The 122,652-nt window shown below is 47.1% G+C and overlaps 6 protein-coding genes, 1 long non-coding RNA gene and 1 other non-coding gene across 16 annotated transcripts; 4 read left to right on the top strand and 4 right to left on the bottom strand.

Annotated features, from left to right (window-relative positions):
• The first annotated feature begins 10,061 nt into the window (after positions 1-10,061).
• LOC133758011 (uncharacterized) lies at positions 10,062-20,401 on the top strand. The gene is made up of 7 exons (XR_009865751.1): positions 10,062-10,145; positions 13,026-13,105; positions 14,024-14,095; positions 15,088-15,248; positions 17,334-17,422; positions 17,526-17,593; positions 20,117-20,401. It is a non-coding gene; the product is annotated as an uncharacterized LOC133758011 (long non-coding RNA).
• Positions 13,750-13,951, top strand: LOC133758951 (small nucleolar RNA SNORA74). Its single transcript, XR_009865848.1, has one exon. It is a non-coding gene; the product is annotated as a small nucleolar RNA SNORA74 (small nucleolar RNA).
• A 2,224-nt stretch (positions 20,402-22,625) lies between the features above and the next one.
• On the top strand, positions 22,626-57,981 carry MATR3 (matrin 3). 5 transcript variants are annotated; one of them, XM_062189057.1, is made up of 16 exons: positions 22,655-22,716; positions 31,358-31,433; positions 35,376-36,461; positions 41,775-41,836; positions 42,793-42,834; positions 43,172-43,284; positions 43,533-43,585; positions 44,328-44,453; positions 44,891-45,016; positions 45,219-45,386; positions 47,274-47,405; positions 48,652-48,695; positions 48,786-49,155; positions 51,630-51,852; positions 52,298-52,419; positions 54,385-57,981. In XM_062189057.1, exons 3-16 carry the CDS (start codon positions 35,550-35,552, stop codon positions 54,433-54,435), a joined length of 2,544 nt encoding a protein of 847 aa, XP_062045041.1. In that variant the 5' UTR covers positions 22,655-22,716; positions 31,358-31,433; positions 35,376-35,549; the 3' UTR covers positions 54,436-57,981. The 5 variants fall into 5 exon arrangements, with proteins under 5 accessions (XP_062045042.1, XP_062045041.1, XP_062045043.1 ...); XM_062189058.1 differs by lacking the exon at positions 31,358-31,433 and having other exon boundaries at positions 22,626-22,716; XM_062189059.1 differs by lacking the exon at positions 31,358-31,433 and having other exon boundaries at positions 22,658-22,731.
• A 5,441-nt stretch (positions 57,982-63,422) lies between these two features.
• On the top strand, positions 63,423-86,738 carry PAIP2 (poly(A) binding protein interacting protein 2). Of its 3 annotated transcripts, none has more exons than XM_062189053.1 (4): positions 63,423-63,547; positions 81,016-81,179; positions 83,403-83,582; positions 85,756-86,738. In XM_062189053.1, exons 2-4 carry the CDS (start codon positions 81,042-81,044, stop codon positions 85,810-85,812), a joined length of 375 nt encoding a protein of 124 aa, XP_062045037.1. In that variant the 5' UTR covers positions 63,423-63,547; positions 81,016-81,041; the 3' UTR covers positions 85,813-86,738. The 3 variants fall into 3 exon arrangements, with proteins under 3 accessions (XP_062045037.1, XP_062045039.1, XP_062045040.1); XM_062189055.1 differs by lacking the exon at positions 63,423-63,547 and adding an exon at positions 63,619-63,714; XM_062189056.1 differs by lacking the exon at positions 63,423-63,547 and adding an exon at positions 77,792-77,867.
• A 1,990-nt stretch (positions 86,739-88,728) lies between these two features.
• SLC23A1 (solute carrier family 23 member 1) lies at positions 88,729-97,545 on the bottom strand. Its single transcript, XM_062189052.1, has 15 exons — positions 97,472-97,545; positions 96,762-96,896; positions 96,197-96,354; positions 95,469-95,557; positions 95,244-95,311; positions 94,900-95,081; positions 94,647-94,767; positions 94,251-94,407; positions 93,906-94,053; positions 93,424-93,529; positions 93,105-93,234; positions 92,869-93,012; positions 92,330-92,425; positions 89,254-89,520; positions 88,729-88,990 (listed from the first exon to the last, which is right to left on the bottom strand). The coding sequence occupies exons 1-14, from the start codon at positions 97,505-97,507 to the stop codon at positions 89,273-89,275; spliced, it is 1,818 nt and encodes a 605-aa protein (XP_062045036.1). The 5' UTR covers positions 97,508-97,545; the 3' UTR covers positions 88,729-88,990; positions 89,254-89,272.
• A 2,677-nt stretch (positions 97,546-100,222) lies between these two features.
• MZB1 (marginal zone B and B1 cell specific protein) lies at positions 100,223-102,492 on the bottom strand. Its single transcript, XM_062189754.1, has 4 exons — positions 102,309-102,492; positions 101,041-101,165; positions 100,611-100,721; positions 100,223-100,494 (listed from the first exon to the last, which is right to left on the bottom strand). Exons 1-4 carry the CDS (start codon positions 102,474-102,476, stop codon positions 100,338-100,340), a joined length of 561 nt encoding a protein of 186 aa, XP_062045738.1. The 5' UTR covers positions 102,477-102,492; the 3' UTR covers positions 100,223-100,337.
• A 663-nt stretch (positions 102,493-103,155) lies between these two features.
• PROB1 (proline rich basic protein 1) lies at positions 103,156-107,400 on the bottom strand. Its single transcript, XM_062189051.1, has one exon. It carries the CDS (start codon positions 107,398-107,400, stop codon positions 104,374-104,376), a length of 3,027 nt encoding a protein of 1,008 aa, XP_062045035.1. The 3' UTR covers positions 103,156-104,373.
• Positions 107,401-108,906: 1,506 nt separating this feature from the next.
• On the bottom strand, positions 108,907-116,137 carry SPATA24 (spermatogenesis associated 24). 3 transcript variants are annotated; one of them, XM_062189047.1, is made up of 6 exons: positions 115,999-116,137; positions 114,540-114,605; positions 114,247-114,377; positions 114,088-114,158; positions 109,263-109,365; positions 108,917-109,184 (listed from the first exon to the last, which is right to left on the bottom strand). In XM_062189047.1, the coding sequence occupies exons 1-6, from the start codon at positions 116,113-116,115 to the stop codon at positions 109,055-109,057; spliced, it is 618 nt and encodes a 205-aa protein (XP_062045031.1). In that variant the 5' UTR covers positions 116,116-116,137; the 3' UTR covers positions 108,917-109,054. The 3 variants fall into 3 exon arrangements, with proteins under 3 accessions (XP_062045032.1, XP_062045034.1, XP_062045031.1); XM_062189048.1 differs by lacking the exon at positions 114,540-114,605 and having other exon boundaries at positions 108,907-109,184; XM_062189050.1 differs by lacking the exon at positions 109,263-109,365 and having other exon boundaries at positions 108,913-109,184.
• Between the last annotated feature and the right edge of the window lie 6,515 nt (positions 116,138-122,652).

The raw sequence follows: 122,652 nt of genomic DNA, 5'->3' as shown, positions 1-122,652 counted from the left end.
AGGGCCCAAGAACTTGGGCCATCCTCCACCAGGCCACAGCAGAGAGCTGGCCTGGAAGAGGAGCAACCGGGACAGAATCCGGCGCCCTGACTGGGACTAGAACCCGGGGTGCCGGCGCCACAGGTGGAGGATTAGCCTATTGAGCCGTGGCGCTGGCCAATACTCAGTATTTATTAAATGAACAAATGACAAAGTCACAAACAGACTCTTAAAAGCAAAATAAGAGAACCTGGGATGATGACTTAAAAAGCCAGCATTTAGTTTAAAGAAGCAAGGAAGAAGAGAAAAGAATGAAAGACAGCAAGATAAGAAAACTCAGCACAAACAAGCAAGATAAAAATAACCTCTCACCACTGTCCTTTTAAAATTACTTTCTATATTTGAGCCTAAGTGACAAGTGAAATCTCCTCTGTAATTTCCCATGTGTTCAGTTTAATGAATTTCCGGCAAATGGTTTCAGTATTGGAGGGCCAAATTGGCCATTGTGGGGGTGGGGTTGGTGGGAAAATGAGGGGCATGAAAATAGACTAACAAATTGAGTCTAGCAAGAAAATGAGGGGGTGATTGGAGGCATGTGAGGAGGGAGCCAAATCCTGGAACTTGCCCAACTCCAAGGACTGAGAATTGGTCTTGCTTTAGCTGATGTCACCATGATCTTCCCTATATGCTAAGTAGAGAGCTCAGAATCCCAGGCTGCCTTGCCACTATTCTTTATTCCAAATTGCCTATTATCTAAAGAGCTTTATTTATTTACATTAGTGGGCATTACATTAATAATTTAATTGTGAACATCTGGAAGGGGACTACCATTGTGGTGCAGGCAGGTTAAGCCACTGCTTGGGACAACCATACTGGTGGGCTGGTTCAAGTCCTGGCTGCTCTGCTTCTGATCCAGGTCTCTGTTAATATGGCTGGAAAACAGCAGATTAGGGCTCAAGTGCTTGAGTCTCTGCCCCCGACATGTGAGATCCGGATCAAGTTCCCAGCTCCTGGCTTCAGCTTGGCCCAGCCCTGGCTGTTGCATCCATGGGGGGGGGGGGGGGGGAGTGGGGGGGGGGACAACAGATGAAAGATCTCTTTCCCTCTCTTTCCCTCTCTTTCTGCCTTTCAAATGATTAAACCTTAAAAAAAAATAAAAATAAAAAACATCAAGAGAGAATAAAGATACTCTGGCTCTTTGAGGTCTCACCTGCCTTCTACCTAGTAGGTGCGCTGTACAAGTCGCGGGGGAGGCATCTGGGAAGGGAAAGCATGGGTTGCACTCTGGCCCTTTCCAGTGGCATGTGCTGCTCACTCACAGACATGAAGTGTTTCAGAGACCTATGAAAGGGCTCTGAAAGGCACAGGACCCAGAATAAATCCTTTCTAGTGCTTAAAACTGGCTATGACCATGCAGCCTGCAATTATGAGCAGTGCAGATTTTTCAGATTCCCAAGGACGCTTTCCATTGTTGCTGCTTTAACAGCTTTATTGAAGGACAATTCACGTTTTCATTCCATATAACTCACCCATTTATGATTCAATGGTTTTTAGTATTTTCACAGATGTGCATAACTATCACCATAGTGAATTTTAGAACATTTTCATCACCTCTAAAAGAAACTCCAGGGGACAAGTTAAGCTGCCACCTGCAATGCCGGCATCCCACGTGGGCTCTGGTTCGTATCCTGGCTGCCCCACTTCCAACCCAGCTTCCCGCTCATGGCCTGGGAAAAACAGAGGAAGATGGCCCAAGTCCTTGCCTCCCATGTGGGAGACCCAAATGAACCTCCTGGCTCCTGGCTTGGGCCTAGTTCAGCCCTGGCCATTGTGACCATCTAGCGAAAGAACCAGTGGATGGAAGACTTCTCTCTGTCACACGATGACTTTTAAAATAAAAAAAGATTAAAAAAATATTTATTTGTTTGTTTAAAAGTCAGAGTTGCAGAGAGAGAGAGAGAGAGAGAGAGAGAGAGAGAGATCTTTTATCCATTGGTTAACTCTCCAGGTGGCTGCAATGGCTAAGGCTGGGCCAGGCCAAAGCTAGGAGCCAAGAGACTCATCTGGGTCTCCCACATGGGTGGCAGGGGCCCAGACACCTGGGCCATCTTCCCCTGCTTTTCCCAGGCCATTAGCAGGGAGCTGGATCAGAAGTAGAGCAGCCAGGACTCGAACCAGCGCCCATACAGGATGCCACTGGTATCACAGACAGTGGCTTTACCTGTTGCACCACAAGGCCAGCCCCAATAAATGAATCTTAAAAAAAAAAAACAAAAACAAAAACCTCCAGGGGTGGGAGTTAGGCATAGCAGCTGACACTGCTTGGCACATCTATCCCAGCGCTGCTTTTGATTCCAGCTTCCTTCTAATGTGCACCCCTGGAAGGTAACAGATGATAGCTCTAACACTTGGGTCCTTACCACCCATATGGGAGACCCAGATTGAATATCTGGCTCATGGCTTCATCCTGGCTGAGCTCTGTCTGTTGCAGGCTCTCAGGAAAGAATCAGTGAGTGAAAGATCTCTTTTTCTCTTTCAAGTAAATAAATAAATAACATCTAAAAATAAATCATAAAAAATAACTACATACTCTTTGACTAGCCTTGTACCCCTCCCCATCCAGCCCTCAGCGACCCTGATCTACTTTCTCTACTTTCTGTCTCTATACATTTTCCTACTCTGGATTTTCATATTGTCTTAGTCCATTTTCTGTTGCTATGACAACAACCTGAGGCTAAGTGCTTTACAAAGAAAAGAAGTTTATTTAGGTCACAATTCTGGTGATTTAAGAACATGGTGTTATGAAGAAAAACAATAATAAAAATAAAAGAATATGGTCCCAATATTGCTGGGCTGTGGGGATTCCCTGGCAGATGACATTGTGGTGGATACACATGCAAGAAGGAGAAAATGCATGGCAGGATTCTTTTTATAAAACCCACTCTTTGGGGCCGGTGCTGTGGCTCACTTGGTTAATCTTCTACCTGCCTGCGGTGCCGGCATCCCATATGGGCACCGGGTTCTAGTCCCAGTTGCTCCTCTTCCAGTACAGCTCTCTACTGTGGCCCAGGAGGGCAGTGGAGGATGGCCCGAGTGCTTGGGCCCCTGCACCCGCATGGGAGACCAGGAGGAAGCACCTGGTTGCTGGCTTCAGACTGGTGTAGCTCTGGCTGTAGCAGCCATTTGGGGGGTGAACCACCGGAAGGAAGACTTTTCTCTCTGTCTCTCTCTCACTGTCTAACTCTGTATGTCAAATAAATTAAAAAAAAAAAATCTTTGTCAATTGTTAAATCAACAATGGGAGTCACTGTGCACTTGCTCCCCATATAGGACCTCTGTCCTTAATGTGTTGTACTATGAGAATTAATGGTAAAACTAATCTTCAAACAGTACTTTATACTTTGTATATCTGTGTGGGTGCAAACTGTTGAAGTCTTTACTCAGTATAGAGTTGATCTTCTGTATAAAAAGATAATTAAAAAAGAATCTTAATGAAGAATGGGATGGGAGAGGGAGTAGAAGATGGGATGGTTTGTGGGTGGGAGGGTGGGTATGGGGGGAAGAATGGCTATAATCCAAAAATTGTACTTTTGAAATTTATTTTTATTAAATAAAAGTTTTTTATTAAAAAAAAACACTCTTGAGGGAACTAACCGGAGACCTGAAAAAAGTATATTAGTCTCTTATCTTTAAAAAAGAAAAAAAAGGAGATTCATTTATCTTTTTACTTGAAAGGCAGAGTGACAGAAAGAGGGAGAGACAAAGACAAAGATCTCTCATCTGCAGGTTCACTCTCAAATGTTTATAATAGCCAGGAGCGAGTCAGGCTGAAGTCAGGAGCCTGGAACTTCATCCAGTCTTCCCTGTGGGTGACATGGACCCCAGTACTTGGGCCACTACCTCCTGCATTTCCAGGCACATTAGCAGGTAGTTGGATTAAAAGTGGAGGAGCTGAAGCCGGCGCCGCAGCTCAATAGGCTAATCCTCCACCTTGCAGCGCCGGCACACCGGGTTCTAGTCCTGGTTGCCCCTCTTCCAGGCCAGCTCTCTGCTGTGGCCAGGGAGTGCAGTGGAGGATGGCCCAAGTGCTTGGGCCCTGCACCCATATGGGAGACCAGGAGAAGTACCTGGCTCCTGGCTTCTGATCAGCGCAGTGCGCCAGCCGCAGTGCACCAGCCACAGTGCACTGGCCGCAGCAGCCTTTAGAGGGTGAACCAACGGCAAAAAGGAAGACCTTTCTCTCTGTCTCTCTCTTTCTCACTGTCCACTCTGCCTGTCAAAAATAAACAAAATTAGGCCGGCGCCGTGGCTCAACAGGCTAATCCTCCACCTTGCGGCGCCGGCACACCGGGTTCTAGTCCCGGTCGGGGCACCGATCCTGTCCCGGTTGCCCCTCTTCCAGGCCAGCTCTCTGCTGTGGCTAGGGAGTGCAGTGGAGGATGGCCCAAGTCCTTGGGTCCTGCACCCCATGGGAGACCAGGAGAAGCACCTGGCTCCTGCCATCGGAACAGCGCGGTGAGCCGGCCGCAGCGCGCTACCGCGGCGGCCATTGGAGGGTGAACCAACGGCAAAAGGAAGACCTTTCTCTCTGTCTCTCTCTCACTGTCCACTCTGCCTGTCAAAAAAAAAAAATAAAATAAAATAAAATAAACAAAATTAAAAAAAAAAAAAAGTGGAGGAGCTGAGACTCAAACAAGCACTTTAAGACAGGATGTGGGTGGGGTCGGCGCTGTGGCACAGCAGGTTAATGCCCTGGTCTGAAGCATGGGAATCCCATATGGGCGCTGGTTTGAGACCTGGCTGCTCCACTTCCGATCCAGCTCTCTGCTATGGCCTGGGAAAGCAGTAGAAGATGGCCCAAGTCCTTGGGCCCCTGCACCCATGTGGGAGACCCAGAAGAAGCTCTTGGCTCCTGGCGCAGCTCCGGCCATTATGGCCAATTGGGGAATGAACTAGCAGATGGAAGACCTCTATCTCTCTCTCTGTGTGTAACTCTGCCTTTGAAATAAATAAACCTTTTAAAAAAAATTAGGATGTGGGCATCTGAATTGGTGGCTTAGCTCACTGCACCACAACACCTGCCCCTACATTAATACCTTCTGAGGGTAGCACCAATGACCTAACCATCTCTTTTAAAAAAAATATTTATTTATTTGAGAGGCAAAGTTACAGAAAGAGAGAGGAAGAGACAGAGAGAAAGGTCTTCTATCCGCTGGTTCACTCTGCAAATGGCCACAATGGCTGAGATGGGCAATCCAAGGCCAGGAGCCAAGAGCTTCTTCTGGTTCTCCCATGTGGGTGCAGGAGTCCAGGCACTTGGGCCATCTTCTACTGCTGCTTCCCCAGGCCATTAGCAGGTAGATGGATCAGAAGTAGAGCAGCTGGGGCTCGAATTGGTGCCCATATGGGATACTGGCACCACAGGCTTAACCTATTGCACCACAGTGCCAACCCTGACCTAACCATCTTTAACTAGGCTCCATCTCTTAAAGATTTTACCACCTCATTGCTACCACACTGGAGACCAAACATGGAACTTTGGGAACAAACCACGTGCCAACCTTTGCACATTCAAATGGAATCAAGCAATATGTGATCCTCTGTGGCTGGCTGCTTTAACTTAGTTTTTTTTTTTTAATTTTTTAATTTTTTATTTTTGACAGGCAGAGTGGACAGTGAGAGAGGTCTTCCTTTTTGCCGTTGGTTCACCCTCCAATGGCCGCCACGGTAGGCGCACTGCAGCCGGCGCACCATGCTGATCCAATGGCAGGAGCCAGGTACTTATCCTGGTCTCCCATGGGGTGCAGGGCCCAAGGACTTTGGCCATCCTCCACTGCACTCCCTGGCCACAGCAGAGAGCTGGCCTGGAAGAGGGGCAACCGGGACAGAATCCGGTGCCCCTACCGGGACTAGAACCTGGTGTGCCGGCACCGCAAGGCGGAGGATTAGCCTAGTGAGCCACGGCGCCGGCCTTAACTTAGTATTTTTAAGTTTCATTCATGTTGTAGCATGAATCAGCACTTCATTCCTTTTTGTGGTCAAATAATATTCCATTCCATGGATATATCACATTTTGTTTCATCAGTTAAAGGACATTTGGATTTTTTTGTTTTGGTTTGGTTTGATTTATTTTATTTTATTTTTTGGCCTTTTCGTTGTTCTGAATCATGCTGCTCTGAACACTCATGTACAGTTTCTATGTGGATGTGTTTTCACTTCTCTTGGGTGTGGGCTAGGAGTGGAACTGCTGGGTCATAAAAGAGCTCAATGTTTAATCCTTTGAGAGACTGCCACACTGCTTTCCAAAGCAAGTGCACCATTTTACATTCCCTGCAGGGTTCCAGTGTCTCTATATCCTTGCCAACCCAGCTATGCTTGAGAAATAAGGACAACTTCAAAGCCCCATCTAAGGGGGATAGCTATTACATCGACCAAGAGGAGCACTGAGTGGAGCAGGAGTCTCTCCTATACTCTAAGCCTTTGGGATGGGCCTAGAATTATAGCCTGACTGCAGGCTAGGTTTCTGCCCCCTGCCCCCTGTCCCCTGCCTCCTGCCCAAGGATACTTAAAGTATTTGTCATTTTTTCCCACTAGATGTCAGCTGTAGGCAGACAGGACTCTCTGATGCTCTGACTTTAGCTGCAGCACCTGAACAGTCTGGCACGTGACGGATACTCAGGAAATGTTGATTGACTGATTGGCTAACTGAACAATTGATTAAATATTTTGCTACTGGTAACTCCTACCCAGGAAGAAGAAAAGAGCATTTTCAAGGGGAACAGACAGATGGAGGATAAAGTCAAAGGCAGGCAAGAAGCCTGGGACTAAGTGATATCTGGGGACAGACTTTGAGTTATGACGTCAAAATCAGAGCTAATGGATCTGCCATAATCCTTTGCCTTCCATATGGTTGCATTTTCCCCACAGAAATGTCCCCTTTTATTTTTTTGTTCTAATTCCCATCAATTTTGTCTTTGCTTGAATTAGAAACAAAAAAGTAGAAAAAGTAGTTGATATTACACATTAGAAACCATAGAAATTGGGGCTGGCACTGTGGTGCAATGGGTTAAACTGCTGCCTATAGTGCCCCCACCCTAATGGGTACTGGTTCAAGTCACAGGTGCTCAACAACCAATCAGGCTCCCTTGCTAATGCATCTGGGAAAGCAGCGGAAGACGGCCCAAGTGCTTGGGCCCTGCACCCAGGTGGGAGACCAAGATGAAACTCCTGGCTTCAGCCAGGCTCAGCCCCAGCCAATGCGGCCATTTGGGGGAGTGAACCACAGAATGGAAGATCTCTCTCTCTGTCTCTCCCTCTCTCCATCTGTAACTTTGCCTTCCAAATAAATAAATAAATAGAAACCATACAAATCAAACCATCAAATTAAACTTCTTAAAGAAGTTAAATTTTTCTTTCTTTTCCCTTTATTTGAAAAGCAGAAAGACAGAGACACACAGAGACCTTCCATCAGCTGATTCACTCCCCAAATGCCTGCAATAGACAGTGATGAGGAAGGCCAAAGCCAGGAGTCCAGGATTCAGTTTGAGTCTCTCATGTGGGTGGCAGGGACCAAAGTATTTAATCATTATCTGTTGCCTTCCAGTGTGTCCATTAGTAGGAAGCTGGATTGCAAGGGGATGAACAGGGACTCAAACCAGGCACTATGATATGGGATGTGGGTGTTGAGCAGGTCTTAACTGCTGGGTCAAATAACTATCCTCAAAATGAATTCAAAATTTAAAAGGTTAGAGGTCAAGAAATTTGGCCATAAAGAATTTATTTATTTATTTTTAAACATTTATTTATGTATTTGAAAGGCAGAGTATAAGAGAGGACTGAGAAATCTTCCATTTGCTGGTTCACCCCCCAAATGGCTGGCACTGGGCCAGGCTGAAGCCAGGAGCTTCACCAAGGTCTCCCAATGGGTGCTGGGGCAAAATAACTTGAGCCCGCTTCTGCTGTTTTCCCAGGCACATTGGCAGAGAGTTGGATTGGATGTGGAACAGCTGGGATTCAAATCAGTGCCCATAAGGAGTGCTAGCACTACTAGCAGCAGCTTAAACCGCTGCACCACAATGCTGGTCGCTAATTTTTTTTAACTAAGGAAATAAGAAATAATAATGGAGGTTTTCTTCCACGTGCAGGACACTGAATAGCCTATACCTAAAAAAGGCAACCACGTTTTCTTTTCTTTTTTTTTTTTTTTTTTTTTGACAGGCAGAGTGGACAGTGAGAGAGAGAGAGACAGAGAGAAAGATCTTCCTTTGCTGTTGGTTCACCCTCCAAGTGCGTTGAAGGCAGGAGCCAGGTGCTTCTCCTGGTCTCCCATGAGGTGTAGGGCCCAAGGACTTGGGCCATCCTCCACTGCACTCCCTGGCCACAGCTGGCCTGGAAGAGGGGCAACCGGGACAGGATCGGTGCCCCGACCGGGACTAGAACCCAGTGTGCCGGCGCCGCAAGGCGGAGGATTAGCCTAGTGAGCCACGGCGCCGGCCGGCAACCACATTTTCAACATGACATGAGACCATGGCTCACCTCACCACCTTCCTCATGATGGTGACCTGTGTTCCACACAGGGCCTGCCTTGTACCTGGACTAATCTGAGAATCCAGTCATCACCAGGTTATTGGTCTCTCTCTCCCCAGGCCTTCCTATCTCCCAGTGCGCAATTATTTCCTGTCTCTTCTCTGACGGCCCACATGCACACATGCTCACAGGCACATCCCTCATCTTCCCTTCTCATGAATCCTTAGGGTAGTACCGCCTTCTCCACTTTGTATGTCTGGAAAAAATATATATGAGATACTAATACTCTCCTTTAGCAGAGCTCTGCAGGACAATTACCCACCCAATCTGCTCGGTTTTATAGCTCTCATCACCCTCCTTTAGGTACACACTGTGACAGCCAGATGGGGCACTGACTACAGCAGCAGTCTTCCGCCACAGTCCTGTTCCACTGCAAAGCAGAGCTCCTGCCTACCAGCCCAGCACGGTCATGTGACTCTAAATTACTGTGTTTATGTAAGCCTTTTCTCAACCAGGGACTGTGCCCAACTCCATCAAAATTGGGACGGTTTGTGCTTGCCATTCTCCTCCGGTGGCTCTTTGGCCCTATAGTCTAGGGTCTCTCCCTGGAATCAATTTGGGGATTCTGAGCTTCCCAGGAGAGGTCGGCAAGGGTCGGTGTGCACAGGAAGTAGTTTTTTCCCCCATTATTAAAGGCTTGAGGAAATAGATAATACAACAGGTTGGCAGATGGGAAGGGCAACGGTCGATTCCCCGGAGCTTGCCTGGAAATGGTGCCAGGTACAACACATCAAAAGAGCCGGCAGACTCTGGGGAAGGATTTAGGGAATTACAAACTGCATTTATAAATTGCTGCTGGGGGGGCCCTTGCCCCTGTGGGCCTCTGTTTCACGATCTAATTAGCGAGGCAGAATTATATGTCTCAGCTAAGGGAAGAAATGTTAATTCTGGTAACCTGGCACTTGGTCTCTCCAGACCTAAGACATGGCCTCTTGAGCTGACGGTGCCCCCTGAGGAGAAAGCCAGAGTTCTTCATCTGCTGCAGCTCAGCTAAGGATTCAGGGAGGCAGTGCCACACTGACCGCCTCACCTACTGGAAAACCTTCTGGGGCGATCGAGGGCCCAACCAAGGCAACCTGTGTGGGTGGGCGATCCGCGAGGCACGTGGCAACGCCACCGCAGAAAGCCACGAAAAGCGCCTTCTGTGCATGAAGTGCGAAAGCCTGGGTCGGGCCTGCAGGGAAAGGTGCGGCCTGTGAGGGTCCGGCGCCCAGGGGCCCTGGCAAGGGCAGGCAGGAGGCCTGGCCCCGCTCGGCCCCAAGAGGCTCGCCCCGTACGGCTCCAACCCCAGCACCCGTTCTACGGCTAAGAAATGCCAAGGGGCACGCGCAACTGCAGCCACTGTCGGGAGCTGGGCCTTTTCTCTCGCCGTGTCTAGCTCCCACATGGCGAACGCTTACCTCTCCCCGCTCGCTCGCCCCTTCCGAACTCGGCCTTTCCTGGGCGGGGCTCAGGGCTCCGCCCACCTAGGCCCCGCCCACCAACCGCCCCGGGGCGGGGCCCTCTGGGCTCCCGGCTGCCCTTTCCCCTGCGGCCTCTGCCGAGGATGGCTCGCCCCGCGGAGCTGCGGACACGTGTGGGTGAGTAAGGGCCTCGTGCGGGGAGGCCTTGGGGACCCAAGCGTCCGGGACGAGAAGCAGGGCGGGGAGGGCGGATTCTGTCAGGGCCCGGGACAAAACTGGGGGTCGTGACCTCGGGCCTGGGGGGCCTGTGGAAGAGACGGCGGGAAGTCGTGACCCCGGAGCGCCCCGTTCTTCACCGCGGGTCCCTGCCCCGGGTGGGTAAGTACCTGGAGCCGGACGCCACGAGCGCGCTCTCCGGGTGCCGGGGCAGGGACTCGGCGAGGTCGTGGAGAGCACGTGTCCGGGCAGAACCGAGTGAGCCCTTCACCCCGCCTCTGAGAGCGGCAGTCTATTTTTAGACCCGAGCGGGACCTCTTCCTTCAATTTCCTGCTGCTCTGACTTATTTGGATGCCATTAGGAGTGAAATTCGAGGGTGGCTGGAAAATAGTAGGGTCTCATTTAACCTAAGCATATATAAATAAGGTAGCTTGTGAAGGCGAGGCTGCAGGAAACATACTGGCTATTGCTTTTCAATCAGTAGTTGAGGTTCCTGGCAGCAACGACATCCAGATCCCCTCACACCCCCGACTGACCCCCTTAAATGCTGCTTTTGTTGTCCTTTAAGAGGACAACATATTCCAGGCCTTCCTCTATCTGGTTTTAACCAGTCTTTCCGGTTTTACTGCACCCTTTTTATTTCTCAGTGTTTTACTGAGTGCTCCTTCTATCCCAGATACTATGCTTCGGCTTTCACTTCCATTCCATGTAAGTCTCCCTGTGTATAAATTATGATTGATAGTATCTTCAGGGGCGGTTTTGTTGGGGAGCAGGTTGAGCCCTAGGTGGGACTCAGACATCTCACATTTGATGGTCTGGTCTGAGTTCCCCCAACTCCACAGCTAACTCCATGCTTCAGGCCAGCTTCCTGCTAATGCCTCAGGGAGGCAGCAGATGTGTGTCCCTGCTGTCCGTGTGCTAGAGGCTGCTGGAGTTCTGGCTTCCACGTGGCCTAGCCCTGGCTGTTGTGAGCATCTGGGGAGTGGACCGGCAGAAGAAGGAATTCTCTCATTCTGCCTTTCAAATCTTCTTCTAAAAAAAAAATCTTCATTGTGCGAATGAGAACACTGGAGTAGAGAGAGGCTAGGTTACCATCCAGTGTCATTTAGACAATTTGGTATGTGAGTAACAAAGCTAACCAAACCTGAGGTGTTTATTTTGTTACCTGCTGCTGTTCCTGTGGCTCAGGCCTCACAGGATGAGGGGGTTTTGAGGGGGCTACTCACCTGGAGTGCTTTGATTGCAGAGTGACTGGCTGTGGACTTAAGGTCCAGAAGCCGCAGGTACGTGCAATGGCTCTAGCTCCCTTTGGCCCCAGCTGTAGGCAGCTGCCTAGGTTGCCTTGTACCTAGGCAAGTGTTACACTGCTGGGAGAAAAGCAGCCAAAGGCTGGCCGGCATTCTGGGCTTAGTTCATGCCAACTTTGTGTTAACTATACCAGTGTGCCAGCATAATTGCTTATTCTTTTACAATAAATCTGCAAGAGCTTCACTTTTGCAGGCAGAGATCTAAGAACTCAGACTTTCCTTAATGATTCTGGTCCAGCAGGTTTGGCTGGTATGATGTTACTTGAATCACACTCCTTAGAAACAGAGCAAAGTAATCAAGGTAGGGAGGCTTGTATGCATAGACGGGGAAAGTCACATTTTTTATTTAATGTCTACGAAGTTTGCAAAAGGGGCCTGGTACAGGGAAGAAGTTGGGAGGTTTTTACTCATTTCACTAAACTCAAAGTACCTGGTTCCTACTTCTACCCCCAAAAGTTAGTCTTAATCCCCCATGTGGAGGAATTTTATAGTTAACATAAAGATGCTCTACTAGGGGAATATTCATGTCAATTTGCTTTCAAATTATGGGCCTTCTTTATAGTAACATGTAAAAGTATCCATTGGTTGGGGGCCTCTGGGAACAGGCCTGCCTGCCTACTTTGGGCTGATGGTGTGTCTGTTGCTTGCTTACTTACTCCTTCAGAGGAGTAAGTACTGAGTCCGCTTTGCAGTGGTTGTGTCTCGAATGCTAATTTTCTGAGAAGAGATGCCTCTCAGTTCTAGACAAACACTCATCACTGTGGGGACTGTCCAGGAGCGCTGACTTTGGTGAAGAGTCCTGGTTTTCACAGGGGGAACCAGTGGGGATGTTAGGGGGCAGGGAAGTTATTTCTGAAAGCTTTTTTTGTTCCATCAGTTGGCTTTCCCTTAAAAAATTCAGCTAGATGTTGAGTGCTTTGTGTGACTGCCTCAGATGTGAGCCGTGACTCGTTTTACATATGGAGCCTCAACACTGATATCAACAGGGCATGGGGGTTGGTTAGCTTTATGGCACTCATGCGCAGGAACAAGATTGTAAGAAATAAATAATTCCTGAAGGTATAGAAACCGTAGTGCCATTTTCTGTCTCTGCAGTTCAGGGCCTGAGGAGCTGCTGTTTTAGTCTAGGGGTGCTACACAGTGAAAATCCATGGAAAACCCATTATGCTTTCCATCTTGGTGGTTTGTTTTTGTTTTTTTTTTTTTTTAAGATTTATTATTTGAAAAGCAGAGTGGCAAAAATCTTTCTGTTGGTTCACTCCCTAAATGTCCACAACAGTCAGGGATAGGCCAAAGCCAAGAGTCAAGTAACTCCCATCTAGTTCTCCCACGTGGGTTGCAGGTGCCTAGGTACTTGGCCCATCATCTGCAGTTTTCCTGGGTTCATTAATTCACATTGATTAACATCATACATTCCAGTTTTTGTGGTGAAAACTACTTTGTAGCAATGTGGAAGTATAGGATGCTTTATTATTTAGTACTATCACTGTTCTGTGTAATAGATCACGGAAGCTCATTTGCTGCTCTTTCTAGGATGACTTGAAGGTAGTGCATGCTAAATCCTGCAGAGAGGAAATAATGACCAGGGTACAGTCTGCACGTGAAGTTCACAGGTAAGTGTCCCTCCCTGTTCATTCCAGCATGGACTGCTTCCTCCTGCTGGCTGGTCAGTATCCATCAGGAATATTCACCCATGTTTATTTGCCTCAACAAATGCAGGCTCTCACAGTGATAGGTTGGGTAGAACTTTGATGGTTTGTATAAAAGTATGTAGTATCTTTTTTTTTTTTTTTTTTTTGGACAGGCAGAGTTAGATAGTGAGAGACAGAGAGAAAGGTCTTCCTTTTTCCGTTGGTTCACCCCTCAAATGGCCGCTGCGGCAGGGAGCTAGGTACTTCCTCCTGGTCTCCCATGCGGGTGCAGGGCCCAAGCACTTGGGCCATCCTCCACTACACTCCCGGGCCACAGCAGAGAGCTGTCCTGCAAGAGGGGCAACCGGGACAGAACCGGATCCGCAGACGGAGGATTAGCCTAGTGAGCCGCAGCGCCGGCCGGTATGTAGTATCTTTGACACTAGTGACACTATCTCCCTAAAAATCCCTGGAAGCATGGGAATTCCTGTCTTGCTGCCAGCCATCTCCCTTAAGCCATCATTGCGTCTGTGTATGTTTTTCAGTCAGCATCCAGCTGGTAATGATGCCTTCCACCTGGGCTGCCCTTGTGTCTAAAACAAATGAGAAAGCTGTTTCAGGAATAACCCAGCAGTTGTCAGCTGTCCAGGCTTGTATAATGCCTAGGATGGTGTTACACTGTTGGGAGAGCAAGCACCGTCTACACTGGGTTTGGCTCCGAGCACTGTTCTGGTGTGTTGTGGGCAAGAACCCTTAGGCAGTGTTTTGTGCCTCTGAGAGTGGAATGACTCCTCCTGTGGGGTTGGTCCTAGTCTGGGTACAAACAATTTATTTCTGTTAGAACAGGACCCTGTCTTTGGGACAGGGCAGCCTGTCACTCCTTACCTTCTCCATTCCTAGATGCCATCTCCTGTGTGAGAACCCTGGCCCTGTTGGCACCTCAGCTGCCTGACAATACTTGGTGAGACCCAGGTAAGTAATGTATTTTTGTACATTGTCCTTTTGTCATGAAGATCCCAGTTGAATTACATAAAATAATGTAAAATTCTACATTGCTGTTCCACAGCAGAGGTCAGCTGACTTCCTGTCACACTTGTGCAGCCACATGGTTGCAGCACCTTTGCAGTGCTGCTACACCAGTAGCCGTAGATAATACACCAACAAATGAGCATGGCTGTGTTCTAGTAAAACTCCTTCAGCCATTTACAAGTTTCAAAACCATTCTCATTGGGGGCCATTATACAAGTAGCAGGCTGGAACTGGTCTGTAGGATATGGTTGGCCGAACCGTGTTCTAGAAATTCAGGCCTTGAGGTGATAGGTTAAAGCACTAAACATGCCTCCCTGAAAAATTCCGTGCTCTCAGTGCCTTTGCTTTATGTCGTTCACTCTAGAGAACTATGGTGACTGCGCTAAGTCCTCCAGCAGTAAAATACTGTGGGGTGTACAGGTACTTTCTGCTTCTCCACTTGGAATGTGTGTTGAGAGGTTTGAAGAAAGAACAGCAGCCTTCAGTTTGCTGTAGAGCCTTGGCTTACAACCTCAGCACTATTGAGATAGGAATGTTCCCTGAGCATAGAGGGAATTTTGGCGTGTCATCAACAGTCCCATAGGGTTTTTAATCTGGAGTCTTAAGTTCTTCAGAGGATACAGGTTGGCTTCCTCACCACTGAAGGTGTGTCTGAGCAGAGGTTGCTATGTTGCTAGTTGAAGAGGGATAATTCATTTGGTGTTTGTGTGTCTGTTTTCAGTATCCCAGGAGGCTTCAATGGCATAATCATGCACATTAAAGTAATTTAATGGGATTTCCTATGTGATAAGTGAAGTTAATTAGTAACATACTTATTCCTGTTGACTTTTTTTTTATAAGCAAATTTATTTCCTGGTGAGTTTAAGCAGATGAAGTAAAACATTGCAAAGTAACTTAATTTATTCCTTCTCTATCACTCTTTTCCCATGCTGCAGAGGAAACTGGAATTAGATGGTCAAGATGACTGATCTAGAAATATCAAAGCTGTCAACTGCCATAGGTAGCAATTAATAAACACAAGTGCCTGTCCTGGTTGCACCAGACAAGTCTCAAGTCCCAGGCCTATAACGCATGAACAGGAAAAAAAATTTTTAAGGTAAGTAGGGAACCAAAATTAAAAACTGCTAACCCTGGCACCTGTGTGCATTTTTGTGTGCATTGTACGTTGTCCTTTTGTCATGAAGATCCCAGTTGAATTACGTAAAATAATGTAAAATTCTACATTGCTATTCCACAGTAGAGGTCAGCTGACTTCCTGTCACACTTGTGCAGCCACATAGTTACAGCACCTTTGCAGTGCTGCTACACCAGTAGCCGTAGATAATACTTTTTGCAGATTCAAAGAAATTAGTGTCAGTGATGGTGGGTGTGGGGTTTTTTTATGTCTCAGATTTCAATTAGGAAAACAAAACCCTGAGGGAAAAATTCTGGAAACCCCAAAGGTACACAAAAAGGTGGTTAAGCTTCTAGGAAATCACCCAAAGGAAAACAACCTGCCAAGAGAACTAATTGAGAACTTTGAAAGAGTGACAGTGAATCTTGTTGCTTCATTAGAGCTGTATGCACAGCTACAGTTAATGGACCTGTCAGCATACTCTTGAAAAACAATTTCACTGAATTAACAAATTAACTGTAATACTTGCAAAACCTCTGCTTAGCAGCATTTTTCTTCTACCTGCTATTTAGGAGTCCTTTCAGTGAACCAACTTGATGTGTCATACATTTGTCAACTTAGTGGCCAGAAGTATCATTTAAAAGAGTCCCCGTTTTGCCTTTGGCCTTCCTGTGTCCTCTAGTAAAAGTCCTTTGGATGCCATCTGTTAATAAGGGTGACTTAGCTACCCTTAGGAAATAGTTTATAAAATGGACCTTGTAGGAAGTCACTTTTTTTTTTTTTTAATAAAGTTTTGAAATCTTTTTATTTGACAGGCAGAGTTAGACAGAGAGAGAGAGAGACAAAGGTCTTTCCACTGGTTCACTCCCCAAATGGCTGCTGTGGTTGGTGCGCTGCACTGATCTGAAGCCAGGAGCCAAGTGCTTCCTCCAGGTCTCCCATGTGGGTGCAGGGGCCCAAGCACCTGGGCCATCCTCCACTGCCTTCCAGGGCCACAGCAGAGAGCTGGACTGGAAGAGGAGCAATTGGGACTAGAACCCGGCACCCACATGGGATACAGGATACCGGAGGAGGAGGATTAACCAAGTAAGCCACGGTGCCAGCCCGGAGGTCATTTTCAATAAGTTTTATTTGAAAGACACAGCTCTTTATCCACTGCTTTGTTCCTCTGGGTGCCTGTGACAGACCTAGAACTCAATGAGCCAAGTACTTCAGCCAGCATCCATTGCCTCCTGGGTTACTCATCAGCAGGAAGTGAATCAGAAGCAGAACTGGGACATGAACCAGACAGTACCATAGTAGATATGGGACTCCCAAACAGTGTCCTAACTGCTGTGCCAAATGCCTGTCCTCAATTTTTGTTTGAGTATACTTTTTGATACAGAGAAAAGTTGGCAAGATGGTAGAGTTCCCATTTGTAAAGAGTATTGTAGCTTTAGCCATTGAGGTTTCTTTGCATTGGCTCTTTGTAGTGTCCTCATAAATATATTCCTTTGGAATGCTCCCATAATCATAGGTTTCTTTAAAAAAAAAAAAAAAAAGTCTAGTAACAGAAAAGACAGAAACAAACCTTTCATCTGTTGGTTTACCCCTCAAATGCTTATTACAGCCCAGACTGTGCCAGGTTGAAACCAGGAATCTGAAACTAGGCCTCCTCTGTTGGTGACAGTGATCCAACTACTTGAGCTATTAGCAGGAAGCTGTAATCAGAAGCAGGACTTCAGCCCATGTAGTACAATAGAAGATGTAGGTATTCTAAATACTTGGTTGAGTCTGTTGTCTTTTATAGTGAATGCTGTAGTCTTAACACCGCTGACGTTTTTTCCCCAAGAGCTTATAGAGGGTGTGGATTAGGAATCAGCTGCTGGAGTAAGCCAAGCCTAGGACCTCTGTTTTTCATGAGTTGAAGGAGAGTGGAGATGCTCCTCAAGATACAGCCTCTGTGTTAGAATCTGGGCTTCACCAGAGCTGCATACTTAGTTACAGTTCTGGGGGGTGGCCGGGGGGAACAAGAGGAGACTGTTTAGGGGTAAACTTGAAATACAGACTGTCCTTTTTTTTCCCCAGTTTTACAATGGTGTGAAAGCAATGTGCAAATCTATTTGAGAGAAACGACAGGCTCACATTGATTGCTTCACTCCCCAAGCCAAATCCAGGTATTCTGATATGGGGTGTGGGTATCCCAACCACAGGCCTGAACTGCTAGGCAAGATATTTACCCATTAAATTAATCTTTGTCTTAATCTTTTCCTTTGACAGGGATGTAACCTCATCGTGAGTCAAGGAGCATCTGTAGTTAAGTTTTGTATGATGAAAATAGTTAACGGGTAAGTCATACCATGTCCAGAAAATGTCAACATAAGATATCTTATGTTCTGTCTACAACAATCCCAATAAAAACATTTATTTCAGCAACTAAACAAGTTGATTTTAACATTCATGCAGGAAAATAACTATAATCTACTAAATTAGAATGATAAAGGAATATAAATCTCCACATATGCTGAAACATTACAAAAAGAAGACAAGGTAGAACTTGACGCTTGAGTTGGTAGCTCATGAATGGAACAGACAAGGCATTCCAAATTGTACTTGAGACATTGGGAAATTTGATAAAGAGGCAGCATTCTAAATAAATGCAAGATGTTCATGCTAGTATTGGTACAGGTTGTAGCCATACAGAAAGAAGTGGGTGCTTATTTGACCTTTCCAGGAAGACAACTTGCATATGAGCCAAAGATGTACATATGAGAAATCAAGTCTAGAAAACAAAAGATTGATAAATATGACTTATAAAATCTGTGTAGAAAAGTACCATAAGTACATAAAAAGGTATAAATGCCATTTTGTGACCTTTTATGCCTTATGCCACTGTCAAATGTAATGCCATCAAAAAAAATAAAAGGGATATTAGTGATATGTCTTCCCATATTCACCTAGTGAGTCTTTCAATGGACTCTTTAAAAAGATATTTTTACTGCTGAAAACTGGCAAAGATCCTTATATCTAGTTTCCCATGATTGTATTCCCAATTTTCTATAATGTCTTTTATAAGGATTTGGTGAATGAAATCTAATATTAATTTTTGGTTTCTTGTACTTTTTTCTGATCCTCTGAGCTCTGTGTCTCCTATAACAAAAGTTTGACTTTTCTTCTCTGCACAGTCACCAGATGGCATTAGAGCCTTATGCAAACATGAGTATTTGCATATCTGAACTGAGATTTGAGAGGCAGTCATGTTGCTGTCTGCCAGAGCACCAGAGTCCAATTCATTAAAGAGATGAGGACAACTCCCTGCCAGTGCTGTGCATGTCCAGTAAAGCCACCACCTGCAATGCTAGTATCCCATATGGGCACTGGTCAAGAGTCCCTCCTAATATATCCAGGAAAGCAGTGGAGATGGCCCAAATGCTTGAGCCCTTGCATCCACAGAGACCTAGATAAAGCTGGCTTAGCTCCAGCTGTTCTGGTCATCTGAGGAGTGGATGGGGGAATCTCTAAATCTACCTTTCAAATAATCTTAAATGGGAGCCGGCGCCGTGGCACAGTAGGTTAATCTTCCTCCTGCGGCGCCGGCATCCCGCATGGGCACCGGTTCTAGTCCTGGTGCTCCTCTTCCAATCTAGCTCTCTGCTATGGCCTGGGGAAGCAGAAGATGGCCCAAGTCCTTGAGCCGCTGCACCCACATGGGAGACCGGGAAAGAAGGACCTAGCTCCTGGCTTCGGGTCAGCGCAGCTCTGGCCATGGCAGCCATTTGGGGAGTGAACAAATGGAAGGAAGGCCTTTCTGTCTCTCACTTACTGTAACTCTACCTGTCAAATAAAATCTTTTTTAAAAAAAAAAAAGAAGGCCAGCGCCGCGGCTCACTAGGCTAATCCTCCGCCTTGCGGCGCTGGCACACCAGGTTCTAGTCCTGGTCGGGGCGCCGGATTCTGTCCCGGTTGCCTCTCTTCCAGGCCAGCTCTCTGGGAGTGCAGTGGAGGATGGCCCAGGTGCTTGGGCCCTGCACCCCATAGGAGACCAGGAGAAGCACCTGGCTCCTGCCATCGGATCAGCGTGGTGCGCCGGCCGCAGAGCGCTGGCCGCGGCGGCCATTGGAGGGTGAACCAACGGCAAAAAGGAAGACCTTTCTCTCTGTCTCTCTCTCACTGTCCACTCTGCCTGTCCAAAAAAAAAAAAAGAAAAGAAAAAAGAAAAAAAAAAAGAGAAGGGATGAGGACAAGTCAAGGGGAAGGCTTAGCCAAGATCAGTTGGAATCACTTTAAGAGTATAAAGCAGATCAGGTTTTTCGTGGGAAAGAGCCAAGATTTAGATCTCCAAAAAATTGTTTTTGTTGTTGTGGTTTTTTTTTGTTTGTTTTTGTTTTTTTTGACAGTGGACAGTGAGAGACAGAGAGAAAGGTCTTCCTTTTGCTGTTGGTTCACCCTCCAATGGCCACCGCGGCCGGCACGCTGCGGCCGTCGCATGGCGCTGATTTTGATCCAAAGCCAGGAGCCAGGTGCTTCTGGTCTCCCATGCAGGTGCAGGGCCCAAGCACCTGGGCCATCCTCCACTGCACTCCCAGGCCACAGCAGAGAGCTGGCCTGGAAGAGGGGCAACTGGGACTAGAACCCAGTGTGCCGGCGCCACAGGCAGAGGATTAGCCTATTGAGCTGCGGCACCAGCCCAAAAAATTGTTTTCAAAAGCTAGCATAGAGTAAGCTTAAACATGGCTTCTACAGGAGTACAGGGGAGCATCAGCCTTTGATGAATCCTACTAAATGCCATCTCTGAGTCTAGAAAAATGTTAGGATATAAGTTTAAGGTTGTAAAAGTTCTAATCTTGATTTTATTTTAATTTTTTTTTTAGATTTATTTGTGGCTGTGTTGTGGAGTAGTAGGCGAATCCTCCATCTGTGGTACATGGGCACTGGTTCGTATCCCAACTGCTGCTCTACCGATCCAGCTCTGCTTGCGGCCTGGGAAAGCAGTAGGAGATGGCCCAAGTCCTTGGGCCCCTGCACACACGTGGGAGACCCAGAAGAAGATCCTGGCTTCAGATTAGCTCAGCTCAAACTGTACTGGCCATTTGGTGGGGGTGACTTTCTGTCTCTCCTCTCTGTAACTTGCCTCTCAAATAAATAAATCTTTAAAAAGCAAACAAAAAGATTCATTTGTTTACTTGAAAGACAGAGGGAGACCACCTCCTTTTTGTTTCCTGATTGTGTTGTGAAATGCTAAAATGTTCCTTCCACCACTCACTGAAGTTTGGGATTCTGGCTTCTGCCAGATGTGGCTCTTTGTCATCAATCTCCAGGTTCTGCCCCACCCCCTGACATTCCCACTCACCTCTTTGGGAAAGCCAAGAAATCACCTTGTGTATTGTAGCTCATTTGTTTCAAGAGACAATCAAGAGATCATATTTAGTGTCTTGAATAAATTGCTCTACAATATTGGGGGGGAAGGGACAGAAAGATCTTTGATCCAATGGTCTATTTCCTAAGTGGCCAAATGTCCAGGGCCAAGCCAAGCAGAAGCCAGTTGGGCTAGGTTATGCTGCCTTTCTCAGGTGCATTATCAGGGAGCTGGATTGGAAGTGGGATGCCATTATCACAGGCAGTGGCTTTGCCATATCACCAGCCCAAATATTATGCATATATTTTGAATGCTATTAACTAGGGCACATATTCACCAGTTTATCCCAGGTTTCAAGAGGCTGTTTGTCCTGCATTTGAATTTGTAACCACACGGAAATTGCCCTTTCTTACCTTTCCAGCTTTATCTGCAGTTTCCCAAAGTCTACCTGTGTCAAAGTGTGGGTTTTCACACATGGTGTCCCTTCTGCCCATAAATTGCTTCATTCCCTTCACCTAGTTAATGGGCTGCTGGTCAGATAATAGACTAGCTCACACTTGTACTGAGGACAGTTGCCATCCCTCAGTTACTCCCCGCTACCTGTTTATACTGATACTAATTGTTATTGGTTCACTGTCTTCACAGGATGTAAATTCCATGAGGGCAAAGAAGATGGCTTTTGTCTAGTTTATTGCTGTTTCCCTGAGGCCTAACATGCTAACAATATGCGTCCTCCCTAAATCCTTTCTCACAAGATTAGCTTGAGGTAAAGTATAATTGTGAATCATGGTCTTGCTGCACATTTCATAGACATAGCAAATGGCCATCATATGTGAGGTTAATAGCTACGCTGTTTCTGTCTGATTAAGAGGCTCCAAGACGTGACCACCTTTGTCATCTTTGATCAATTACATATATATATATATATATGTATGTACGTATGCATTTTAAGGCAATGTGAAAGATCCAATCACTGTTTCACTCTCCAAATGCCCTCAACACTTGGGACTGGGCCAGGCAGAAACCTGGAGCCCAGAACTTGATGTGGATCTTCCATCAGGGTGGCAGGAACTCAAGTCTTTGAACATCATCTGCTTCCAAGGTGCACATTAGCAAGAAGCTGGCATGGACAGAACTGGAACTGCAACCCAGACAGTCTGATATTGGATGCTCTGTCTTAACCTACTCTGACCCCGATTATATAAACTTTTCCTGTCAGTTTTCCTATCTATGAAATGGCAAAATAAGTAGCCACCTTTTAAGGTTACTGTAAGGTTGCATGTGAATTGCATTGCCAAATCCCTACTAATCATTCCATAATTAGTTAATCATCATTAATTTGCTCGAAATATTTCTGCCTTCCAGACGCTGAGTTCTGTGAAGGTGGTTTGGTAAGCTTGCAGCTAAATTGGATCTCCTTTATCAACTGAAAAAGGGAATCCAAGTCCCACACAGTGAACTGGAACCAGTATCTCAATGCCAAGGGTGTTTTGCGTTCAGTGAAGTTCAACAAATGGCAGCAGCAGTCTTTCGGGGAAACGTGCTTGATGTCTTCCCCCTCAACGACTGTGTTCTACTGAGTCCCTGGGATTTAAAAGCCAGTTACAATGGTACCAGTTGCCTCTGTACCCATATTATTTGGCTCTTCCTACCCATTTCTGGACAACTAATTAGAATTAAGTTGTCTTTGGGCCAGCGATACATGCGAATCGCTTCTACAGCTCACTGCACTTAAAATTTGCAGGTATTATTTAGGGATAAAAAAAAAAAAACTTTTTTGGGAAATGGGACTCGAACTTGAAAACTATGGCTCTCCCCTCATTTCCCGCCTCAGCGGCAGGGAGGAAGGCGCCGGCCGGATTGACCAGGGAACAACGCCGCGGGCGAGTGCGCCTACGAGGTGCGCGCGCCGAGTAGGGGGCGGGGCCGGGCGCGCGCCGAACCGAGCCCGGCGCGGGTGGGGGCGAGCTCTCTCGCGAGAGTGGGTTTGTTCTTGGGCTGCAGCCGCCACCACCACCTCTTGCCAGCGCCGTTGCTGCGGGGAATTGTGGGAGCCTCTGCGTCCCGCTCGCTGGGAGAGAGGTAGCTCTCCTTTTCCCTCTCCCTTTCCCTGAGGTAGGCGTGAAGCGGGTAAGAGTCGGGGTGGGGTGGCCGGGGGCTGTCCGCGTCCGCCGGGAGGGGGCAGCGACGGCGAGAGGGGCCGCGGGGAGCCGGCGGCGCGCCTTTCTTGCTCGCTCCCGCTCGCCTGCTCTGCCTCCCTCCGCGCTGCGTATGTGAGCCGCCTGATCGGCGGCCGCCATGTTAGGAGCGCAGTGGCGGCGCAGGCAGTCTCCTCGGGCGGCGGAGGTGAGCGGTCCCGGAGGGAGGCACCGAGTCAGTCAGGGGCCCGGGGTGCGGCCGGAGAGTCGAGGGGTGCCGAGAGCCGCTCGTCTGCCGAGCTTCCCGCGTCCCAGGCTCGCTGTGGGCGGGGGCGGGACGACGAGCCCGTTACACGCGGGCCGTGTCGCTGAGGGGGAGGGAGGAGCGCTCGAAGCCTGAGGGACCGACTGCCCACTGGGGGCCTGGCGTTTGGGGACAGGAGTCAGGATAGGGAAGTCTTGGGTAGTGCCGGCCCCAAGGAACGCGCGTGCCTTCTCACTTCGGGAAATGTGCCCCAAAATGGAGGATTCCGCAGGCTGGGAGAAGCTTAGCTGTAGCTGTTTGTGTAACGTTTCTTTGCTGGTGTCGCGGCCCTCACGCCCTCCACTCCCATCGCTTCGTGGCGCCCCCTCGCCGCCCCGTTCCCCGCCCACACGCGCGCGCTATTTTGGCCGGACATCTGGAGCAATTCCTCCCCACCCCCCATCGCGTAAAAATGGCCGAAAAATGAAACGTTAACGCTTGTTTTCCGTATTGCGTCGGGGATTAAGCTTTTTGCGGTACACAGCGAGGCAGGAGATTTGGTCTTAAGTCGGTCACCTTACTTTCTTTTTATCAAAATAATGTATTAGTCCAGGTTCCTCTAGAGAGGATCCTGTGATGTGGGACCTTCCGGTTTCCAGACAAAGGGTTTGGAGTCCCACGGCGTTGTCGAGGCATCGTTGTTCTTTTCACAGCCAGCGCTGTGCTGTGTTCTGTGCTCCACATTGACCGTGGATGAATATTCCCTAGGTGTTTATCCCGCGCTGTGGCCCTGTTCTGTGGAATATTCCTATTGGATCAGTTACAGTTACTCAGCCAGGCCTTTCTAGAACGGTTGTACTGGTTCTGAAATTTCTGGTCTTTCTAGCGCGTTGGAATAACCTCGGAGTCGTTGATTTCGCAGATGGTCATGAGATTTTCTATTGCGTTGTGTTAAAGCTTGGTTTAAGAATAGTTGGCAAAATACGTTTTTCTCCCGGGGAAAGTAACACAGTTGAGTATGCGGGCAAAGATTATACTTCAGGCTATTTTCGTTAATGTTAAGAGGAAAATGTACCTTTTAAAAACTATTTTAGTAATGGCTCATTGATTTACATTTTGCACATTGCTAATGTTTTTGAAATCAAGAAGGGCTGGGGAGGTTGATTTTTGGTTGTGAAAACGCTCTGAATGCCTTTTACTCTTGGGTGGAATGTTTTCGCAAACTCCAAATTAAACACCACCTTGAAGTACTATATGAAGATTATTCTGGTTGGTTATGTAAGATTTGAAAAAATTTAACCAGATGTTTGTGTTGAAGTTCTTAAAATTTACATTAACTCCTTGGCAGTTAACATTATAGCTCAGCTTTTGCTTTCATTTTATGTTTAGATATATCCCTTTTTTGCCTGTGTCCAGCGTTTATGTAGCATTTGAACTAATTTGAAAGGATTAAACCACTCCATATCTGAGCATCTATGTTGAAGGGAGTCTGTCTGCTAATTCTCCTAGGGAAATGTAAATGTGAAGTAATAGCACAAGTCATTTAATTACAATACTCAACAGTTTAACTGAAAAACCTGTTATGTTCAAATCCCTAATTGTGTAGAAGGGAAGTTTGAGCCCAGAGAAATGGTGGCTGTGTAGTGGTTATACAATTGACATGCTGCCAGTGTTGATTCCAACCTTGATTCAGACTCCATGGTATAAGCCTTCATAAATAGGTTTAAAATGGAAAGAATATTCTTAGAGGATAAAGATTTGTGCCTAAATGTTAATACTTGTTATTAAATGTGATAAAAATCTGAAGATTCAGCTTTTGGGAATCTGCTAATTTTATTCTAAGAGAAATTGCTACTTAATGTTTTAGGAGAATAATAATGGGAAAATGATTATGGTATACGGTATTGACTGGAAGGGAAAATATAATAAAACTAAGATGCTGTCAAATTTGATTGTCTTGACTTTTAAAGGAATGTGTAAGGTAAAAATAGAGATGCACCAAGAACTTTTACTTTTAGATGTCAGTGTTATGGATTATTTGTATTTCCTTCCTGATGTATTACAGAAGAAATTACATTTACTATTCTAATTTTTTAAAAATGGCAGAACTACTTAAAATCAGAATCTCATGCTTATTTTTTAGAATTGCATATATTTTTAAAAGGAATTGGAATAGAGGTGGACCAGTTTATTGAGGTTTAGAGAGCAGAATATACAGGAATGACAAAAATAGCACTTGAGTAAGATATTCAAGAATTGGATAATGGTTTGTTAGATGGTTCTTAGCACAACTTTTAGTATTTTGTTATTTTTTTGTTTTCATAATCCACCTTGAGTTAAAATTACTGTGAAACTATCGTGCCCTTCTGCCCACAGGTTCTTTTTTCTTTTCTTTTCTTTTTTTTTTTTTTTTTTTTTTTTGACAGGCAGAGTGGATAGTGAGAGACAGAGAGAGAGACAGAGAGAAAGGTCTTCCTTTTTGCGGTTGGTTCACCCTCTGATGGCCGCTGCGGCCAGTGCATCGTGCTGCTCCGAAGCCAGGAGCCAGGTGCTTCTCCTGGTCTCCCATGGGGTGCAGGGCCCAAGCACTTGGGCCATCCTCCACTGCCCTCCCAGGCCACAGCAGAGAGCTGGCCTGGAAATGGGGCAACCGGGACAGAATGGCGCCCTGACCGGGACTAGAACCCGGTGTGCCGGCGCCACAAGGCGGAGGATTAGCCTGTTAAGCCACGGCGCCGGCCCTCTTTTTTATTTTTTTAAAAAATTTATTTATTTATTAGAAAAGCAGAGTTAGAGAGAGCTAGAGGCTGAAAGGGAAAGAGAAAGAATCTTCCATCCACTGGTTCACTACCCAAATGGCCGCAACGACCAGAGCTGAGAGCTGGGCAATCTGAAGCCAGGAGCTTCTTCCAGGTCTCCCATGCAGGTGCAGGGACCCAGGCACCTAGGCCATCTTCTGCTTTCCCAGGCCATGGCAGAGAGCTGAATCAAATGTGGAGCAGCTAGTACTTGAACGGTGCCCACATGGGATGCCGGCACTACATGAGACAGTTTTACCCGCCATGCCACAGACCACCTCCCCCACCCACAGGTTCTAAAAGTGAATGACTAATGACATTTGGGATGGACAATTCAAGCAAGATTCATTGAGTGGGTGGAGGGGTTGCAGGATGGAGTGTAGTGTAGTAAAGTGCTATAATTTTTAAATTTATATATTTGAAAGTTAATGTTAAACAGAGGAGAGACAGAGAAGAGAGGTCATCCATCCACTGATTCACTCCCCAATTGGCCACAATGGCTAGAGCTGTGCTGATGTGAGGCCAGGAGCTTCTTCTGGGTCTCCCACGCACATAGTTGCAAGGACCCAAGGACTTGGGCCATCATCTTCTAGTGCTTTCCCAGGCCATAGCAGAGAGCTGGATTGGAAGTGGAGCAGCCAGGACTTGAACCAGCGCTCGTGTGGGATGCTGGCACTGCAGGTGGTGGCTTTACCCACTATGCCACAGCGCCAGCCCTTATCGTTTTTAACTATAGTGAGCCTTTCTCATTAAATGACTAGAATCACCAACTTTAAATTCTTGATTACAAACCTTTACCTGTGGCAAAGGTCACTGGATAACTGAAAGAAGAGATAACCGTATGACTGGAGAAACTTAGATAAATAGCCTTAAAGGATTTTTACATGTGATTTCAAAATTTGGGTACAACTTTAGTTTTTTGCTTAGTCACTGCTGTTAGTAAGATGGCTTGCTATCTCTACTGACTTGGATATTTATACTGGCAGGGCTGTGTGGATGGATTGCTCAGTGTCTTTGATGCAATGTGGCTGTGGTACCATTATCCAGTTCTCTATGTAGATAGAATTCAAGGCTCTTTGAAAATAAATGCAGTTTACATGTTACATGAAGTAGTAATGGGAACTTAACATTTAAGACATTTTTTTAAGCTATTCCAAAATTTAAAAGGTAGTTGGTATAAAACAGTTGTCTTTGTTTTCTGAAAATAAAAAATGCTGTATTTGGCCTTTTCATTGATATAGTATCTCAGTGACCTGTGGTTATTCCTCTTATTCTTAGGCAGAAGAGGTTAATAGGAGAATGGGGTGTTCATTGAGAGGTGGGAGAAGTAGTGCTTACCAGCGAGTGTAGAGAAAACATAAAACTGCCTGTTGTAGGTGTCCTGGGCTGGCAGTAAATGCAGCAAATATAGAATATAATTAATACTGTGGTCCAAATAGCCTCTTTGATTTCCAGGATTATCTGTTGCTTTCAATTTATAGACAAATAATTTTTAAAAATTTTCAAGATGGTTTCTGAGCTTATTTTTCTCCTTTATGGGGATTATTAAGATATTAAACACCTTCTTTTGATATAGTGAGTCACAGAATAGGAATCTGAGCCATATGTAGGAACTTAAAGTCAAATTATTTGGGCAGCTAACTCATGAAGTAGTTGGGAAGAATGATAACATCAAAGAAATACAAGCATTTGTGCATAAAATATTTCTGAGAAGATGTTATCTAGACGACTTTTTAAATTTATTACTTGAAAGGCAAAGCAACAAGAAAAGGTGGGGGGAGAAGTTCCATTTGTTGGTTCACTCCCCAAACGGCCGCAACAGCCAGGGCTATGTCAGAGCCTGAACTGGCTGATCTACCACGTGAGTAGCAGGGTCCCAATTAAGCCATCTCATGCTGCCTTCTCATCTGTGTTAGCAAGAAGCTGGATCAGAAACAGGTTAACTAGGACTTGAACTAGCACTTCGATAAATTCTGTTTTCCTGTGAGGAGAAAAGATCTCCCATTTGCTGCCTGAGTTCATGCAACAGCTAGGGCTGGGGTAGGCCAAAACTAGGAACCTGGAACTCATTCTTGGTCTCCTAAGTGCGTGGCAGGGACTTGAGCCATCATCTGTGGCCTCACCAGGGTGTACATTAGCATTAATCAGGACCAGAGCTGGGGCCCAAACCCAGGCATTCAGGATGAGTGGAGTATGGATGTCTCAAGCAGGGTCTTATCTGTTGCGCCATATACCCACTCCAGCAAATGATTGTGGGTTTTTTGTTTAAGATTTATTAATTTGAAAGTGGAGAATTAGGGGGAGGGAGAGAAATCTTCCATCTGCTGGCTCACACCCCAGATGGCCAGAATGGCCAGAGCTGAACCAAGCTGAAACCAGGAGCTTCTTCCAGGTCTCCCATCTGATGGCAGGGGCCCAAACACTTAGTACATCTTCAGCTGCTTTTCCCAGGCCATTAGCAAGGAATTAGATCAGAAGTGGAGCAGCTGGGACACAAACTGGCACCCATAAGGGATTCTGGCATTGCAGGTGGTGTTTTTACTCACTAAACCACAGTGCTGGCCCATAGCAGACTGGTTTTAATACTTGGATCTGTATGTGTAGTATTCTGTAATAGCACCACAGAGAAGTAAAATTTGTGCTTAAGCACTCGGAGACAAATGCAAGATTTTAAAGATTCATTTGCTGGTGCCAGCACTGTGGTGTAGCAGGTGAAGCCGCTGCCTGCAGTGCCAGCATCCCACATGGGCACTGGTTCGAGTCCTGGCTGTTCCACTTCCGATACAACTCTCTGCTTTGGCCTGGGAAAGCACTAGAAGATGATGGCCCAAGTCCTTGGGTCCTTGCAACTACGTGCGTGGGAGACCCAGAAGTTGTTCCTGGCTTCAGATCAGCGCAGCTCTAGCCATTGTGGCCAATTGGGGAGTGAACCAGCAGATGGAAGACTTCTGTCTCTCTATCTGCCTCTCCTCCTCTCTCTGTGTAACTTTCAAATAAATAAATAAAATCTTTAAAAAGGATTTATTTCTCTATTTGAAAGGCAGAGTTAGAGATCTTCCATCTGCTGGTTCACTCCCCAAGTGGCCGCAAAAGCCAGGGCTGTGCCAGGCCAAAGTTGGGAGTCAGGAGCCTCTTAGGGGTCTCCTATGTGGATGCAGAGGCCCAAGAACTTAGGTAATCTTCTGATGCTTTCCCAGGCACATACTCAGGGAACTGAAATCAGAAGTGGAGCAGCAAGAACCCTTATTGGTGCCTACTCCCCAGCACCAGCCCTTGTTTGTTTATTTCAAAGACAGTTAAGAGAAAAGGAGAAACAAATCTTCCATCTGCTGTTACATTCCTCCAAGTAGCTACTTTGGTCAGGCTAAAGCCAGGATCTTCATCCAGGTCTAGGTTTCCCACTTGGTTGCAGGGGCCCAAACACTTGTGCCATCTTCCACTGCTATCCCAGGCACAGTATCAGAAGTGGAGCAGCCTGCACTTGAACCGGTGCTGACATGGGATGTTGGTGTTGCAAGTGGCTTAACCCGCTGCTTTACCTTGTTGACCCCAGAGATAGCTTTGATGTCAATCATCTGCGGAATAGATAAGTGTATATATAATGGTATCACAGTGAAAAGGTAGGCTTAAGTCCTGTATATGTGTGGTTGAGTTGGTTTTTGAAAACAAATACTGTCAATTCCTGAAAAATTTATTAATGAAACTTTTCAAAGGTGTACAGTCAATTGTAAAACTTAAAAGCAAGGGACTGTAGAGGGTGTACATTGACAATTAGCTGCTAAGTTTTTGAGGTCTTTGCAAGTTTTCTGTTTCTTATAATTGTGTGCTTGCATACATTGTTCGATGTATGATACAGTGCATGATTAAGGAGGATGCCCTGGACCTTAAGGAAGTTACTTAGTGTTATTTGAAGGAGAGAAGGGCACATTTCAGCTAATTTTATTTACACAAATGCTATATATGGAATAACCAGTAGATCTTTCTATGATACGTTAGGTTGTGACGGGAAAGAGAAGTAGGATGGAAGCAATATATGAAAAGCAGTGAAAACTGTAATGCAGACTTCATGTGCTAAGTGGTAGGTTCTTGAACAGGATGGTGAACTGTGGGTATAGAAGCAAGGAAGCCAGCTGAAAAGTAGGACTAAGGATTTCCATCCAGTATGCATTTAAAGACAGGTTGCAGTGGACAATGAAAGAGGAAGATTTTTTATTGACTGGAATCCACTTCTTTAATTGTCAAAATTACTACCAGTCTTTAAATCTGAATTTTTATTTTTTTTTATTTTTTTTAAGATTTTATTTATTTGAAAGACATAGTTACAGAGAGAGAGTTCCATTTACTGGTTCACTCCCCAAAGGCTACAACAGCCAGGGCTGGGCCAGGCCAAAGCCAGGAGCTTCATCCCGGTCTCCCAGAGAAGTGACATGGGTCTAAGCGCTTGGGCCATCCTCTGCTGCTTACCCAGGTGCATTAGCAAGGAGCTGGATCAGAAGTGGAGCAGCTGGGACCTGTGCCCATATGGGATGCTGGCTCTGTAGATGGCGGCTTAATCTGCTATGCTACAGCACCAGCACCTAACACTGTTTCCTAAAGCTGATTTCTTGGTGAAATTTGACAAAGCTCAAGTTTAAATTCTAACTATGAATAGAAGTGGTTGGACATTAAAGTTGGTAAGTTACACAGGGAGTACAGTACAAATGAAGTCTGTAAACTCTACTCATGTGTCCTTGGGTCAGTATTTTTAACCTTTGGAGTTTTCTGACCTAAAACAAAAAGTTTATTTCTCAAGTCTTGCATCACATTATATAAGGTGATTACCACAGCACTTACTGTATGCCAGACACTGTTCTAAGTGTTTTATGTGGACTAACATTGAATCTTTATAGCTTTATGAAATTGATATTATTTTTATTTCTGTTTTAACATATGAGAGGGAAAATGCAGATGTTAAGTAATTTGTTCAAAGTCACACAGCTATTCTGTAGTAGAACCAGGATTTACATGAAGGTAGTTCAGCTCCAGAAATCCAGTTATGTGAAATCAGAATTGTACAAATGCTTGTGGAAATGAAAACTAGACCTGCGCCGCGGCTCAATAAGCTAATCCTCTGCCTACGGTGCTGGCACCCCGTGTTCTAGTCCCGGTCGGGGCGCCGGATTCTGTACTGGTTGCTCCTCTTCCACTCCAGCTCTCTGCTGTGGCCTGGGAAGGCAGTGGAGGATGGCCCAGGTGCTTGGGCCCTGCACCCACATGGGAGACCAGGAGAAGCACCTGGCTCCTGGCTTCAGATCAGCGCGGTGCGCCGGCTACAGCGGCCATTGGGGGGATGAACCAACGGAAAAAGGAAGACCTTTCTCTATGTCTCACTCTCTCTCACTGTCCACTCTGCCTGTTTAAAAAAAAAAAAAAAAAGGAAATGAAAAGGAAACCATTATTTTATTAGAGAAAAGTAAAGCCAGATTTTTTCAGATCATTGTGTAGGAAAAGTTTTTAAATTTAAGAAATTAAATATTATTCCACGTTTAAATAGGAATTCCTTGTACTGATTAACATGAAGTTTTCTATCTTCTCAGCAGCTGAAGGCACTGTGCAACACTCTTGTCTATCCTTAGACTAAGGATCAAGAAGTGGAATAGAAGTTGAATCCAGGTCTGTTAGATTTAAGAGTAGTATTAAAGCACTTCAAACAAATTAATAATTGTTTTTCAGTCTTTGTGGTACTACTTATACTGCTTTATACAAAACTGAAATTAATCAAGTTTTGATGTTCTTTATATCCTGTGGGGTTTACTACTTAAGTTATTTCCTAGATTGTTAAACTCGAAGATATATGTCATACTGAGATGAGATAGCACCCAAGAACACAGTATAAAATTCTAAAGTGACTCAAACTCTTAAAAAAAAATCGAGCATTCTTCAGATAATACATTTAAGAAGTAAACCCTTAAATAATTGTTAAAGACCTTGAGAAAACATTTAGTGATGTCAGCTGAATAGCATTAAAATATATCTAATAAGTCATTTAAAATAAGTTAAATAAGAGTTAAAGAACAGTTAACTCTACAGTGTAGTTCAGTTGAAAAGGGTAAGGTGTTTGGTTTAAAAGTCCTGATCACTAGAATCACTATTTTTGTGATTGATGACAAAAGTGAAGCAGCTACCTTTCCAAATAATACTGCTTTGATAGTCAGCTCTCTCCCTGTCATCTATTATGATGACATGGTTAGTGCCTTTTTACTTTATTGATGGTTGCTACTCTAAACATTTGCTATATTTTCATATGACTAAGTTAACTTGCAAAATGTTTGACCTTAATAGAACATTTAGAAAATAGGAAAATTTTATAATTCATAGGGGGGAGAAAATGCTAGAAGACAATATAGTCTTACTGTTTATAGAAGTTTTTATATAAGATTTTAGAAGGCTAAAATGTCAACAAGAAGAGGTGTTTTCCTGATTACCTCATTCTGTGATTAAATTATTTAAAATTAGTCGTTTTTAAGAAGTGATTCTTTTACACAGTTGTTAATATAGCTAAAAGTTCAAATGGCAGTAGTGAGTACCTTTAAAAACAGCATTTTTATTTTAGATTTAGAAACCAAAGTTCTCAATTTTCTGTAAAGAACTAAAGTTGGCTTGTTCTCTTACTATTCCTGCTGACTATATTAGCCCTTTGAAAGACTAAGAAGACTAGTAAGTATTTTACATAGGAAATCTAAATCTGGAGTAACCATTTGCTTCTATTCTCCATCAGCTTCCAGGATAGGTCAGATTTTCACCGTTTTCTGAAATATTCCACTTTGCAGTTGGAAAGGAAAATCCAATAAAGAACATACTCATGGAGTGAGGGTAGAATATTGACTGAAGTGTTTTTTAACCATTCTTGGGATAATATTGTTCCAATGATGAATGTGAAGCTTACATTTTTAAGTCAGTTTAAAATTTTATCATGAAATAGATTTAAGTTATAAGCTAATTATTTGGAATTGTCAGTAGAGACAAGTTTTGTTAGAAATTTGATTATTGGGTTAAGTAAATGACAGTTAAGAAGTGAAATTATGGATAATGTTGTTAATGTTTCCTGGTTTGAGGTAGATTCTCTTTTTGGAAATAAAAGGTTTTACACTGATTAGAATCCATTATGTAGTGATCTTAAATGGGTAAATTGAGTTCTGACATAACCTAAGCAGTATCAGTTTCACTGTCTTACTAACTTTACTCGTAGGCAGCAGGTCCTCTGTGAATGAGCCCTTAAAAATGGTTTATACATCTTATGGCTAACGTTGTCCCAAAGATACTAAAGGAATTGTTTCCATAAATGCTTTCTAAACAGTGCTGTCATGTCTGGTTTCTTTCATTTTCTTTCTTCTAATAGAAATATTTTTAAGAGTTTGGTTTGCTTGCTTTAATAAAAAATCTGACTTTCATTAATATTACTCTAATGTCCTTGTATAACACTATTTTCAGAGTATCATAAAAATTTTAATATTATTGTTCTCATGGAATTACGTTGTGTTGAGATTTACATTGTTCTACACCTTTTAGAGTTTTTCTGACATCCATTTTATGTTTTGTCTTAAGGTCATCATCTTTTGCCTTTTCTTAACTTTTCCTTTTGCAGATCCACTGTTTTCAGACAAGGTATCAAAAAATTGAGATTTCTGACAACCAAGTTTCGTTAAAATATGGTTATTTAAAATTTTTGAACATAATGCATTTTGATTTTATGAGGTAGAGAGTAATTTGAAAAGACTGTCTTCACTAAATTAAAAGAATTGGCTGCAAGCATCAAGGTCAGAACTGCAATTATCAATAACCTTGATACTTAAAATTTTCGATTCTGAAAACCCCTCTAAAGGCTTTGAATTATTTTAAAAAATAAGCACATGAAAATTTAGAGGGTCATATCAGTGTTAGTATTTGTACCACTGTTCTATATAACATTTATAAGACAAAACACTTTCATCCAATGAAGTCCATTTAACTCTTTTGTTCAGTGATCTTAAAGCTTAAGTAGTTGGCTAGTGGATCTCATGTAGAATTAGTTTCTTTTGGTGTCTTCTCTCAAATTCATCTTTCTTGGTTGTGCAAAAACATCTTCTGTAACTCTCCAGCCACCTCTAGTAGCATTTCTATGTCTTTTTAACATCTGGTTTTTTTTTGTTTTGTTTTTTAAATCTAGTCTAAATCTTTCTTGCCTGTAACTTTTTTCCTCTGCCACTGTATCCGTCCAACGTATCCTTGCTTTAATCTGTAGTTGGTAGGATTGGTCCCACAGTAGACTGGTAACTTGAATATTGCTGTTTTTTAGTTTAATAAAAGTTTAACATAGGTGTATGAATGATCAGATATATAAAACTTAACTAAGCAACCCCACAATAGAATTCTGTAGCATACAACTTCAGCTTTGCCTCTGTTTGTGGTTGTAATTATAAAATTGTTTTACCTAGGACATTTGTTATGTACGTGTTTTAACTAAATGTTTGGTGGGAATCCTATGCAAGTGTTCTGTAAAACTCTTACGTAAGTTTGTGGGGTGCAGTGACAACGATTTAAGAAAGAAAATGAAAATAATGTCATCCAGATACATCTTGAGGGATTGAAATTAGATATAAATTTTTTTAGGTGATTGCTAATCTTAAGAAAAGCTTACAGGAGTCTGTTTAAAAATCTCAATTTTACTTGAACCTGTTTTGGCTTTGGCTTTTAGAGGTTCTTTAGCCCTGAGTGTTAAATGAATACTGATGGATGCTGACGGGAGATTTCCCTTCTTTAAATCACCTATATTTCCTGTACCTGGGGTTTTTGGGTTTTTTTTTGTTTTTTTGTTTTTTTTTTTTTTTTTTTCTTAGATGGTCTACTATTTCTGTACTGACCAGAGTTAGTGGTCCTTAACCTCATAAAATTAGATTTGAAATAAGCACTGCCTAATATAGGATGGTGGTCAGTCAAAAAGGCAGTTAGTTATTACATTAGCAGAAATCCTTAAAACTATAGGTAATGACTTGTTTTTCTTACTCACATCTGTCTTCGCCTCAAATTGGTTTTGCTGCATGAAGGTCTCAACTATTATGTTTGGTCTTAGATCTTACACTAGGTACTTTACACCTAAGCTTCATTTACTTGTGATTTTACTTGGTTCTTTCTGATAGTGGTAAAAGATCTTATTTTCCAAAGCTGATTCATCTTTTGACTTGCTGTCGTTGATTTTTTGTTTTTGTTTTTAGTCTTCTCCTGGAACTTAAGCATCATACCATAGGGTGTATTTTTATTCTTCTAAAAGAAGAAACCCATCTTGAGTTTTTACTGAAGTTTTGATGTACTCAGACATCTAACCCTTCAATTTAAATGTTTTTAAACTCAGTATGAAATTCCCTTTAGTAGTTAAACTTCAGTGTGAAAGATTACTTTTTAAGTATCTATATGCAGGCTCTGCATACATCTGAAATCTGTTTAAGATATGTAATAAATTCCTAGTAAGTTTGAGATCTTAATTGTTTTTTTAATCAACATGATGCATAAGTTTTTTTTTTTTCTTAAACGGCATCCACTTAAAGGGATTTATGACTAAAATTGCTTATTTTTCTACAGAGTTGTCTGCTGGTTCTCAGCTTGAAGAAGATTCTACAGTCCTTATTGATCCTTTTTCTTGGCGTTACCATTTTTTGAAGCAAAGTTAACCTAGCTTTCTAGCTTGAGCTTTCTTTTTGGCCGTCTTTAAAAAATATTTTTTAATCTATAAAGTAGACAAGAGATAGTTCTACAATGTCCAAGTCATTCCAGCAGTCATCTCTCGGTAGGGACTCACAGGGTCATGGGCGTGACCTGTCTGCAGCAGGAATAGGCCTTCTTGCTGCTGCTACCCAGTCTTTAAGTATGCCAGCATCTCTTGGAAGGATGAACCAGGGTACTGCACGCCTTGCTAGTTTAATGAATCTTGGAATGAGTTCTTCATTGAATCAACAAGGAGCTCATAGTGCACTGTCTTCTGCTAGTACTTCTTCCCATAATTTGCAGTCTATATTTAACATTGGAAGTAGAGGTCCACTCCCTTTGTCTTCTCAACACCGTGGAGATGCAGACCAGGCCAGTAACATTTTGGCCAGCTTTGGTCTGTCTGCTAGAGATTTAGATGAACTGAGTCGTTATCCAGAGGACAAGATAACTCCTGAGAATTTGCCCCAGATCCTTCTACAGCTTAAAAGGAGGAGAACTGAAGAAGGCCCTACATTGAGTTATGGTAGAGATGGCAGATCTGCTACACGGGAACCACCATACAGAGTACCTAGGGATGATTGGGAAGAAAAAAGGCACTTTAGAAGAGATAGTTTTGATGATCGTGGTCCTAGTCTCAACCCAGTGCTTGATTATGACCATGGAAGTCGTTCTCAAGAATCTGGTTATTATGACAGAATGGATTATGAAGATGACAGATTAAGAGATGGAGAAAGGTGTAGGGATGATTCTTTTTTTGGTGAGACCTCGCATAACTATCATAAATTTGACAGTGAGTATGAGAGAATGGGACGTGGTCCTGGTCCCTTACAAGAGAGATCTCTCTTTGAGAAAAAGAGGGGCGCTCCTCCAAGTAGCAATATTGAAGACTTCCATGGACTCTTACCGAAGGGTTATCCCCATCTGTGCTCTATATGTGATTTGCCAGTTCATTCTAATAAGGTGAGTTGATGCAACAGATACTTCTAATTTCTTTTACATTGTAGTGCCAATTCTGTATTTGCCTATATCTTTTACTCTAATTCTGTAGTCTGATGACACTGAGTGATCAAGAATTTTTATACTTTTGAGAACACTTTATTTGGAAGTAACTGTTTTTGAGCATTTTAAACCAGGGCTTTACATTAATACAATCTGCCTAGATTACTTCTGGCCACAAAGCTGTCATCACTGGGATTATCTTGCTGGTTTTTGGCATCAATATGTTCTTCTTAATCATATATTTAAGCAGGTTTATTTATTTTTTTGTCTGCTACTTGTTGAATCGTTTTAAATATTTTTTTGCAGTCAATGTGCTCTGCCATCCAGGATGCTAGATTTCAGCTCTCCATCTGTCTTGGTTGCTGATTTGTATGTAGTAAAGATGTATTCTTGAACAATTCTCTTTTTTTCTTTATCTGTGGCTACAGGGAAAAGTTAATGTAGAGCCCTGGTGTTTGTTTCAGTATGTTTCATATTTTAGATTAGTTCATTCTTCCTTTTTTAATTTCCCTTTAACACAAACTCTCATACTGTGACTGAAATTTTTCATCATTTTTTTTCTCCTTTTCCACAACTTCCTTAAACATACTTCAAAACTCACTTTTTATTATCCCATATTGCATCCTATCCCTTCAGAAACTTGAACAAATCAACTACTACAGTATCCTGCTCTGTGTTCGTCATAAGCAAATTCTTTTCTGACTTAGGTTTAGACTTCTGATATAGTCATTTAAAAAAAAAAAAAATCTAGTTCTCCTTTCCTTTAATTATCACATCTACCAAGATGGGAACTTTTTCAAAATGCCCTTTAAAATACATTGTCCTTTCTCTTTCAACTTATTCAGTGTTACTCATTCTCACTTTTTTTTTTGCAAATATATAGTGCAGTTGACTTTAAGTCAACATTAGACCCCATTAGCTTGATCTATAAACTGTGAACATCCATTTTTCCTGATGTGCTGTATTAGTTATTCTACTTAACTAGAACAAGTTGCTGCCATTAAATTGATGGTTACTGTTACAGGGTTTTTCTTTACAGTAACATCTGAAAGGATCATTTTCTTTTCATATCTATTCCTTTGAAATGCATTTTTAGTGAGTATTGATTTTTTTAGTAGACTAAATTACTACAGGTTACGTTTTTAAGATTCCACTAAAGAGGGTTATCAGTCACTACTTTTCCTGTTTGGACCTCAGCATTTTTTCCTTTTAGCCTTTAAATTATACCAAAATTGATTAACATGCTAAATTTAGTTACTTATTTTCATTTGCGAAGTAGAACCCCATACTCATAGAGTCAGCAAATTTTATTTGGTAAGTGTTTTTGGTGTTACCTTTTTGCATATTTCTTGGCTATGCTTAATATGGCATGAAATTTATTTTAGTTTTTGTTCAGTACCAATTTCAAGTTTTAGGTCTGGTATGAACTAATATAATGAAAACATTCATTAAATTTCAGTGACTCCAGTTTCTCTTATTTCTTGCCTGTTTATAAAGAAATAACAGAAGTGGCAGTATGAACAGTGTTCTTGGAATCTAAATTCCAAGAAAAATACTTAACATGACTAAAGTTTGTTACTGAAGTCATCATAAAAAGAACACAGAAAGGAACCAGGAGGAGATTTATCAGAGAAGGGTTGTTTTTAATGTATGATTTTTATTTTCTTTCCAAATTTTGCTGCCCTCTAGTTTCTCAAGAAGGCTAATAAGTTAATGTAAATTAACCAAAGCATTTTAAAATATTTGATGGGATAAGATTCTAGAGTAACATGCCTTACCCTAGTTTAAGAGATGCTTTTAGCTGGTAAAAATATCAGTTCCTAGCTAGTTTTGGAAGTATGTCAAAATACTGAGTACATTTAAGAACTATTTAAGAGGCCTTTGTACGTTGGCCCAATTGTAAGAAGTTTAAATAAATGGGTTCTCTTAATTTTAGTTGCCTTGATATACCTGATGTTTGTCTGTATCTGCATTATTGAAAAGTAATCATTTTAGCATTAAACCCCTCTCATTTTATAACTAATATAGAAATTACTTCAGACAAAATTCTTGTGTTGAAGTAGATAATGAAAATTTTTTGAACATTTAATCCTGCTCTCTGGTACTGCTGCATAACTTGGAAAATCTGTTCTTTTCACTTAGTGGTAATGTTAAGTAGGCTACATGATCAGAAGTTCCTCTTACTATGAAATTAGATGAAAAACACGATCTAATTTGTCATCATGAAATGCCTTTTAATTTTGATATTTTTAGGTGACTTGGTATTGCTTTTATCTCTCTCTTGGTCATGTTGGAATGTCACATTACTTTTCTACACAATCTCAAACTTCCCTCAAGTTCCTTCTACTTAAAAGAAAATTGCCCACTACAGCCCTTTTGCTGTCTTGTCACTTGAGTTCATATTTTTCCTTTTAGAGTTTCTAGAAGCCCTTAAATTATTCTTTATTCTACCGTTCTGGAAGTATTTCCCAAATTATTCTCTGTTTATGTAACATCTCAAAGACATCAAGGTGAATGTAGTTTTCCTACAGAAACTTCTGAATTCAAAAGAGAGTCCTTATTCTTTATCAGTTTCATGTAATAAGTTGCCTCAGTGTAAAAATCCCAGGATAATGGGTTTTGTTTTTAATCTTTGTTATTCCTCACCTTAAACCAAACCAAACAGTAAGAGATCAGGTATGGTGGTACATATTAGTAATGGTCGGTTTGGGAGGTACATAACTGATTTCCTCATCTTGGCCTTCTTTCCAGCACTTGGAAAGACCAGCCACACTTTTACTCTAAGTTTGAACCTTTAAAGAACATGGGGGATTGGAAACAGTTCTATTTAGCTACATACCCTTTCAAGCTCCTGTGAATTAGGAGCATCCCTAATAGTTAATATGTATTCCTGACCTAAAATATTACTTCTTAAGGCTACTTTTAATAAAATCTGAAAAATTTTAGTTCAGAAACTTTCTAAGTCATTGTGTTTAATTCCTCTTTTAGATTTTGTGAACTTAACCCATGGTGACTCTTGCTTATGGCTGTTTTTAAAATGGCCTCCAACAAGTCAAATATGGTTGCTTTACAAATAGAAACTGTGTGTGTTTCCAAATATCTAATTTTAGAGCCAGCCGGGGAGATCTGTTTGAATTCCTTTTAGCCATTACTTTTAGAAGTTAGCCATTACTTTTAGAAGATAATCTTATCTTTGAGATACATGGGAATAGTAGTTGAAAGCTCCCCAATTGTAAGGAAGTACCATTTTGTTTGGCTGTATTCCATATAGTTGTGTGTGTGTTTTTTTGTTTTTTTTTTTTTTCCCCCACAGAGCTTTAGTTAATTTTAATAGGGCATAGGAGTATATGGAGACTGCAGTAATACAAATTATTTTTGAAAAATCAAGATAGTATTTATAAAATACCATTCTGAAGATTTTCCGAAAGGTTTATCTTATAATTTGGTATCCTATTGTAGTTTAGTTGTGAGACCAACCCTCTCCCCTTAAAAAAATACAGTGCCTGACCTTTTTTTAAATATATATATTTATTTATTTAAGAGACAGAATACTCATCCAATGGTTCACTCTCAAATGTTTACAACAGCCAGAGAGGGGCCAAGCCAAATCCACAAACTGGGAACTCAGACTGCATCTCCCACATGAATAACTGAAACCCAGAGCTACTTGAGACATCACTGCTGCCTACATTAGCAGGAAGCTGGAACCAGGAGCAAGAGCTGGGAATCTAGCCCCAGACACTCTGCTATGGGATACAGGCATCCCAAGTGGCATCTTAACTGGTCAGATGCTTACCTTGCCCGATCGTATTTTATATCCCAATAATTATAATAGTATTACAGGTAGTATAGGTATACTGGCTCAGTTTTTGAAAAATCAGTAGTGATTGTAAAGCAGAAATTGTTGGTGTTTTTTTCCCTTGAACACTTTCCATGTGCCTGACAATATTCTGAGAAGCAGTTTGCCTTTATTAACTTACTTGATTTTCTACAACAATTCTCTGAGAATATTGTCACAGTGAACATAGAATCTTTACAAACCAAAGATTCATATGTAGTATTTGCAATTTGAGGATGGAACCTAGACATTCTGGTAGCAGAGCTTGTTTTCCCTAACTCCTTTTTCTTATATTGGCTATATTTGAAAATTTGTTCCTAAAGAAAGGAAAATATTTAAGTGAATTAAGAAAATCCCTTCAGACTAAAACTACAAGGAAGCAAATATTGATAGAATGCAGTATTTTCCTCCTTAACATTTGGAAACAGACATTCCTTAGTGTTTGCTTCTCTATATTGGGAAAATATAATAGAGACTTAAGTTTTTGATAAATGAGTAGCATTTTTTAGACAAACCATTCCTGTTAACATTCATTTTTTCTTTTTAAAGGTTTTGTTTATTGATTTATTTGAAAGATACAGTTACAGAAAGAGGAGGGGGAGAGAGAGAGAGAGATCTGTCTTCCATCTGCTGGTTCACTTCATAAATGACTGCAACGGCCAAGGCTGAGCTAAGTCGAAGCCAGGAGCTTCAACCAGGTCTCCCTCATGGATGGCAGAGTCCCAAACACTTAGCCACTTTGTGCTGCTTTCCCAGGCACATTAGCAGGGAGCTGAATTGAAAGTGGAGCAGCCATAACAGGAACTAGTGCACGGTTTCGGCATGCTGACCTCAGAGGCAGTGGCTTTACCTGCTGTGCCTCAGTGCTCCTGGGCAACCCCCTTCCCCTCCCAATGCCCCAATATATTAGCATTTTTTGGTAATCCTAATATTTTTTACTACATATTTAGTAAGTAGTATACTTGGAACACTCCTCAAAGGATGGATGAAGGATTTTAATTTTATCTGATTACTCACATGGATAGCATACATTTTCTAGGAAAGCAGTATAAACATTTTTATGATTTAGAGTGATACAAATACACAGTGAATGCTTCAGTTTGGTCAACCACAGAAATTAACATGCCTGGCTGAACTCAAGGTCAGTTACTGCTCTTGACCTTTATTAACTCTGTCATCTTTTCCCTGTTAGGCTTCTAATTATGTTGACCAAATTAACCAGTTTTTCCAAGAATGTGCATAGCGTATTTGAGGGCAGGATCAAGCTTCAAGAACTCAGATATGGTCTTAAATTAAATCAGTTTGATTTGATGAATGAGCAAGTGTATGTATATCCTATGATAGTGCACAGACAGTAACGTCCTATAGTTTGAATGGTTCACATGAAAATATTTTAGCTTTATTTTTGTTAATTCTACTAATTTACTTTGCTGCAGGAGTGGAGTCAACATATCAATGGAGCAAGTCACAGTCGTCGATGCCAGCTTCTTCTTGAAATGTAGGAGTTTGAAATACCTTTAAAGCATCCTTGTCGTGAATCAGAAACAGCCATTTGGTTTTTGGGATTTCATCATTGACTTGTAATATCCACAGTGCTATTGTCACATAGTTGATAATGTCTAGGCAATACAAATTACAATTGTTTAGATCTGGAATCCTACATTGAGTCTTAGATGCAGTGATAGTGATGCTTTGCTGTTTAATATTATTCTAAGAGTCATATTGGCCCTTTTGATACGAACTGAAATTTTTTTAATAGACTTAAGGCATTTGGAAAGAATCATTGATGGTGCTCTTAATAGTTAATATGTGGTATAAAAATGTAGAAGATTGGTGGGTGGTCATTCATAGTTACTAATTAGTTATCAAGCGAAAATCCTTTATGATCTGTGTTGGGTTTGTTTTATTTGTTTTTGCTTTTGAGATAACTGGTTCTAAGTTAGACTGCTACAATGTAATGGAATTCCTAAAGAAACAGCCTGTTTAAGTAGCACATGAAGTCCATTGTCATTAGAATTGTAGTTTTCACATATGTTTAGCTCTCTTGGGGCTTTTCCTGTCTTTCTAGTGCCACATTCCAACTCTGCTCTTGGTATTTAATATAGGAGAAGAAAAACCTGTAGTCTGATCTTGTTTCTCTATGTAATCTACATTTCTAATTCCTTGTACAGCATTTTTCTTCCTTGTCATTTAACAAATATAGGGAAAATTTTCATTTCAACCTACATTTACAAACAATGTAGAATAAGTTCATTCTCATTCATTTGAATTATTTTGAAGTTCTGCAATTTTTCTTTTGAAATACCTATATTACATATTTTAAAACTGATATGTCTAACACCTAGACTCTCAGATAACTTTACTAATAAATGCTCTCTATTTTAGAGGTCAAACAAGGCTACTTTGTGAAAGGGAAAGTTTTATTTTAAAGTTAATTTTCTGGTCTTTTTAAAGCTATCCAGAATGGAATCCTGACAATGATACAGGACACACAATGTAAGTTGAAAAAATTTTAAGCTTTTGTTTGTAAAGGAGATCAATGTAAGGAGTTTGTTTAGCTTTCAACATTTCATAAACAAGTATTTCCAGAGTTTTCTTTTCTGATTGTGATTGTGAGCATTGATAAAAAATCATAGTGAAAGAATTTTTAGAAAATTCTGTTGTTTTTATTTTAACTGTTGTTACAGGACTCTTCACCCCCCCACACCCACCCCAGTTACTTCACATACAAATTCTCTCAAATGTTGAACTGCTCATAGTCATACAAGGGGTGTTTTAACAGTGAACCTTAATTATTTCTTTATATTTATATTATATCTGTTCATATTACCAGGGGTGATCCATTCATGTTGCAGCAGTCTACAAATCCAGCACCAGGAATTCTGGGACCTCCACCTCCCTCATTTCATCTTGGGGGACCAGCAGTTGGCCCAAGAGGAAATCTGGGTGATTATGTGAAATTCATATTACCTCTCCTTTAATAGTTTTACCATGAAAATTAAATGTAGTGACTAGGCATAAGAAGGCTTACTCAAATATTACTTAAAATTCACTGCATGAAAAGACAAAGTAATCATATATAATTGTAATATCCTCTCATTTGTCTTTGAAATTTGTCTTTTTTCAACTTAAAAGAATTATTAACAACAAGTGTTGTTTCTTAAAAGCTTAAGCATACTTTTTCCTCCGTAAAGGTGCTGGAAATGGGAATCTGCAAGGACCAAGACACATGCAGAAAGGCAGAGTGGTCAGTATACAGAAATTGCTTTTACTGCATTTACTGTTTTGGGAGTGTGATATAAAAAATAACTGCATCTGTGTCATGCTACCTATTATAGAAAGACTGGTATAGTTTGCATGGCATTGATAATAGTGAAAACTTCAAGTTGTGCCAGCTTGAGCCAAGAGGCTGGGACTCAGGATGGTGTGATGATATGGGTTGCTGATGTCATAACTTATGATTTTTACCCACTATGCTACAATGCTGACCCATATATAATTTTTTTTAGGGCTCTCTAAACTTGATTGAGCATCCTAGGAACCTTGATATCTAGTATGTACCAGTATTCAGTATAAAAATGACAGGCTAGTGTTTTGCACAGTAGGTGGTACTTGACAACTGCATCCTGTATTTGGAGTACCTAGGTTCAAGTTCTCACTCTGCTTCTGATCTAACTTCTGTAAGCATTAGGACAGTGACCTAGCAAATAAAAGATACCTTTCCTTCCTTGTTCTGCCTTTTAAATAAATAAAACTTTTGCCAATATCTTTTCAAAGTTTGAGATAATATAACCTAACCATTTGGTGGTAGTTAGAATTTACCCAAATGACATTCACATTGCCTCTGTAGTATTTTAAATTCTCTAGAATGTTCAGCTTTATTTTCATTACTTTTCTAGTTAATTATAGGTTATATAAATTCTGATGTGTAAGCTGTTTTAAACTGTTTTTAAAGACATTTTTACTTACATGGTATTTTCCTGATATAGGAAACAAGCCGAGTTGTTCACATCATGGATTTTCAACGAGGGAAAAACTTGAGATACCAACTGCTACAGCTGGTGGAACCATTTGGAGTCATTTCAAATCATCTGATTCTAAATAAAATTAATGAGGTATGAATGAAAATAAACATATTTATTCATACCCCTAATATATTTCCTAAAGGAACTAAATGATGTTCAATAACAAAAGGAACCCAATGTAATTTTTAAATAATCTATTTTGCATATAATAGAGGTAAACTTCAAATATGTCTATTCTAGTATTAATAGATTATTGTGAATTTATAAATTATCCTTAAGTAGTAGTAGTCATTATTATTAAACTACTATTAGGGCTGTGAAAGGAAAATTCTTTGTACAGCTGTTTCAGACCTGTATCAAAAAGGTGCCAGCGACAAATGAGTTTACTCTTGTGAATAGCAAATTGACAAAATTGTTTTTTCTCAGTTCTTCAAAATGTTTTCTTTTTGGTGATTAGATAGACTGTCTGGAAACATTTTGAGCATTTTGTTTTTAGAAATAAATATATTTTTTGGGTACAATTTCAGGCATTTATTGAAATGGCAACCACAGAAGATGCTCAGGCTGCAGTGGATTATTATACAACCACACCAGCATTAGTATTTGGCAAGCCAGTTAGAGTTCATTTGTCCCAGAAGTATAAAAGAATAAAGGTAATATATGACTATCCTTTTAGTTTGTGTATAACCACACGGTTTAATACTTGTTTCACAATATATTATTAGCTCTGGCTATGTGGAATTGTTGCTAAGAATTAGGATATTCTTAAATTATTTAATAATGATTATAGCATGCCTGTCAGCATTGACTTGCCCTTTTCTCTTTCTCATCCCCCCCCCCTTTCATTTATTGAAGAAACCTGAGGGAAAGCCAGATCAGAAATTTGACCAAAAGCAAGAGCTTGGACGTGTGATACATCTCAGCAATTTGCCCCATTCTGGCTATTCTGATAGTGCTGTGCTCAAGCTTGCTGAACCTTATGGGAAAATAAAGAATTACATACTGATGAGGATGAAAAGTCAGGTAATATACACGCACATCATATATGTACACATATAAATGGAGGATTTGAAAAAGTTGTTTTGGTTTTTTGTTTGTTTGTTTGTTTTGACAGGCAGAGTGGACAGTGAGAGAGAGAGACAGAGAGAAAGGTCTTCCTTTGCCGTTGGTTCACCCTCCAATGGCCACTGCGGCCGGCGCACCGCGCTGAACCGAAGGCAGGAGCCAGGTGCTTCTCCTGGTCTCCCATGGGGTGCAGGGCCCAAGCACTTGGGCCATCCTCCACTGCACTCCCGGGCCACAGCAGAGAGCTGGCCTGGAAGAGGGGCAACTGGGACAGAATCTGGCGCCCCGACCTGGACTAGAACCTGGTGTGCCGGCGCTGTTAGGTGGAGAATTAGCCTATTGAGCCACGGCACTGGCCCTGAAAAAGATTTTTAAAAAATGCTCTAAGGTACCAATATAGCTTCATATTTAGTAATGAAAGTAGTTATCATCATCATCATGTATTTAACTTAGCTATATGGTGATGAACTATTCATGGTAAACAGTGAATGAATACTGAAAAGTATGACCTAGAAAGTAAATATATATATATATATATGTGTGTGTGTGTGTGTGTGTGTATATATATATATAAAAGTACATACAAAAGTCAAATTAAAAGTTGTGGGTTTATTTTGGTGCACTATTTTAATGTTTGTTTATTTTTAAAGATTTATTTATTTGAAAGAAAACAGAGAAAGGAGAGGCAGAGAGAGAAGTCTTCCATCTGCTGGTTTATTCCCCAATTGGCTTCAAGGGCCAGAGCTGTGCTGTTCCAAAGCCAGGAGCCAGAAGCTTTCTCCAGGTCTCCCACGCGGGTGCAGGGGCTCAAGGACTTGGACTATCTTCTACTGCTTTCCCATGCCATAGCAGAGAGCTGGATCAGAAGTAGAGCAGCCAAGACTCGAACCAGTGCCCATATGGGATGCCAGCACCACAGGTGGCGGCTTTACCTGCTACGCCACAACGTCAGCCCTTCTGCTATTTTCTTTTTTTTTTTTTTCTTTAAGATTTATTTATGTATTTGAAAGAGTTACACATAGAGAGAAGGCGAGGAAGAGAGAGAGGTCTTCCATCCAGTGGTTCACTCCCCAGATGGCCATAACGGCTGGAACAGCGCTGATCCGAAGCCAGGAGCCAAGAGCCTCCTCCAGGTCTCCCACACAGGTGCAGAGGCCCAGGGACTTGGGCCATCTTCTACTGCTTTCCCAGGCCATAGCAGAGAGCTGGATCAGAAGTAGAGCAGCCAGGATTTGAACCAGTGCACATATGGAATGCCGGCATTGCTAGGCGGCAGTGTTACCTACTATCTACATCACACCTCTGGCCCCTTAATATTTACTTACTTAATGTACTCCTAAGGCAGAGAAAGGGATTTTTCATCCACTAACCCATATACCAAATGCCCCACTGCTGCCAAGGCTGGGCCTCCCACATGGGTGACATTAACCCAAGTACTAAGGCCAAGAAAATAGAACAAAGAATGAAAGCTCAATTCTGGCTGGTGCCGCGGCTCAATAGGCTAATCCTCCGCCTTGCGGTGCCGGCACACCGAGTTCTAGTCCCGGTCTGGACACCGATCCTGACCCAGTTGCCCCTCTTCCAGGCCAGCTCTCTGCTGCGGCAGGGAGTGCAGTGGAGGATGGCCCAAGTGCTTGGGCCCTGCACCCCATGGGAGACCAGGAGAAGCACCTGGCTCTTGCCATCGGATCAGCGCGGTGCGGCGAAAAGGAAGACCTTTCTCTCTCTGTCTCTCTCTTTCTCTCACTGTCCACTCTGCCTGTCAAAAAAAAAGAAAAAGAGAAGAAAAAAACTCAATTCTGTGAAAGTTAATTCCTTTTTTTTTTTTTTTTTTTTTAATTTCAGGCCTTTATAGAGATGGAAACCAGAGAAGATGCGATGGCAATGGTTGACCATTGTTTGAAAAAGGCGCTTTGGTTCCAAGGGAGGTGTGTGAAGGTTGACCTGTCTGAGAAATATAAAAAACTGGTACTGAGGGTATGTAACATGTGATTTGTCATCTGTAAAAATGTTTTCATATATTTTGAGTTGCAACATCCTTGCAAGCAGTTTTATGCATTGAAAATACAAGATTTATTTATTAAAGAGAACAACCTGTTTCCCCATCTTTTGTAGTAGCAAATGGTTTTAAATTTGAGCATTTTGGTTTGTGGGTTTTTTTGGTCTTTTTTTTTAGATTTATTGATTTGTTTGGAAATCAGAGTTACAGAGAGAGAGGGAGAAACAGAGATCTTCATCTGTTGGTTCACGCCCCAGATGGCTTGCAACAGCCAAGACTAAGCCAGGCTGGAGCCAGGAAACTGGCACCTATATGAGATGTCCGTGTCACAGTTGGTGGTTTTACCTGTTAAACCACAACACCAGCCCTTTGAGGGTTTTTTATTTTATTGTTTTGTTTGAGGATTATTTATTGAAAAAACAGTTAAAGATCTTCCATCTGCTGATTCACACCTGAAATGGCTGCAATATGCAATAGCCAGAGTTGGGCTAGGGGAAAACTAGAAGCCCAGAACTCCCATCTGTTTGTCCTGGATAGGTGGCAGGCGCTCTCTTCTGCTGCATTTCCGGCTGCATTTACAGGGAGTTGGAACAGAAGTGGAGCAGCCTAGACTGGAACTGGCACCCATGTGGGTGCTGGCATCATAGCCAGCTTTTACATGCTATACCACGATAGTGGCCCCTAAACTAGTTCTGTGGAGAGAATACTTCATTATTTTTATCTGAAATGTTAACGTTAGTGGAGTTTTGCTACTAAAAATTTTTTTAGAGATTTATTTATTATTTGAAAGAGCTACAGACAGGCAGGGGGTGGGGAGGTCTTCCATCCACTGGTTCACTCCTCAAATGGCTGCAACAGCTGTAGCTGAGCCGATTTGAAGCCAAGAGCTTCTTCTGGGTCTTTCATGCAGCTGCAAGGGCCCAAAGACTTGGGCCATCTTCTGCTGCTTTCCCAGGGCACTGCAGAGAGCTGTATCAGAAGTAGAGCAGCCGGGACTCCAACTGGCACCCATATGGGATGCCAGCACCATGAGGCGGTGATTTACCCACTACATCACAGCACTGACCCCAGCTGTTAAAATGTTTATATTTACTCTGTTTTGTTAATTTTAGGAGCTTTTGAATATAGGCAGCTTACATTCTCGAATGTTACCAGTGAAGTGGATGATTGTATATACTCCAGTGGATATATTTTAATGTGTGTGCAAAACTTTTTATCTTTTAGATTCCCAACAGAGGCATTGACTTACTGAAAAAGGATAAGTCCCGGTAATTTTATTTTTCCATGTATTTACATGTGCTAGGATGTTAAATTGATTATTTTTTAACTTAGAAAAATTGTTACCTTTCTTATTCCAGAAAAAGATCTTACTCTCCAGATGGCAAAGAATCTCCAAGTGATAAGAAATCCAAAACAGATGGCTCCCAGAAGACTGAAAGTACAACTGAAGGTAAAGAACAAGAAGAGAAGTCAGGTGAAGATGGTGAGAAAGATACAAAGGATGACCAGACAGAACAAGAACCTAATATGCTTCTTGAATCTGAAGATGAACTACTTGTAGATGAAGAAGAAGCAGCAGCACTCCTGGAAAGTGGCAGTTCAGTGGGAGATGAGACCGATCTTGCTAACTTAGGTGATGTTGCTTCTGATGGGAAAAAGGAACCTTCAGACAAAGCTGTGAAAAAAGATACAAGTGCTTCAACTGCAGCAAAGAAAAAGCTTAAAAAGGTAAAGATTTTATATTTGCTTATTTTAATAAAACACTAGAGGAATTTTTTATGCAAGTAGGGTCACTGAAAGAGAATTATGTCATTTCTAATGAAAATATCACAGAAACCACCATATATATTTATATCTAAACTCTGCAATAAATAGATTGAATGGGACATTGCGTTAAAATTTAGCAGTAAAATGTCAACTTGTAAAGGAAACTTTTTAGTAATAAGAAAGACTTAAAACAATATACTTCTGTATTGTAGTGATACTTCATAAGTACTGATAAGGCAGCCTTAGAGTGCACCTTTTTAAACAAACAAACAAAAAAAAAAATGGGGCCGGCGCCGCAGCTCAATAGGCTAATCCTCCGCCTTGCGGCGCTGGCATACCGGGTTCTAGTCCCGGTCAAGGCGCCAGATTCTGTCCCAGTGCCCCTCTTCCAGTCCAGCTCTCTGCTGTGGCCCAGGAGTGCAGTGGAGGATGGCCCAAGTGCTTGGGCCCTGCACCCCATGGGAGACCAGGAGAAGCACCTGGCTCCTGGCTTTGGATCTGCGCTGGCCGCGGCGGCCATTGGAGGATGAACGAATGGCAAAAGGAAGACCTTTTTCTCTGTCTCTCTCTCTCTCTCACTGTCCACTCTGCCTGTCAAAAAAAAAAGGGGGGTGGGGTGGGGGATAAGAGTTGCAGTAAATTAAATGGCCCAAGGTACTTGGATCTTGTCACTCACTCAAAAAGAAACCTATTTGAGAAATGGAGACTTAGATATTTTTAGTAAACTTTTAGAACAATCTTACTAGCATTTATTTAAGGTGAAGAGTAAAACAAAAGACCCGTGGTGAGCTGCTTACTACCTGATAAGGATTAGAAAATGAAAATGCCTTTGAAAAGCTCCTTATGGCTCTTGCAATGTAGGGTGAAACTGATTTTGGTGCTTTTTTGCTGTTTATATCCCCAAATTCTCAGAGTAGATAAGGCTGAATCCAGAAGCCAGGCACCCAATCCATGCTTCCCTTCTGGTTTTCAGGAATATAGCCACGTAAGTAGTCATTAATGCTTCCCAGGGTCTCTATTATCAGGAAGCTAGAATCAGCCAAGAATTGAACTCAGGTGCTCTGATATATGATGTAGGTGTCTTAGCCACTGGGCAAAACACCCATCCAAAAATGAGGATTTTATTACATATCCCATTTGTTCCTTCTAACAGACTGTTAGAAAGTTAGTAATCCCACGTATTGATGCCGTGGTCAGTAACTTTTCTCTTTTTCTGGCTGGAGTGGGTGGTTGTGGATTATTACTCCAAGTGGTGCAGCCAAAATTTACACCTCAGCATTTTTACTCTGGAGCTTGATTTTTAACCTTAATACTATTTTCTCTAAGCGAGAGTTAAATTTTCAGGCATTGTCTTGCAAATAGTATCACTCACTTGTTTGTCAGATTAGTTGACAAATTTCTTTTTTTAGAAATTTACTTGAAAGAAAACTCTCATCTACTGGTTCACTGCCTGAATACTCATAATAGCCAAGGCCAAAGGCAGGACACAGACTTAGTCCAGGTCTCTAGCTGAAAGGCAAAGGACCCTGTTATTCGAGCCATCACCACTACCTACCAGGTCCTTCACTTTAGCAGGAAGCTGGAATCAGGTGCTGGAGTTCAGGGTCAAACCAAGGTACTCTGTTTCAGAACCCAGGCAACCTAACCATTATGCCAAATGCCTATCTGTCACATTACTTAGCAAAAAGTGTCTCGAAGTGTAGAATATGGAATCCTTATATAATTTGTTTTCTGCTCTCTGTATGAAGCAAGGCTTTCATTATTTATGGTCTGTTGTCATCGTTGTTTGGTTGGTTCCATTTTGTTGTTGTTTTCATTTCAAGAGTTATTTATTTGCAAGAGGGAGAGATAGAGCTCTTTTGTTTGCTTGTTGACTCCCCAGATGGCCATAACAACCAGGGTTGGGCCAGGCAGAAGCCAGGAGCTTCTTCCAGATCGCCACATAAGTGAAGGGTCCAAGTACTTGGACTGTCCTCTTTTTTTTTTTTTTTTTTTTTTTTCCTTCTTTTTTTATGAGCTGTTAGCAGGGAGCTAGATCACGAGTGGAGCAGTTGGTAAAGAACCAGTGCCCATACGGGATGCCAGCATCAAAGGCAGCGGCTTTACCTGCTATACCACAATGCCAGCCCCAGTTACTTAGTTTTAGAACAAATTGTTTTAGAAAATCATCAGTGATTTTTGGGGGAGAAAGGACAGTCAGTAATTAATGAATAAAGGCAAAGACGCTCTTTCCCTTCAAGTAACACAAATGGAAGGGATGCTGCAAGATAATTGTTGCAGAGTAAATTTGTCTTAACATCATCGTTTCCCAGGGAATATGGAAAGTTTTGTCACTGTAGATGAGGTTGGTGATAAGGAAGATTCAGAAACTTCAGAAATCGGGCTTGGCATTTAAATCTGGTGACAAAAATGATGATGGTTTGGTTGAAATTAAGGTGGACAAGATCGAGGAACTTGATCAAGAAAATGAAGCAGCATTGGAAAATGGAATTAAAAATGAGGAAAATGCAGAACCAGGTGCTGAATCTGCTGAGAATGCTGACGATCCCAGCAAAGACACAAGTGAAAATGCAGATGGCCAAAGCGATGAAAACAAGGAGGACTATACAATCCCAGATGAGTATAGAATTGGACCATATCAGCCCAATGTTCCTGTTGGTGAGCTTTAAGGCTTTGTTCTTCCCCATTTCCCACCCCTTTCCCTCAAAAGACTCTTAGTGAAATGAGTTGTAGTCTGATAGTGTCTTAAATAGCTTTTTTTTGTTGGGAACAAGTGATAAATCGTAATTGATAAATAGCTCTTTTCCTCTTGAACATGTCTCCTGATTTTGTATTATGTTGCCATTTCATAATGTGTTCTCTTTCTCATAAAGGTTTCTGAAAATTGCACATTGCCTTTGATTTTTCTGTGTTAATGTTTATCTTTTAAGAGTGCCATTATGCCATTAGGTGAGACAAACCAAACTAGTATGATTTTTTTGCTTTGCTTTTAGCATAGGCTGTATTGGACTTCTCAATAATATAATGTCTGATTCAGATTATATTGACAGGTAAAAAGATTTGAGAATACTAAATTTGTAAGAATGTATATTTGTGTTTCTAGGTGTAGACTATGTGATACCTAAAACAGGGTTTTACTGTAAGCTGTGTTCACTCTTTTATACAAATGAAGAAGTTGCAAAGAATACTCATTGCAGCAGTCTTCCTCATTATCAGAAATTAAAGGTAAGGCTGAATATAAAGGAAGAGAGTTTTTTGGTGAAAACTTAATAAAATATCAAGTTACAGAAATAAATACAATAAGTATAATGTGTACAGTATATCTCTAGATGTGGTTCAGAGCTTTATCCTAAAGGTAACATTTTTCTTTATTGGTGATTTTAAGCATTAATAGGTTTTAGAAACATCTGTTTAACTCCTATTCATAACTCACTTGAATCAAATGACAGTTTAATGATTTCTAGCCCAGTAGAATAATAAAGCTTTTTCAGACTCAAAAAATACCATGTCCCTATTGAGTACTTTTTACATTTTTCTGTTTATTTGAAAGACAGTTAACAGAAGGAGAGAGAAGAGCTCCCATCTGTCGGTTCAGAACCCTAATGGCCATAATGGCCTGGGCTGGGCCAGGACAAACCAGGAGCCCAGGAGCTTGTTCTAGGTCTCCCACGTGGGAGGCAGGGGCCAAGGACTTGGGCCTTCAGATAACTTGTTTTCTAAAATGCTCCGAAATCTGAAACCTTTTGAGCATTGTCATACCGTAAGTGGAAAATTCCACACCTAACCTCATAAAGTTATTTTCAGTCACTTTGTACAATTGTGAAATATAAATGAATTTCATGTTTAAAGTTGCTTCTGCAAATAAAATAGAAGAAAATCTGAAATCCAAAACTTTTATGATCACAAGCATTTTTGCTAAAGTATATATATATAGTATGTAGTCTTCAGACATACTCTTCTGTTGATTAGATAGATGCTAACCTTGAACTTTGGAAATAATTCCAAACCAAACAAATTCCATATTTTTGGAAATAACCTTACTTTGCAATAACATTTTTGAATTGTGTGTTTTTTATAACATGCATTTCCATGAACTTTTTGAGGACTTCTGTATGTATTGTCTGGAAGAGTCTATGCAACTTTATTGAAAAAACTTTATTGAAAAAAACAAATCAGTTGCTAGCAAAGCTATTAGTTGATCACTCATCCATTGACAACATATCAATTATTCAGTGCTATATTAAACAGTGACAGTATGCTTTGTAATTAGAAATTTGGTCTCACTTTTTAAAAGAATCTGTCAGGTTAGTTAAGGAATTACCATTAAGCAATACAATACGAGTATCTTTGCAAAAAGTGACATACTAATTGATAATTGTTGTAACTGAGTGGTCAGGGGTTTTTGTTTTTGTTTTGGGTTAATGTTTTCATTTTAGGTATATAATGACTTTTGTCCCTTAAATCCATTTGCGATACTGTCTTAACAGATTTCTTATGTCTAGAAATGGTGTAGGGGTCAGCAAGCTATAGTTACAGCTCAGCTACCTTGCAATTCTGCAAGTATTGTTCCTGGCTGTTGCTTTAGTGCTACAACTTAGTGCAAAATTGAGTAGTTGAACAAATACAAAAATATTTGCTACTGTCTTTTAAGAAAATGATTGTCCAATGGATTAACAAATAGAACATTTAGTGAACTAATGTTAACTGATCTCTCCTAGCAGTAGTATCAGTTTTATGTAAACTTAAATATCTTCATTTTCTCAACTCTCAAGGTTGCTTGTACATTTAAATACCCATTTTCACCTTTTATCTTTTTTTCCAATCCCTTTACTGTAGTATTCTCTGAATTAGTTTACTTTTGTACCCTTGACTAATATGAATCAACTCATTCTTTAAGATTTGTTTGTTTGTTTGAAAGAGTTAAGGAGGGAGGAAGATCTTCCTCTGATGGCTCACTTCCCAAATGGCGGTAACTGCCATCGTTTGGCCAATCCAAAGCTAGGAGCTTCTTCCAGGTCTCCCACATGGGTGCAGGGGCCAAGTACTTGGGCCCATGCTTTCCCATGCGCATTAGCAGGGAGCTGGATCAGAAGTGGAGCGATATTACATTTTTGAATTAACATGTATGTTATGTTTTTCTTAAGTGACTTTGGTCCTCTAACTAATTCTTTTTTTCCCCTCTCTTTTCAGAAATTTCTGAATAAATTGGCAGAAGAACGCCGGCAGAAGAAGGAAGCTTAAGATGTTGAAGAAGCTTAATGATTTCAAAGAAAATAATGGTTCTTTGTTTTTATTGTTAACCTTTTTTAAATACAATGCTGATAGTTAGGAGAAAACTATTGTACTCTTTTGTTTTAGTGGAAAAATAATAGATGTCTGTTCATGTGTTAAGTGTTATAGCAAAAAATATGTGTACGGTTAAGTTAATGAAAAATAGTTTTTCTTTTATCAGGATGACAACAGACAAAAGTACTTTGTAGAGATTGACTCTGTAAGCTACTTAAGACAACTTGCACCACTAAGGAAAATAACATAGAACCATTCTGAGAAAGATGAAATTTAGTAGTTATAAGCTTCAAAGAAATGTCAACTTTTGATTCCATTCAATAAAGAACAAAACCAAGTGTATTTTTATTACTTTCATCTGAAACATTCCACATTTTAATCTGAGCCTTGCAGTCCTTTCATTTGGATTTGAAGCTTTTTTAGTTGTATTTCAGTTTTGGAAGACTTCATTATGTGAGATTGACAGTTCAGATGCAGGTGCAGTTTTCTTTTAATGTCATTGCTGTTGTTAAGATAATAAGAAATATTAAGTAATTGACTTTAGATTTTGTAATTTTTTTCCTTGAGTTCCTGCTAGATTTCGTATTCTAGTAGTTAATGTATTTTCAGTGAAATGTAAAAATGTTCCCGTTCTCTTTGACCAGTATTAATTTCTTGAGATCTTACTGCTTGTCACTTGAATCCTGTAGCTGTCATACATCTCTGGTATAAGCAACATTTGATTTCCGAAGTGTGTAGACCATCTCTTCATATTTTCAAGATGTAATTTTACAATTCTGCATTCTAAGACCAGTTTGGCCATAATTCTAGACGCACGCTTCTAATTCATGTACCTGCACATGTGACCTTTGTGAACAGAAATTTGCATGTGTAATCTGTGTTTACTTGTAACTTTCTGGTTATATACTGCTTATATCTGTGGATTCAAGTTACTGAAGTGAATACCAATAAAAAAAAACCCTAGGCCATGTTCATTGGTTATACATGTTTGGAATGTTAACCAATATATTTGTCAGTTGTGGTTCTTATTGACTGTTACAGTTTTGTGCATGCTTTAACAAAGTATAACTTTTTTAATCTACAGTGAGTGTGACTGCTACTAAAGATCTGAATTTTAAACTTTTTATGCTGGTGGATTTCTTGTTCCTGTTACATAATTAAAAAGGAGCTTTCGATTTTTAAAATCTTGTGAATTTAGAGTGTTAAATACAAAGAAATATCAAAAGATCATGTTTTAGACATGTCTACTGGTTTAACAAAATTGCATCAAATAGCAAAAATTAGTTCTGGTAGCCTTTAGAAATAATTAAACAGGGCTTCTTCATGTACTGGATTATCTGTTGTGAGAAAAAAAAATTAATTTTAAAAATAACTGATAGGAGTTGTCTTTCAGGCCCAAATATACTAAAGGATATTTCAGATAGTTGGGTGAAATTTTAAAGCATCTCACCCTGAAGGATGGATCACTGTATTAATGTAACATGTACAAAAAATCCTTGCCAGTGTACTTCAATTTTAGCCTTTACTAATTACCCACTTTTGTTTAATTTCAAGTATTAACTAACAGTAGCTACAGAAAGCATTACATGTACAGTGAGATTTTTGTTTCCTGTCAATGAAAGCTTTTTTGTAACTCTTAACATTTCTTCAATTTAACAAGTTGAAGAATAATTTCGGTGTCCCTAATTAAGATGTATTTACTTGAGAGGGAGAGACAAGAGGCAGAAATCTTCCATCTGCTTATTAATAGCCAAATCTGGGCCATGCCAAAGCCAGGAACCAGAAACTTCATCCTGTTCTCCAACATGGGTGGTAGGAGCTCAAGTACTTGGGCCATTTTTTGTTGCCTTCCTGCACTCATTAACAGGAAACTGGATTCAAAGCAGAGTGGCCAGCACTGGAATCAGCAATCAAATATGGGATGTTTGAAGCAACAGCTTTTTAAAAAGTTTTTATTTAGTTGCAAAGCAAATACAGAGATCTTCTATCCACTGGATTCATAAAGAGCCTCAACAGCCAGATGTGGACCATGCTGAAGCCAGGGTCTGGGAATTCCATGCTGGTATCAGACCTACATGGGTGGCAGGAACCTAAGTCCTTGGGCCATCTGCCATAATAACATTTAGAAATCAAAATCTCTTAAGTAAGCTGACATTGATAAGTCTATTGACCGTTACTTCTCCAGATTATGACAGAGCTTTATAGGAATGTTTTCACTTATGCTCTAAAGTTTCAAAACATTTTTTCCTGCCATTATTTTAGCCTTTAAAGTCTTTTGTTACAAGGGAAAGGGAAACTTAGAGAACTATCTTGAATTTGTTCTCCGGTGCAGGTTAGTGAGAAGCTAGAATCCAGAGGATCCAGATGGGCCAGTGTGGCGCAGCTGGTTAAGCGGTGTCAGCATCCTATCTGGATGCCATTTTGAGTCCCGTCTGCTCTGCTTCTGATCCAGCTCCCTGCTCATAGGCCTGGGAAAACAGGAGCGTACAGCCCAAGTTCTTGGGCCCTTGCATCCTTGTGGGAGACCTTGAAGAGGCTCCTGACTCCTCGGTTTTGCCTGGCCAACAGCCACTGAGGCCACTGGGGGAGTGAAGCAGCAAATGGAAGATCTCCATCTATCTGCTCTCAAATAGATTTTTTTTTTAAGAGTAGCCAGAATCAACCCAGGCACACTGAAAAGTAATGTGGGCATCGCTAGTGGCCTGTTAACTGCTGGGTCAAATCCCACCCTACTTTGAGTTTTAGAAAGCTTTATAATTTTGAGGACCAGAGGTGGCCATTGTGCTGTGAGTTAAACCCACTGTGTGTCCCACATCAGTGCTAGTTGGAGTCGTATTCCACTGTCAATCCTGCTTCCTGGTAATGCACCTGGCTGGCAGCAGATGATGGCTCAGGTACTTTGAGTCTGCCACCCATGTGTAAGACCTAGATGGAGTTTGCACTCCTGGCTTTGAGCTGGCCAAGCTCTAGCTGTTTGGACATTTCAACAGTTACCCAGCAGATGGAAGATCTTTCTCCTTACCGTTCAGATGTGTTGAGGTCACGTGCAGATAAGATCAGTGCCTGGGATGGAGTCTTGCCTCTGCTTCTAATCCAGCTTCCTGTTAATGTTCTGGTTAAGTGACATGACAGCTGAAGTACATAAGTGACCTTGAAGGAGCTCCTGGCTCCTGGCTTCGGCCTGGCACAGTCCTGGCTGTTGGATGGAAGATAACTGTCTTCTAGATAAATGAAAATAAAGGGTAAATGTACAGTAGGTAATAAACTTACATAAGTGGAAGATTTTTAAGGAAGTTGGAGCACTCTACTGTGTATTAGACAAAAATTGATTCTCCTCTCATCCCCACAGAACATACGTGGCTACACTGAAAGTTAATGGTGTAAGTTAAGGCTTAGTGACCTTTATTTGAGCAATGATACCATACTTATGTGTTACATTGAATTGTTTCTAACAATTTGAACCAAATGGGAATAAACTAAGAGTCCTGTCTTTGACTAGAACGACTAGAACACACTGTTCATTAGAGCTCTGCTCTCCTCATGGGAGCTGTTCCTCTTTGCTCAGTTATTGTTTTGGATTTTTTTTAATGCTTACTTGAAAGGCAGCGTTACACTGCCACTCCCCAAATGGCCATGGCATCTGGGATTGGGCCAGGCTGAAATAGATGCAGGAGTTTTCTTGCAGGTCTCCCATACTGGCGGCAGTACCCCAAATTCAGGTGCTTTAGCAAGAAGCTGAATCTGAAGTGGAGCAGCCAGGACTTGGACCGGCACCCATGAGATGTTGGCATCACAGGCGGTGGCTTAAACCAATGCACCTCAACATTGGCCACTTCTCATTTCTGTTTGATTTGTAAGATTAACATACATGGTATCCTTTTTTCCATTGAGTTGGACAGAAAAGGCCATTAGATGCCAGCTACTTCCTTGATAACTGCCAAGTTCAGCTACGTAGAATACCTGGGTTTTTGTTTTGTTTTGGGGCGGGTTTTTTTTGGCTTGTTTGTCCACTTCTATGAAGAGAATCCTGAGCTTACGCACTTTTTGAATGCTCTCTAAATGGTGGTGTCATGAGGTGCTGGAAAGAAATGTTTTTTGGTTCATTGGTATTTCCTAATTTTTCGTTGTGGCTGCTGTTCACAAACACCAGGTATATCTGTGACCTATCTGAAAAGCCGGCACAGGACAGCCCAGGGCTTCAGTGTGCTGGAGCAGGCTGATCCCCCACTTGTACCCCATGAGTGCCAATTTGAATCCCAGCTCCACTTCCAGTCTACCTCCCTCCTTATTAATGCTCCTGGAAAAGCAGCACAGTGGTGCCTGATTATTGGGCCTGTGTCTCCCATGGGGAGTCCCAGGCTCCTGGCTTTGCCCCAGCCTAGTCTTGGCCATTACAGCCATTGAAGTGAACCAGAGAATGGAAGGAAGTGCTCTCTCCATCTCTTGACTCTGCCTTTCAAATAAAAATAAATCTTAAAAATTTAAAGGACTTCGTCTAGTCTGGAGAATTGCCTCTCTTCAGTAGTCAGTCTGTAAGTACACCTATCTATACTTATGTTCCAAGTCCTGCCCATGCTAATTTTCTGCCTATACAGATTGGGCAGCTCTTTCATTCTGTCAGGCTGGTTTTAAAATACTGAAACTTCGTAGGGGGAAAAAAAACGATGCCCTTTCTTGTGTCTCCTCGGTGATTAGTGCTGGCACGTAGGCAGTCAGAAAGTTAATTGACTAATGCTGTCCCCTCAGCTGTTCAGGACAGGAACTTTCATTCATTCATTCATTCACTCATTCATTTAGGAAGCTCAGAGAGATCTTCCGTACATTGCTTCACTCCTTAAATCCCTGCAACAAGCCAAAGCAGGGAACTTGGTCCTCAGTGCAGGTCTCCTGTGTGGGTGGCAGAGACCAAAGTATCTGAGCCATCAACACTGCTTCCCCAGTGTGCATTATCAGGAAGTTGGAATCAGAAGTGGGACCAGGGCTCAAGCTGACCACTCCTCCAATAATGCCATGTAGGCATCACAAGCAGAATCTTAAATGGTACACGAAGCACTGGTGCTTTTCCTTCCTGAAATAGCTACAGTTACAGACGCTTTCTCAACTCTTGTTAGTGCTAGGATACACTAGCTCTGCTTCTACATGATTCTGCCTGGCTTCTACGTGATGCAAATGAACATGGACAAGGCCGTCATGAAAGTACTACAGCATTGTAGATTTTATTGTGGGATTTTTTTTTTCTTTCACAAGTGCAACTCAAGCATTGATAGTCTATAAAACAGTAAATTCTTTAAAATCAGACCATGTAGAAAGGGCTAATAACTTGTTTGTGACCATTCTACCAGATATTTGACATTTAAACCCACACATGCCCATGTTTAAATATAGGAGTGTATTTCAGAAGGTTTGTGAAAAATGGAGTTGGAAACTTTCATGGAGCAAAAAATTTTGAAATGCAGCTGAGTGGTCTTCAAAAAGTTGATGAATTGGCCGGCGCCGCGGCTCACTTGGCTAATCCTCTGCCTGCGGCACCGGCACCCCGGGTTCCAGTCCTGGTCAGGGTGCCGGATTCTGTCCCCGTTGCTCCTCTTCCAGTCCAGCTCTCTGCTGTGGCCTGGGAGTGGGTGTGGAGGATGGCCCTAGTGCTTGGGCCCTGCACCCCATGGGAGACCAGGAGGAAGCACCTGGCTCCTGGCTTTGGATCGGCGCAGCACCAGCTGTACCAGCTGTAGCGGCCATTTGGGGTGTGAACCAACACCCCCCCCAGCCTGAAACACCAACATCCCCTATGGGCGCCGGTTTCAGTCCTGGCTGCTCCACTTCCTATCCAGCTCTCTGGCCTGGGAAAACAGTAGATGATGGTCCAAGTCCTTGGGTCCCTGCACCCGTGTGGGAGACCCCAAGGAAGCTCCTGGCTCCTGGCTTCAGATCGGCCCAGCTCTGCCCGTTGCCGCCTTCTGGGGAGTGAACCAGCGGGTGGAAGACCTCTCTGTCTCTGCCTGTCTAACTCTTTCAAATAAAGTAAATCTTTAATTTAAAAAAAAAAAAAAGCTATTTTGCTGCAGAAAATGTGCAATTCATGCAGTTTTCATAACATGCATTAGTCATTTTTAACTTTTTTTTTTTTTTTTTGACAGGCAGAGTTAGACAGTGAGAGGGAGAGAGAGAGAGAGAGAGAGACAGAGAGAAAGGTCTTCTTTTTCCCGTTGGTTCACCCCCCAAGTGGCCGCTGCGAAGATATGAACTGGCACCCATGTGGAATGCTGGCATTGCAGGCATCTGTTTTACCTGCTATGCCACAATGCTGGCCCCTGATAAACTGTTTTAAAAAAAATACTGGAAAGATCTTCAATCCACTGGATTAATTCCCAAATGTCCAAAACAGGCAGCATAACATAAGGTGGAAGTTAGGAACCTAGAACTCGGGGTCTCCCATGTGGGTGTCAAGGTGCTGCCTCTCAGGGTGCATCTTAGTTAGAAGCTGGAGTCAGGAGCAAAGCTAGAACTCAAATCCAGGCCTTCTCATAAGGAACACAGGTTTTTAAAGGTTTTGGATTAACTTCAGATGATCCAAACACATCTTGATTTTAGTTCTATTTGCACCTCTACCAGCTTCATCCCCAGCTCTCCTTAGATGTATTACACACAACAGACTGGTTAACATCATCTTCCCCTTGAGCTGTATGCTTGGCAGGCAACAAAGCCAACCCTAATCGCCAATCTAGGACAAAAAACAATGTGGATGAAGTGGTTGACCAAGGGACTAGGATAAAACATAAGTTCATTTCTTTGAGACTCTGGACTGGCCCAAAGCAGTCTTAATTAAATAGCCCTGAAGAAAAGAAACCTTGCTTCTGGATTCAAGCCTTGGAACTGAGTGAACTTTCTATGGTACTATGAGCATGTCATTTTTGTTTGTTTTGCTTTGTGTTTGATAGGCAGAGTTAGAAAGACAGAGAAAGGTCTTCCTTAAGTTGGTTGGTTCACCCCCCAAATGGCCGCTACAGCCAGCGCTGCTCCACTCCAAAGGCAGGAGCCAGGTGCTTCTCCCGGTCTCCCATGCAGGTGCAGGGCCCAAGGACCTGGGCCATCCTCCACTGCCCTCCCGGGCCATAGCAGAGAGCTGGACTGGAAGAGGAGCAACCGGGGCAGAACCGGCGTCCCAACCAGGACTAGAACCCAGGGTGCCGGCGCCGCAGGCGGAGGATTAGCCTAGTGAACCGTGGCGCTGGCCTGACCAAGTCATTTTAAAAATTCATATTTTATATGAGTCAAATTGTAATTCTTAGCATTGATCTTCCATTGATGTTCCTCTTCTCTCCCAAGAAGGAAGACAGTGTATCCCCTTTCGTATATGATGCATACATACTCAACCATCCAGATTCTTTTTTAACTCTTCTCTTTTAAAAAAAATTTTTATTTATTTGAGAGGTAGGGCTACAGACAGTGAGAGGGAGAGACAGAGAGAGGTCTTCCATCCGCTGGTTCACTCCACAAATTGCCGCAACAGCCGGAGCTGCGCGGATCCGAAGCCAGGAGCCAGGAGCTTCTTCCTGGTCTCCCACGTGGGCGTAGTGGCCCAAGCATGTGAGCCATCTTCTACTGCTTTCCCAGGCCACAGCAAAGAGCTGGATTGGAAGAGCAGAAGCCAGGACTCAAACCGGCACCCAGATGGGATGCCGGTGCTGTAGGCGGAGGATTAACCTACTGCGCCATGGCTTCGGCCCTTTTTAACTCTTCTTTACCTTGCTCAGTATCACTAGAAACCTATCTTGGGACTTGCCAGTGATAGCAAAAAAGCAGGAATAAGAATAATGTATGGGAAGTGATGTAGTGCGTAAAACCAGTGCCCAGCAGTGCCAGCATCCAATATAAACGCCAGTTTGAGTCACAGCTGCTCCACTTCTGATCCAGCTCTCTGCTGTGGCCTGGGAAAGCAGTAGAAGATGGCACAAGTCGTTGAGCTCCTGCACCCATAGTGGGAGACCCAGAAGAAGCTCCTGCCTCCTGGCTTTGGATCGGTGCAGCTCCAGCCGTTGCAGCCATTGAGGAGTGAACCAGCGGAAAGAAGAGCTCGCTCTCTCTTTCTCTCTCTGCCTCTCCTCTTCTGTGTAACTGACTTTCAAATAAGTAATTTAAAAAAAAAAAAAAGGATAATGTATGGGGCCAGTGCACTAACGATTATGGACTAGGTAATTTAAAAAAACCATTTATTTTATTTATTTGAAAGCCAGAGAGAGAGGTCTTCCATCTGCTGGATCACTCCCCAAATGGCCACAAGGACCAGAACTGAGCTGATCCGAAGCCAGCCTGCCTTCTTACCGGTCTCCAATGTGGATGCAGGGGCCCAACAACTTGGGCCATCCTCCACTGCTTTCCCAGGACAGAGCAGAGAGCTGGATTGGAAGAGGAGCAGCCGGGACTCGAACCGGCGCCCATATGGGATGCCGGCGCTGCAGGCCAGGGCTTTAACTGCTCTGTGTCAGCATCTCAGTGTGACGCTGAGGCGGCGTGTCACTCAGTGTGGCCCTGGCCCTATTACTTTCGGTACCTATGTCTGGGTGTGAGCGCCCTGTTTTCTAGACGTTCCTCTTGGCTATCAGTGTGCCTGTGTGATGTCCGCAGGAGCCCACATTTGTGTGTGTCGTCTAGATGTCTTTCAGGCCCCAGCTCCCCAGCCACGGCATCCCTTCATTCCCCAGGGCTCGGCGGGTGTGGGAACAACAGCCCGTCCCTTCTCCCGCCCTCAGAGGGAACGCTGACGCCGCGGCCCCCCTCCCGCGCGCTGAAAGGCTGTTCCCGCTGCGCGCTGGGCGGCTGAGACGATGAAGAGATCCCGCGTTCTCTCGCGCGCCCTCTAGTGGTCTCGGAGGGTGCGCAGCGCTGACGGAACGTGAGGGCGGGGTCAGTGGAGGCGGAAGTGAAGTCACTTCCGGTCTGGGTGTTTGTTTGGACTGGAGAAGGGAGGCGGCGGGCAAAGCGCACGTCGAGCGGGGGAGCGGCGCTGCCTGTGGAGATCCGCGGAGGCCGACAGGTTTCGTTGGCTGCCGTCCCCGCTGCCGTTCACTGGGTGAGGGTACCCCTCGGGCGGAGCAGTGAGAGGGCTGCGGCGGTTCCGGCGGTCAGGGACAGTGCCTTGGCGACGGCTGGAGGGTCTAGAGGGCCCCCGGGTTTGTTGGCCACCGGGGCCCCGAAGGGTCGCCGTTACCCGTTCCCTCTTCCTGCCGAATATGAGTGGTGAGCTTGGGCCGACTTCGTCTCCTTTTCTTGAGAAATGGCCGTCGCTTTTTTTTTTTTTTCCTCATTGTCATTATTTATGATTTGGATCGCTTCGCTCTCTATCCGGGTCCTCAGTGGCGCGCGAAGGTTGTCGGGATAGCGCTTTCTCGCGTTCCTGAACGCCACCCCCTACCCCCATCTGTTCTCCCCGGCCCCAAGCCCCTCTCCCCGGCCCCCCTCCACCGCCTCGGCAACAAAGCTCATTGTTTCTACCCACTTTACGCCTGCGCGTCGCCACGCGCAGCCCGTGGCCGGTGCGCGTGCGCGGTCCTGCCGAGCTGGGGCGGGGGGAAAGGGGCGGGGGGACGGCTGGCCGGCCGCGTCCGGGGGAGCCTCCTGCGACGGGCGACAGGCCCGCTCCTTTCTGATGCTCTGCTTTCTGCGCCCTCCCGACCCCCTCCTTTCACTTGGATCCCATGCTCCACGCGACAGTCGGAGCTTTGTCTCGGGTTCCGGAAACCCTCGATCCAAAAGGGCTGCTTTTGAGCTTGATGGGCCCAACCAGTCCACAGTCTGATTCTGGTAATGATTCTTAGTGGAATAACGGCTTACTCCCCTCCTGCCCTACCACCACTCCAAAGAATTACAAGGCTTGTGGTGAAGTTACGCTTTCAAAACACTGGTTGAAGCAGCCAGTGGTGGTGTTTCTAATGACTCCCAAAAGGGGCCTTAACTGCTTCCTTTTGTTGTCTTGATTTCCCTGATTTTGCAGCCCCATCAGCTCATGGAAACTACAAATTCTAGAAAGAAATTGGCTTCCGTTTTCCTTGAGACTAGGTCTAACACAGCTCTGACATTGATTTCAACAGAAGGCAAATTCCCACTTTGCATGTGCCGGCTGGCTAATCTCTCCTACTGTAGTAGTGGCCCTGGTTTTGTTTTTGTTTGTTTTACAAATTTCATTTGAGCATTTGATCAGATGTTGATTTGCATTTTCATTAAAGAGCCATTCAATGTAATTGGCCATTGGTTATGTTTGCAAATACAAGAGAATCTTTTATAAAAGATTTTTAGTGAAACAGTATTTGCTGTTTGTGGTTCTGTTTCTGGTTTGTATGAGACAGGATATGTGGGGAAAATTCTGTTTATGTTACTTCATTGTGACCTTGAACAAAACTGAATTGTGTTTCACACCTATCAGAAATGAAGATAGGTAACTTCAGTTTGTTTAAGGGATGAGAGGCAGAGACTAGATATTGATTAGGTTAGTTAAAGGTTGTGTATGCTGCTGTGTAAGAACACACATAGAGGTGGATGATTTCCACCTTTTGTAGGACAGTGAGTTTATGTATAGCAGACTTTTCCTTGAGTAAGCACCCACTGTGTTATTCATACTTAATTTGTGATTGGAGCATGATACTCCAGTTTTAATAAAAATTATAAAATGCCCACTGTTAGCACAGAAATTTAGTGACTACTGTGGCAGATTAAGGAAGGTGGAAAAATCAGACCCTGCCCATTTTAATAAGCTTTTGTAACTTTAAGGGTTTTTTTTTTTATAATTTACAAACTTTTTTTTTTTTAAGGTTTATTTATTTATCTGAAAGGCAGAGTTAGAACAGAGTGAGAGACAGAAGGGTCTTCATCTGCTGGTTCATTCTGCAAATAGCTGTAATAGCTGGTGCTGGGCCACGCTGATGCCAGGAGCCCAGGACTCCATCTGGGTTTTTCTCATGGGTGGCAGCGGCTTAAGCACTTGAGCCATTCTCTGTTGCTTTCCCGGGCACATAGCAGGAAACTAGATTGGAAGTGGAACAGTGGGACTTGAACAGTTGCTTATATGGGATTCTGGTGTGTAGGTGGTGGCTTAACTTGCTGCGCCACAATGATAGCCCCATTTGCTGGTTCACACCCCCAAATATCACAATAGCCAGGGCTAGGAGAGGTTGAAACCAAGAACCAGGAACTCCATCTTGGTCTCCTTGCAGGTGGCAGGGACCTAAGTACTTAAGCAAGCATCTTCTGCTTCCCAGGATGCATTAGCAGGAAGCTAGATCAGAATAGCTGCTAGGAATCAGTATGACACTGGTATGGGATGTGGGCATCCCAAGCAGCAGCTTAATGGTTGCTCCTGGGGCCGGCGCTGTGGCGTAGTGGGTAAAGCCGCCGCCTGCAGTCTCAGTATCCCATGTGGGCACCGGTTCAAGACCCAGCTGCTCCACTTCCAATCCGGCTCTCTGCTGTGGCCTGGGAAAGCAATAGAGGATGGCCCAAGTCCTTGGGCTCCTGTACCCGCATGGAAGACCCATAAGAAACTCCTGGCTCCTGGCTTCGGATTGGCACAGCTCCGGCTGTTGCAGGCAATTGGGGAGTGAACCAGCAGATGGAAGATCTCTTTCTCTCTGCCTCTCCTCTCTCTGTGTGTAATTCTGACTTTCAAATTAATTGATTAATTAATTTAAAAAAAAGGTTGCTCCTGTAGAACGATTTTTTAAAAAAGATTTTTTTTTTTAAGATTCATTTATGTATTTGAAAGAGTTACACAGAGAGAAAAGGAGAGGCAGAGAGGTCTTCCATCCGATGACTCACTCCCCAGTGGGTTGCAATGGCCAGAGCTGTACCAATCCGAAGCTAAGATCGAGGAGTTTCTTCCAGGTCTCCCACGTGGGTGCAGGGGCCCAAGGATCTAGGCCATCTTCTACTGTTTTCCCAGGCAGCAGCAGAGAGCAGGATCAGAAGTAGAGCTAGGGACCAGTGCTGGTGTGCTGTAGGCTAATCCTCTGCCTGCGGCAATGGCGTTCCGTGAGGGCGCTACATCTAGTTCCGGCTGCTCCTCTTCCAAGCCAGCTCTCTGCTGTGGCCTGGGAAAGCAGCAGAAGATGGCCCAAATCCTTGGGCCCCTGCACCCATGTGGGAGACTGGGAGGAAGCACCTGGCTCCTGGTTTTGGATCGGTGTAGCTATTTGGGGAGTGAACCAACGGACAAAGACCTTTCTCTCTCTTTCTCTCCCTCTCACTATCTGTAACTCTGTCAAATAAGTAAATAAAATCTTAAAAAAAAAAAAGTAGAGCTAGTCGGGACTCGAACCGGAGCCCATATGGGATGCTGGCACTGCAAGCGGCAGCTTTACCTGCTATGACATAGTGCCGGCCCCTAAAGGTTTATTTATTATTTACTTTCTTGAAAGTCAGAATTACAGAGAGGAGAGACAGAGAGATCTTCCATCTTCTGGGTCACTTGCCAAATGACTACATTGGCTGGAGCTTCATTGCGATATCCCACTTGTGCGCAGGGGGAAATTGGTCCAATTTCTGCTGCTTTCCCAGGCACATTAGCAGGGAGCAGGTTTGGAATTGAGCAGCCAGGACTCAAACTGGTGCCCTAGCCCACTGTTCTGGCTCCACTGTTTTTGTTTGTTTGTTTGTTTGTTTAAGATTTATTGGGGCCGATGTTGTGGCTCAGGAGGGTAAGCCACTTCCTGTGACACCAGCATCCCATGTGAATGCCAGTTCCAGCCCTGGCTGTTCCACTTCAGATTCTGCTCTCTGCTGGTAGGCCTTGGGAAAGCAGGGGAGGATGATCCAGGTGCTTGGGTCCTCCTGGGCCACCCAGGAGGAGACCCCAATGGTGTTCCTGGCTCCTGGCTTTGTCCTCGCCCAGACCTAGCCATTGTGGCCATATGCAGAGTGAGCCAACAGATGGAAGATCTCTCTCTCTGTGTCTCTGTCTCTCTCTGTCTCTCCCTGTCACTCTGCTTCTCAAATAAATAAACTGAATAACAAAATGATTTATTTGAAAGGCAGAGTGACAGAGAAACAGATCTTCTGTTTGCTATTTCACTCTGCAGACAGCTAGAGCTAGTCCACGTTGAAGCAAGATGCCAAGAACTCCATCTTGGTCTCCTACGTGGGTGTCAGAGGCCCATGTAATTGGACCACCTTCTGCTTTCCCAGGCACCTTAGCAAGGAACTGAATCAGAAGTAGAGCATCCCGGTCTCAAACCAGTGCTCTCTGATGTGGGATGCTGGTGTCACAGTGACTTAACCTGCTGTGCCACAATACCAGCCATGGTAGAACAGATTTTATCTTGCCTGTTTTGAAGTTGAGGAATAAAGATCTTGACAGGTTATTTTAATTCTTTTAGCATGTATCTGTAAGATTTTAGAAATGTCAGATATTTTCTAAGAACTTTTGCAAATATCAGCTAACTTAATTTTAAACATTTCTGTAAAATGAAGATAACAACTGGGAGATGTGAAGTAACATATCCAGTGTCACATAGCTAGTAATAGCTAAAATTTAGGTCCAAGATTTCTGTTGATTTATGTGCTCCTAACCATTCAGCATACTGCCTGTGATATAGTGACATACTCAGGTTCAATAGGTGGTTAATGGTTTAGCTGGGATTTTTTTGCTATTTTTTTTTTATTTTTATTTTTTATGTTTTGACAGGCAGAGTGGACAGAGAGAGAGAGAGACAGAGAGAAAGGTCTTCCTTTGCCGTTGGTTCACCCTCCAATGGCCGCCGCGGTGATCTGATGGCAGGAGCCAGGTGCTTCTCCTGGTCTCCCATGGGGTGCAGGGCCCATGCACTTGGACCATCCTCCACTGCACTCCCTGGCCACAGCAGAGAGCTGGCCTGGAAGAGGGGCAACCGGGACAGAATCCGGTGCCCCGACTGGGACTAGAACCCGGTGTGCCGGCGCCGCAAGGCGGAGGATTAGCCTGTTAAGCCACGGTGCCGGCCTCTTTTGCTATTTTTTAAAGGTTATTTGAGAGGGAAAGAGAGACACTGCTTCTATCTGCTGGTTCACTGTTCCAAGTGCCAGCAACCATGATCACTGGGGTAGGCCGTACACCAAGAACACAATCCAGGTCTTCCACATGAGTGGCAGAATCCTAGTTACTTGAGCCATCACTGTTTTGCTCTGAGGGCCTGCAATAGTGGACAGCAAAAAACAGGAGCCAGAGCTGAGAATTAAACCCAGGCACTCTGACGTAAAAGTATTTTGTACTGCCAAATATTAAGGAATTCAGTGATTCTCTAAAGCTTCCAAGTGACAAACTGATGGAAAATTTTCTTTGTTTTTTTTATATTTTTGTTTTATGTATTTGAAAGACATAGAGAGAAAGAAATCCTTCATCTGCAGGTTCATTCCCAAAATGGCTGCAACAGCCAGGGCTGGACCTGGCCAAAACCAGGAGCCTAGAACTGCAGCCAGGTCTTTGACATGGGTGCAGGGGCCCAAGCACTTGGGCCATCTTCCACTGCTTTCCGAGGCACATTAACAGGGAACTGGAAAGGAAGTGGAATAGCTGGATCTTTAACCATCCTGGCACTCATGAGATGCTAGGGTTGCAGGCGGCAGCTTAACCCACTGTGCCACAGTGTCTAGAGACAGCTGATGATGGCTTGAGTACTTGGGTCCCTGCCACCACCATAATAGACTCAGATTTAGTTCCAGCTCCTGGCTTCAACCTGGCTTACTCCCTTGCTGTTTCAGGTATTTGGTGAGTGAACCAGTGGGTGGAAGATGACTGTCTCTGGCTCTTGATCTCTGCCTTTCAATTAAAATGAAAATAAATTTTTAAAAAGATAAAGCTTTTTTTTTTTTTTTTTTTTTTTTTTTTTTTTTTGACAGGCAGAGTGGACAGTGAGAGAGACAGAGAGAAAGGTCTTCCTTTTTGCCGTTGGTTCACCCTCCAATGGCTGCCGCGGCTGGTGCACTGCGGCCAGCGCACCGCGCCGATCCAAAGGCAGGAGCCAGGTGCTTCTCCTGGTCTCCCATGGGGTGCAGGGCCCAAGCACTTGGGCCATCCTCCACTGCACTCCCTGGCCACAACAGAGAGCTGGCCTGGAAGAGGGGCAACCAGGACAGAGTCCGGTGCCCCGACTGGGACTAGAACCCGGTGTGCCGGCGCCGCAGGCGGAGGATTAGCCTGTTGAGCCACTGCACCGGCCAAGATAAAGCTTTTTTAAACAAAGATAAAGCTAAGGGAGAAAGATGATAAAACCTAAGAGATTTCCATATATATACGAGGTATTTCAGGAGGGATAAAACAACTGAAAACCAAATTTGGTGAAGAGTTTAGTTTGTAAACTAAAGATCTGCAGACTTTCAAGTGGCAATAATGGGAAAAAAATTAATTTTACCTAACCAAAATTTGGTGAAATTTATCAAGTTTATTAGTTAACTTAAACATCTTAGCTCTTACCTAAACAGGATATTTACAAAGGAAACATCAACATATATATATATATATATGAAAGATCAACATATTATATGTACATCATTTTTGTACCTTAGAAATAGAAGTCACGGGCTAGTGTTGTGGCACTGTGGGTTAAGTTGCTGCTTTGACACCTATATCCCATATTGGAGCATTAGCTCGAGTTCTAGTTGCTCTGTTTCTGTTCTACCTTCCTGCTAATGTACCTGGGAAAGCAACAGGTGAACCAAGTGGTTAGACCCCCTAGGCCACCCACGTGGGAGATCTGGATGGAGTTCTCATCAGCTGGCTGCAGCCTGGACCAGCCCTGGCTTTGTGACCATCTGAGGGAGTGAACCAATGGATGGAAGATCTCAGTCTTTCTCCCTCTCTCTCTCTTCCTCCATATCTGTCTCCTTCATTCTGTTTTTCAAAGAAATAAAAATGTTAAATATATATATATGTATTACAGGAAGCACAACTGAAGAAGTATAGGTACACAAAAGTGATCATTGCAAGGTTGTAATGGCAAAAACTGGGAACATATAATGTGCATTAGGGGCTGGTGCTATGGCGTAGTGGGTAAAGCTGCCACCTGCAGTGCCGGCATCCCATATGGGTGCCGGTTCGAGTCCCAGCTGCTCCACTTCCAGTCCAGCTTTCTGCTGTGGCCTGGGAAAACAGTAGAAGATGGCCCAAACCCTTGGGCCCCTGCACCCACGTGGGAGACCTGGAAGAAACTCCTGGCTCCTGGCTTTGGATTGGCACAGCTCCGGCTGTTGCAGCCATCTGGGGAGTGAACCAGCAGATAGAAGACCCCTCCCTCCTTCCCTCTGTCTGTCTCTCTCTCTCTCTCTCTCTCTCTCTCTCTCTGCCTCTCCTCTGTGTAACTGTGACTTTCAAGTAAAATAAATAAATCTTAAAAAAAAATAATGTGCATTAAAGGGGGAGTAGTTGACTTGGTGGTGCTACACCCAATAAAAAGTGAGGTAGAGGCAGGCGTTTGGTGCAGTGGTTTAGCCACGACCTGGGATACCCACATCCTATGGCAGAGTGCCTAATTTGCGATTCCCAGTTATACTCCCGATTCCAGCTTCCTCCTGATGCCTACTCTGAGGCAACATATTGGAGGTAATGGCCCAGGTACTTGAGTTTCTTATACCCATGTGACAAAGTTGGATTGTGTTCCAGCCTAGTTTCTGTCTGATCCAGCCCCGGCTGTTTCAGACTTTTGGGGAGTAAAGCAGTGGTTGGGAGATTTGTCTGCCTCTCAAATTTTAAAAAAAATTTTAAGTATACCTATACATGTCCACTAGTAAAGATTCCACATGAAATGTGTTTGATATGATTTTAATAAAGCATAGAAGACCGGCGCTGTGGCTTAACAGGCTAATCCTCCGCCTTGCGGCGCCGGCAAAAAGGAAGACCTTTCTCTCTCTCTCTTTCTCTCTCACTATCCACTCTGCCTATAAAAAAAGTAAAAAAATAAAAATAAAAAAAAATAAAGCATAGAAATCTTTTATACATGTTTCTGTAAGCAAAGATAAATGAAAGCATACACACTAAGCTGTCAACATGATTTCTTCTAGGTAATTATACACATATGTTGAAGCAAGTAGTGGACATAATATTTTGGGAAAAAATTATTTGTTTTGTTTTGTTTTTGACAGGCAGAGTAGACAGTGAGAGAGACAGAGAGAAAGGTCTTCCTTTTTGCCATTGGTTCACCCTCCAATGGCTGCCGCGGCTGGTGCACTGCGGCCAGCGCACCGCGCCGATCCAAAGGCAGGAGCCAGGTGCTTCTCCTGGTCTCCCATGGGGTGCAGGGCCCAAGCACTTGGGCCATCCTCCACTGCACTCCCTGGCCACAGCACAGAGCTGGCCTGGAAGAGGGGCAACCGAGACAGAATCTGGCGCCCCGACTGGGACTAGAACCCAGTGTGCCGGCGCCGCAAGGTGGAGGATTAGCCTGTTAAGCCACGGCGCCGTCTCAGTGCATTCTTTCCAGTTTTATAATTCATCAGATTGAGATGTGATCCAAAGACAGGATAACAAATTGGAACGATTGACTTCTGCATTTGGTTTTTTTGTTTTTGTTTTTACTGTATTTGTTGTCATTACCTCCTTTGGACCTTCAAACATTATTCAAGCAAATTAGCTGCTTCTGTTTCTAGCATTTCCTATGAGTTTTTGTTGTCTTTTTGGGAGAAATACTTTGTCCTAGCAAAAAAAGAAGACTAACATAGAGGTTTGAGCTTAGTGACTCTTAGAGTTTGTTGTTGTTTTTTAAGATTGATTTATTTGTTTGAAGGAATTAGGAACAAGACAGAGAGGTCTCCCATCTTCTGGTTCATTCTCCAGATGGTCGCAACAGCCAGGGCTTGACCAGGCCGAAGCCAGGAGCTTCTTCAAGTCTTTCATGTGGGTGACAGGGGCCAAGCACGTGGACCATTGCTGCTGCTTTTCTCAGGCCTTTAGCAGGGAGCTGGATAGGAATTGGAAGAGCTGGGACACAAACCAGTGCCCATATAGGTTACTTGTCAGCATTGCAGGTGCTAGCTTAACACACTAGGCTATGCCATGATGCCAGCCCCGAGTCTTAGAATCTTGGAAAACTACATGTTTCAGACTGCCTTTGAATGGAAAGATGTTGATACAACCCAGCTGTATACATTTTGCTGCACTTTCTATTATTTTTTTAAGGATTATCGAATTAAAACCAACTCAGTTTAATTTGTTACTGATATACAGTACAGATTTATACATTGAATGTTCATTAACCTTGATTTATAATTGTTTTACTATTCACCTTTTGATTCATGTAGAGAAAGAGGAGTTATCAGCCAGAAATACATTATTACTATCTTTTGTGTTTACCTGTATAGTTAGGTTTCTTTTTTTCTTCACATAGATTCACATTAATGTCTAGTAATCTTTCATTTCAGCTTGAAGGACTTTTTCTTACATGGCAGCTTTTCTTACATGGCAGGCCTACAAGTGACACACTCTTGGGTTTTGTTTTTCTGAGAATGCCTTCGTTTTACTTCACATTTGAAAGGATAATTTTGCCAGGATATAGGTTTCTTGGTTCAGTTTTTTTCTCTAAGCACTTGGAATATGTTGCCTTCTGACCTCCGTGGTTTCTAATGAGAACTCAGCTGACCTGTTCTCTCCTGCCGTGGCTCCCTTTACATATTATGCCGGCATGGTAGCTGTTGTTCTACAGGTCTCTGACATTCTGTTCGTTCTTCTTCATTTTCCCTTTCTCCTCCTCAGACCTGTCTTTAAGTTTGCAGATACTTCTCCCTGCTCATATCTGCTGTTAGACTTCTATAGTAAAATGTTTATTTGTATCAGTTTTGTATTAGGTGAGCCATCAATCCCATGGTTTCCTTTAGTTCTTTGCATTCAGTATCCTGTAGCACTTTGAGCACATTTGAAGTACTTGATTTAAGTCTTTGTCTACATAAGTCCAGCTGTCCTTCTTTGGGACAGTTTCTGTTAATTTTTCTTCCTACATGTGGACCATACCTTATTTATTTGTTTAAAAGGTTGATAGACCAAGACAGATAGAAAGAGATCGTCCATCTACTGTTCCAGTGCCCGTAACAGCTGGGGCCAGGCCAAGCTGAACCCAGGAGCCTGGAACTCAGACTGGGTCTCCCACTTGGATGGCATAGACCCAAGTACTTAACACCATCAGCTGCTCTCTCTCAGAGTGTGTATTAGCAGAAAACTGGAAGGAGGAGTGGAGCCAGGATTCAAACTCAGGCACCCTGATAGTGGATGTGGGTGTCTCAAGTGCTGATTTAACAACTGTGCCAACTGCCCATCCCAGAGAGCATGCTTCAGTGTTTCTTGGCACACCTCATAGCTTTTGTTGAAATGATATTTTGAATATTATAATATTCTTAGATTCTTTCCTTCACTAGAGTTGTTGCTATAAGTTGTAGTTTGTTTAGTGGCTTCTGTGAAATAATATTGTAAAGTTTGGATTTGTGTGTGTCACCATTGGTGTCTCTGTTTCATTAGCTTAATGATCAGCTGGTATTTTTTAAAAAAAAAGGTTTGTCTATGGAAGTTAGTTAAAAGGGGCCAACGCCGAGGCTCAATAGGCTAATCCTCCGCCTGCGGTGCCGGCACACCAGGTTCTAGTCCCTGTCGGGGCGCCAGATTCTGTCCCGGTTGCCCCTCTTCCAGGCCAGCTCTCTGCTATGGCCTGGCAGTGCAATGAAGGATGGCCCAAGTGCTTGGGCCCTGCACCCCATGGGAGACCAGGAGAAGCACCTGGCTCCTGCCTTCAGATCAGCGTGATGTGCCAGCTGCAGTGCGCCAGCCGTGGTGGCCATTGGAGGATGATCCAATGGCAAAAAGGGAGACCTTTCTCTCTGTCTCTCTCTCACTATCCACTCTGTCAAAAAAAAAAAAAAGAAAAAGAAAAGAAAGAAAGAAAGAAAAAAGAAAAAGAAAGTTAGTTAGGAGGAGGAAGAGAGATCTTCCATCTGTTAGTTCACTGCCCCCATGGCTGCAGTAGCCAGGGCCAGGCCACACGGAAGCCAGGAGCTTCTTCCATATCTCCCATGTGGGTGGCAGGGGCCCAAACCCTTGGGCCATCTTCTGCTGCTTTTCCCAGGCCAATAGTAGGGACTTGGATCAACACCCATATGGGATACCAGCATTGCATGCTGTGGTTTTACCCCCTGCGCCGCAATGCTGGCCCCTCTCTGGTGATTTGATGGATTTCAATTAATTGTCTGTAAGCAATAAAAAATTTTTTTCTTTATGGAGGGGCATGAGGTCCATGTATGTGTTGATGCACACCTTCAGGCGATGTGCAACCCTGCCTTTACCTTTACTTGCTGACTGGCCTGAAAGTCCACCAGAGGTAAGAGTTAGGGCCAGGGTTTTTTTTCTGAGCATACAAACAGCACTGGCATGTCCATGGCTTTCTAAGTTGCCAGAATACATGGGAGTTTTTCAGAGCCATTGGGCTCAGAGCATTTCCTTCATGAGCCTTTCCTCCCAACCAATATTTCTACTACATTTACCTTGAACTGTTTCCAACAAATGTGTGTGTGTTGCCCATGCCCTCCTTCCACCTACCACAGCAGACACTTGAGCCAGTCATTCAGGGACCCACCAGACAGGTTAGAACAGTTTTGTTTTGTTTTGTTTTGTTTTTTGGTTAATGTTACATCCATATCGCTCCCTCCAGCCTTTACCAGGAATATAACTGCTGTCTTCAACACTGCAGAGTGGGGGTTGGCACTAGTGTAGTTTAAGGACTAGGCATTTGGCCCAGCAGTTGAGATGCCCACCTTCCATATCAGAGTGCCTGGTTCGAGTCCCAGCTCCTCCACTTCTTCTTTTTTTTTTTTTTTTGACAGGCAGAGTGGATAGTGAGAGAGAGAGAGAGAGAGACAGAGAGAAAGGTTTTCCTTTTTGCCGTTGGTTCACCCTCCAATGGCCACCGCGGCCGGCGCATCTCGCTGATCTGAAGCCAGGAGCCAGGTGCTTCTCCTGGTCTCCCATGCAGGTGCAGGCCCCAAGGACTTGGGCCATCCTCCACTGCCTTCCCGGGCCATAGCAGAGAGCTGGCCTGGAAGAGGGGCAACCAGGACAGAATCTGGCGCCTCAACCGGGACTTGAACCCAGTGTGCCGGCGCCGCAAGGCGGAGGATTAGCCTATTGAGCCTCGGGGCCGGCCTTTTTTTTTTTTTTTTTGACAGGCAGAGTGGACAGTGAGAGAGAGAGAGACAGAGAGAAAGGTCTTCCTTTTGCCGTTCGTTCACCCTCCAATGGCCGCCGCGGCCAGCGCGCCATGCTGATCCGAAGCCAGGAGCCAGGTGCTTCTCCTGGTCTCCCATGGGGTGCAGGGCCCAAGCACTTGGGCCATCCTCCACTGCACTCCCTGGCCACAGCAGAGAGCTGGCCTGGAAGAGGGGCAACCGGGAGAGAATCCGGCGCCCCAACGACTAGAACCCAGTGTGCTGGCGCCGCAAGGTGGAGGATTAGCCTGTTGAGCCACAGCTCCGGCTTCCTCCACTTCTAATACAGCTTCCTGTACACTCTGGGAGGCTGCAGGTGATGTCTGAAGTACTTAGACCCTTGCCACCTATGCGGGAGATCTGGATTGAGTTCTGGGCTCCTGCTTCAGACTGGTCTACCCTTGACTGTTGTGAATATTTGGAGAGTGAACCAGTCGTTAGAATATAAGGATGTCTGTGTGTGTGTGTGTGTGTACCTTTCAAATAAAGTAAAGTAAATAAATAAAAATTTTAAATGACCAGTACAGTGCATTATTTCAAAAAATTAAGTTCTATTACTGAATTATGACCTTTTTTTTTCTTCATTAAACATTTCCCTTGGTGTTGGGACCTTTAGATTGTGGAGCCAGCATTGTGGCATGGTAGGTAAAGCTGCCACTTGCAATGCTGGCATTCTGTATGGGCACCAGTTTGAGACCTGCTGCCCCACTTCTTGTCTAGTTCATGCTAATGGCCTAGGAAAAGCAGTGTAAAATGGCCCCAAGTCTTTGGGTCCTTGCCTCCATGTGGGAGACCTGGAATAAGCTGCTGGATTCAGCCTGGCCCATCACTGGCTATTGCGGCCATCTGGGGAGTGAACCAGCAGATGGAAGACACATTCTTTCTCTCTCTCTCTCTTTTCAAATAAATAAATCAACCTGAAAAAAAATCAAAGTCAAATAAATAAATCAACCGTTAAAAATAATACAAGTAACTTGTACTTCACAGTTCACATTCTGCTATTTTGTATAACTTTTATCATTATACCAAAATTTAAGTTGTTTTTTAAGATTGACTGATTTATTTGAAAGGCAGAGAGAGAGAGAAAGGGCTTCCATCCACTGGTTCACTCCCCAAATGGCCACAGTGGCTGGAGGTGGGCTGATCCAAAGCCAGGAACCAGGAGCTTCTTATAGGTCTCCCACACAAGTGCAGTGGCCATATTCTACTGTTTTCCAAGGCCATAGCAGAGAGCTAGATCGGAAGTGGAGCAGCTGGGACTTGCACTGGCCCTGGTGGTAAAGTTCTTAAATGCAGCATTTTTACTCTTACTGCATATGCATGTACTTTTAGAGGGAAATACGTTAAAAAAAATATTAACTGTGGTCTCTTTTGAGGAAAGGATTTGGAGTGAGGCATGTGTTTGCTGGTCAAGAGGGAGTCAGTCACCTTTCCCACTCATTTTTTCCATCACAATTGTGATGTACAGCTGAAATATGAACATTAATAGAACATACTTATAAGTATACACCCAAGAACTGGAAGCATGTTCAAATAAAACTTGAACACAGATGTTGATAGAACTATCTATAATAGCCGAAAGGCAGGCCGGTGCTGTGGGGTAGTAGTAAAGCTGTCACCTGCAGTGCCATTATCCCATATGGGCGGCAGTTCGAATCCCTGCTGCTCCATTTTCAATCCAGCTCTCTGCTCCAGCCTAGGAAAGCAGTGGAAGATGGCCCAAGTCCTTGGGCTCCTGCACCCACATGGGAGACCTAAAGGAAGCTCCTGGCTCCTGGCTTCAGATTGGCCCAGCTCGAGTTCATAGAGATGGAAGATTGGTGGTTCCCAGAGACTAGGGTGAATGGGGAATGTTTGCTAATGGAGGCAGGGTTTCCTTTTTTTTTTATTTTTAAGATTTTATTTATTTATTTGACAGGTAGAGTTACAGACAGTGAGAGAGAGAGAGAGAAAGGTCTTCCTTCCGTTGGTTCAGTCCCCAAATGCCCACAGTGGCCGGAGCTACACTGATCCGAAGCCAGGAGCCAGGTGCTTCTTCCTGGTCTGCCATGTGGGTACAGGGGCCCAAGCACTTGAGCCATTTTATTTTGCTTTCCCAGGCCATAGCAGAGAGCTGGACTGGAAGAAGAGCAGCCAGGACCAGAACCAACGCCCATATAGGATGCCCGCACCGCAGGCAGAGGATTAACCAAGTGAGCCACAGCACCAGCCCCAGGGTTTCTTTTTAGAGGTCTGAAAACGTTCTGGGATTATGTCATTGTGATGGTTGCATAATCTTATAAAAACCACTGGGCCAGATAATGTAAAACGGCAGATTTTATGGTATATGAACTATATCTCAATTTTTAAAATATATTTATTTTCATTTATTTGAAAGGCAGAAACAGATCTTCCATCCACTGGTTCACTCCTCAAAAAACCGCAACAGTTGAGGCTGGGGCAGGCTAAAGCCAAGTGTCCAAAACTCAATCCAGGCCTCCATATGAGGAGCAAGAAACCAAGTACTTGAGCCTTTGCCTGCTGCCTCTTTCTTCCTTTCTTTTTCTCTTTTTCTTTTTTTCTTTTCTTCAGGTAGAGTTATAGACAGAAACAGAAAGGTCTTCCTTCCGTTGGTTCACTCCCCAAATGGCTGCTACGGCCGGCGCTGCGCCGATCTGAAGCCAGAAGCTTCTTCCTGGTCTCCCATGCGGGTGCAGGGGCCCAAGCACTTGGGCCATCCTCCACTGCCCTCTCAGGCCACAGCAGAGAGCTGGACTGGAAGAGGAGCAACCAGGACTAGAACCCGGTGCCCATATGGGATGCCGGCATCGCACGCGGAAGATTAACCAAGTGAGCCATGGCACCGGCCTGCCTGCTGCCTCTTAACATGTTCCTCAGCAGGAGCTAAATCCAAAGCAGAGAATATGAGACACAGATGTCCCAGGTAGTGTCTTAACTGTTAGTCAAACACCTGCCCCTCTATCAGCTTTTACAAAGAGAGTAAGACATGAACATACAAAGGACACACTTTACAGAGATAAGAACAGGTCAGAGAAGAAAAGTAAAAATCTAACATATTGCCACATAGTAAGATTCATTTAGCCCAATGACTACTTAGGCTTGCCAGCATTAAAGAAGTGGACAATCCGTACCTTTCTGGTGTTCATTGGCTGGCTGTAGCAAACAATCTGGTAAGCTGTTGTTCCTTCCCTCGGCTGTCTCACCGTGTAAGATTAGTACCAAGGCTGTATTTCATTTTGGTGGGTTCAGTTATGATTTATTTTCCAAAGACTGCTCAACTGAAAATAATTTCCTTTTCTTCATAAATTATTTATACTGAAGCCAGAGGTTGTTAACTGACAGTGAGTAAAAGGCTGACCTAGGCTCTGTTCAATGCAGAAATTGTTCATGTTTGCTATTTGCTGTACGTTACTCATCACTGGTTGCCTGAAACTCAGTGTACAACAGGGAAATGGAGACATGGAATAGCTTAACATAGACCCATAGAAAAAGCATACAGAGGGGGCCGGTGCTGTGGCATAGCGGGTAAAGCCACTGCCTGCAGTGCCGGCATCCCATATGGGCACTGGTTCAAGTCCTGGCTGCTCCACTTTCAATCCAGCTCTCTGCTATGGCCTGGGAAAGCAGTAGAAGATGGTCCAAGTCCTTGGGCCTGCACCCATGTGGGTGACCCAGAAGAAGCTCCTGGCTCCTGATAAGCGCAGCTCTGGCCATTGCAACCAGTTGGGGAGTGAACCGGCAGATAGAAGACCTCTCTCTCTGTGTAACTCTGACTTTGAAATAAACAAATATCTTTAAGAAAAAGAAAAAGACTAAGCATACAGAATGTGGGCATGAAGGAGAGTTCCAGAGTTGCATTTTGAGAGAGGAACTAAGAGGTTATTAAAAGTTTGTTAGTTTTCACTTCCAATCTGTGAATCTTTTAAATCAGTTTTTAAAAGTATTTGCTCTCTGTCTCTCTCTCTCACTGTCCACTCTGCCACTCTGCCTGTCCAAAAAAAAAAAAAAAGAAGAAAAAATATTTGCTCCTCATTACTTCACTTAATGGCTGATTTTTCTAGAGCATACTTGTTTTTGTAAAGCAAGGGATACCCAAATATAGAATAAATGGGATGGTTTGGAGATTCCATGTAAACATTTGCAGTTATCAGAAACTAACGGTTTCTTTTTTTCTTTTTCTTCTTCTTCTTCTTATTATTATTTTGGACAGGCAGAGTGGACAGTGAGAGAGAGACAGAGAGAAAGGTCTTCCTTTGCCGTTCGTTCACCCTCCAACGGCCGCCGTGGCCAGCGCACCGCGCTGATCCGATGGCAGGAGCCAGGTGCTTCTCCTGGTCTCCCATGGGGTGCAGGGCCCAAGCACTTGGGCCATCCTCCACTGCCTTCCCAGGCCACAGCAGAGAGCTGGCCTGGAAGAGTGGCAACCGGGACAGAATCCGGCACCCCGACCAGGACTAGAACCCGGTGTGCCAGCGCCGCAAGGTGGACGATTAGCCTAGTGAGCCGCGGCGCCAGCCCTCTTTTTTTCTTTTTTTAAGATTTTATTTATTTATTTGACAGGCAGAGTTACGGACAGTGAGAGACAGAAAGGTCTTCTGTCCGTTGGTTCACTCCCCAGGTGGCCACAATGGCCGGAGTTGCGCCGATCTGAAGCCAGGAGCCAGGTGCTTCCTCCCGGTCTCCCATGCGGGTGCTGGGGCCCAAGCACTTGGGCCATCTTCTGCTGCTTTCCCAGGCCATAGCAGAGAGCTGCACTGGAAGAGGAGCAGCTGGGACTAGAACCGCCGCCTATATGGATTGCCAGTGCCGTAGGCAGAGGATTAACCTAGTGCGCCACAGCGCTGGCCCCTCAACTGTTTCTTAAAATCATTTGGAAAAATATAGGAAGCTTTCCAGTTTCTTAATATATCATGTGTCTCTGTAAGACATCATGGGAGCTGGCTTTGGGTGCTGAAGGTTAAGCCACCATTTGTGATACCAGCATCCTATATTGGAGTGCTACTTTGAGTCATGGTTTCTTCATCTCCAATCCAGGTCCCTGCTGATGAACCTGGGAAAGCAGCAGAATATGACCCAAGTACTTGAGCCCTTGCCACCCATATGGGAGATCAGCATGGAGTCCCTGGCTCCTACCTTTGGCCTAGCCCAGCTGGTTTTTGGGGCCATTTAAGAAGTGAACCAGCAGGTGGAAAAATCGTTGTGTGTGCAGGCACACTCGCTCTCTGTGCCTCACTCTCTCTATAAATAAATAAATTTTTAAAAAGAAAAGACTTGATGCCTAGTAATAATAAATACTTACTAAAAGAATGCATAAATTAACTAGATTGTTTTTCTTTTAAGGTTAAAAACGACAAGCAACGCCAACCATGAAAGATCCAAGTCGCAGCAGTACTAGCCCAAGCATCATCAATGAAGATGTGATTATTAACGGTCATTCTCATGAAGATGACAATCCGTTTGCAGAATACATGTGGATGGAGAATGAAGAGGAATTCAACAGACAAGTTAGTTTTGCAAACATGTTCTTTTATGTATCCCATTACAGCGCTCAAATAATATGATTATACTTATTTCTGAAATGTGTTTTTTTATTTTGTAATTTTTAAAACATTGATTTATGTATTTGAAAGAGTTACAAAGAGAGAAGGAGAGACAGAGAGATCTTCCATCTGCTGGTTTACTCCCACAGGTGGCCACAATGGCTGGCACTTGGCCAGGCTGAAGCCAGAAGCCACAAGCTTCATTCCAGGTGTCCCACGTGGGTGGCAAAGACCCAAGTACTTGGACCACTTTCCTCTGTTTTTCTCAGGCATTTAGCAGGGTGCTAGATTGGAAGTGGAGCAGCCAGGACTCAAACCAGGGCCCATATGGGATGCTGGCATAGATTTATATGCGTGTACTCCTCTATTTTGTTTGCTGACTGCGACAGTGTTTAACTGCTCATTGAGATTACTTGGAGAGCTTGTTTCCAGGTCCCACCCTAGAGATTCTGATTCAGGACTAGGGTGGAACCTGGGAAAGTGTTTTTCAAAAACTCCCAGCTGGTTCCAGTCAGCATTAGGTTTGGAAACCACTGCCTTGTACCAGTCAGATTACTGTATTGTAATGCCAGTCAATAAAATTCAAGAATCAGGAGCAGACAAGAGATCTCCCGGTGCAGTTAAGCTGTTTTTCACCTTACATCATCAGTGTATTTTACCCTCGGAAATCTGTCAACTCTCATACAGTGGCAAATATTCTCTTTAATTCTCATGTCTCTGGCATCTGTTCCCATCTTAAAATTTCTCCCTTATCATGGGTTTGGTAGTCAGTAGCCAGCTTGGTTTCTCCATGTACAATGTTAGATATTCAGAAATAAAATGGTTGTATTTTTTCCTTAAGATTTATTTATTTATTTGAAAGGAAAAGTCACAGAGAGAGAGAGAAAATCTTAGATCTGCTGTTTCACTCCTTAATGCCTGCAATGCCTAGGGTTGGGACATTCTGAAGCCAGAAGCCAGGAACTTCATCCAGGTCTCCCATGTGGTTGGCAGGAGCCCAAGGACTTGGGCCATTTTCACTGCTTTATCAGGTGTGTTGGCAGGGAGCTGGACTGAAAGAGCAGCTGGGACTCAAACTGGTGCTCATATGGGATGTTGGCATCACAGGGGGCAGCTTAACCTACTGTTCCACAGTGCTGACCCCCAAACAGTCTTATTTCAGTGAGAATCATTTGTGGGTTTTTGTTTGATTGATTACCCAGGAGTGAGTATTTGGTGTAGCAGAGTGCCCGGGTTCTAGTTCCAGCTCCACTTTTAATTCCAGCTTTCTGCTAATGTGCACTCTGGGAGGCAGCAAATGGTGGCGCAAGTATGTGTTTCCTTGCCACCGTGTGGAAGACCCAGATTGAGTTCCAGGCTCCTAATTTGGCCTGACCCAGCTCCACCTGGTGCAGACATTTGGGAAATGAACCAGCACATGAAAGATCTGTGTGTGTGTGTATGTGTGTACACGAATGCATGCGCACACACACCTTTCAAATAAATAAAATTTAAAAAAACAAAAACAAAAATGTGCCTTGACTTTATTCCTTAGAAAGTTTGGTTTTGGTTATTATTGGGTTTGGTATTAGGGATTGTGTAGTTTTTAAAATTTATTTTATTTATTTGTAAGGCAGAGGGACAAAAAGAGGAATCTCCCGTCTGCCAGTTCACTTCCTAAATGCCCTTAACAGCTGGGCTTGGCCCAAGCCAAAGCCAGGAGCCAGGAACTCAATCTGAGACTCCTATGTGAGTGGCAGGGAACCAGCTACTTGAGTCATCACCTGCTACTTCTCAGAGTCCTCATTAGCAAGAAGCTGAAATGGAGAGGGTTGTCAGGATTCAAACCTGTGTACTCTAATACTCCCAGGATATTTACTGCTCTCTAATACATGCCCACCCAGTTTTAAGTATCAAATTATCACAGATAAGTCAAATACACATTCCTTCAAGCATTCTTTTATTTGTTACTCATTCCTTGCCACCATCAGTGAATAAAAGAAAGTTGTTATCTAAATAAAGACATGGAAAAAACCCTCAATAGATCTTCTGGGTCTTGATGGTAAGTATTTTTCCCCTTAGCACAGAAGCAGAGGAGAAAGTATGACATTGTGTTTTTAAATGGCTTAGTTCAAAATATTTTGAGCTTTTTCCAGAAATGTCCTACCATATGTGCTGTAAATTATCCTTAATTTATTATAAATCTAGATAGAAGAGGAGTTATGGGAAGAAGAATTTATTGAACGCTGTTTCCAAGAAATGCTGGAAGAAGAAGAAGAGCACGAGTGGTTTATTCCAGCTCGAGATCTCCCACAGACTATGGACCAAATCCAAGACCAGTTTAATGACCTTGTTATCAGTGATGGCTCTTCTCTGGAAGATCTTGTGGTAAAAAGTTATTTTTCATCTTTTTAGATCCTAGTTCATCTTTACCATAAGTGGAAAAGCCAGCCGCCATCTGTGTAAGAAGAGTTCTGCCTCTTTCCCCTTCAGAAACTGCGCTACTTCTTAGAGTGGAAGCAAGGGTCTCCCAGTTTCACTTGTGACATGGTGTGACTTCTGGCAACACGGTGGAGCTAGCCTTAGACCATTAACAGACTGCTAGACAGCTCTTTTTAGTCATGATGTTGCCCTAGGATATTAAAATGTCTTAAAAGTTAGTCAAAGGAAAAATAGTATTACCATGTGACTTGCCTATTCAAAAGTAGCTTGATGGAGAAGTTTTCATCTTATCTTAAAAATTTGGAGATATTTCACAATTTCATTTGGAAGGTATAATTTTAGAGATCATTTCGTGACGGACTTTTCACTGGTAGCACACAGTTCACTTAGACCTGTGATTTAATGAGGAATTTTACAAGCTCTTCGCAGGAGAAGACTCACACTTAGATTTGCATTTTTAGTTACTCTTCGTGTCTCATCACTGACAATGTATTTGCAGTAAAAATATGTGGAATTGTGATAACTAAACATTAGCACTAAAGTAGAATGGTATCTGATGGTTTGATCACCTAAATTAACATTAAATAATTTTGTGAAATCAAATCCAAGTATTAACCTTTCTGTCTGTTTTTACAGTCTGTAGCTGCGTATACAGAATAGCTTTCTGGAATTTACCCAGTGAACTCTGAACTGTATTTTGTTATTTCTTCTGTTCACTGTGCAGTGGTTCCTAATCTACACATCATATTTACCTGTTAGGCATTAAAAACAAAAGTCAGTTCCTTAGTCCTGTGTCAGGGTCAGTGTGCTAGGCCTGTTGAGTTTTCAGTAGCACTCCAGAGGTATCAGTCAGCCTACCCTGTAGGGTAAGTCCTTTCTCTAAAGGACGATATTAAGAACTGGGATTTACACTGCGGCAGGGCCTTGGCTGGAATAAATGACAGTATGATCTGAGTACCCATGTTAGAAATCATGTTGATAGCTCGAAAGGAATAAAAGCTCTTTGCTAGACTTAATGTTTAGAGTCAGTGTAATTCCATAATGCAAAAACTGATTTCTCCTCAGACTATTTTAGATTACTTTAATTCATTCTCATTCTTGTTCAACTGCCAAGTTTGTACATTGAAGAATACTGCATTTTAATTTAAACCTTACAGTTTTAAAATACAGATATATTTCCCTTGGGGGAAGGAAGACTATATCCTGTCCAAGGAAATTGTTGTGTATAAATTATGAAACTAAAAATAATTGCTCCAAAATGTTTGAATATGCTTTGGTCTTAAACTAAGCGACATAGGAGTCTAGTCCCATTTAAAAGCCTGCCAGCAACCTTACATTTCAGCTTTACCAACTTGCAATCCAAAATGTAATAAAGGGGAATTTCCAGCTCTTCTTCCTGTACACTGACATTTCTGCTTAGGAAAGTAAAGGTTCAGAGACACAGAATAATGATACAAGTCTCTGGAGGCTCTTCGACACATGATTAGGCCATTCGTCACTCTCCTTTTTCCTTAACTTACAGAAAAATAAGAGTCCCTCAGAGAGTGATTTATCCCAGCTTACACAGGAAGCTGGAGGAGAGCTGGGATTTCAGTCTTAGTGTCTTCTAGCTCCCATGTACTTCCCTTTTCCTGTGACATACCATGCTTCCCGTGGGAATTAAAATATAGCAGCTGTAGAAAGACAGTTCTGTATTTTTTGATGGGGATCATAAAATTAATGTATCAACAACTTTGCACTTAACTTTAATCATAATTTCAACATTTGTTTTAACATATTCACAAGGTCTAAAAGCATCAAGAAAGTTAAATATAGTTAACTTGTTCAGGGCTATTTCTTCAGCTTATGTGAAGCAAGTTAGTGAGTTTCTAAATACAAGTAAGCAAACAATTTCAATTCCTGTGTCTTCTTTAGAAGGTTGATATTATACAATATATAATTTACATCTGCTTCCTCCTTTGCTGTAGACTTTTTGGGTTAACTGTAAGCATATATTCTTGACTTTTTGCTTTTCTCATTTTTTTTGGAAGATATTTTTGCATGTGGATCTAGGTTGAATGCCTCTGTGTATCTGAAGCCGTCTGTAATGAACTTGCTTTTCTATGTACTTATTTTCCAGGTCAAGAGCAATCTGAATCCAAATGCAAAGGAGTTTGTTCCTGGGGTGAAGTACTAAAATATTTGAGTAGACGGGGCCCTCTTTTGGTGGATGTAGCACAATTTCCACACTGTGAAGGCAGTATTAGAAGACTTAATTGTAAAAGCTCTCTCTTGTCACTGTGTTACACTTATGCATTGCCAAAGTTTTTGTTAGTCTTGCATGCTTAATAAAAGTGCTGAGACTGTTATTAAGTAAAAAGCTCTCAAACATTTACTGAAAGTAGAACTGGCCCCTTGGCTTGATGTGAAGAAAGCAAGGAAAAAAGCACCAGTCAAGTCGTGACAAAGCACCAAATGAAACAACCTCTAGATCTTACTAACTGGTCAGCTTTGAGACTGAACTGGTCCTGTATGGTTAACTCACACTTGTTAATCCCAAAACCTTTTTTAAAAATGAGTAAATTTAAATTAAGTTCTAATTGCTTAGCACATTTCTCAGTTAAGACTTAAATTTACATTTGTCCCTATCAAAAATAATCTTTTTTTTTTACCCCTTACTTTTTGCCTTCTTTGGTTACTGAGGTTATAAGGTAACAGTTGATCAGTTGAGAACTAGTCCTGGCTTTTGTGGTGTATTATCATGTTAGAAATACTGAATTCTCCTAATGTTACATCTGAGGAAGTATGTAACTTGAGAATTACATCATAAATATGCCCTTGGGAAGTCTAACATATGACCAACAGCATCCCAGAATCCAGTTGAACAAAGAGACTGTGACATGATTTGAGTGGCGCTTTTCCTTGCTTTGTTAACCGTCACAACAGTCTACAGCACAACTTTTCTTTTAACAAAGCTAGAACAGTTTTGGCTTCTTAAACTTCATATTTGGGTAGGTTAAGCTGCCATACGTGTTCAGTGTGAATAGTGTTTAAGTTGAAAATATTGTAAAAAAATTATATTTTTTCAAAAATATTTAAAAAAATAAATAATAGTAGAACTGAGCTGGTGGTTGTGTTTATTCGTGCTGGAATGCAGACGCTCCAGTAGGAATACTTCCCCCATGGGCCCAGGATGACTCTACTGGCACAGTGTGCTGAGAAAGCAGGACTTGATAAAACCATGGTAGCAAGTACATTGCAAGCATCTATCCAGACTACTGCAGTGAGATAAACTCAGTTGCCCCGTCCATCCTTTTTATCACCTTAAACTGCAGTGTCTGAGAAATCGTAGGCAGCCATGTTAAGAGAGTTTGAGGCTGACCAGTATCATGCCCTGGCCTAGTATAATCTGCTGGTTTGTACCCTTCACAAGGAGTTTTCTTGGGTTCATTGGACCAAAGAAAGTTAAGAAGGACATGTAGTCAGTCATGGCTCTTTTTTGTTTGTTTGTTTTTAAGATTTTATTTATTTGGGAGGTAGAATTACAGTGAGAGGAAGAGACAGAGAGAGGTCTTCCTTCCGTTGGTTCACTCTCCAGATGGCCGCAATGGCTGGAGCTGCACCAGTCCGAAGCCAGGAGCCAGGTGCTTCCTCCCGGTCTCCCATGCGGGTGCAGGGGCCCAAGCTCCTGGGCCACCTTATACTGCTTTCCCAGGCCATAGCAGAGAGCTGAATTGGGAGAGGGGCAGCCGGGACTAGAACCGGCGCCCACATGGGATGCCGGTGCCACAGGCAGAGGATTAACCTACTGCACCACGGCACCGGCCCTGAGAGTTTCTATACTAATTTACTTCCCAAATGCCTGCAACAGCCAGAGATGGACCAGGCCAGAGCCAGGAACCCAGAACTCTGTCCAGATCTCCTACTTGGGCATTTGGGGCCCTCTTTTGAGCCATCATGTGCTGCCACACAGAAACCTGGATTGGAAGTGGACGTTCTGAGACTCAGCAGCACTCAAAGAAGGGATGCAGATGGCTTAACCCACTGGGCCACAACACCTGCCCTTGGCTCAGGTTCTTTGTGGGGAGGCAAGGACACCTGTGCCCTGGTGATTTTTAGTAACTGCCTTAGCAGATTAATGAATAGGTGGGTTTTTAAAGAGGCCCTACTGGAGCTGTGGTGCAGCAGGTTAAAGCCCCAGCCTGTAGTGCTGGCATCCCAAATGGGCACCGGTTCAAGTCCCAGCTATTGCACTGCTGATCCAGCTCTCTGTTACGGGTTGGGAAAGCAGTAGAAGATGGCCCAAGTCCTTGGGCCTCTGCACCCGCGTGGAGACCTGGAAGAAGCTCCTGGCTTCAAATCAGCTCATCTCTAGCTGTTGCGGTCATTTGTGGAGTGAACCAACGGATGGAAGTCTCTCTCTCTCTCTCTCTCTCTCTCTCTCTCTCTCTCTCTGGCTCTACCTTTCTCTCTGACTCTTTCAAATAAAATGAATCTTTAAAATAAATAAAGAGGCCCTAAGGCAGAGACAGCCATGCTTGACTCGTGTTCTTTTTGGATCTGTGATACAAGCAGCCAGTCCCTCTGTTCTCTGACAGTCCTACAAGTGGCATAGCAAACTGCCCTATAAAATGGGAAGACAGGTTGGGTGTCCCCAGTACAAAAATGGAAATGAAGCCAGAAATCTTCTGAGTGCTGACATGCTGCTTAAAAAGTTCTAGACATCAGATTTTGATATTAGGGATGCTTGGCTATGCAAATATTCCAGAATCCAAAAAGCTCTGAAATCTGAAATACTTCTGGTCTGAAGCATTTCACAGAAGGGTACTCAGCCTCTAATCTGTCTCTGGATCTCTGCATTGTGGGATGGGTTAATATCCATCAGGCTCTTACAGCAGTCCTGGCACACAGGAAGTCCTGTTTAAGTGATTGCTGTGGTTATTACTAATAGAGCCTAGGCAAAGTTCTTTTTTGGTTTGCACTTTTGCCTCTGAGGTGACAGGCACAGTGACAGCACTTCAGTGTTTAACTAGGAAGCCAGCCACCTGTATTACAAATGGAGAAAGGGAAGTTGCAGCGCATCAGCTGCCCATACGTTTTGAAGCCCTGGGGACAAAAGAGTAAGACCGCTGCTGGTATAGTTTTAAGGTAACTCAAGCCATCCATCCTGTTTGAGAGGATTTTAATTTTATGACCACTGTTGAAACAAGGCAGCGTATATGAGGATTTTTGCTGTGTCATTACTTCTCAGCTTCTGCCATGGCAGATATCAAAGTGGTATTTGTTTAGCCTACTGGAGTGCAAAGCTGAAGTTGTCTGTGGCTGCAGTGACTAGGCCAGGGCCTCCGGCTGGCCTGGGTTCTCCCGAGGGTTACCTGGAAGACCGAAGGGATCAGTATCTCAGCTTATAACCTCTTAGTGGCCCATACCCATCAGGAAGTTCTGTTCTCACTATACGAAGTCTAAGGACTTCCACCCAGAACCTGTATGTTTATTTTGCTTGCACACAGTCCATCTTCCCCCTGAGGACATGCGAACAGGTCACAAAGAGGAAACTGCCAGTTCAGGTTTTTCTTTGGTTAAAACAGAAGAGTGTTTTGGCTGTTTAACCCTTAAACAACAGCCACAGAGAGCCTACCTTTCCTGGAAGTGGTTTTTCAGACCTTGGTGCACACAGACCCACTTTCTGTGTTTCTTGGAGTATCTTCTGGAACTGAATGTTGACCTTTTGACCTTGGAGAAAATCCTTTGAAGACTGGGCAGATAGGAATGTATCTCAGAAAAGCAATCCTTTTGACCATGCCCATCCCAATGGGAAAGTCATAGCTCTTGAGGCTGGCAGACGTCTCACTGTTGGCATGGGCCCCAGCTTTCCACTGTATCAGACCTCGTTCCTCTGGGCTCCCTGGAGAAGACAGTGGGGTCATTAGCCAGTCTGTATCCTAATCGGCAGGCACAGTTCTGGAAGGAAGTACCAGCTGGTCCTAAAAAGTGCATCTGTGATCTCTGAGCTACCTTTGCCAGAGCTTCAGGGAACCCTGGAGGACACCAGTCAGTCTTACTACAGTGTGTCCTTTCTTCAGAACCGTACCTCTGACAGGCACTGTTAGACAAAACTTAGGTCAGATGGAGAAACAGGACAGTGCAGGATCCATCTGCAGGTGTGTGCTGGGCCATAGGAACCGAGCAGTGGGGATTGTGCTCTGGGGCTGGGCAAGAATTCTTTGCAACACCGGAATCCATATTAATCTTCACTATTATGGTTCCACATTTGGGGGATAAACTCCTGTTTTATAATATAAACCTTGGAAGGTCAATCTTTGGGGGTAAGGACACACTGAGAAATTTTTACAAATAGGATTGTCCCTTCAGGAGGGGAACAGCACATAAGAGTCCAGGTTCCCTCAGGGCTGGGATTGACAGAGGCTGTGACAGTAAGTCTGATGGAAGAAGTAAGGGATTTCCATGTGCCCAGATGTGCCCCAGAGTCTCAGAGGAGAAGGCACCGTCTGAGCAGGCCCTGGCTGCACACAGCACAGGTGGGCAGATGGATGCAAAAGCTGTGGGCGTGGCATAGACTATGCACTTGGTGTCTCATTACCCTCGCACCACTGTCAGGACCACACAACAGCCAACTTGAGCTCCCTCCCCAACCTCACCTGCACTGCACATTTACTGTGTTTCTCCAAGCACCCCCTCGCCCCCACTCTCCAGTGTCCCCCATCCAGGAAGCCTTGCTGGTTTTATTCCTAACGTAAACCCCGTTTTACTTTGTCTCATGCCAGGAGTGCCTTAAAAAAAAGCAGACTTGGCCGGCGCCACAGCTCAATAGGCTAATCCTCCGCCTTGTGGCGCCGGCACCCCGTGTTCTGTCCTAGTTGCTCCTCTTCCAGGCCAGCTCTCTGCTGTGGCCTGGGAAGGCAGTGGAGGATGGCCCAAGTGCTTGGACCCTGCACCCCATGGGAGACTAGGAGAAGCACCTGGCTCCTGGCTTCAGATCAACGCGGTGCGTGGGCCGCAGCGCGCTGGCCGTGGCGGCCATTGGAGGGTGAACCAACGGCAAAGGAAGACCTTTCTCTCTGTCTCTCTCTCTCACCATCCACTCTGCCTGTCAGAAAAAAAAAAAAAAAAAAAAAAAAAAAACCAAGCAGACTTACACTTTTGTGGATCTTCCACTGGGTCTAATTTAGGGACATACTAGTAAAGCCCCACCAGCATTTGCTCAACTAAATTGTCCTCTCTGGATGGGCTGTGGCTCAGCAAGGGCAGAGAGGCCCATCAGCAAATGAAGGGTGGAAGGAAGCTGTGCTATTCTACAGCTAAGAACTAGATGCACAGCCAGCCAGACCTGGGTTTGAATCCAGCTCGTGTGACCATAGGTGAGTGACTCAACCACTCCAAGCTGCTTGGGACCACTGATTATGTGGTGTAACCCATATGCAGTCTTCAAAGATTCCATATAAAATGTATATTATGAAAAGGATTGCAAAAGTTCTTTGCACCAAAATGAATTTGGCCCCACCCAGATGGCCTCGGGTGCTCTAGGCCTGGAGGCTGCCACTTGGCTATCAGGAGATGGGGGGTGAGCTGCTCCAAACTACAGTCCAGCTACCTCTAAATGGGAATGACTGGGTACCATGGTTGAGTTCTCAAATATCCAAAGGAGAGCTGTCCCCCAGAACCCCCTCTGAGTCTACCTAAAATCCCCAGGTGAGCCCTGACCCTCCCTTCCCCTGTCCCGGCTGTGCCCAGCCTCTGACTCCTAAACTGAACACAAACATTCTGGCGTCTTCAGAGAGAGAGGCATGTGGGCAGAACCTGTGGTTGTGCTCAGGCTGGTCAGTGGCTGGGGATGGAGGGCCATCATCCTGCCACTTCCATCCCTCGTGTCCTTACACAGATGCAGGCATTAACTCCTATCTCCCCAGAACCTTCTCCAACCTCCTGAACCCCTCCTACAGAGGCAGTGAGGTGTGGTTGCTGGGACAGGGTTTGTTAACTGCCTAGGCAGGATGTTTAGGACCTTGAATTGCAACATTTTAATTTTGTGACTTACCACTTTGTGGCCGTAGTTTTTGAAGGTGAAATGAGTATCTTTGGAAGCTCCATTCTTGGCCCATATTAAGTGTTCAGTAAATGGTAACATTAAGAGCACCTGATAACATTTATTGGGCACATACACCAGAGGTCCTCAAAGAGTTCATGGAAAATGTATTATGATAAAACTATGAATTTCAACATTTTTTTGCATGAAGATAAACTTGCTTTTTTAAATTCTATTTTGCATGCACTTTTTGAAGTACCCTCATATATAAGCAAGAGGGTTCTCTGGGATGCCACCAAGTTCCCTTCCTGCCCTGCAAAGACTGCTGATAGCAGAGGGAAGTATTGCAGCCCTTCTGCCTGCCAGTGTGGCAGGCTGCTGACGTCTGCGGTGCCTTGTACCCACACACGTTCTCCATTTCTACCTGTCCTACAGTAAGACACTAAAGAACCCTTCAGCCCAGGGGCTATCATGAAGAAAGAACTCACAGGACCCAGAACTGACTCCTGACCTCTCTCTTCAAGAACTACCAGGCATGTCTGGGCCTGGGGTCCCTCCCTCCAGGGCCAGGATCACACAGGCTCTGGCCAGAGCTCCAGCTCAGGCCATCTGGTGGAGTACACAGGAGTCCAGCCTAGTTCTGGGTTGCCCTCCCAGGACTGACTCGTACCTGGTACCGTGTTGTCCAGTATGAAAGCAAGGCACCCGCCCACAAACATCTCCGTGGTCAGCAGCACAGTAAGAATCTGGTCCACTTCAGTGATGCCTGTGGGAAGGCCAAGGGCTGGTGGGTGCCACAGCCCCATCTGGAAGGCAGCGCTCAGACATCCCACCGGTGCAGCCTACTGCTTCCTGGTCAGTCCTGGCACTGGATTGGTTCACAGCTCTGGCTTTCAAGCCTGTCTGCCCCTCTCTCCCATCTGGATCCAGATCCTAGTTCTGCTGGTTGACCTGAGACAAATCACCTCATTTCTCTGAGTCTCATGCTCCCATCTGCAAAATGGGCGTGATAACTTGGAAATGAAAGAGCACACATGCAGGCGCTCAGTGCCCCTCCACAGAAAGTGCCTCAGCCAAGGACAGCGCCCAGTGAGCCCCTCAGGGCCTGACACCCAGAGGTGCAGGGATTGGTGGCGCCAGCTAGGTGGAGCCTTCGAAAGTGTCCAAATACCCATCCCAACTCTGGAGACAGCCGACAGCGGGAGGCACCTGTGTTGATGGCTCCGGGGTTGGAATCCAGGTAATTGGGCAGTGTGAGCCCGAAGAAGATGGAAAATCCGAGCACGAAGAGGTTGCGGGAGGAGTTCATGTCCACGAACTGCAGGTTGGACAGGCCCACGGCAGTAATCATGCCTGCAGGCACACAGGAGCTGACAGAGGCCTGGTGGGCACAGCGTGAGCGTCCCACCTCCTGCGTCGTGCCCGGACCCACGCCTGGCACTCACCGAAGAGGGTGCAGAACATACCCCCCAGGATGGGGTCAGGGAGTGAGGCAAAGAGGGCCGTGAACTTGCCGATGATGCCCAGGATCAGCATGATACCGGCGCCGAACTGTACCACACGCCGGCTGCCCACCTGCAGGGCACGGGGGAGCCAGGGCTACAGCCAGGACCAGGCACACGCGGGCTTCGTTCCAGGAGTGGGGGGCCTGGGCGTAAGGGCGAGACCTCCCCCACAAAGACAGGGTGGGGCTAGGCTGGGACAAGGCCTTTGGCCCACGGAATGGGGGCAGAAGCTGTGTGCCGCCCAGGCTCCCGGCCGCACCTTGGTAATCCCCAGGACGCCGATGTTGGGGCTGGACGAGGTGGACCCGTTGCCCGTACCCAGCAGCCCAGCGATGATGCAGCAGACACCCTCGGTGAATATACCCCTGTAAGGAGGGATGGGAGAGTAGGAATCGCCCTGGCTGGTGACGGGCCAGAGGTGAGTCTGGGAGCCAGGCGCCTACTCCCTGGGACAGTTCTAGACTTCAGTAACCCCATCTATAAAATAGGGATAATGACAGCCCCGGCCTCAGGATGGTTAACAGCAGATCCCAGAAGAGCAGGCAAGACTGGGCGGGGGGGGCCTGTCAGTCTCAACTCCTCCCAGCAGCCAGAGTGAGTCAGAGAGCATCCCCATTACATAAGCCAAGAAAATGAGGTCTGGGGAGTGCTAGGAACTTGGCCGCGTCTGCCTCTGGGACTCAACCCCTTCCCTCGTTTGCTGCTTGAGCGGCTCCGACAGTGAGGGGGCAGGTGGCACACCTGTTGATGGCATGTACTGGAGGGGGCGGCGCGCCAGCCAGCCGGGCACAAGCGTAATAATCTCCAATGGATTCGATGATGCCTGCCAAGGTGGCACTGAACATTCCCAAGACAGCAGCCACAGTCACTGTGGGCAGTCCCCACTGACCTGGGTTGGGGGAAGACAGGAGGCTGAAGAGCAAGGAGAGTGCAGGGGGTGGGGGATGGGCAGGGCAGGGCATGGGCGTGGGGTGGGGGGAGGCATCACTGGGGGAGGCTATGCGGGTCACACCAGCTCCAGTGGGCACCAGGGGTCTCACAGGTAGACTCAGAGAGAGGCAGAGGGGCCCAAGTGGGGTTGCTCACAAGGGTAGGGGAGGCGGATCCAGGGTGCAATAGCCATGATCTCCCCACGGGCATCGGTCCGTGCTTGGAAGCCATAGACCGTGGAGTCTCTGGGCAGCACGTTCGTGACGGTGAGGATATAACAAAGCAGCCACACCGTCATGATGGCCAGCACAATCTGAAGCGGGGCGAGAGGCGGCACTGAAGGCACTGGAGGCTTCTTTGGTCCAGGGTCACCTGCTCCTGCTTCGTCCCCAGCCCAGCCACAGCCCCAGCCCCAACCCCAGCTGTTGCACAGATCCCAGCTCCGGCTGGGACAGCATCTCCAGCTGCCTCTCACTCCCATACTGCCCCTCACCCTTGCCCCACCTTGGTCCCCAGCCCAGGTCCAGCCCCAACCACCAGCCAGGTCCTTACAGGAAACATCTTGAAGATCTGGATGCGAAAGAAAGTGAAGCCCTTGCCCCAGCGGTACACGGGCAGCAGCAACGTGAAGTTGCGCAGGTACTGGGAGAAGAGGACGATCAGGAGAATGGCGCTGGGGAGCAGAGGCACAAGGAGGAGGTGGCTGGTAGGTCAGGCTGGGGCCAGAAATGAGGGGTCAGGACACGAAGCGGGCATGGGTATGGGGCCTGGGGTTGGGCAGGGGTTAGGCCTGGTGCCTGCTCACCAAGCTGAGATGCCCCAGTGGGAGCCAGCCCGTTCACCGGCAGTTTGGAAGACTGACAGGCCAATGAGGGAGACAGTGGGGGTGACCGTGAGAGGCCCGATGTAGCTGAGCAGGGCCCCGGGCAGTCCCAGCAATCCAATCACCACCTCCACCACACTGGACACCATGATTGCACCTTGGATCTGGAGGGGCAAATATCAGCTATAAGTCACTATGTAAAGGCCATGATGCCACCGCTAGCAGGATGAAAGTTCCTGGACGACCTCCTTGAACCCCCTCAACTCAACAGTGGCCCTTGCTCCCTCCTCCAGTCCCAGCCTCTTCGACCTCTCATGCAAACCCACCTCTCGCATCCGTGGGTGCCAGATATGGGAGGTGTTCAGAGGCAGACTCCAGTTACCGTAGATCTCCTCTGGGGGCAGAGACAGGGACACTCACAGGACACCGAGACAGAGGCAGAGAAGACGCTGCCAGGAATGCACCCAGGGCCTGAGCTCGGGACAGGTGCCCAGACCTCCGGGCCCGGGGGGCCCCCTCTCCCCCAGCACAGACCCCAGCCAGGTGCCCACCTTCCGGGGGACACTTCCATCTTTCCAGGGAGAGGATGGCTTTGGCTGGAACCAGAAATGCAAACGCACTGGCCTGGAACAGTGGCAGCCTGGGGGTAGGGGGGTGGAGGAGGGTTACGGAGAGAGGCAGGGAGATGGGGACAGAGGCACAAAAGGACAGGGTAGGGTAGGGCAGGGCGCCGGCAAGTCGTGAAGCCCCAGGCAGCCGCGTCTAATGTCTTCTGGGCCCAAGGGGGAAAGAACACCAAATAGAACCTCCAGCTCAACACCTGCTTTCTTTCCTCTGTGCACTGTGGTGCACGAAGCTGATAGCTCAGCTCTGGCATTGCGCAACCTGTCCCCCGGCCCTTATCCCCCGTCACTCAAACCACCATCCCTGCCACCCAGGCCTGGGGCTGCACATACCTGGGGGAGGCCTGAACAGGCCCTCCTGAGCCATCTGGGCTGGGAAGCGCTGGTGCTGACTGCAGGGCAGGGCACAGAACCCAGCCAGGGCACATTCACTTAAACCCACAGACTCCTCGTCCTTGTGGGGCGCCCGGGCAGGCCGCTAAATCCAGGGGAGCAGGGAAGCAGCTCAGCTGCCCACTGCCGTTAAGGCTGGCCTGGGAGCGGCAGGAGCAGGTGGGGCGCAGAGAGCGCTGTGGTTCCAAGAGGGTCACCTAGTCCCGCTGTGTGGTGCACAGTGCGCAAGCGTGTGTGTACGTGCGTGCGGGGCGGGCACTCACCGGATTCCCAGCGTGGTCTGCAAGAGGGTGGTGATGCCAACGCACACGAAGATGGTGCCGATGAGCTGACTGACCATGTACTGGTCCTGGCCCACACACAGTGCTTCGGCCAGGAGGAAGGGCACGGCGATGGTGCCGCTGAAGCATGTCAGATAATGCTGGGGCAGGAGGAGGCCGAGGGCGCGGGGCGTGAGGCAGGGCCCCGTGGAGCTCGCCACGAACCAGGCACCTGCCTGCCCGGCTGCCCTGGCCACGTGCCCGTGCAGGACGGCCACCCCACGCGAGGGATTCCCCGCGTGTACCGGGCACTCCTTTCTCCAGGCCACTAACCACCACCCCCACCCCCGCCCCCAGGTGGCAGGCGTGGCTTCCCGCAGCGGCTCCTGGCAGCTGTCATCTGCTCCCAAGCTCTCAGGCCCCTTTCCCACCCCTGCCTGGGGAAAGCCGCTGTGCTGACCTTAGGTTACACTTCCTGTTGCCTGAGATAACCTTGTTGACCAGGATGGGGCTGGGATCCTTGGGGAGTGTGTGGAATAGGGGTAGGGGAGACCCTGGCGAGGCCCACCTGGAAGCCTAGAAGAATGCACAGGTACCAAGGCGGTGTGTCCTCGATCTTGTACAACATGTCAAACTTGGGCTGTGTGGGCAGGGACATCCGGGGGTCCACTGGGGGAGCCTCTGCTGAGCCCAGGGCCGCATGCTGGGGGCAGCAGAGAGGAGTGGATGAGGGTGGAGAGGTGAGGACAGGCAAAGCCCATTCTGCCCCAAATAAGCCAGGCAGCGGCTCAGCAGGGGTCTGACCTGGGGTCCCCCCTACCCCCCCCCCCCACAGTCCATGTGGCCAGTCGTCATTCACCCTGGCCTCACCTGGCTCCCGCATCACATTGCTTCCTGCAGGGGTGAGTCCAATATGCTGGCTCCTAGAGCCCTCAGAACCAGGGCATTTTAGCCAGGGGGCACTGGGTCCCTAAGTCAGAGCACCTGGGGGCACCAGGAGAGGTGCCTATACTGGTCTTCACTTCTGCCGCTGGGGATCCTGGGAGTATTGCTGGGGAGGCTGGACCCCGCCTGTCCCCCCTAGCTGGAGTCAGCCAGTCCCAAAGCCGAAGCTCATTCACTGCCAATCCTTCACACACAGCCCCCCCTCCCCCATCCCCCAGAGGCCACACTCAGCTTGGGACAGCCACTGTCAAGTTCAGCAGAACTTTGTCTGCCCTCTCGGGCAGGCCTGACAGCCCCTGCAGCCCCCACCCTGCTCCCCCCATCCCGCAGCACCTGTGGCTGGCCCGCGGAGTCCTGCTGGGCGCTCATGTTTGGAGCACTGCTCGGAGGAGCTCCTGGGGAGAAGGGACGACTTTACAAAGGCCAAGGAGGACTTTACTCCACACATCAGACATTGTTCGAAGTAAATCTGTAACCAGATCCCCAGCTCGGGATTGCGAAAGGTGAGGTATTAACTCTGGCCACCCGGCCTCGGTTGTCTCCAGAGCGCTCCTGTACCGGCCCCCACCTGGCCGTGGGACCTGCTTTGTTTTCCAAGGGGTGAGGAGGGGACAGTCTTGAACGTTTGCCAAGCCCTGGGTGAGGTGACAGCAAAGCAAATGGGAACAGGGGTGCTGGGTATGTGACTCCCTGGCAGAGGCCATTCCTCATTCTCGATGACAAGCCGATCGTTATCTTCATCTTTATAGCCATTCTCCTTATTGAGGACTGATCACCACTGCCAGGAACACACAGGCATTGTTGTGGGCAACCCCTGGTGCTGGGTGCTGGTAACTCCTGCCACAGCCAGGAGATACATTTCAGAGGCAGGGTTCCACCAAGGCCACACAAGCAGTGAGGTTTAGCAAACCAGTCCTCAAATGCAGGTCCACCTGAACGGTCTCCCCTGCACCATCCCCCGGGGTCTTCCAGGTCCCCGAGGCCAGGGACAGAGAGGCCTCTGCACACAGAGCTGCCTAGGCTGGCCCGCCTGGCCTGTGCCCCTCCCAGCTGGGACCCAGTGCAAAACAACTTGGGGCCCTTGTTACACAGCCCAGGCAGCCAGGCCGGTGCCCGACTCTTCTGGCAGACCCAAGGGCTGTGGACAGGGGGAAATGGGAAGGGGCGGAGGAGCTGGGGCTCCTTGGCTGCTAGGATCTGTGCTGAGGCCCCGGGTCTGCTCCTGTCTGGGTCGCCCCACCCTCAGCCGACCGACAGCCCACCTACTTCTGGGTCGCTGTGCCCATGGCCAGGCCCTGCCGTCGGGACCCCCGTGCAGCACCGCTCTCCAGCTGGGCAGCAGCTTCATGCCACGGCCCCGAGTCCGTCCGGCCACCAGCCCCTTGCTCTGTCTGCTTGTCCTCTTCCGTCCCTCTTGGCTCCTGCGCTCAGGCTCCCAAAGCCGTCTGACTAGTTCTCAGCCTGGGCAACTCCTCAGCACCTCCCTCCCCTGCCTCCCGCCCCGCGCTCCCCAGGGGGCTGTGGACGCCGAGCCCCACCCCTTGCCAACTCTCAACCCCCCCAACACACACAGAGACAAGGCCTGGAAGTGCGTGTGTCCCACAAAAGGACCCGCAACCATACATGCTGGTGCAGTGTCTAACTCACTCTGCAGGGGCACCCAGGCCCAGCCCCACTCCTGTCGCTGCCCAGGGCTTAGCTGGCTCCTGGGCCTGGCCCTCCTCGTCATGCCTAGGGCTTCTCTGCTGGGGTGCAGGCCAGAGTAGGAGGGGCCACGGGCACATCCTGGAACAGGTGATGCCCTTGAGGGGCTGGGACACCCAGGGAAACTACACTTCTTAGGGCCAGCCTGGGGCTCTGTTCCTGCTGCCCCTCATCTGTGCCCCCCCAAACCCCTCCAAGCCCCAGGACCTGGCCTCTCTTTTTTTTTATTTTTTGACAGGCAGAGTGGACAGTGAGAGAGAGAGAGACAGAGAGAAAGGTCTTCTTTTCTGTTGATTCACCCCCCAATGGCCGATGTGGCCACCGTACCGCGCTGATCCGTAGCCAGGAGCCAGGTGCTTCTCCTGGTCTCCCATGGGGTGCAGGGCCCAAGCACTTGGGCCATCCTCCACTGCACTCCCTGGCCACAGCAGAGAGCTGGACTGGAAGAGGGGCAACCGGGAGAGAATCTGGCACCCCGACCGGGACTAGAACCCAGTGTGCCGGCGTCGCAAGGCAAAGGATTAGCCTATTGAGCCGCGGCACCGGCCATGGCCTCTCTTTTTTAAACCTTGGTTTCTGCATGTCAAATGGGGAGTAAAGTGTGGTTCTGTACACACACACACACACACACAGTCATACACATATACTGACACACACTCTTATGCTCACACACACATTCATACACACACTGACTCACTAATGCTCACATACACATTCACACACATGCACACTCACGCTCACATTCATACACACGCTCACAGGTACACTCACAGTCATACACACACAATGACACTCGTACTCACACATCCATACACACGCACACTCACATAGTCATACATATGCACTGACACACCATCATGCACACACACACACACACCCAGCTTCAGCAGATCAGAGACACAAAGAAAACTGCCAAGTTGTCATGTGTCCACCCGGGGTCCAGACCCAGGTGGGGCCTCAGAGCCCAAAGCATTTCTGAGAGAGCAGCCCTGAGCCAAGGCTGAACCCAGCTGGTCCCACCCTGCCCTGCCCTGTCCCAGGCAGATACCCGGCTGGGGACAGAGGTAGAGGGCAGAGGTGAGTGGCAGAGGCTGAGATGAGTCTCTGGGAGTGGCACAGATAGCGTGGAGTGATGGCATAGGTGTGTCTTTGGTTTTCTTCTCCCTCACGATGGCTCTGAGGCCTGCGGTGCCCACAGGGACATGGCTGCTTGCCTGTGCCTCTCTCCCTGCAGGGCAGCACTGGCCACAGCAATACCCATGCCTGCCCCTCCCCAGTCCCCAAGGCACCTTTTGCAGAGAGGAGTTAAGGTCACTGGGTTTTATTTGAGTCCAGAGGGGAAGGCCTTGTTCCTTGCCCAGGTCCCAGTGCGAGCGCGAGCGCGGGAGGCAGCACAGGGCAAGGACTCCCTGCCCTCCAGGCCACCTGGCCTGCAGGAAGGGATGTGGGAGATCCGGAGGAGGGCCAATGGCTATTCAGGGGAAAGACAGGAGGACTAGAGCTCTTCCCTTGGGACAGGTGCCTCCTCCGAGCAGGCTCCCTGGGGGCCCCCGCACAGCAGGGCCTCCAGAGTCTCCTGGCCTTGGCGGTGGGCTTCATAGATCCGCTCCTCTCCGAACTCCCCGAGGTACTGCAGACAGGTCTTGGAGAGCCTGGGGGAGCCCAGCAGGCACCTCACAGACTGCCCAGGTCCTGGGAAGAGCCTTTGCCCAGGGGGCAGCCAGAGGCTCCAAGGGCTCCATCCCATCCCCAGCCACGTCATCATCACCTGTTGGGCCAGGGGCCCCCTCTGATCATCACTTTGATGCTTAACCCTGGCTCCTCGCTAAGCCCTGGGCCAGTGAGACGTTTCACGTGGTTCACTTCTTGGACCCCGTAGCTGGTGGCAGTGGCAAACAGAGAGGTACAGTGTTAGTGGGAGCCCAGTAGGGAGGGCCGTGTCTCCACAACAAGCTAGGCCCACTGTGCTTTTGCTGAGCTCAGAGAAGGAGAGTCCCTGGTCCAAGGTCACACAGTGACTTTGCCGGCAGGACACCTGCTCTCCCCTTGCTCACAGCTCCAGAACCAAGACTCCAGCCAGCCAGCCTTTTCCCTTGGAGCAGAGCCCTGGGTGCATGCGGGGAGAGCAGGAGAGTGGGGGCTCCCACCCCCATTGCCCTGCCCAAGAGGAGGGAGGCAGGGACTGGATTGGGACTCACTCCTGCCAGTCCTGGGAGCAGCTCCGGTCCAGGACATCTGTGTATGCTGACTCACTCAGCTCCTGCCACTCCCAGGAATCTCCGGGATGAAGTTTGGCCTCTGCTTTTTCCAGATGTTTCCACATCTGGAACAAGGAGGAGCTGGGAGCCAGGGCTACAGGACTGCTGACCAGTTGGTGGAGGAAGTGGGGAGGAGAGGACAGGAACCCCAGTCTCTGGGGAGAATGGGCAGGCAACGGAGCCCTTCGGCAGGAAGCATCTGTGAGGCAGGTGGTGGGCCCCTCCCCTGGGTCCCCAAAGCTGTCAACAGGCCAGTGGAGACCCGCGTTCCTGGGATGGGGGTGGGTCAGAAATGCTGAGGTGGTCCCTGGAGCTGGACACTGGGGATCCCCCTGCAAGGCACACCTGCCCAGTAGTATTTGCTGTTGAAAACCACAAGAACACAGAGAGGGAAAGCCCAGAGCTCTCTCTTTAAGAGCACATGTCGGCCGGCGCCGTGGCTCAACAGGCTAATCCTCCGCCTTGCGGCGCCGGCACACCGGGTTCTAGTCCCGGTCGGGGCACCGATCCTGTCCCGGTTGCCCCTCTTCCAGGCCAGCTCTCTGCTGTGGCCAGGGAGTGCAGTGGAGGATGGCCCCTTGGGCCCTGCACCCCATGGGAGACCAGGAGAAGCACCTGGCTCCTGCCATCGGAAAAGCGCGGTGCGCCGGCCGCAGCGCGCTACCGCGGCGGCCATTGGAGGGTGAACCAACGGCAAAAGGAAGACCTTTCTCTCTGTCTCTCTCTCTCACTGTCCACTCTGCCTGTCAAAAATAATAAAAAAAATTAAAAAAAAATAAAAAAAAAGAAAAAAAAAAAAAAAAAAAGAAAAAAAAAAAAAAAAAAAAAAAAAAAAAAAAAAAAAGAGCACATGTCTTCACAAGCCCTGGGCACACCCAGGCACAGAGGTGTGCTCACTAGGTGCATGTGTGAGCTCCAACACACACATGCAGTCAACACATGTGTACCCCAGTCAGCTTTGGGGCCGGCCTGGAAAGGGCGGAATCTGAGAACAAGCAGGTGACTGATTCCCTGGGGTTTCAAGACACTGTCCCAGTTCACTCACTCCGTTGGGCAGGCAGGTGGGTAAACTGAGGCATGGGGGTTCCAGTGAGGTGGGGATGCAGTATCATGGAAGGGTGGGGCTGGGGATTGCCAGTTAGAGGTGGGATCTGAGGTTGAAGGAGGGGTCTGGGCAGGTGCAGGGGGGCTGCCATGGGGAGACTCACCTGGTAGGCTACTGCCTTGCAGGCGTCACAGCGCAAGTGAGTGGGCATGTGAGCTGAGTACTTCTCCTCCTCATCCAGCTGGGGGGCAGTGGCACTGAGTGAGACCCTGTCCGCGAGGCTCCCTGACACGGCCCAGGCTCCCAGCAGCAGCAGCAGCGGCAGCCTCATGGCCTCTGGAGCCAGCTTCGCGGGTGTGGGCTGCGGTTGGGCTGCAGGTGTGCGAGTGCTTGAATGCAGTGGGGACCGCTACTGGCCCAGACCAATGGGGAACCGACACTTCACCCCTCTCACCCCTCCCCCTCCCCCTGGGCCCTGGAGATGCCACGTGTACACTCCCTCTAGCGAGATCCTGGCCCCGGCTCACAGCCCCATTTTGCAGGGAGCAGTGAGGCCAGGGGACATGCCGGGTTGGGACAAGGAGGCGGGGGGGCGATTCCCCCTGCCCCTGTGATCTGGCCGGTGGCAGGCACTGTGCAGAGCACCCTGTGGGAGGAGACGGTTAGCGAAGGTTATCTTTTTTCTCCTTCTGAGGACACAGAAGCTCAAAGTGGCAAATCCAGAGTCAAACAGAGGGGTCTTGCTGAGATCAGTGCCTAAGCCTGACCCCAGCCCTGTGGCCACTCAGCCACCAGCAGGAATGAAGGTGCAGATGTGGTTGCCAGTCTTGGGCTCACTTTCTAGGGGACAAATTTGCTGAGGCAGGGGACGCATAGTGTGTGGAAGCATACCTGGTCTCTGTCCCTAGCGTCCCCTCCACCCATACTGTACCCAGGCATGGAAGGGCATTGTGGGGCACATAAGAGGCTACAGCAGGAAATCATATACCATACACCAGTCATTTCAGCCATCGTGGCTCCGTGGGTCAGCAATTTATTGCACAACAGGATGAGGGTGAGGTGCCCAGGGGTAGCCAAGGGCCCTTCATACCATCAGGTCCAGAGTCTCTGGACAAGAAGGGATTAGGAATCACCACTGTCCTGGTCAATCTCCAATCCAGGGCAGAGGGACAAGGACTCCAAGGCACCACCCCCTGCAGGCCTGGAACGAGAACCATGCACCCCCCTCCCTGACACTGGCCCTTCCCGGCCTCCTCATGTCACATACCAGTCCAGCAAGACCCAGCCACTGCAGGCTGAGAACTGCACACTGACCACCTCCCCCCTCCGGCTCTTGGGCTCTCAGGGCAACTGGAGCCTGGACGCTGGGTCATGTCCCTTCCCGTGCTGTGATCAGCCTGCGGGATTGGCCTCTCCGGGCATCACTGCCGTATCACCAGCTGAGACCCCAGCACCTAGAGGGGTCAGAGGCCCCTCGGGACAACAGCCCAACCTCCCTCCCTCTTCTAAGTCCTTCCTGCTGACTCATTTCACCAGCCCCTACCTGGGGGAGAATGGCGGAAGCCCCCACCCTTGGCCCCAGGAGGAGCCAGCCTGGCTTTGGGCTGGCTGAGTGGGGCTGCCAGCTGGAGGCACAGCCCCTAGGCCCACCTCATCCCCAGTCCTCCCACCCCACATTCCAGCTCCACAGCCCTTCCCTGTTACTTCCTCACTCCATCTCCACCTGCCATCTGCCTGGCTCCTTTCTCAGACCCCGCCTGCCTGGGGGCTTGCACTGGCCGCTTCTCCCGGTTGCTTCCCAAGTCAAAGCTCAGCTCCTCTTGGGAAGAAGAGATGCTAGCCAGAGACCTTCCCCTGGGCCGCAGTGCCCGAGGCCTGCTCTGTCTCCGCTTGGGCGCGCCTGCAGGGAGACAGCTCGCCATCTCTGGGAGCAGCCTTGTGCCCTGCTGCGCCAGGGGAGGCCCGGTACCTCCTCCAGTCGGCTCCTAAGACCCTTCGCTTGTTAAGTATTTGCTTGCCTGCATACACACATACACAAACACACCACGCCCTGGGAACGCCTGGGAAAGGGCAGGGGAGGGGAGGAGTAGACAGCCACTCCCGAGCTCCATCAGCCCAGGGGTCTTGGATACCCCCTCTGAAGGCCACTTCCGGTCTGAGGTCTGGTGGGGCAGGGCTTAGGACTCCAGAGCGCCCAAGGCCGTCTGCGGGCGGCAGCCCCGTGGGCTTCACAACGGGAACAAGGTGCCCTTGCCTAGCTGGGCTGGCCCCGAGCTGGGGGGCGGGGCGCAGAGGAGCAGCGGCGCGGCGGGGCTGGGGGTCCCGCTCGGCGCCAGGTGGTATAGCCCGTCCAGGAGTCCGGGCTCCGAGGCCCAGGGAAGCTGGGGGCTGCTGAGGGCTGGCGGGCCGGGGGACGGCGGCAGCGAGAAGCCGGGGATAGGCCCGTAGGCGGGCGGATAGAAGCCGGGTCCCAGGGCCATCGGGGCATAGACGTGGCGGGGCGGCGCCGGCGACGACGGCGGCAGCAGCACCTCCACGTACTGCCCGCTCTCGGGGTCGAAGAGCAGCCGCAGCCTCGGCTGCCGCGGAGCCTCCACGACGTAGTAGCGACCGCTCTCCGGGTCCACCAGGACCTTGCCCGGCTGCGCTGCCGCCGGGAGCTTGCGCATCGCCTGAGAGGCGCACTGCAGGGAGCGGTCCGTGGGCGGCGCGGAGGCGGCGCGGGGCTGGCGCGGGGCCGTCCTTCCGGCCGGAGCCCGCGCCTCGGGCGGGGGCGGCGCCGGGGCAGCGGCCGCGGGTTCGGGGTCCGCCGGCGGCGCCGCCCCAGGACTGGAGTTGGGGTGCCCCTGAGGGGAGTCGAGGCAGGGCCCCACAGGGGACCGCGGGGGTGAGGTGCGAACGCCCGCTGGAGGGCTGGTCCGACCCCCGCCGTCGGGGACGAGGCGCTGGGCCTCGACGCCCCGGCTCTGTCCGTCGGGACCGCGCACTCGCACCGCCGAGGTTCCCTCCGGCCGACGGCCCAAGGCCAGAGCGCCAGGCAGGCGGATCTCGGTGCGCGCGAAGGGTTTCGCCGTGCTGTTTTCCGCCCGCCGCCGCGGGGCCCCGTTGGGCTGCGGGGCTTCGCGGGGGACCGTGTCGAGGGGCAGCTCTGGGGGCTCATAGGGGTGCGGCACGACTGGCAGAAAGTCCTTGAGAAAAACCGAAGTGTAGTGAGCCGGGGCGGAGGCCCCCAGCGCCTGGAGCTCGTGCGTCTGCGGTGCGGCGCCCTCCTCCGAGCAGGGTCCGGCGGGAGGAGCAGGTGGCGCTGAGGCTGGGCCCGCCGCGGGGAAGCTGGGCGCGTACGTAGTCTTCACTATCTTGCGCACGTCCCGGGGCCGCGGAATGGTCACGCGCGGTCGCTCCAAGGCTGCTTCTCCAGGACTCGAAGCTTCTGGGCGCGCGGCGGCGTCCGGGGTGCCCACGAGGTGACCGCGGGACAGTTCGAATGCAGCCACCTCTGGCGACAGCTGACAGCCTGGGAAGTCAAGATCCGGAATCTCCCGCGTGGACCGACTCTGCGCGTCTGGTGGTTCTGGAGTCCCGGGTGCGGATGGCGTGTGCGGCGCGGCCTCCTCACGAGCTTCACCATTCAGAGCTCCGCGTGCAAATCCTGCGGGGGAGCCTCGCCCTGCGGGATCCCATATTTCTTGGGGTGACGGGCTCCACGTTCCAGCAGGACGATCCGGAGCCCCCCGTGGGCATGAGGCCGACGGGGACGGGCTCCTACCCCGCTCCAGGGCGTCCCCGATGGCTGGATGTGCAGCTTCCCAAGGGAAAGGCGCTTCGGGGGACGGGCTCCGTGCTCTGGCACCCCCCTGACTGAGCGGGGAAGGGGCCGGAGGGCTAAGGTTCCTCCTGCTCACCGTTTCCTCGACTGCTGGATCCCGGTTTTCCGCCGCAGAGGATGCTTCGGGGAACGACGGGCTACTCACCCTGCGAACAGTGTGATCCCGCGCGGACAGGCTCTGGGGGGACCGGCAGCGAGGACCCCGCACCGCCCCATTTGGAGCCTGCCACGGAGGGGAGGGGCTTCTGGGCCTCACAGCCCTGCTCGGAACCTCCCAGGGGGCCCTGGACTCGAAAGGCGGACTCCGTGCCCTTGGGACGGTCTGACCCGGAGTCCCCTGGGAGAACCGAGTCTTGGGCCCCTGGTTGCGAACCTCTTGGCTCTTCTCCTCCGACTGCAGGAAGATGCTGGAACTAACGGGGCCGAGCGGCTCGGTCCCGGGCGCGGGCTTGTCGCGCCTAATCGCGCGTTCGCGGAGACTGGGCCAAGGCCGTGGGGCTCTGGCGGCAGCCGAACTGTCCTGTGCGCGGGGCGGCCGAGACCTGGCCTCCTCCGGGACCACGCGACTGCTGCGGACCGTTTCTCGAGCAGCAGGTTCTGGGCGCACTGTGGGCCCAAAGGTGGCGCTGCGCGGGGCCGGGGCCGGGGCCGCGGGGCTCAGTTTTCTGGCCAGCGCCGTCTGCACGAGGCTTGCAGCTGCCTGCAGGCGGCCCAGAGACTCATCCAGGGAGCCGGTGCGCAGGAGCAGCCGAGGGCGCGGGGCGCCGGTCGCCTGCGGGGGACTCCGGGGCCGGGCGCGCAGCTCGATCTGACGCTTGGGCACCGTCCGATTCCTGACGGGCGCTGTACGCTCTTCCAGTGCCACCTCCACGCACTCGAACTGCGCCGAGGAGGCAGGACTCGGCCCACGGGGTTGCAGTTCCAGGTAGGTGGCCCAGCGGGCGGCACCGTCGGGGGCCTGCGGCTGTGGGGAGGCCAGGACGGGAGGCGATGGCCGCGGCGGCGAGAGGTTGCTGCAAGCGGGGGCCGTAAGCTGTTGCACCTCACGATCCTCCCCGTCCGAACGGCCAAACAGGGGTCCGGTGCTGAAGATGACTTCCATCTCCCCCGACGGCAGCATGCGCAGCTGGGGCTGGGGTGGCCGCGGGCCGGAGCCCGGGCCTCGCGGGAAACCCGAGCCGGCCCAGGGCTGCTGGCGGCTATTCTGGGCGCTGACGGACAGGCGAGGCTGCGCGCCCGCCCCCTGCCCAGGGGCCACCCAGGGCCAGCTCGCCCGGCCTTCTGCGTCCGGTCCTGAGTCCGGGGGCTCTGGAGAACCCGGGGCCGTGTGGTAGGAGCTGGACGAACCCGAGGAGTCCTGGCGCCGCGCAGGGGCGGGAAGCCGCGGCCGGAGCCGGGGCAGGGCTGGCAGCGCGAGCGCGGTCAGCATGGTGGGGCCGGACGCCGCGCACTGCCTCCCACGCACGGCCTCCGCAGTGGCGCCGGCACTGTCCCCGCCCCACCCCCACCCCCGCCCGCCGAGGAGGCCTGGGGTCACGGCGCCTTAAAGCGGCCGCGTCCGCTCAGGGGCCAGCGGCGTCGGCAGCTGGAAGGACCTGAGGCTTGGTCCCAGTCCCACGCACCCCTCTGCAGAACGCACCCCCTTGCCGGGCACTGGCACCCCCCTCTGCCGAACGCACCGGGCACTGGCTGCAGCGCCTGTGGAACGCGGGCGTGGGCTGTCACCAGGCCAGGCTTTGGAAACTTTGGTGCCCGAGTCCGCCCACACCAGGTGAGGAGGCTGAGGAGCAGCGCTGTGGCGTGCAGATCAGGGGTGCGAGCCGGGGCACTGTCACCTGCAGCCCACCTCCCCGGTTCTCAGGGCTGGCGTCAGAGCTGTGAGTGTGCACCCGCCCCCTTCCCTGACCCCCTCACACACACCCCTTGGATAGGAGTGTGGCTGGAGAAGTCCCCTGGCTCCACAGTTGTGCTGGGGCCTCAGAAAGGTGCTGTCCTTGGCAGGATCCTTTGCCCTTGGTGGAACCTACTGGAAGTGGCTAGAGTGGAAAGCGCCAGCTTTAATGAGCTGCCGTAACACTCAGAGCGAACCCCAAGCGCTGATGTGGGCTCCCTTGCCAGCCTCTGGCTCCCCCAGGCCCTCACAAGGCCCTTATTCCCTGCCCCCTTTGGGAAGTAGGGACACCTGTCATTGTCCTCTGACAACGGCCCCACTTGCCCTTAATCTTCTGCTTTCAAGGTCCTGCTGTGACTCAGGCCCCAGCTGGCTCTGGAGCGAGAGCACAGGCCTCTCACATGCTGACCCTGGACCTGGCAGGTCTGACTCCCCTGCAGCAGGGGCCCCGGCCCGGGTGTCACCAGCAGACTCCCAGACACAATCCCGGGGGCTCTGAAGCTATGTCCATCACCTCTGGCCCTGCCTGGTCAACTCCACCAGGTCCCAGGCTCTGCCCACATTGAAAACAGACCCAGCATCGTCTTTCTGCTGCCTCCCTTCCTGAGGACGGCTGCGCTCCTCTGAGGAGGTGGAAGGGCTGCAGGTGGGATTCTCAGGGCAGTAGTCCCGCCACACGGTGCCAGGCAGCTGCCCAGGCTGCCGTGCTGGAGCCCGTGGGCTCTGGAGTGCACTCCACACAGCCCGGCCTGCCCTGGAGCCAACCTAGGCAGATGTCACTTGATCAGCGTGCTGGGGAGAGGGGGATGTTCCTGGTGTTGCCAGGCTGCTTGTACAGAAGAGATTAAATACCAAAAAGGGGCCATGCCTGCTAGAAGCCAGCCCACCTGCGGCACTCTAGGGGCTACAGCATGGGTTGGAGGCCTGAGCAGCATCTCCTGTGGGGCTCAGGAGTGGTCTGAGGCCTGTCCCCTCCCCAGGCCCTGGTGAATGGACACTGAGGTCACCAAGGCGGGCAGGCAGGCCGGCAGAAATGCCTGCTGCCTCTTCCCTTGCCCCTTCCCTGGAGGTCAGGCCCGGCGTGAGGGGACTCACGGGGATGGGACGGGAGGGGCAGAGCTGCGGACTCCCCAGAGCAGAGAAGGCTGAGGTTGGGCATTACTGCCGGAGAATAAGGAAGGCTACCGCCATTTTATTTGTCCCTGAGACGCTGGTGGCTCCGGGCCTGCCGCGTCCCCGACGCTTTCTTATGCTTCTGGTCCAGCACCTGGGCCATGTAGTTCTCCTGCTGCTTCTGGATCCGGAAGTCGGACATATGATTCCTGCAAGGGAGCCAGCAGCAGCCAGAGGTCAGGCTCCCCACTTCCACAAACAGCCCCCAGTGTGGCCCGGTGCCTCACCTGAAGATCTGTCTCTGCTGGCTGATAACTTGCTGCAACTCCTTAATCTCATTCTCTTTGCCATTAAGTATATCTTCTTGCTTTATAATGTGAGACTCAATTTCTGTGGGGGAGAGAGGCAGGGAGGAGGGGGTTCCATCCTACAGGCCGCTTCTTGCGTTAAGGCATTCCCTCACAGCACCTTCTAGAACTTGGCTCCTCCCACCCATCAGTTCTCCGTGAATTAACACATTCATGGAAAAAAATGGAATTAAAAGGCAAGTTTAATTTTTATTTATTGTTTATTTGAAAGGCAGAGAAACAAAATGATCTCCTATCCACTGGTTCATTCCTCAAATGCCCCCAACAGCCAAGGTAAAGCCAGGAGACCAGAATTCAATCCAGGTCTCCCACGAGAGAGTGCCAGGGACTCAACCACTTGAGCCCTCACCTGCTGCCTCCCATTTTCAGGAAGGTGGAATTTGAAGTGGAGCCAGGACCTTGACCCAGGCACTCCGAGCAAAGGCAAGTTTTATTTTGACAAAGAATTTTGCAATCCAAGTAGAAAATAACAATGTACTTCCATAAACCTTTGAAGACTTGTACACATGGATTTCAAAAACTTTTCATCACGATAAACACCTTTTCATTCCATTTTCCATGCACTTTTTCAGGTACTCTTGGGGTTGCTAATACGTAGTCTGAATGAGTTTATTATGGAGTCTGGGGGTGGGCAATGTCTGATGACATTAGTGACTTCACAATTCTATTTTGGACCAGGGGATCTTGGTAAGGGCAAAGGTTCCTGGGCAGGTAGGCGGGTCTTTGCAAAGCCAGGGAGATGAAGGCACTCGCTTTGTAGATGTCACCTCCTTGGCGAGACCCTCCTTGATCTAAAACTGACAACCCTTCCCACTACTTTTCCTGCTTTATTTTTCTGCCTAACAACGCCACATATTACACTCATTTCTCTTCTCCCTAGCTGGCGTGTGAGGCCCCCAGGACAGGGGTTTTTGTATGTTCACTCCTTTATCCCTAAAGCCTAAAACAGTAGCTGACACACAGTAGATGCAGTGAACAGGATGTCCCCTGGGAGGTTAGGACCAGTTCAGTCACTCAAGTCCAAGCAGACCTATATGGGCGGGCCAGATGCTCAGCCCTGGGCTGAGGCTTCAGTGATGGCGGTAGAAGGGGGTCCTTGCCCTCAAGGAAAGTAAAGTTCCAAAACTCAGGAACTGATTGGAGAACAGAACAAGGATGTGTTTTAATATAGGTCACGGTGATGGGACAGGATTACTGCACTGGGCAGGGCGCCTCCTGGGCAGACCTGCTCTCTTCAGGGACAGAGATGGCCCCTCCTCCTTGGGGGGTGGGAGTGGGGAGGACCAATAAGAGTGATGGGCAAAGGCTCCTCAGAGAAAGCACACATGGGACACAAGGAACAAAACCCCAGGAAGCTGTAGGGGTCTGGAGTGCTTCATGGACACAATTGCCCCTCACAGGGCCCTGCAAGATTCTGACCCACACAGGAAAAATATCACACTGTCTTTAAGGGCTCGGCAAGGATGAATGACCTAGGGGCCAGCGCTGTGGCACAGCGGGATAAAGCCACCGCCTGCAATGCAGCATCCCATATGAGCACTGGTTTGAGTCCCAGCTGTTCCACTGCTGATCCAGCTCCCTGCTAATGGCCTGAGAAAAGCAGTGGAAGATGACCTAAGTGCTTAGGCCCCATACCCATGTGGAAGACCTGGAAGAGCCTTCTGGCTCCTGACTTCAGCCTGGCTCAGCTCTGGCCACTGTGGCCATCTGGGGAGTGAACCAGCAGATAGAAGATCTCTGTCTCGGGCCAGTGCCGTAGCTCAATAGGCTAATCCTCCGCCTTGTGGCACTGGCACACCGGGTTCTAGTCCTGGTCGGGGCGCCGGATTCTGTCCTGGTTGCCCCTCTTCCAGGCCAGCTCTCTGCTGTGGCCCGGGAGTGCAGTGGAGGATGGCCCTAGTGCTTGGGCCCTGCACCCCATGGGAGACCAGGAGAAGCACCTGGCTCCTGCCTTCGGATCAGCGTGGTGCGCCAGCTGCAGCGCGCGGGCTGCGTCGGCCATTGGAGGGTGAACCAACAGCAAAGGAAGACTTTTCTCTCTGTCTCTCTCTCTCTCACTGTCCACTCTGCCTGTCAAAAAAAAAAAAAAAAAAAATCTCTGTCTCTAAAAAAGGCTCATGGAAAAAAAAATTTAAAAAAATAAATAAATAATACAAAAAGAAAAAAAGATCTCTGTCTCTCCTTCTCTGTAACTCTTTCAAAATAAATAAATCTTTTTAAAAAATGGGGGGGTGGGGGGGAATGAATGACCTAGAGTATGAGTACAAATCCTGAAAATGTTGACTGCTGAAGCATTTAAGATTTCCGAAGAGATGATCAGGTAAAAAGGTACAACATGGGGGGCAAGCCCTGTGGTGCAGCAGGTTAAGTCTCTGCTTACAATGACGAAGGAATCCCATATGGACACTGGTTCGTGTCTTTGGTTGATCCACTTCCGATCCAGCTCCCTGCTAATGCATCTAGGAAAGCAGTGGAGGACAGCCCAGGTGCTTGGGCCCCCACGATCCACGTGGGAGACCCTGAAGAAGCTCCTGGCTTCTGGTTTCAGCCTGCCTATGACAATCACTTGGGGGAGTGAACTAGTGCATGGAAGCTCGCTCTCTCCCTGTCTCTCCCTCTCCCTGTAACTCTGCCTTTCAGAATAAATTTTTTTTTTTTTTTAAATTTTGACAGGCAGAGTGGACAGTGAGAGAGAGAGACAGAGAGAAAGGTCTTCCTTGCCGTTGGTTCACCCTCCAATGGCCACCGCGACTGGCGCACTGTGGCCGGCGCACTGCACTGATCCGAAGGCAGGAGCCAGGTGTTTATCCTGGTCTCCCATGGGGTGCAGGGCCCTAGCACTTGGGCCATCCTCCACTGTACTCCCTGGCCACAGCAGAGAGCTGGCCTGGAAGAGGGGCAACCGGGACAGGATCGGTGCCCCAACCAGGACTAGAACCCGGTGTGCTGGCGCCGCAAGGCGGAGGATTAGCCTATTGAGCCACGGCGCCAGCCAAGAATAAATAATTTTTTTAAAGGCACACATGGAAAAGAGGAAAGACAGCGAAGGGGAGAATGGAAATGTGGGCTGGCCAGGCAGCAGGACCAGGACTGCTGACCTCCCCATGGTCGCCCCGCTAATCCCAGTCAGCTGCTTGTGCTGTTCTTCCGGGTACAGAACTAGAAATGTATGTGACACTGTTCAGATACAAGCCTGTGGCACCTGAGGAGGTAATGTTGAGAAAATCCCCTTCAGAAGAATCAACAACTATGTAGTGAGGTTGTGGGGGGTTGGAGAGCACAGGCCAGGGTGAGGTTCAAACCACTGGCTCTGGTGGGGGACAGGGGCTCAGGACATTCCAGGGGGAGCCAGCCAGGCCCTGTCCCCACAGCACACACACTCCCCCACAAGCCCTGGCTGATTTATAGAAGCAAATGCCCTGGAGGAAGGGTGTCTCTGGTTTCAGCAGGAAAGAAAACCCCAGGTTCTTAGAGAAGCAGGGGATGCCTGAGAGAGGGAAGCTGCAGCCTTGACCATGGAGGCACTGACCGGCTCCTGGGCCCCAGGAGGCTCTTGCAGAAGCCACTGGTCAGACAACTACGAGGCCTATCTGCCTACCCAGCCAGCTCAAGGTGTGAGCCTGGCCGTGGACGTTCAGCCTAGCAGTTAAGACGTCCATGCCCCTCGTGAAGATGTGGGTTTGGTTACTGGCCTGGCTCCTGGTTCCAGCTTTCTGCTAACACAGAAATGCAGAAGGCAGTGGTAATGGCTCAAGATGCTGGGTCCCGGCCACCCATGTGGGAGACCTGGACTGTGCTCCTGGCTCCCAGCTTGGCTCTGGCTCACCCCAGCTGCTCTGGGCATTTGGGGACTAGACTAGCAGATGGGAGCTCGTTCCCTTTCTCTGTATGGGTGTGTCTCTGTCTCTTAAATAAATAAAAATAAATTTAAAAAAAGAAAAAAAGCCGGTTGGCATCTTACCAGTGAAAGCCTTGCCTGGAGGACAGAGAAAGGAAGCAGCTTAAACCTCTGGGGTTCTGGTCGCTAAGCTACAGAGATGTGCTGTGGCACAGGCCACAGAGGGTGCGGCAGTAATCCACAGCCACTTGTTTGGCCTGGCAAGTGTAGCTGGCATTCCAAGAAAAGCAAGGGGTCCCCAAGGTCTAGGGACATGGTGTAGCTGTCTCAAAGTGCCTACCACCCTGGCACCCTGGGCCAAGAGGTGGGCCACACACATCTGAGCGGAAACTGGTGGCCCACAACACATTTTCAAAAATTTTAAACTCAGGTGCCCACACTAAAAAGAAAAGCCTCCAGTAAGACATGGTTTCCAAATTCTTATTTTAAAGAAAGGCCTGGTACTCCTGGACCCCATTGCCACAGGCAACAGGGCGCACTCTGCACACCAGCACCGGCCCCGCTCCCCCTGCGCCCACCGTGCTTGCCGCAAGCGCACGCTCTCTAATACCCGTCAGAGGTGGGAAGACAAAAGGTGGACTAAGAAGGTTGTATGTTTCGAGAAAAATGGGAGCGAGCCCGTTCCTTTATGGCCGTGAAGAATACCGGACGCCAACTGCTTCCCTCATTTCCGTGGCCTGCCTGGTCCCTGAAGGCCTTTTCGAAGGTGTGGCCCGCCTTGGCCTGCCTGTATCCTCAGCCGGGGACAGAAGTTGGGGTGAAACCCTGCCCTTGACACAGGCGCTGGACTGTTAGGGAAGAGCCCATGTATGTACGCGTTGGGGGGAGCACAGGCCTCCCGCCTACCATTGCACTTGGTGATAAGCTGGTCCTTCTTGCTGGACTCCTGCAGAACTCTGTTCTTGACACTGGAGAGCCTGGGGGGAGCAGAGAGGAGAGGAGAGGGTAGGCGGGATGCAGGCGGCCAGGCCCTTGGCCCCCACAGCCCCGCTGAGGCTCACTCACGCCTTTTCAAAGGCCATCTTCTCCTTCTCCAGCTGCTTGGACAGCACCTCTACCTCTCCAAGGGCAAACTGCAACTTCTCCTCTTCCTTGGCCAGGAGGACCTTGGTCTTGGCGTGGGCAGCTTTCTCCTCCTGCAAGGGCAGCAGCAGTTACCTCATCATCCCAAGCCATCGTGGATCTCCTAGGCGCCCTGGACCAGCCCCCTCATCAGAGAGGCACACGGCCTCACTGCCGCCTAACCACAGGGATCCTGCGAAACAGGCGTAGCAGGAGCTGCTCAGGCCGGTACTCACCACCAGCTTCTTCTCCACTGCCTGGAACTCTTCTTTACTGACAAAGTTTTCGTCCTGGAGAACAATCTGCAACAGAGCCTGGCTCAGGGATGGCCTGGGACTGGGTAGTGGGGCTGCCCTCCAGGGACCAGGACAAACCAGGGGCTCCTAGGAGGAGACTGGCACTCCACTCCACTGAGGCTCAGCGCCAGCCTCATGGAGAAGAGCCCAGAGGCAGCCGTTCTACCACACAGGTGCTGTACTGGAGAAGCACAGGGCCTGCGGCGCCCAGAGGAGCCCCTGACCCAGCCCGGGGAGAGGCAGGACTGCTTCTGGAGGTGACATCAGTCCTGAGATCTGACTGCCAAGTAGGATGGGGCAGAAGAAGGGCAGAGCGGCAAGTGTCCAGACAGTGGGAACTCAGATGCCAAGGCCAGCCCCCAGGGAAAGGCGTGGGGACCTAGAGATGCATACAGTGTTGTGCTAGGACGTTAGGGCAGCAAACACTGCATGTCCCTCTCCTGTCACCCACACCGACTTCCAGAAGGGAAGAAACTGTCTAAGAATCACTGGAGTGAAACACAGAAGTGAACCAGATTTATTTCTGAAGTGGAGAGGCATCTCAACCTTCTTATCAAGGCAAAACAAGAAACCCAGCAAAACCGGGACTTTATCAGGCTTGGAGAGGTAACCTGCGGCTTCAACACCCTGTACCCATCAGCCAGGGCGACTGAGAAGGCAAAAGCAAGAGAAATGGAGGCCCTCAAGGTGGCAGGGGCCAAATCCGAGCTCGCTGTGCTCGGCCTGACACTGCATTTGGCTCTGGAAGAGACAACTGAGTTTCTCGCCGGCACGTGACGTCCTTAGAAATTTAGTGAAGTCATTTTTACGAACAACGGGGAAATGGAGGCCCTTCAACAACCAGAGAGCGTAGAACGTTGCTTGATTATACTTAAAATTCCTGGTAAGGAGCCTGTGTGCCACTGGTTAGGGCCCTCCTTGGGCGTCCACATCCCCTATCAAAGTGCTAGATGCAGTCATGGCTGCTCCGGTTCCGACCCAGCGTCTGCTGATGTGCCTGGGAAGCAGCAGGTGATGGCTCAGGTGCTTGGGTCCCTGCCACCCACCTGGGCGACCCAGAGGGAGTTCCTGGCGCCTGGCTTCAGCCTGGCCCAGCCGAGGCTGTTGTGGGCATTTAGGGAATGAACCAGCGAATGGAAAACCTCTCTCTCCCTCGCTTTTTCTGTCGCTGAACCTTTCAAATAAATTAAAAAAAAAAAAAAAATCCCTGGTAAATATTCAGGAAGGCCCCGCCCCTTTTGGCTCCACCTCCACCAGCGACTTAGCTGAGCCCGGCTTCCCGATGACGCCACTGGTAATGTTCCCTAACCACGCCCCTTGAATCGAGGCTGCACCTGGCCCCGCCCCCACCGGCGAGACGTCCGTTCCGGCCTCTCCCCGAGCGCTCCTGAGTGCGTACCACATTCCTCAGCTGGTGGATCAGTTCCTCCTGAGATTCAATCACGTCCCGCAGCTGGTCGAAGGCGAGACACACAGACCCTGAGCCCCCCTGCGACCACCCGAGGGGCGTCGCCATCTTTCGCCCCCGCCTGCTCGTTGGAAATGGCTGCCCCTGGGCGCCTCGCGGCCGTCGCCCGCCAATGAGAATGCGACGCCACAGAGCACCCTGGCAACCGGGGGCGGTGACTTCCTCTGGTAGCAGGGACGGGGCCCCACCTTTTAAAGGAGCCGCCCGGGGCGGGGAAGCCTCAAACAACGCTGAGGAACTGACGTTTGTAGTTTGTAGTTTGTGTGTCTTCTGTTTCCCACGCAGTCCCGAGGAGCAGGCAGGACCTGGCTTGTACTTCCTTTAAGTGTGTGTGAGGTGGCAACACGGGGCCCTCAGCCTTCTCCAGGGCCTGGGAAACTGCATGACCCGGAAGCAAAAGCCGCTCAGGCAGCCCCAGCACCCGGAACTTCACGAGCCTCTTTCTGGTCCCCAACCCCCAGTTCCCTCGTAGCGTGGCCCTCCAGCCTCCTGGTACCCACTTAGTACTGAGGGGCCTGAAGCTGAAGCAAGGAAGATGGACCGAGAAAGATGGAAGAACGGCTTTCAGATTTGAGCCCTCATGCCCGGGGCCAGGCTCTAGGCAGCTGGAAGAGGTTTTGCCGCAGTCCCTACCGAAGGCTTTTTTTTTGTTTGGTCTTTGGAAACCCAAATAAGATGAAGTTCGGTGGAACTCAGAACCAACATATATTGTGTGTTCAGTATTTCACGGCCCTCTTCAGTCTTGACTATCTCACGTGATCCTCGGAATAACCCTGTGAAGTATTCTATTACCCCATTCTACAGATGAGGAAAGGCAGCTCTGTGAGATGAGTAATTTGCCCAAGGCCACCCAAACTAGTAAGCTGTTTGACTCCAGGGTCTGTGTGTGTGTGTATTAGGATTTCTTTATTTGAAAGGGAGAGGAGGGAGAGGCATCCACTGTTTCACTCCCCTAAATTTGCCCTGGAGCCTTTTTTTTTTTTTTAAGAGTTGTTTGAAAGGCAAAGTTACAGAAAGGCAGAGGCAGAGAGAGAGAGAGAGAGAGAGAGAGAGAGAGAGAGAGAGAGAAGAGAGAGAGAGAGAGAGAGAGAGAGAGAGAGAGAGAGAAATCTTCCCCAGATGGTTGCAATAGCCGGAGCTTGTGCCAATCCGAATCAGAATCCAGGAGCTTGGGTCTTTTTTTTTTTTTTTTTTTTTTTTTTTTGACAGGCAGAGTTAGTGAGAGAGAGAGACAGAGAGAAAGGTCTTCCTTCTGTTGGTTCACCCCTCAAATGGCTGCTACGGCCGATGCACTGTGCCAATCTGAAGCCAGGAGCCAGGTGCTTCCTCCTGGTCTTCCATGCAGGTGCAGGGCCCGAGGACCTGGGCCATCCTCCTGCACTCCTGGGCCATAGCAGAGAGCTGGACTGGAAGAAGAGCAACCAGGACAGAATCTGGCGCCCCAACCGGGCGTGCCGGCACTGCAGGCGGAGGATTAGCCTATTGAGCCGCAGTGCCAGCCTTGGGTCATCTTCTTCTGCTTTCCCAGGCCATAGCAGAAAGCTGGATTGGAAATGGAGCAGCCAGCACCCATATGGGATGCCGGCACTGCAGGCGTCAACTTTACCCGCTATGCCATGGCGCCGGACCTGGAGTCCATGTTCTTAACCATGATACTGTGCTGCAATTTTTGTCGAACATAATGGATAAAATGATAAATTTGGTACTACCAAGCAGGAAATGACTATTAAATGAAATTTGGAGAAAATAAATGTCATCAGTGACCAGGAAGCGAAGCTGAAGGTTGAGGTAAGCTGCCCAGGCTACTCTAAAGTTCTGTGGGGGATTTTTGGGCTGGATGTGTGGCCTGGCGAATGTGACCATCCCTGTGGATGTCTCAGTGGCAGCCCTTGTTCTGGATTTTCTGTTGTTGCTTTTAGTCTCAGGTCCTGGTAGCAAGGGCATCCTGTTGACCTCTCTCAAAGAACCTGAAACAGCTCAGTTCACTAGAACTTGCAGTACTGGAAATGTCCCACAGCTGCCCTGTCCAGCATGGCATCCACTAAGCCACACGTGGCTGTTCGGGGCTTGAAATGTGACTCATGTGACTGAGAAATTGCTTTTTACACTTTTTAAAAAAGTGATTATTTCCAATTTACTTTTAAATGGCTACCTGGGGCTAGTGGCTACTAAAATAAAAAGGATAGGGTTTGAGGGTAAGAGTTTTATCTGTTGATGGATTGAGGGGGTCTCAGATTAGCACTCGCAGGAACTCTGGTCCTCAGTGAGGGGGTTTTAAGGAGGCGGTAAAGGGGGCTGGCTGTTGAGTCAGTTCCTCAAGCTGGTTGTGGGTCTGGAAACCCTGTCTCGGATGCCAGTGTTATTCCTCGGGAAGCGGCTTGACAGCTGGACTTCATCTTGGGGAGGAAACAGTAGGATGTTCGCCACACTAAGCAGCTGCAAAATGTTATTTGGCTGGGATCAGAAAAAGGGAAAGTACTGTGTCGTCCCCTTTTGCAGTGAACTCAAACCTCCAGGCACGCTGGCCGTGGAGGACCAGGTTACTTTTGCAACTTAAGCTGGCTTTCCCAAGGCCGGTTTCTGGAATTCACAAGCAAGCGTTGTTTTTCTGTTTGCACAGACACTTTTTTCAGTCCCAGGCTCAGTAATTTGCTTTTGTTCATGGACTTGGAAAGAGAAGAGGTATTGGTCCGGTTGCAGGCCACGAGGGTGCTGTGTAGATGGCATGCCTCGCACAGAGCCCTCTGGTCTGCCAGGCGTGAATGTTGAATCAGCCTGGACAAAGCCACGCATTCCTCTGGGGCAGTGATCCCGGAGCCCTCTCAGTGAGCTGTGTTCCTTCCCCAGGGTATTTCAGGAGGAACTGATGGCTGTTGCTTGCCATTCTCTAATTTTCTCTCTCTCTCTCTTTTTTTAAATTTTTTTATTTTATTTGAGAGGCAGAGTTACAGACAGAGGGAGAGGGAGAGAGAGAGGTCTTCCATCTGCTGGTTCACTCCCCAAATGGCCACCAACAGTGGGAGCTAGGCTGATTTGAAGCCCGGGAGCTTCTTCTGGGTCTCCCACATGGGTGCGGGGGGCCCAAGGACTTGAGTAATCTCGTTCTGCTTTCTCAGGTGGTAGCAGGGAGCTGGATCACCAGAGGAGCAGCCAGTACAGGAACTGGCACCCATAGGGATGCTGGTGCTGCAGGGGAAAGCTTAGCCTACTCTGCCACAGTGCCGGCCCTGCCATTCACTGTTAACCAGCTTGGGTGGGATCAGGCACTCCTTTGTGTGTTTGAGACAAAATCTTGGAGAGCAGTAGGCTCCAGAGCTAGTTCCTTGGAGATGAGTGGTTGGGAGCAAGAGCGATCCCTGGATCCAGATGTGCACCTGCATGCCAGCATCAACATGAGGGAGGTCTCTCTGGGGCCCACCACAGACTCCTACTCATGTCCACATGTCCTCAGTGAACCCTAGGATAGCATGACATCACAAAGTGGTCTGTGATCCTGCTGTCTTCCTGCACAAGTGTGTCATCCTGGTTGATGTGGTTATCTATTGGTTGTATAACAAGCTACCCACAATTTAAAAAAAGATTAATTTATTTGAAAGACAGAGTTATACACACAGAGAGAGAGAGAGAGACAGACAGACAGACAGACCTTCCATCCACTGGTTCACTCTCCCAAATGACTGCAATGACTGGGGCTGGCCAGGCCAGAACCAGGAGTTAGTAGCTTCTCCCAAGTCTCTCATAGAGGGGGACAGGGACCCAAGTACTTGGGCCATCTTCTGCTGCCTTCCCAGGAGCATTAGCCGAGAGCTGGGTCAGAAGTGGAGTAGCAGGGACATGAATTGGCTCTCATATGGGGTGCTTGCATCACAAGTGGTAGCTTAAGCTGCTGCACCACAATGCCACCCCTTTGCTCATGAATCTGCATTTTGGGCAGGGTTCTGTGGCGATAGATCATCTCTGCTCCATGTATTATCTGCAGGGAGGATTCAACAGAGGGTTAGAAGCTCTACTTCAAGATGGCTCCCAAACATGACTGGCAAGTTTGTGCCATCAGCTGGGAGCTCAGCTAGGTCTTGGTTTTCCTCTATAGGATGCCTGGGCTTTCTCAAGCATGGTGGCTGGGTTAAAGCAAAAGCATTCAAACTGACAGGAAGTGGAAGATGCCAGTGTCTTAACACTGGGGCCTGTTTACAGGCCTGGCTGTCATTTCTGCTGTATCCTTTGGCCAAGGAATCACAGACTTCCACCTTAATGGTAATAAAATCATTTTGTTCCATTTCTAGAGAGAATCCTTGACAGATGGCATGTCACTCCCTTTAAGGCTCATCTCAGAAAAACCAGACTGAGGGACTCAGACAATAATCAAATAAACACCCAAGTAAATCCAAAATTATGTCATCATTCAAATAATACTATAGATATGACAAGTACTGAGAAAGAGATGAATGTGAGTAATTTAAAGGGAGATTTAGCCTAGTCTGGGCTAAGCTGCAGTAAAGGCGAAAGCTTCTGTGAAGATGTGATGTGTGAGCTGAAACCTTAGTATCTTCATAGATAGCTGAGAGGTACTTAGCAAAGAGGGGAGGGGCAGGTGAGTGAGACAAGGTTCTTTTTTTTTATATTTTCATTGTATTTTTAGTTTTTTTTTTTTTTTCCCCACAGGCAGAGTGGACAGAGAGAGAGACACAGAGAGAAAGGTCTTTCTTTGCCATTGGTTCACACTCCAATGGCTGCCACGGTCGGTGCGCTGTGGCTGGCGCACCGCGCTGATCTAAAGGCAGGAGCCAGGTGCTTTTCCTGGTCTCCCATGGGGTGCAGGGCCCAAGCACTTGGGCCATCCTCCATTGCACTCCCGGGCCACAGCAGAGAGCTGGCCTGGAAGAGGGGCAACTGGGACAGAATCCGGTGCCCTGATCGGGACTAGAACCCAGTGTGCCAGCGCCACAAGGTGGAGGATTAGCCTATCAAGCCGCGGCGCCGGCCTGTATTTTTAGGTTTTTAAAAAGATTTATTTGAAAGACAGAGTTACAGAGAGAGGTAGAGACAGAGAGAGAGGTCTTCCATCTGCTGGTTCACCCTCCAGATTGCTGCAACGGCTGGAGCTGTGCCAATCCAAAGCCAGGAGCCAGGAGCTTCTTCCAGGTCTCCTATGTGGGTACAGGGGCCCAAGGACTTGGGCCATCTTCTACTGCTATCCCAGGCCATAGCAGAGAGCTGGATTGGAAGAGGAGCATCCAGGACTCAAACCGGCGCCCATATGGGATGCTGGTGCTTCAGGCCAGGGCTTTAACCCGTTGTGCCACAGCGCCGGCCCCTTATTTTTAGATTTTTTTTTTTTTTTTGACAGGCAGAGTGGACAGTGAGAGAGAGACAGAGAGAAAGGTCTTCCTTTTGCCATTGGTTCACCCTCCAATGGCCGCCGCGGTAGGCGCGCTGCGGCCAGCGTACCACGCTGATCCGAAGCCAGGAGCCAGGTGCTTCTCCTGGTCTCCCATGGGGTGCAGGGCCCAAGCACTTGGGCCATCCTCCACTGCACTCCCTGGCCACAGCAGAGAGCTGGCCTGAAAGAGGGGCAACCGGGACAGGATCGGTGCCCCAACCGGGACTAGTGCCAGCGCTGCAAGGCGGAGGATTAGCCTAGTGAGCCACGGCGCCGGCCTTATTTTTAGATTTTTAAAAAATTTATTTGTAAGGCAGAGTTAGAGAGAGAGAGAGAAAGAGAGGGGAAGAGACAGAACAAATGAAAAGATGCACAGAGAGAGAGATCAACTGCTGGGACCAAGTCATTAGCCTGGAATTCCATCAGAGTCTCCCATGTGGGTGCAGGGAACCAATCACTTGGGCCATCTTCTGCTGCTTTCCCATGCACATTAGCAGGGAGCTGGATCAGAAGTGGGGAGCCAGCGCTCTGATATGGGATGCTGGCGTCATAGGCAATGGTATAACCTGCTGCTTAACCACAATGCCAATAGCAGGATAGGGTTTGAGAGAGAGACCAACATATGCAAAATACCTGGAGCAAAAGGTATAGCCGAAAAGCAAAAGATTGATGGAGGGCCAGCACTGTGATGTAGCAAGCTAAGCCTCTGCCTACAGTGCCGGCATCCCATATGGGTGCCAGTTTGTGTGCCAATTGCTCCTCTTCCAATCCAACTCTCTACTGGCCTGGGAAAGCAGTGGAAGATGACTCAAGTCCTTGGGCTCCTGCCCTCTCGTGAGAGATCTGGGAGAGGCTCTTGGCTCCTGACTTCGGATCAGCCCAGTTCCACTGTGGTTCACATTTAGGGAGTGAACCAGTAGATGGAAGACCTTTTTCATTGTCTCTCCCTCTTTTTATCTGTAACTCTACCTCTCAAATAAATAAATTAAAATATTTAAAAAATAGATAGGGCAGTAGGGTAAGGCCAGGAGTTGTCAGAGCGGAGCCTTGCTGAGTATAGTGGACCATGCTGTGGACTTACTTTGATGATTTTTATTCAGGGGGCAAAAGAAAGCTACTGCAATATTTTAAGCAAGTGAGTGACCTCTCATTGCAGTGAAGTGTATGGACTGGAGGAGGCCCTCTGGAGATGGTAAGAGACCAGG

The sequence above is a fragment of the Lepus europaeus genome, chromosome 4, assembly GCF_033115175.1.
Source record: "Lepus europaeus isolate LE1 chromosome 4, mLepTim1.pri, whole genome shotgun sequence".
Lineage (NCBI taxonomy): Eukaryota > Metazoa > Chordata > Mammalia > Lagomorpha > Leporidae > Lepus > Lepus europaeus.
Note: the sequence above shows the minus strand (reverse complement) of the source record. Positions and strands in the feature narration are given on the sequence as shown.

Coding starts and splice junctions, on each gene's coding strand:
- MATR3 (XM_062189058.1), top strand. CDS start 35,550: ATGTCCAAGTCATTCCAGCAGTCATCTCTCGGTAGGGACTCACAGGGT. Junction 44,454..44,890: donor TTCTAAATAAAATTAATGAG/GTATGAATGAAA, acceptor GTACAATTTCAG/GCATTTATTGAAATGGCAAC. Junction 49,156..51,629: donor CAAAGAAAAAGCTTAAAAAG/GTAAAGATTTTA, acceptor GTTGAAATTAAG/GTGGACAAGATCGAGGAACT.
- PAIP2 (XM_062189053.1), top strand. CDS start 81,042: ATGAAAGATCCAAGTCGCAGCAGTACTAGCCCAAGCATCATCAATGAA. Junction 81,180..83,402: donor AAGAGGAATTCAACAGACAA/GTTAGTTTTGCA, acceptor TTATAAATCTAG/ATAGAAGAGGAGTTATGGGA. Junction 83,583..85,755: donor CTTCTCTGGAAGATCTTGTG/GTAAAAAGTTAT, acceptor CTTATTTTCCAG/GTCAAGAGCAATCTGAATCC.
- SLC23A1 (XM_062189052.1), bottom strand. CDS start 97,507: ATGAGCGCCCAGCAGGACTCCGCGGGCCAGCCACAG. Junction 94,408..94,646: donor AGATCTTCAAGATGTTTCCT/GTAAGGACCTGG, acceptor GCCCCGCTTCAG/ATTGTGCTGGCCATCATGAC. Junction 89,521..92,329: donor ACTGGACAACACGGTACCAG/GTACGAGTCAGT, acceptor TGTCTTCTCCAG/GGAGCCCAGAGGAACGAGGT.
- MZB1 (XM_062189754.1), bottom strand. CDS start 102,476: ATGAGGCTGCCGCTGCTGCTGCTGCTGGGAGCCTGGGCCGTGTCAGGG. Junction 100,722..101,040: donor TGCTCCCAGGACTGGCAGGA/GTGAGTCCCAAT, acceptor CACTGCCACCAG/CTACGGGGTCCAAGAAGTGA. Junction 100,495..100,610: donor GGGGGCCCCTGGCCCAACAG/GTGATGATGACG, acceptor GGGCTCCCCCAG/GCTCTCCAAGACCTGTCTGC.
- PROB1 (XM_062189051.1), bottom strand. CDS start 107,400: ATGCTGACCGCGCTCGCGCTGCCAGCCCTGCCCCGGCTCCGGCCGCGG.
- SPATA24 (XM_062189047.1), bottom strand. CDS start 116,115: ATGGCGACGCCCCTCGGGTGGTCGCAGGGGGGCTCAGGGTCTGTGTGT. Junction 114,159..114,246: donor AAGATGGCCTTTGAAAAGGC/GTGAGTGAGCCT, acceptor TGCTCCCCCCAG/GCTCTCCAGTGTCAAGAACA. Junction 109,185..109,262: donor CAGCAGAGACAGATCTTCAG/GTGAGGCACCGG, acceptor GCTCCCTTGCAG/GAATCATATGTCCGACTTCC.